At 43.5% G+C, this 144,179-nt stretch overlaps 1 protein-coding gene across 1 annotated transcript; it reads left to right on the plus strand.

Annotated features, from left to right (window-relative positions):
- Positions 1-19,749: 19,749 nt before the first annotated feature.
- LOC126161369 (cuticle protein 79-like) lies at positions 19,750-102,603 on the plus strand. The gene is made up of 3 exons (XM_049917137.1): positions 19,750-19,850; positions 23,060-23,558; positions 102,335-102,603. Exons 1-3 carry the CDS (start codon positions 19,839-19,841, stop codon positions 102,496-102,498), a joined length of 675 nt encoding a protein of 224 aa, XP_049773094.1. The 5' UTR covers positions 19,750-19,838; the 3' UTR covers positions 102,499-102,603.
- Positions 102,604-144,179: the final 41,576 nt, after the last annotated feature.

A 144,179-nucleotide genomic window follows, 5' to 3' on the forward strand; every position in this document is an offset into this window, starting at 1 on the left:
GTCTGCGTGCGGAGACGAATGCAGAATAACAATAGCAGCAAGCGCTACATGCGGACACTGCGACAGCTAGACCAAACCACAACAATGCACTACAGCCACACTTGCCGGCCGGACTGGCCGAGCGGTTCTACGCGCTACAGTCTGGAGTCGCGCGACCGCTACGGTCGCAGGTTCGAATCCTGCCTCGGGCATGGATGTGTGTGATGTCCTTAGGTTAGTTAGGTTTAAGTAGCTCTAAGTTCTAGGGAACTGATGACTTCAGAAGTTAAGTCCCATAGTGCTCAGAGCCATTTGAACCATTTTTTTGAACAGCCACACTCGTAAACACGGTCGTCATCGTAAACATGTCCCTGCAGATGCTGTTCGCCGACCGTGGCCCGTGTTTGTTACAACACGCAACTGAACCATGGAGGTTTCAAGCGTCAACTTTAGGTTACAATATCTCCGGATGTAATGAACATTTTACAATGCAACAAACAACACTGATTACGTATTTGTTTATATGTTCAGATGTTCTAACAAAACTAACGTGGTTCCATGTAAAGCAACGTAAGATTGTGTTAAAAAACATACTACCGTGCATTTTCGTATGGTTTGTAATAAACAATTAATCTAGCCCCTCTCCTCATGTTCGGCCTGTGGAATCGGTTCGTCAGTATTTGATGTGGTTTACGAAATATATTCAGCGGTAACGTTAGGTGTCTCACCCTATATATATATATATATATATATATATATATATATATATATATATATATATATATATAGGGTGTCCCAGCTACCTTGTCCACCCAAAATATCTCTGGAACAATAACAGCTATTGGAAAACGACTTACACCGGTATCAATGTAGGGCTGCGGCCCATGAATGTACATATTTGGAAACATTCTAAAACGAAAGCTTATGTGTTTTTTAACACAAACTTATGTTTTTTTTAAATGGACCTCCTATATTTTTTCTTCAGCAATCCATACCATGACAAAGCACATACACAATGGCGTTGATTGCATCGCAATATTCCCATTACATCCCGAGATATTAAGACGCGAAGTTGACGCTTGATTTACCCGACATGCGCTGCTAGCGCACGTCCTGAGGCTCAGGCGTGAACCCCATGCTGCCCGTAATAGCGATGTGATTGATATGCTTAGTCACACTTCCATACTTATCAAGAGGTCTGAAACGAATAATACGGTCTGCTGCCATCCTGCATTAACGTCGTACATTCCAGCAGGTATTTATCCCATAGGCTAGGGGTGATGCGGTTCTGTAACATGACAGGCACAATGGGTCATAAAACGCTTTAGATAAACCTTATTTTGGGTGTGCAGGATAAATAAGACAACCTGACGGTACTGGTTCTTATTGTGTACGTAGATACGTAAAACGTGCAAGAGGGAAACCATTATGTGCTTATATATATATAAGAGCAACACACGTAATGGGTCACTGGTTCGGAACTACGTAATTGTCTCCCACTGCGACGTGGAAGTCTCAAATTTAGCGGAAGGCGTCTACAGCCTTTCTCTGTAATGGTGCAAAAGCATGGCGCCTGTGAAGTCACATTCGGGCTCGACGGTGCTTCAAACAGGCCAGAGCTCGGAAGTTCACACTGGCACCAGGTTTCACCAGAATTCTGCCCAGCGCCACCGTGTACGTGCTACACAATGGGAAGTCGTCACACCCCTCTTACTCACATTTCACCTCTTCTTTCGACGCCTCTGTGGTGGATGTCGGGACCGCTGCGCCCAGCGTTGAAATAACGCGGTTTTGTTATGTGTGACGGAGGAAAACATTTCAGACACATCGCTGCTCAGAATCGACAAGAAAAGGCCTCAGGAAGTGGCATAATGGGGGTCAATGAAACCACCGCACGCTAGACGTTGTTTAATTTGTAGAAATTACAGCTGAAAATGCTGTCCAATTTATTTTTTACTCTGCGACCTGTTTCTGTCACACGCCATTATCCAGAGCAGACATTTGTTTATGGTAAGAGTGAAACCTTCCTGTCTCCTCTATACCTCTTTTTGTTAATGATAACCTTCCCTTTTACAATAACCTTTGTAACCTTCCCTTAGCATTTCTATCTCCTGCTTAATAATAACAAATGATATCTTCCCTTTGAAATTTATTCTCTTTCTCAATCTTCGCATACAAATTTAATTGCTGCTTATTAAAAGTGATTTCCTGATTATTTCGACGAAACATAGAATGTGTCGTCATCGTGGCCCTCAGTCGTTATCTGCAATAACCCAAAACTGTTAATTACCTTTTTTACTGTTACTGGATCGCCATCTGACTGCTACATCGAACTGCGACATGAATATACTTACTCTGGTTTACTATACTCTATTAACTGCTGGTGGGCTGTCATAATAACTGGCTGTATTTATTACCAAAGCTGACGTTATTCTTTAATTAATTTGACTGAAGTTACGTAATTCATAGTGATACTTTTTCTTGACAACAATAAAATTTTTGCAAAGTTTTACGTTGATGGTTTTTGGGATGGATTATAATCAGTAATGCAACATTGCTGGCAAAAATTAATTACATTCTGAAAACGTTTCTTCAAATATTTACTGCTGGTAATGAAATGATTTTACAAACGTTCAAATGGGACTTACTTTTTACAATAATCTTACAACTAGCAATGTGCAAACATACCTTCAGTAGTCTTAAATTTCTCAAAAAATTAATTCAATAATATTAGTTCCTCTTATTATAATAGTTAGTTAATGTCTCTGTACACATGTTTATAATCTCTTGTAAGTCATAGCTAGTGGCTGGTAGGCACACCGCTCCTCTCAACCTCTCGCTACAGACCTGCTACCGACTCGCTTCACTTCTCGCTTACTACTGACTTCCTGCGAACGCTAAAGTGCGGTCTCTCCTGCCAACAATGCTTTCTGGTGCAGACAATCTCTGCTACCATTACAAAATGTATCAATGCGCGGTCTTTCCCGCTCTTTTCTTAAAATGTATTCATACGCGGTCTCTCCCCCCCCCCCCCCTTTTTAAAATTATATCAATTTGCGGTCTCTCTTGCTAACAATACTTTCGTGCAGACATTCCCTGCTACCACAATTATTTCCAATATGACAAACATTAATTATTCCTACTTAATCCTATTAATAAAATATAAACATCTTTCATAAATTGTGATTTGACAATAGACAATAGAATTATACACCTCTTACAAGGGTTATGTACATACATAAAAAACACAATCTCAAAAGTACTCAGAAATAATCTTTAGTCATACGGAGTTAGGTGCATGTCAAGGAAATCTTTTATTCTCGAACACGGATTATGCTCAATAATTCTGCAGCAAGCCGACGTTAAGCATATTTGCTGGTCCATTATTTTATTGTGAGTCACCTGAACTTTCCTCCACTTTATTGGGTTCAAAAAAATGGTTCAAATGGCTCTGAGCACTATGGGACTCAACATCTTAGGTCATAAGTCCCCTAGAACTTAGAACTGCTTAAACCTAACTAACCTAAGGACAACACACACACCCACGCCCGAGGCAGGATTCGAACCTGCGACCGTAGCAGTCCCGCGGTTCCAGACTGCAGCGCCAGAACCGCACGGCCACCACGGCCGGCCCACTTTCTTGGGGCTTATCGCTGTGGGAGACATTCGCGAGGAGGTAAGGTGATCCGCCAAATCTCTCCTCTGTGCCGTATGAAAGTGAAGAACTCAGAACGTTCATTTGCAGTAGTCTGGTTCCAGCGCTGGATGTTAGTCACCCGCCTTTCTCCTGCCGCCGCTAACAAGAGGCTCATTACATGGAGAAAAGCCCAGGACAAAGAGTAATAGCCGGCTAGTGTGGGCCACAGCGAGAATACTAATTACGCATTTAATATGTTATGAGGTAGTTTGGACTCTGTTCTGGCGGAGCAAGTGGCTTCCTTGTGGGCTGGGAATTCTGCAAAGCCCTTCCGGTAGGGATTTGCAGGTGAAGCGAACTGACCAGCCATGTACCCAATTATCTTCTCGGCGCACTGCATTTTGACTCAGCTGTAGAAAAGTGCAGAAAAGTTTCGTTATACAGTACCGGAACACAATAATCATCTTTCTTGCCGTTTTCCAGACTCGGTGAAGCCAGAGATACATAACATGCACAATATTTCTTCCAGAGCATATTCTAAGATCGAACGTTAGGACGGTCCTCGAGCAAAATAAACTTTTGTCAAAGAATGAGCACGTGTATGTATTAACAGAGCAATTGCGCATTACTCACTCAGATCAGTTGTCTTTCTGGGAAAGCTGTTGGGTTTAAGCACTTGATCAATTCTTCAACGACCTAAGTTCACTGTTTTTGGTGCTAGGAAATGGAGCCTGCGTACAAGGGGTGAACAAGATTCGAGCGTGACAGTGAATTGATGCGTCAATATTTTTCCTAATGCTGAATGAAATGAGGGATAGCTTGGTTGCAGAATCTGCCTTTTGACTGTTCCGAAAAAGTTTCGGCCCGGAAGTACCCTCACCGTTCTTTCTGTGGGCTGCGACGTTTGTTGTATAGAAAATATCCTGCAACATGTTGAAACTGATTTCCAGTTTTCCTTCTACTATGAAACGCCGGTCTTCGACCTTTAGGGCCTCAGCTTATTTCCAAAGAGACAGTTCTTCACAAAGAGACAGTGTTCCAATTCGTTCTTCATCATTCAGTCTAGTTTGACAACGGGATAAGAATCCACGCTACCTAAACTTTGCTCATATGATGGTCAGCGGCTGCTACACATTTCGACGGTCTCGGCACTGATTGTTGCACACTTGTTCCCCGTAAAGTTCAGAGAACGAATTCCAAGTGACATTGCGCTTCACCAAGGTAAAATGTAAAATTAAACACATCCTTAACCAATGTCTTTGTCAGAGGGCCTGAAGATGGCGTGGTGAACACCAGAACTGGTGAATTACAGTCAAAATATAGACGGCTGAAGGTGTTTTTAAATTTGCATTTTGTACTGAACAGTCGAAGTACCTCACCCATCTTGTGCTAAGATGGACTCACATAGACTTTATGAGTGGGTTGTGCCATTTTGATTTGGCTCCTCTAACGGAATACTTCGGCATTATGCCGCGAGGACTTCAATGTGTAACAGGAATGCAGTAAACAAACAAGAAATTAATCGCTTAAGCTCATTTTTTCCACGAGACAATTCAGTTTTGTGGCTGTTCCTCGTATCGAAAAGTCGCGGGCCGTGCATCCATATATGGGGTCCAGGAATCATTTAGTGCAGCATGCCCGTCAGCATTGCGATGTCATGGCCCCCCGGCCCCCTTCCCACACATAAGATGGTCGTGCTTAGCTCTCACATTTCCAGCTGTTGTTTGAAAGGGCTGTCAACGTCAGTTCATTGTTTTGCGAATAAAAAGGTACGCTTAGATAAATCTTACATCCGTACTGGTTCACTTTCGATGACTCGTGCCATGTTTGCATTTTCGAACTCCTATACCCATGCAAACAGCAGAGTTCAGAAGTTAATAACAAAACGTCGGTCCAGGGACGCGTCTAATTTAATCGTAACCTTAAGCCTTCAGTCCGAACTCAGGAGGTGGTTGCCTACATTTTGCAGGTAACCCGAAAATAAATCCGTCAAGCTGCTTTCGCAAATGAAAGCTATTATAAGCGCATCTTATCATTCTGAACCTAAGTCCCTACACTTAGCACCATTAAAAAGGCCGTGGATGGCGAATTTGAGTTGACCCCGTATTGTGATGAAGCTTATTTTCACATTTCTGGCCTCGTCAATAGCCCGACTAATTGGTTCCGGTCTACCAAAATCCCTGACACGCAGCAAATTTCTCTTCACAGTTAAAAAGAAAATTGAAGTTTGTGCGCTATCTCTGGCTGCCAAATTACTGGTCCGGTGTTCCTCAAAAGCACTATTTATAAAGACATTTTCTTCAAATTTTCGGGCTCTGTTCTAGGTTGAAACAACATGAAAGGCAGTCCTGTTTTATCCAAAAGATGGACTGCATGCCATATTTATCGTCATTCTCTGTATTGTATACGTGAAGCTTTCAAAGAGGAACGCACAATAAGCAAATAACTTGTAGTTTTTATCTCTGTGGATACTGTAAAGGAAAAAAAGAGTTCAAAAATACCCCTCTGAAGGTAGACTGACTGAAGATAAACAGACGTCGGAGTAGTGAAACAATCCTGTTAGTTAGTTACTCAGTTATAAGTTCCACGTATCACTTGAACGGTTCTTTTATGGAAATTATGTAGAGCGTGTCAGTCTGCAGGATATGTAACATGATTGGTATTAACATAAATGAACATATTACTTTTTAGTCCTAATCATGCAGCTACACTTAATAGTTTTTTTTCAGGATACCAGTTTTTAAATAAAACTTTGTCCATGGACTAGAAGGCGTCGTGCAGAATAAATGGTTTTTGGTTAGCTCTGAAACTTTCTTTCCTCCCTGTCAGAAATGTTGTGTTACTGGATTAATGACCTTGGGTTACTGAATAAAAATTTTTGTAGCTGCATATGCAACTCCTTCCTAAGCCATTGACAGCTTAAATAGTGGCTAATAAAGGTCAGTTTTTCATCTAGTGTTGTAGGTGTGTACTTAACTGTTCTTTTAAAGTTGTGAGGGATTATTTCATTAGTGAACACATGTATTTTGATGATGTAGCTGAAATTCCAACTTCTCGAAGGTGTACGTGACGACCACGTGTGGACACCATATATCATTCTCTCCACTCGCTTTTGAGCACCAAATACTTTCTTTATAATTCGTGAATTCCGACAAAAATTTATTCCATAAGACAATTTAGCGTAGAGTGAGTTTGAATGTGATTTATTGAGCCACAAAAATTTGTAGCGTTGTTTATGCTGTAATTTTTAAATGATTGTAATTGTAATTTATCTTTCTTGACTTCAAATAAAATGATTTTTCTTTGAATGAATTTGCGTGTTGTTTTCTTGGACGTTCTGTGTTTTCCGTGATGGTTCTTTCACAATAAATATCCCATATTTCTTAAACTGGCAAATATCAACCGTCTCTTACCGGGCCTTACAAAAAATGACCGGTGAAGATGGCGATAGTGATGACAGCTACTGCACCTAGCAACTTTACTCATCATCATCATCATCATCATCATCATAACGGCATTATTACGTAAGTAGTAGTTTCCGATATGCAGCATAACGCCCTGTTCTTATCCAACCAATCAAAAATGTATTGTGAAGCCTCTCTATTACGTCAAAACAACATCGGAGGATAGCACTGAAAAATGAAACAGTGAGTCATTTGATATCTAGGATAAACAGTCCAAATAGTAAATATAACAAAAATAATACTCATGATACTTTATGGCACTTTTGAATCACTAGTGACAATACCGAACTTTTAAAATGTAATTCGTTAGTAGAGAATGAAAACTACACACTCATTCAAACCACTAACCGGATGTGATTAACCTCACAGTATTTATTCCGTCATAAAAAAACTGCAATGGACACTAACAAGGTTCGCGCTAAATACTTAAGATTATTTACAGTCTGCGGTTCCGTAGTTCAAGAAAAATCACATAGTTAGGTACTATCATTTAAGTATTACTGCAAGTTCTATTTTATCACAAGGAAGGAGAATTACGTAGCTTAGTAAAATTGCGAACATATTTCTTAGGGTTTGCAAAAGACATATGAGGGCGGAAAGAATTCACTCTGTTAATTCCCACTAAATGAGTAGAAGACAACCACATAAGCTTGTTAACATAGTTATTTACTAAGGAACTGTATTACATCGCTGAATGAGCAACGCAGTCAAAGACGCATGTCACTTCGACTTGTACAATGAACATGGTATCGCTGACTAACATCAGCAACAAAACTGCTATTATTCGCTGATTCCATATTCACAGCGCAACTAAGAAACCTGTTTCAGTGCACTGGTGATTCAGTAACATATCATTACCCCAGCCCCCCTTCATTGTACCATCCACTGGGTGCTCTGGAGGACGGTTCCCAGACGATACGCCTCGAACGCACCGAGCGAAGTGGAGTAATGGACTCGCATTTGAGAGGACGACGGTTCAAATCCGCTTCAGATCATCTTCTTTTAGGTTTCTCGTGATTTCCCGTAAAACGCTCCAGGCAAATACCGGGGTGGTTTCTTCAAAAGGACACGGCCAATTTACTTATCAGTTCTTGAAACAGTCCGAGTTGTCCTGACGTTAAATGCTAATCTTTGTACTTTTTTCCCTACATCTTTTGTGACGTAGCACTGGAGTGATGGTGCTGGGGCTTACCGGCACAGTTTATGACACTTTAATCAAATTCATGCTTTTGTTACACACAAATATTTAAACAAAAATCTCAAGATGTGAACCCCCCAGCTAGTCGTACAAGAAAATCGATAAAGGAATTTTACCACACATTTTTTTTAATAAAACTTTTAAGATCAATGAGCAGGGAACATTGGAATTTAAACTTTCATTGTCTTTTTACTTTCAAAAAAACAACTAATATTAAGACAGCCGCTGTTGAACCAGAATGACATAAACGTACTTGGAACCAACCAAAATAACTTTCGAATTAGTACTATGTTCACCTTCCTGCATTTATAATAAACGATTTTAAAGGGGCCAACAGATAATTTTTCCATAAAAAAACAAATCCAATCAACTGACATGGCAGACAGAAATCACACAAATTTCACTAACACTGAATCAGAAACCAGCATCACATAAGCGTACTTGAAATAAGCAAAACCACTCCCAAATTATGTACTGGTTTCACTTTCCTACATTTAGAATAAACAATTTTAAAGCGCCCATATATAATATTTACATAAGGAACAAACGCCACAAACAAACATAGCAGACAGAAATCGCACAGATCTCACTAGCAATTTAAAAGAAAGATTTAAATTTACGCACTTAGTTCATCGACCTGTAGAAGAAATAATATTAAAATGACTACAGGTAATCCTTACACATAGACAAGTCCCTTATTGCAATGAATTGGTAGCTCACACGGTAACATTTACCCCCACACATGCTCCTTCCAAGAAGCGACGACACTCTTTTCAACAGTAATCAAATAAATATCATGATACACAGCACTCAACATGACGTAATAAATGTGGTCCTTGTCAAGACAAGCACGCAAATCCAAAACTACGTGCACTCAAAGCAATACCCACGTTACGCTCCAGTAATGCCTTTGACTACAACTAAGTCATTGAGTCGTGTGAGCAGTAAATGAGCCTTTACAAGCTGTAACGGGCAAAGGAATCCACATAGGCTAACGGCTGCAAACGGCCATCTCGACCAACAGCACCTTTTCGGCGAATGGCGGCATGCAGGAGTTCCAGCTGGCCCCTTCATAAAATTATTCAAGCCCACTCGATCCAACAACGCTTCGAAACTGCGGTTGACCCATCATGTTCCCCTACCAGTCCAATGGATCACCAAGGCAAAGACTGCAGCAACTCCTCATCCACTGTCCTTGTCGCAGCGAGAAGTCTCGGTCGCAGCGAGAAGTTCTCATCGCCCCACTGCGTAAGGTTCCGCCCTCACGCTACCAGCATCACGAGCGCTACCTAAAGCTCTGTATAAGGAATGTACGGCCAACTTGCCAGTGGCCGCCATTTTGGGTCCACTGCGCCGATGGTGATACATTGACTTATGCAGCATATTTAGCCATGTACAGTGTGATCAAAAAGTCAGTATAAATTTGAAAACTTAATAAACCACGGAATAATGTAGACAGAGAGGTAAAAATTGGCACACATGCTTGGAATGACATAGGGTTTTATTAGAACAAAAAAAAGTATTGCTAGACGCGTGAAAGATCTCTTGCGCGCGTCGTTTGGTGATGATCGTGTGCTCAGCCGCCACTTTCGTCATGCTTGACCTCCCAGGTCCCCAGACCTCAGTCCGTGCGATTATTGGCTTTGGGCTTACCTGAAGTTGCAAGTGTATCTTGATCGACCGACATCTCTAGGGATGCTGGAAGACAACATCCGACGCCAATGCCTCATCATAACTCCGGACATGCTTTACAGTGCTGTTCACAACATTATTCCTCGACTACAGACATTGTTGAGGAATGATGGTGGACATATTTGCTTTGTCTTACTTTGTTATGCTAATTATTGCTATTCTGAACAGATTAAGCGCCATCTATCGGACATTTTTTGAACTTTTGTATTTTTGTGGTTCTAATAAAACCCCATGTCATTCCAAGCATGTGTGTCAATTTGTACCTCTCTATCTACATTATTCCGTGATTTATTCAGTTTTCAAATTTATACTGTCTTTTGATCATCCGGTATATTAAAGACGTGCACTCAACCGGCTAATGCACTGCTAAAACTGTTCAGTGGCTTGAAACGGAGCATGTCGGATATTTAGCAACAAAAAGTCTCAAAACTGTAAGCTAAATGAGTCTAAAAGCATTTGTTGTGGTGAGCACGGAACATAGTTTTTCCCTGCTGTCCTTTATTAATAGCGAAAGCGGATTTCGCATGTGTTGTTGCGGTATCGAGTTTTAACACCTGTAATTAGCGTTAAACTAGTCCTATCCAATAGTCAGTAGGACAAAAGGGTACCAATAATAGTTCGTAAGTGCAAGGAAAAATCCAACATTAATTTAAAACTGTATATCGACTTACTTCTTGTTCCTGCTACTCGTTACTACGAAAATTCGTCCAGAAATCTGCATGCCCCTATCGTCGGTTGTCGAGACGGCATGTAGACCAAAAACCCAACAGCGATGCAAAGGACAGCCAGGCAGACCCAGCACACAGCCTTTAAGGTGGTACTAGTAACGCCCAGGAGTGTCAGCACACGCACCCTGATCCCAAGCTGAACAGCTTGCACACGTGGCAGACCAGTTCTTCATTCACGGAATATAGGCGGCCCGACTCTCATCTGCAGTCAGCCTCCGTTGTGGTCGGCAGCATTGGAGCTCACAGACTTCACGTTCCCACCACTGCGAGACAGCTTCAAGCTCGTATAATTGGCATCCAAGGTGACGGCTGCTGTAGACACTTTGTTTTATTCATCAGGGCATCCCGCAAAAGTACAATTGTCCTTTCATCGGTATACATGATGCAGAGGAAATGGCCCAACTCTGCGAGAGAGTGGATGAAAGGCTAGAGTCTTTCGGCAGTCGATGACGTCATTTCAGACCCGCCCTCCACCTTCCCTGCCTGTACGAGTAACCAAATGTACTCCCATTTTCTCTTGGTTGTCGTAGTGTTTAACTTCAGGGCTTCAGGGCGTTCCGTTATGCAAAGTTTGCAGCCTGAAGGGCGTGTCATCTTGAGGTGGAGTCACTAATGTAACCTCATTGCAGAAGTGCGTTGTGTCTGCGCTGCACTATTGTGTATGTGATGAATGAGAGGTTCATGGCCACCTCACGGGTGTGCTATGAGGCAATCAGCTCCCTGTCTGTTCGTACTTCAGTTCTTCCGAGTGTTGCACACCGAGCGGGCGTGTTCCACTTAGCGCCGTAACAGTTCTAAAGAAGTTTTATTCCTACACTTACTTTCTATTCTGCTTCTAATAAACGGCCAAATAAGTGAGAAACAATTTTAAAAAACGAATAATTGTTGATGTAGTATCAATGTTGAAGTTCGTAGACGATATATGAGAGGTGATCATGCAGTTTTGATTATCAAATGGTTCAAATGGCTCTGAGCACTATAGGTCTTAACATCTGAGGTTCAAAAATGGTTCAAATGGCTCTGAGCACTATGGGACTTAACATCTGCGGTCATCAGTCGCAGTCGCGCGGTTCCGGACTGAGCTCCTAGAACCCCTAGACCACCGCGGCTGGCTAACATCTGAGGTCATCAGTCCCCTGGAACGTAGAACCACTTAAACTTAACTAACCTAAGGACATCACACACATCCATGCCTGAGGCAGAATTCGAACCTGCGACCGTAGAAGTCACGAAGTTCCGGACTGAAGCGCCTACATCCGCTCTGCCACAGCGGCCGGCTTTAATTGTCACTCCGATAAATAAAGTTGCGTATTACCTTTTTGCCAACGGTTTTAAACGTGGCAGTCTCTCAGCAGCCTTATATAAGATTCAAAATAGGAATCACACAGCCAGCCGGTTGCAGATAACTTTGGTATATTGACCTAGGTTTAGACATCTCGGAAGGATGTCTTCATCAGAATGAAATTTTTAGGAACCGTAAAGTTACTTTACGAGCATGCACTGGTCCAAGTTTAGAGCAGATATCCTCAAAGACAAAAATGAAACACGCTTCAGCCATTGGCACGTATGCCTTGCTGGGAACAACACCGGACTGATTCGTTCTCGTGATGTAACTTAACGGTTTCTCAAAATTTCATTCTGATGAAAACTGTGGTGTCACCGCCAGACACCACATTTGCTAGGTGGTAGCTTTAAATCGGCCGCGGTCCATTAGTACATGTTGGACCCGCGTGTCGCCACTGTCAGTAATTGCAGACCGAGCGCCACCACACGGCAGGTCTTGAGAGACGTACGAGCACTCGCCCCAGTTGTACGGACGACTTTGCTAGCGATTACACTGACGAAGCCTTTCTCTCATTTGCCGAGAGACAGTTAGAATATCCTTCAGCTAAGTCCATGGCTACGACCTAGCAAGGCGCCATTAACCATTTCTAGAGAGAGCCTCACTTGTATCATCAAGAATGCTGTATACAAATGATGGATTAAAGTTAAGTACTCCAGCAGCTACGTGCTTTTCTTTATAGCATTCATTACGTATCCTGTTTCAGACCTAAGCCAGCCGGCGTGTGTAAACGCGTGCCTTTCGGTTACCCGTCACTGTGGACTGGCTGTCTTGTCATTTCACAACAAAAACATCCATAGAAGGTGCCGAAACCTTGGTCAGTGTACCAAACCTTTATCTGCAACCGGTCGGCTGTGTAACTGTTATGTTGGAATTTCTTGTTTGCTTGCAGACATAGTAGACACTAGAATCCTCGCACCGCAGTACTCCAGTACCTCCCTACAGGAGCCAGAAATGAACACAGCAGCCAAAATCGTTAAAATGTCATCTGGTAATTTTAATTTTCTGCGTTTTATGTGCACCAACGTCGTAGAAACCTGTCCGAGTTAGTGGATGTACATGTTCTGGAAGCCATGTACCTTTCTAATTATCAGACAGTGGTTAGGCGGCGCAAACGATTCGTTGTCGTCAAACTAGTCCAAATGGCGAAGAAGGAATTCACAGGCCATTTGTCTGTGAACCGAGGATCGCAAGAGGAAGCCCTGCTAAAGAAGATCCATTTATCACGATCATGGTGGTAACAGAAAATGCGCAGTCATGGATCGGTTTTCAGCAGCTTGAAATACATTTTCAACATTGTAAATGTCGGCCCCCGCTGGCTTCTGCGACTGCTCGCACCCGCTCTGCCAAGCCGAAGGAAAAGTGCCACGTGTATCACTTCAGCCCCGAGATAAGTAACAATACCAAGCAGTGGAAACATGTGATGTCATAACAATCTGAAAAACTGACGATGATTAATTTTTGGGGACTTCCGTCGTGTGGTACTAAATGGTTGTACTTTTAAGGTTCAAACGGCTCTGAGCACTATGGGACTCAACTGCTGCAGTCATCAGTCCCCTAGAACTTAAAACTACTTAAACCTAACTAACCTAAGGACATCACACACATCCATGCCCGAGGCAGGATTCGAACCTGCGACCGTAGCGGTATACTCTTAAGGGGAAAACCATCATGGAAATAGAGGGTACCCGTAAAAGAATATCCCACTTTTAAATTTTAATAGTATCAACCGTAAGAGTTGCAGAGTGTTGGGTCGACGTTACACATCTAAAGAATAACTCAAACATCAAAACTGGACATGGTTGTCTCACTGGGAATTCCGCGATCGTTCATGAAATAAAACATGGCGTTTCAGTCTTCGATCGCTATTCTTTTATTTTCAGTTACCGGTTTCGGGCTAGCTGCCCATCTTCAGATCTGTTAGACAATGTTAAAAATGTAATTAATACATTTTAATTAATTACATTTTTAACATTGTCTAACAGATCTGAAGATGGGCAGCTAGCCCGAAACCGGTAATTGAAAATAAAAGAATAGCGTTCGAAGACTGAAACGCCATATTTTATAACTCAACAGTTTTAAATAAGCGCATTCCCGGTCGCTGTTTTGTCGTTTTCCTTCTTCCAGCGCCACGTAGGCCACGTACGCAAAATGGCAATTCCTAAGTGTGAAGCGTTTAGTGTTCTGCAGTTTACTAAGTTTAAGTTTTATTGCCATCCCCCTATGCCATCCGTCGATGGTATAGTCAATTCGAGGAGGGGAAGTGGGAGATTAATGTTTAGCGTACAGTCGGCAACGAGGTCGATAGAGATGGAGTATAAGCTCGGATTAGGAAAGGATGGGGAGCTAAATCGGCCGTGCCCTTTCAGAGCAAAGATTTAGGGAAATCATGGAAAACATCAATCAGGATGGCCGGACGCGGGTCTGAGCCGTCGTCCTCCCGAATGCGGGTCCAGCGTTCTAGCCATTGAGTCACGTGGCTGGGTGGTCAGTTCGAAACGATTGGATATCTGCGTAAAAGGGGAAAAGCAAGCGACGACCAGAGGCGTCTGAAGAGGATGCTTACTTTGTCAAAGCATCTTACCTTCGTAGTCCTAGAAGTCTGTTCGCAAAGCAAGCCTTGAACTTCAGTTGCCAAAGACAACAGTGAGGAAGATTTTAAGAAAACATTTACACGTTGGTCCATACCTGTTACAGTTGATATTGTTTCAGTTATTCCAGACTTGTGAACCCAACTATGGGAAGAATTGGATTTTTAGTTGAATGTGTGCAATATTGCTAAAGGTGCACATAATTATAATTCATAAGAAAAACTAGGTTAGTTTACCTTCAGTTTGATTTGTTATAAGTAGCCTACATTAAGTTGTTATAATATACCGTCGAAACTGGGACATTCTTTGACGATCACTCTGTATCCTATTAGCATGTCCTGCCAGGGCTAAGGAAGCCTTGTAAGACGAAGCATCGTGAGGAATTGTCCTACTGGGCGTTTTTGCTCCAGTACATGCTCATTCTGCACGCAACACAGTCCGGCATACTGCTTCTTTGGACTATCAGACTATGCCTCCTTCCGCTCCCGCATTCCCCTGACAGATCGACCAGTATGTCCTGTTTCCTTGGATGAAGAAACCATTGCTTGACAGACAGTTTCAGAAGGACGTCGAGGTGACTTCCGATTTGGGACACCAAGTTGATTTTTTCGATGTGACAATCAGTACGTTAATAGTCCATGTAGCTCTATGGTTCACGTCTAAGAAACATTCACACAACTTGTGGATGACAGTTATAATACTCAACACTCAATAACCTTTTCAATTATCCTAAAACAATATAAAAATTAAAAAAGTCAACAATGACGAGGTGTTTCTGAAAACCATATATCTGCATGCAGGTGCTTTATCCGCAACTACTGGTTACACGTCAGTGTAGACACATCTTCAGGTTTATAACTGTTATATTTTCATGATGTGAATGGAAAGTTGCGGAGTTCCAACATGGATAACTTCTCGAATACTGGGACTCCGTAACTGTCATCTGTATCATGAAAATATAACCCTAATAAACTTGAAGATGTGTCTCTACTGGGGTGAAACCGTTAGTTCCGAACAAAGCACGTTTATAAAGATTTGCGGTTTTTGGAAACATCCAAGCATTCCTGGCATAATCATTATAACGTTTATGATAATTTGAATGGTTATTAAGAGCTGCGCGTTTTTTGTAATTTTTCAGAATTCTGTATTTAATTTTTTAATTGTTTTTTTCTTTGTTTTTTTTTTTAATTTTTGTTTCTTTATAGGTTAATTAACGATATTTGTTTAAATGATCTTCGAAAATATCTCTGAATTGTGGTTTCCCTCCCCAGAAAGTTCTCTATACCTATTGAACTGAACAGATAACATACCCATCACGAAGCACTGGCTGAAGATCAACAAAGTGAAAGCGAAGCTGAAGATTTGTGCTAGAATATACAACAGCGCCGTGCTTAAAGCCAAAACTGGAGCGGTATATTGTTACGAAAGCCAAAGATGTCATAAGACTGTTGAAACGAGGATCATTTGTAGCAGATCTGCAAGGGTGAAGAAATCCATCTTCATTACAGTGCTAGTACTAAACACTGACTTGTAACTAAGGAAGAAATCCCAGAGACTGTTCGTCTGGAGAACTGCATAGAATGAAAGGGAAACGCCAGAAGAAACTAAAAGCATCTGTATCATAATTTAGTATAAAAATATTAGAAGATAAATGGAGAAGTAAGTTCGAAAGTAAAGATACACTAAAAATTAAGTGCGAATAATAAGTATATTTTTTGGAAAAGAGTTAAAAGAAGTGCAGTTTGGTGGGGCATCTGCTACTGCATACAAGACCAGCTTAAGTTCCTCTGGGTGAACGCAATGAGAGATAACGTTATTTTCTGAGGGGTACAAACTAAGCGATTACGTTTTTGTGAGTTATTTTCAAAAGATCATTACTATTATCACAGTTTTGTACGACCCTAGTACTGATTACAGAAATGTTCAATAATTACATTTTTTCAGTAACTGCCATTTATGCAGTGGAGGTTACAGGTTCCTCACATAGTCCAGCCACTACATACATATCTTGTGATTTGTTCCGTACATTGCTGGTGATAAAAGTGAGATATACACGCAACAAATGCTAAATATCTCAAGAAAACGTCTTCTAAAAGTTGTTGATAGTACCAAAGTTAGTCCAGAAATTGCTTCATTATTCGCTTCAAAACAGATAAATGAATTAACTGACAGCACAACACCTTAATAACTACATAAGGGCTACTATAGTCCTGTACAAAGAAATTTTTGATTATTATTATTATTACTATTACTATTATTAGAGTGGTTTAGACACAAAGAATTAACAGCCTGAAGTCGTTCAGTTTCTGTCAGTTCCAAAGTAAGGAATGCAGCACTTAAGTGATTTGCAAACAGTCAGTATAGTGCACACATCTGAAACTGTTTGATTTTAAAGCCGGTAGTAGTGAGAAGGTCAAGCAAGTACCGCAATGGAGAAGAGTAATTAAAGGATAAGAATGTTTTGTAACAAATGTCTACCACCACTGTGCTTTCTTATCTGAGAAGGAATTGTGGGTAGCACTTGCGATGCACCACCAATTGCTTCATCATTCATTCCAACACAAACACACACACACACACACACACACAAACACACACACACAAACTAAGCATCATTCATCATTCATTGTAGCGAAATGCAGGAAGATCTGCAGCGGATAGGCACTTGGTGCAGGGAGTGGCAACTGACCCTTAACATAGACAAATGTAATGTATTGCGAATACATAGAAAGAAGGATCCTTTATTGTATGATTATATGATAGCGGAACAAACACTGGTAGCAGTTACTTCTGTAAAATATCTGGGAGTATGCGTGCGGAACGATTTGAAGTGGAATGATCATATAAAATTAATTGTTGGTAAGGCGGGTACCAGGTTGAGATTCATTGGGAGAGTCCTTAGAAAATGTAGTCCATCAACAAAGGAGGTGGCTTACAAAACACTCGTTCGACCTATACTTGAGTATTGCTCATCAGTGTGGGATCCGTACCAGATCGGGTTGACGGAGGAGATAGAGAAGATTCAAAGAAGAGCGGCGCGTTTCGTCACAGGGTTATTTGGTAACCGTGATAGCGTTACGCAGATGTTTAACAAACTCAAGTGGCGGACTCTGCAAGAGAGGCGCTCTGCTTCGCGGTGTAGCTTGCTCGCCAGGTTTCGAGAGGGTGCGTTTCTGGATGAGGTATCGAATATATTGCTTCCCCCTACTTATACCTCCCGAGGAGATCACGAATGTAAAATTAGAGAGATTAGAGCGCGCACAGAGGCTTTCAGACAGTCGTTCTTCCCGCGAACCATACGCGACTGGAACAGGAAAGGGAGGTAATGACAGTGGCACGTAAAGTGCCCTCCGCCACACACCGTTGGGTGGCTTGCGGAGTATAGATGTAGATGTAGATGTAGATCTATCATCATTTTAAAAATAAAAGTGTTCCCGTAAATATCTTTCATTCCTCAGTTTAGTTAGGTGATAAAGTTGGTGATAATGTGGGGGAAAGAGGCGGTGGCAACAGGGGGCAGGAGGTGGGCGGGTGTATCAGCTAATGTCTGATTGCTCTCAGAGGTAATGGTCTAGACGGTGGCGTGTCCGTCGATGAGGTTTTAAAGTGCCGTACGCGCATTGGCAGAGCGTCTAGTCACCTCCACTAGCTACTGCACGAGCTAGTGATTCTTGTGGGACAGCGAGGCAGTTGTTCGCATTATCATAGTAGATGTTCGCAAGGTAAGTTGCATGTGGAAGGAGGTTTGAGACATCCTTAGAGTCTGAAGTGAGCATTGACAGGGAGGTATTATGCTTGTTGGCCCAGCTAGTTCGCGATATTACTTGTGGATTTTAACCGTAATAAAAGAAGGGAGGACCCCAACTTACAAATGGTGGGTTTCACAGTGTGATACCTAAACACTTGTCAGCTTTAGTATTAATGTGTCTCACCGATTAATCTTGTTCAGCAGTCTGACGGTATTTGAGAGCATTGTGTTCAAGTTTGTAGTTTGACGTGCGCTGCGTGTTCAGATAGTTCCCCGACCTTTCAGTATTTTGTTTTCCTGAGTGCCGTTAAGTTCTGTGTACTCATGTTTATGCCTACTGGTGCACTGTGTTTAAAAATTGTATGTGAACGGGTACCCTTATTCGTGCTAAATTTTTACTTTCAATTGTTTGTAAAGCAAATATATGTTTATAGGCCCGCTATGGTTAAGATTAGTGATGTCTTTTCAATAGAGCGAGAGATCTTGGCTAACCTGCGATTAATGTAACGCAAGATGCCTTTGAATTTGTGGTAAAGTTGATTTAATCCTTTACTGCCTGATATTTTATCCAAGTATTGGTACAATAGCGTTTACTCGCAGTTAAGAATATAATTTTATTCAAATGGGTCCCTGATTTAATACATCTTTTAGCTCCTTTATTTCGTTTTCAGCTCACATTACGCACAAGAAAGTATTTCTCCTGCCTTTAGAACATAAGGTATATAGTTGCTTATTTCAATTTTTGTATAAGTTTTATAATTCTTTCTTGTGTATGTGATAGATCACTCAAGAGTGTGATCCTTCGTGTGTCATGATAAGAATGTTTGAGAAGGGAAAGTTTTGGGAGGCTGGGCCTAGTGGTTGTTTTTGAAGCAAACGGATTGTACCTGATTTAATATTTAACTGTATATGTCGTACAGAAATATTCTTGTTTCCTTTGGTGGTATTTATTTTTATTTTCCAAATTTTTCAGCTGAGAATTTTTATTAGAGTTATTTTCTAAAATAAAATTACGTAATAAATTGTACGTGTTTACTTCTCGATATATGCGTTTGGTACCATCCACTATTGAATTGAATGTACTTCCTCGTGATAATTTTGAGATAGCACACTCCAAGTCTAGCAACCAAAAAAAAAAAATAAAAATGCCAAACTGCGCTTCTAGGGAAAACTTCCGGAATCCGGGAATTCCCCCCGGGAGAACGCGTGTGTTATGTGTTAACTTTCAGCCAAGGAAGTGCTGCCTCATACAATACGTTGGCGGAACAGAGCATGGCGTGCAATCTGCACCATCATGTTCTCCAAACCGGCTGCTGCGCCATGCTCGAAGCACTGCGCTGGGTTTCGCTAATTGGCCATTTGGTGGGGGAGCCGGAGACAGCCCTATATAAGCCGCAGAGAAACCACTCTGCAGCATCAGTCATTGCCTGCTCGCAGCCGACCATCTTCAGCAGCAGCAATGAGGATCCTGGTAAGTAGTAGCCACTGGTTTACAGTCATACATTTCCTCATAACTCTAGATTTTTAATTTGCTGTGTCGTTCTTGAGAATGAACTTACTTCGTACACACGATGGTAGTTTGATAAGTCTGGTAGAAAGCAGGAGAAAATGTCTATTTCGTAAAGAACTCGCCTTACTTCTCGACACAGTCCCCTTTTAGGGCTATACACTTGGTCTAACAATCCTCCAGTCTTTTCATCCCATCAGAAAAACAGGTACTGTCAAACTCTGAAAAATACTCGTTTACTGTAATTATCACTTCCTCATTTGACGAATATTTCTTCCCAAAAACCCAAGGATTCCAGTTAGTGAACAGGAAGAAGGCACTTGGTACTACATCTGGAGAATAATGTGGAACCAGTTCAAAGCCCAGTTCATGTACTTTCACCATTATTATCGCTCATATGTAGAATGGTGCATTATCCTGCTGAAAGAGTCCTTTTCTGCGTGCAAATATGCCTTTTCTTCAGCCACCGCAAGTTCCAAGAGATCCATCGAGGAAGCGTAATAGGTTCTAGCTATGGCTCTGCCATTTTCCAAGTGATCTATGAGGATTACTCTTTGAAAATCACAAAAAAACTGTGGCCATCACCTTACCAGTTGAAAACATGGTCGTTGAATCCTTGGCACACTTTCGCCAGCTTTTGTCAATTGTCTTGACTGCCATTTTGACTTTGTTTGGTAATGATGGACCCAGTATTCATCAACACCCTCATATCGGCGCAAAACATCCTGTGAATGGTGATTAAACGTCGCCAGACGTTGTGCTGAAATGTTCTGCCAGATTATTTTTTGATCGAATGTGAGCAATAGAGGCACCCACCTCGCTCACCCCTTGTTCAGAGCCAATTATGCACTCCCTGTACTGAAAAGCGTACAGTTTCGGAAATCTTAGTAATGTTTTTATTGTTATATCACGGATTTTGTAAGTGGTTTTCTTTGTGGGACCTCAATTGGATGGCTGGAGCGCTTGTCGTCTTTGGTGCTTGTACGACCACTTCTAAATTAATTAATCCAAAAGTAAACAGTTTTCATTGATATTGCAGAGTCCGGTTGAACTTCACCAGTTCACAGTCCAACCCTTCGAATTAAAACATTTAGTAACAGCACGAAACTCGGTTTTTTCCATTTTCAGTCTCAGACGACTCACTGACCAATTCAGACGGCTGTTAACAATGAATCGTAGGCTGTACAGTGTTGAAATTCTTTATACGATCCCTGGCATAATCAAGCTTAGCAACCAAAGAGGCGCAACAAAAATGTAACATGCTGTCATGAAAATTTATCAGACCTATCAGCCCAACATCATATATCAGAAAAAATGACCTGCATGCAAATTTTTCCAGTTTATTTTCAGACCATAAAATATAGCCTCAGAACGCCGCAGCTTTCTGTGATGTATCTTACTGTAATACATAATACTAGATGAAAATTTATGTTAAGTGCTAATACAGTCACTGACGGCTTCTTGTTTTGCTTTTCAATGGAGTCTGAATGCTGTCTTTTTCCTTCAATTTAACTGCCCATAAAATGACATCGTTTAAGCTCTCATGTTTGCATTAGTATCTTGTTCCACTGAACCACCAAAAGCAAGATGAAAGTAATGTCTCCATACATTAGTGTCCAGTTCACTACTGTATAATCACAATTAGAAACAGATACACTAATTTCATCAGAATCAGCTTTATTTACGCCAAGAGGTGTTCCCAGCATTCACCCATTTGTAGTGGGAAATTACACAGGGTGGTCAGAAAACTGTTTGATTGTATTTTCCGCTACCAGTTACGTTTATTTGTTTTATGTTTAGTTTAACAAAATAAAACAAATAAAAAACTAACAGCGGAAAATACAAGTATGTAACTATTGCGAACTTCATGGTTCCAAAACGTAGCATTTCTGGTCATAAGTAACAGCCTGAAAAACTTGTAAGCGTCTTGCAGGGTAGACACCTGGCGCAGTTTACCAGTTAATCTGAATTACAGTTAGCCAATCAGGCCAAAGCACTTTCAAATTGAAGGTGTCCCCCCCCCCCCCCCCCCCGAAAGCGTGTCGCCAAACGTTTTCTTGGGTATGATTTCATAAAATAAGACAGCGATACAAAAATGGGATATGGCACAGTAGCAAGGATCAAACCCGAGCCAATGGCTGGGCAGTCTCGTACTCTATCATCTACGTTATGAGAACAAGAGTTGCTAATTGTATCTGGCGGGGCCCCTTGGATTTGCGCGCAACGGCCTGACTGTCTAACTTCGATGCTAGTTAACTCGGAGTCGGCGCAACGTATCGAGTTTTTTTCCCAACAGTTACTTCTATGCACAACCTAACTTGTAACACATTTTCAATCTTTTCGAACTCTTTATATTGCGTGTGTCTCTCCTTAGAGTAGGCAGGCGCATTTTCTCGTAAGATACGCTCTATTTCGCTTTTGCAGTGTGCAGCTGGTGTCGTCCCAAACAAATGACGCTCATCATATCTTCCTAGCGACGACCAGTGTCGACAAAAAGCGTCGGTATGCTTCCCGTTACAAAGAAAATAATGTTTAAAGAGGAATTTTACGTGCCCATTCGATAGAACGGTATCAGATTAGTCTTGCGCAATATTTATTTTACTTATATGTATTAACAGGGATAATAAAACACGAAGAAAACCAGTACTCTCCACGTTGCAGCAGCGCCGCTCATTCGCTACTGGAATACTGGTTATTCTTCGTGGTTTACTCTCTCTCTTCCAACATATAGACAAAATAAATATCCCATTAGACTAATTCTGAGTGCGTTCTACCGAATGAGCGAGTACAATCCGCTTTAAAAAAAAAACATATTCTTTTTAATGGAAACAAACCGACGCTTTCCATCGACAATGGGTGTCGCACAATAGGCGAAGTGAGCTGTGTTTATTTCAAACACGAAGTTGCAGATATCTGCCGAAACACAGAGAATGCACCTGGCGACTCTTAGGAGATACATCCTATATATACTGCGCCAATCGAAGATTAATTGAGTTGTATAAAATATGATTGGTTGCTGTTCTTCTTCAAGTAAAGCGCCATTTAGTTGAAAGATTTAATAGTATGCTGACAGAGTATTACAGACAGCGAATGGGTAATGTGACCTTGTCAGTATGATTACATGGCGGTAAAGATAATTCGTCTGATATAGTTTCCATTAATGTGATTTTCAGGTGTGCGTGTTCCTGTTCGGACTGGCTCTTGCCGAGGAGAAACAAGTCGAAAAACGCGGCCTGGTTGGATCCCTAGGCAGCTACGACCACGGAATAATTGGCGGCTATGGTGGTGGGTACGGAGGTGGATATGGAGGCGGCTATGATGCCGGCTATGGTGGAGGTTTTGGAGGCGGCTACGGAGGCGGCTATGGAGGTGGCATCAGCTCGGCTGTTGGAGGCGCCAGAGTGACCAACATCGCCATCACCAAGCAGGTCCCTGTCCCGTACCCAGTAACTGTCCAGCGTACTGTCCCAGTACCAGTCAGGGTTCCTGTCACGGTACCAGTCAACAGGCCGGTACCGGTGCCCGTCCCACAGCCGTACCCTGTCCCTGTGCAGAGGCCAGTCCCAGTACCCGTGAGCGTCCCTAGCCCAGTCCCTGTACCAGTACCACAGCCCGTCGTCGTCAACCAGCCGGTACCTGTCGTCGTGGGAGGCGGAGCTGGTATTGGCGGAGGTATCGGAGGCGGCTACGGCGGCGGCTATGGCGGCGGGTTCGGTGGAGGCTACGGTGGAGGCTACGGTGGTGCCATCGGCGGTGGCTACGGTGGTGGTTACGCTGGAGGCATATCTGGAGGCTATGGAGGCTACGGGAAATACAGCCACTAACATCAGCAGCTGACCCCAACATCTCAAACAATACATGACACCAGAGATTCATCTTTCATTCTTCATCCCTGTTTGTAACTACAACAGAAAATAAAGCCAAATGATTAAAAAAAGTTAGTTGTTTCGTTTTTGCTACTTTTGGATTACGGATTTTAAAAGAAGCAACTGCAAATTCAGGATGATTCAGGCAGAAAGAACAGATTTCCGTTGTTTATTACAGTCTAATTATGGAAGTTAGAAACACATTGCACATGTCACGGGCTAGAGGAAGGTTCAATGTGTTATGTTCACATAGACACCGCACCATAAATTCAACATGAACACGATACGTTACTCGAGAAATATAGAAACGGTGGTCCGTTTCATTCCACAAACGGATCAACAGGTCTCTGTTTACTCAACATGAGCAACATGCACTGCTCGACAAAAGTCGAAATGGTAGTCGATTTCTTTCCACAAACGAATCAACTTGTCCCTGTTTAGTCAACAAGGGCACAATGCGTTGCTCGAAAAACATGGAAACAGTAGTCCATTTCATTCCACAAACCAACCAATAGGTCCCCATATGTTGAATGCACTTCTTCAGGCATTCGAATTCTCAGATCTTGAAGAATAACTGCCATTGGTGGGACGAAATCTTGCCCTTTATGCATCCTCAAAGATAAAAATCGTAAGGTGTGAGGTATGGTGGCCTGGAAGGCCAAAAAACAATGTACAAGGTCTTGTTGTCCATCTCTTCAAATGCAACGTTGTGGGATGATGTTGTTAAGATAACGCTAAACCTCAAGATGAAAGTCGGGACGCCGTCATGCATTAAAATAAAATCATTAGAATCTTCGTGAAGTTGAGGAAACAACTAATTCTGTAGCACGCCCTTGTATGGCATTTCTGTCACAGTTTACTCCACAAAAAAGAAAGAAAAACTAGGTACACAGATATGGCACGGAACACATTCTGTTTCGTTGAGTCTCTTTCATGTTCCACGACGACGACAAGATCTTTTGACTTCCAAATTTTTATATTATTGTGGTTAACGTTACCTGATAGATGAAACACCGATTCGTCCGAAAAGATGAGTCGTTTCAGGAGAACTGAAATCCAGAAATCGTACCTTCTGTTACAGTTACCGCTACGCAAATGTTGCAGTAACTGCAGGGTGTATGGCTTCGCATGCAGGCGTCATTTCAGAACACGCCACAACGTTGTTTCACAAAGCTGAAGTTCGAGGCCTGCCCGTCTTGTGGACTTCCGGGAACTCCGTGTGAACGCATGTCGGATACGCTCGACATTTTCATCAGGTGTCGGTGGATGACCAATGCTCTTCCCTTTGGATATGCATCCAACTTCGAAGAATTTTTTACATCAGTCATAAATCTGCTTGTGCAGAGGTAGTTTCTTGTCGAATCGGCGGCGGAATGCACATTGTACTTGGAGAATGAATTGAGTGCGTGCGAATTGCAACGCACAGAATGATTTCTCTTGTGGCGTAGCCGCCATATTGCTACCGAAAAACAACAGCGCAGCTGTGTAAGAACTTCAAGCTTTCCTCTATCCAGTGACATGCACAATGTATTTCTGTCTTTCACGGTGTGTCTGTATTAAACAACTGAACCCGTTCTTTCTTTTTTGAATCAGCCTGTAATGTACTGAGCATTTCCAGAAACATTACAAATAGTATCACATTCATCTATAGCAGTAACAACTGCTGGTTTATCTCACTTGATTGAACACAATGTTTCTTTGTACTTCCGGGCACTCTAACGAGACGGTCGCCTTATTTCAGTATAAATATACAAACACCTGAAATTTAGCGAATTTATTTCTGCTTTTCATCCGTGAAAATCGAAATCACTTTTAGAAAACAAACTGTGTGTTCATTCGTACTCTTTTAAGAAGGCAATCGTGAGAAACTGCAGTAATGTCGATGAATTTCTGATGAAAGTGTGGCTATAACGTCCTGAAACCAACCACTTTATTGTATCAAGTGCTGTCAGCAGATTTTAAACTCAAAAGAATTACCTTTGCATACTGAAATACCTTTTTACTGACAGCAGGAAGGTTTTATTGATGATTCCAATACACTGTACTATTCCACTTCTTGTTAAAAAAAACTATAATTCAACATAATCTCCGTCCAATGCGACGACTTTGCCCCACCTTACTAGGAGCGCTTGTGTGCTCGAATGGTGTTACTCTACCGGTCGACGTAAGAGACAGTCTCATTGCATCAATAAACTCCCCATCAACCACGTTCTGCTCTCCGCGGAGTGCATCGTTCATTGAGCCAAACCGATGGAAGACGGAAGGTGCAAGGTATGGGCTGTAGGGTGGATGAGGTTCTGTCAGCTCCTCTCGATTCACAGACTTGCGTGAGACCTTGCGATATCCTGGAGAAGGAGAACTTTGTTTACATTTTCGGGGCAGCGAACACGCTGAAGTCGTTTCTTCGGTTTGCTGAGTAGAGCGAGAGAAATCGGATAGTTTTGCGCGACCTTGTTCGATGATGACAGACGCTCACTGTTAGGTCTCCGCAGACATTCTGGAATGCTCTGGTTTTCCGCCAAAAGAAACTCAATGAAGCTCTCTGCTTGGCACGCATCTCCATCACAGGCTCCATTTTGAAGGCTAGTACAGCGCTGCCACCTACCGGAATTTCATGAAACTACAGAGGCTAGCTCGGGAATATTCCATGACGTCCCACAACAAATCCTGCATTTTGTCAACCGAAACTGGCTGAGAAAAAAAAATTGTTGCACTACTTATTGAACGCCTCTCGTACATAAGAACCATGAAAATCGCCACTAAAAATAACGACTTAGCTCTTCCCAGTCACTCTGGAAATAAACATCAATTAAAGTGGCTCGAACGTATTTACACAGATTTTGGCTAGTAAAATTTCCTCTGCTCTCCACCCCCAAACAGTTGCCACGCCTTTACCGTTGTGTCCCACCCTCACTCCATCTCCACCCCCTCCATCTCCTTTCCCAACGCAACTTCCACTGTGTACCCTTCCCGGATGATGAGCTTCGCCCTGACATTTGCCCTTCCTACCAACTCTAACCCCATCTTCCTGCCTCCTCCTCAGGGCTCCCTCTCCTCCCCCTCTCTCCCCCTGAGCGGCTTCCCCCTCCTACTCCCCCTCCCTGTCTTGTGCCCCCTTTCAGCGTCTCTGCACTCCCTTCTGCCCTGTTTTCCCTCTTCATCTCCCACCCCACGTGTCTCCTGCCTCTCCATGTACCCGCTGATGCCCCTACTCTCTTCATCCCGCCGCTTTCCCTGCAGCCCCTTGCTCTCTCCTCCTTTTCCATCCTCTCTGACCTTTCCCTCGGCAGGTCCCACCTGGCAGTTTTATTCTTCGTCGTGTGTGCTACAAGTGGGTTTTAAGTATGTTGTTCTGGAGTGTTTTTAATACTGTGGCCGACTTTTAACCCGTGCATGTCCATTCAGTGTCTTCTCTGTGTTTTAAGAATCGCCAACTGTGTTTTTTTTACTTTCTGGTGACTTTTTTTTAACTGTCCCCATGAACGTCTCCATGTCAGTCTATTTTTACCTCCATTTTCTCCCTTTACTCTGTTTTATGTTCCCCTTTTCTATCGCCTTATGTATGTAACATTTTATGCTTATTTTAGTTGCCATGTCACTCGCCTGAAGAGTGGCGGATTGCCCATATGGGGCAGGGGAATAAAATCACAACAAAGAAAAAAAACACACACACACAATTTCTTCTGTCGAAATTGACTTTTTGTGGTTTCCTTTTCACTAACACATGAAATCTGGTGCATTCACTTAGTGTACAACGCGAAATTTCAGATCTTGAATTGTAGCTTTCCCGAGATGTAAAATTTGTGTCGTAAACTGCAGATATTACCAAATTCACAAATTAAAAAATGTTTCGTGAGGGACGTCTTTTCGTGCGTAAACTGTTTTTTCGCAATAATCACTTTATTTCATGATTCAGCTATTAGCTAATGTCGCGATCCTTTTCTCATTTGAGCTACGAACTTCACATCTCGGTCTAAGATACTTGTGACCATAACTACCATACTTGTAGGGAACTGTTATTAATGACACCATTAGATATTACTTCCGCCATACGAATAAGTCGAATATAAGTTGCTGGAGTACTTTGCGGACTATAAGAAGCACCTTCCCCTTCGAATAATTGCCCCCAAATTTCAGGTCCGTCTTATACCTGAAATTAATATAAAAAGGTCAAGTGTTTGATTTAAAATTCCTACTAGTCTTTTAAAAATGGCCCTATATTCGATGCCGTGGGGAACTTAACTTTGTCTGGCAACATCGGATTGAGCTGGCATCAGCAATGCACCGATGCAACGAACGTGAATTGCAGATATTGGCAAGCTTGATAACACTGTCCACCTCCCGGCCCGCCATCACAAACCCAGAACATTATTTAGCCTACGATGTGTCACTGCAATCTACGGTGACAGTGAACTTGAATGGAAAGTTATTTGTTCTATCGGCAACAGTATCATATTCTTGTTAATAAATAGTTTCGTAATGGAAAACGGATGAGAGGTGAACCACAACATGAATTCACGCCGGAGGGAACTTTTAAACGACCTAAAATCACACAAATGTTTCAGTGGATGGAACAGTTGTGGTGTAGAGTCCTTAGCTGGCAACATTAGATTCAACTGGCAGCAGCATTGCGCCGATGTGACTAACATGAGTTGCTGGGATTCGCAAGCTTGCTACACTGTCTCCCACCTGTCCCGTCATCACAAACCCAAAACACTGACCAATGATGCGTCATTGATGTCTACTTGAACTGAAAGTTATTTGTGTTATCGGTAACAATACAATAGTTTTGTTAGTAGCCAGTCTCGTAATGGAAAAAACCGAACTGTATTCTTATGATGTGGGCTACAAATTGGAAGTAACTGCACATGTAGAAGAACATGAAAACAGTGAAGTTGAGCGTCGTTTCCGCCTTCCACCAACAGAAAAAAAACCATTCGCAGCTTTTCAGCTAGTAAAGAAGAAAAAAGTGAGGAAGACTGAATGTGCAAATAGAGGACAGGATTGAATGCAATATGGACAAAACTAGAAGAATACGGTTTTCAGGGACTGTAAAGGACACTTCGGTTTTACAAAAGAAGAAATGATAAAAATGTTATTAAAAAAAGTGCTTAAAATTAAGACCCGTTTTATACCCCATAGTGTCTTAGATTCTGTAAAATACGAAAAACGTTTATAATTTTCTTCTGCGATGTTAGTGAAACGGTAGCTTGAAAATGGACTAGGGGGTGAAATTAGTGTATAGCTAAATCATGAATAATAAAAGCAGCCTACGCAGATAAGTGACTCCCCTCAAGAAACTCACAGCGTTTGTGGATCCATCTGCACAAAGGTCTGTTAATAAAAAAATGTGTTGTCATATTCACGAAGAATAAAGGGAGACACATTTCCTTGGTCTGTAATAACTATCGTGTGAACTTGTATCCATGTAAATCATTTTCACTTTCTTAAAGATGGCGTACTTCTCTAAGGAGCAAGCATCGGTAGACATGTTCTTCAGTTTCAGAACAGACATTCTTCAACAGTTTAAACCGAGTCAGCGTTTTCCTTACTTCTGGATTACTTCCCTTGTTTAAAATATGTTTGCTTAAAAGATGTTTGAACCTCTTTGGCACCTCTTAGTTTATCTGCGACAATGGCAGTCATAATAAACACGTACAACTGAATGAAAAATAGGTTACAGTTCTGCAGCTTATACGATAAGCAGGGTGTTTCCCTAAAGAACTTTCTTTTCGGTTTGATGCAGGGTACCAACAAGAAAATTTACACAAAGAGGATCGGTTCGGCGAAGTTACTGTCAGAATAGCTGCTGAAAATCAGTGCCAGTTAATAATTTTCTCCAGTTAAATTTTAAGATAGTAGTAATCTCTGTTAACAGGGAAAGGCACTCGAAGAGTGGCTTGTTGAAATAAGAACGCCTATGCGCTTACCAGTTCTGCATATAGTCTGATTGCTGAAGGCAAAAAACTTGTGACATTAGAATTCGCGTTTTGATACATTTTGATACAGAATTACAACATTGTCTCTCCCATCCTCAGGCCACTCCACATACACCGTTACTAGGCTATACTTGGCCTCCACCTCCATCATGGCCCCTTAGGCGATCATCGCTTCAGTTTTCTATCAGTTACTTCATTGGCGAGAATTCATAAACTTTCAGTTCTCTTATATGCCGGTACACGATTGTGGACTGTTAACCTGGTGTACATCATACGACCTGACACAACGGACAGAAACAGCAAAATTATGAAAATTACTACTTCGGGCGGAAGAGCCAATTACGCTGTATTCTACGGGCTGTTAGACGTAATTGCACACCGCCGTAATTTCCTGGTCCTTTTCTGTGTAGGTCTCTAACATCTTGCTAAAGGCCCCTGAAAATTCAATAAATATGGAGAGTTAAAAAATTAACTGACACACTGGATCACCTATATTTCAATAAATGTTTACTGTGCCATATTAAATTACAGCCCCATTACGCTTTACGTTGAGACAAGTTGGCTTGAGCTGTATCAGAGCAGGAGCATCGTAAAGCAGACACGAATCACTCTATTGCTGATCGAAACCACTGAAACCACTTCACGTGTACGTCTATTACATTTTATTGAATGAACCACCAGAAATTCCCCCTGTATTCGATTGCCCAAATTCATTGATAGAACGAGCGACAAATCTTAGCGTGACTTCAGAACATGTCTCACAAGTAGAATCTAAATTATTCATAGTTCATTTGTTGGTGCATGAGTTCGTAACGTAACGTTTTTTCATAAGTTTAACCGATACACATGATTACCACCAATACATTCTCCATCAGTTTTTACAACAGTTAGTCAACGCTGGAGTAAATTGTCGATTCTGCGACTGTAGAAATCAATCGTCGACCCATTTTAAGAGCTCATTTTCATCCGGAAAGGAAGTTCCTTCAAGGTGCTCGAGAGAGAGCTGGAAAGATTAAAGTCTTAGCGCTCAAGATGAGGTGAATTAGGTGGGTGCGGAATGACGTCAAAAAACCAAACTGATCCGTGCACGGCTCGCGTTTCTCCCATTTATTGTTTGTCATCTTATATTACGATACTGCCACCTCGTTTTCTTATTCCGTTTGCTGGCGCCACTAACTTCCTGTCTTATTTGCCCGTGAGCGGCAGCAGCAGCGCGTATCGACAAGTTGCACTGTCGTACCATCGCTGGAGCGACCGATAGTATTTCCGCGTCGTCGTGTGTCTGGCAGTCAGTTGGAGACGGACCAGCAGTGAGTGCAGTCGGGACGCAGCAGCAGTGAAGTCGGGGACGGAGAGCCGGTGAGGCGCCGACAGCCAGTGCTCGACGACCGCTGGCGACACACATGAACCGTCAGACGGAGGGAGATTGGAGCGGGACGACCGTTGGTTGGTCCTTCGGTTGGTCGTCTCATCGGCCGACGTATATTTGGTCCTTTCACCGTTTCCGGGCCTGGTAGTCGGTCGGCAGGCGTGGAGCAGCGAGGAATTCTCCGCGGGACGTTGTTTGTCCGGGGCCGCTGGCGCACGGTGTTGGAGTGTGTGGGGTTGTTCCCATTGCTACGAGGTCCATGGCCCACCGACTCTGGACACGAAAGTTGAGTTTTGATTTAATCTACCAGCGGCTGATGACAATGTGTCGTTTGGAGATCGTTGTCGGCTGTTGGGATATGCCCGCGAGCAACAACGTGGTTTTCAATTTGCAGAACTCTAGCCACCTTTCGGTGGAGTTTCACTTTTTGGTTATTTGAATTGAAGTGCGCCGGCCGCGGTGGTCTAGCGGTTCTGGCGCTGCAGTCCGGAACCGCGGGACTGCTACGATCGCAGGTTCGAATCCTGCCTCGGGCATGGGTGTGTGTGATGTCCTTAGGTTAGTTATGTTTAAGTAGTTCTAAGTTCTAGGGGACTTATGACCTAAGATGTTGAGTCCCATAGTGCTCAGAGCCATTTGAACCAATTGAAGTGCACCAGTGGAATCTTCTGCCTTGTGGCCGTTAACGTTCCGGTTACCTGCCCTGGCCGTTGTTGTAAATTTCAGGCAGTGTAGTTTCCTCATCGTGTTGTTGCTGTCCAGCACGGTGTGTAGTTTGACAGCTCCATGTATGATTGGTTGTGGGCGCCAATATCTTCTACGTTGTTCCTTTGATCTCCCTGTTGTGCCCTGGTCGGGTGAAGTGGAAGTTATCTTGTCGGTGGGTCCGTTGACTGTCGGTCGATGTGGTTGTCGTCGGATCGTGAATGGTTGGCCCGACTGCCTGTCTCACCTAAGCGAGCGTTAGTGTTTGAATTCCACGCCGACCCTCGAACATCTGAGCACCATTGGGCGTACTGCCTTTTTTTATTTGTTCTTGTTGTTTGTCCTTGTGTGGCTTCTAGCCATTTTTGATTTAAATTTAGGTTGTTTTGCCCTTAAGGCGCTAGATTATTTAGGCCTTCAGCCTAATTTAAAGAACTGTTTCACGTAAGACTTTTGGTGTTTTATAGGTTTTAATGTTATTGAATTTTAAGTGTTGGGCGTTCAGTTGATTTTCAGTTTGAGTTGTTTTGCTGTTAAGGCCTTCAGAATAAATTAAAGAACTGTTTCACGTAAGGCCTTTGGTGTTTTAACAAAATTAATGTTATGGAGTTTTAAGTGTTAGGTCTTCAGCCGATTTGAATTTAACTTGTTTGCTCTTGAAGTGTCTGATTCTTTGAGCATTCAGCCTAAATAAAGAACTGTTGTAAGATAAAGCTTGCGTTTTAAATTTCTGATTATGCTTGCGTTTTAAGTTATTGGCGTTCAGCTGTTTTTAAATTGAAGTGGCTTTCAACTGGTAATTAAGGCCCAAAGATTAAAGCTGTGTTCAAAAAAAAATTTTTTTGGGCTCTTGTAATGTTTGATCAAATAATAAAGTTGTATGTTCGAGTTTAACTGACAGCCCTTTATTTTGGCCCCTTTCCACAATTTAAACTACCTGTCCTGTTCTGCGGGTTAAGCTGGGCGTCTCAGAAATCCTGTACAGTGCTTCAACACTTCACGCAGTTTCCTGGTCAGTGTTCTTGGACTGCGTCTACAAGACATCTCAGTTGTTGACAATAAATCTCGGCAGTGATGGTTACACCTCTGGGAAGTGATTCGCTGCTCCACCAGTTGCATAACATTATCTTTTGTGGATGCTCACGGTATTTGTACTGAGAACTGCTGCTTTGTCTGGGCGCAACCATTTCTTTGTTTTCCTTATATTATCATTCGGACACCATTTCTCGTCACCAGTGACGGTACTGCATAGGAATGGTCGCTGCTACTCATGAGCTACTTGAAGACGAGCATGCAGAAATGCAAATACGGTCACCCGCTGATTTTTGTGATGGCTTAGAGCATGCGCTGACCACACATATGATATTTGAACCTTCCTCACTGCATGCAAACGTCGCAGGATGGTGGAATGATCACAGTTCATCAAATATGCCTCTTCTCGAGTACACTGACGTGGATCATTATAGATTAATGCCCTTAAAAGATTTCATCAAACCGCGGAAGTCTTCCTGAAGCTGGAGCCTCTAATTTCAAAACCGTCCTCCTTAAAACTAGAAAACCATTTCATTCCCACGCTCTGTCCAAAGGTATTAAGTTCTACCTACTGATTTTCTAAGTTTTACTAAAAATATACTGGAGATCTAACACTGAATTATAAACAAATACTTTTTAACGGGGAAACCCAGTTTGACTATGTCAGCTGTTGAACAACAGTGTGAAAATAAAAATTAACATTTGCAAGTGTCATGAAGTCATAGCAACAGCAGACGAAGCCACCCCCCCCCCCCACAAAAAAAAAAATTAATGTTCATTTACGATCAGCACTTACTTTCATTTCAGAACAGAAATGGTACGGATATGCATCGTAAAAAGTATAAATTTATTTTGCGTAATAGTTGGGGTAACGTCACGCAGTGTTGAGTGATGTAATCGTACATTTATCACAAACAGTTTTAAAAAAAATGTTATTCGAAACGTCGAGGAATTTGGACTGGTTAAGCCAATAGACTTCCCCTCAGTGTATCCTGGACGTCTTTTGCTATCGTAAGGAAGTACTGCTAAACATTTCCAAAGACGCTCTTTTCATATTAACTCAGATTCATCTGCGATATTGATTTGTGTCATTTAAGTTAAGAGAATTAAACAGGTTGCGACGTACATATTTGGCGACACTTATTATTCCTAGAAATTTTCAGTGCATAATTTGGATAATCTTCGATACAATTTTCGTACTAAATTGGCATTAGCCATTACAATTCTATCTAATGATCAGCGTACCGGGTGGAATAAAAAATAAACATTTTGATACATTTATTTATAGTCTACATGGAAATACAATAGCCGGCCGGGGTGGCCGAGCGGTTGTAGGTGCTACAGTCCGGAACCGCGCGACCGCTACGGTCGCAGGTTCGAATCCTGCCTCGGGCAATGATGTGTGTGATGTCCTTAGGTTATTTAAGTTTAAGTAGTTCTAAGGGACTGATGACCTCAGCAGTTAAGTCCCATAGTGCTCAGAGCCATTTGAACCATTTGAAATACAATAATGTTGCCTCTCAGTTTCACTTAGATTCGCAGATAAACGACTTAACTTTCTTTAATGGTTTTATTTTCTGTCACAGTCGCATACGATTTCTATGGGAAATTAACGGTTTGCGCCGTCACCGGACATCTTTACATCAGCGGAGGGAGACAGCAGTTCACTCCCAAAGACTTTGAGGAAATGAAGGAAACCACCTTCTTATGACCTCAGGATAGCCGGTGACGCCTGAAACCGACAACGCTTTGTTGACATTATATGTGACCAGTGGCAGAAAACAAAATAATTCTTAAAAATAAATTTAAAAATTCAGTGTTATCTCTAATATGACCGTGATGTTAATTCTACTGATTGGTTGTTAAGACTGCTGCAAGAAGATAGCTGTAAAGTAAGTTCCATCAGATTTGGAGATAAACATATGATGTGTCGTAATACTTTTTTCAGGTGTGCTTGTTCCTGTTCGTGCCGGCGCTAGCTGAGGAGAAACAAGGGGAGAGGCGTGGATTGGATGGCCACGTGAGTAGCTATGGTGGCGGTGGAAAGCGATCGTCTACCGACCACACACTCGGCACCAGCAGCGCCATTAGTTACGGGAGCGGCTATGGAGGCGACTACAGACGCGGTTATGGAGATGGTATCAGCTCTGCTCGAGTGACCAGAATTGCACACACCAAGCAGATCCCCAGCCAGTACCCAGTAACAGAGCAGTCCACTGATCAAGAGACAACCACTACTCCGATCTACTCACCAATAATAGTGCTCGGCCCACGGCCGATCACTGTCCGTCTCCCAGCTGCCTTCCCTATCCATCGCACATATGTTGTACCAGTAGCTCGACCTGTCCCCATGGGAGGAGGTGGTGCTAGCGATCTCAGAGGCGGCTATGGTGGCGGATTTGGCAGAGGCAACGGTAGTGCCATCGCTGGTGGCTAGGGTGGCCGCTACTCCGGAGGCATCCCTCGAGGCTATGGACTCTACAGGCAACGCAACCGCTAACATTACAAGTTGAGCTCAACATATTGAAAAAAAAAAAAATGTGATGCTATATTCAAGTTTTTAATTTCCTTTTTAAATGTAACACAAAATAAAGCACACCAAAAAACAAAGTATCATCGATATTTAACTGATTTTATTTCGGCGAGGTATGGCACTTTATCCAACTTGTTCAGTGATCCACAACCAATCCCATTTTTGTTTGTAGCTTGACCACTAATTAATTCTGAGTGATAGAAAAGTATCGAAGCTTGAAAGTGAGAATTTCTTTCGGCTATTAACTTATTTGAGACATGGGCTATCATTATGATTCATCTACATGATACAGGGGTACCAAATTCACGTCCGCAGCTCGTGGTCGTGCGATAGCGTTCTCGTTTCCCACGCCCGGGTTCGATTCCCGGCGGGGTTAGGGATTTTCTCTGCCTCGTGATGACTGGGTGTTGTGTGATGTCCTTAGGTTAGTTAGGTTTAAGTAGTTCCAAGTTCTAGGGACTGATGACCATAGCTGTTAAGTCCCATAGTGCTCAGAGCCATTTGAACCATTTGAACCAACCAAATTCACTAACAATTAATCTAAGAATAGTTCCACACACGTAGTCTATGAACAGATCCAATGGACAGTTTGCGGTGGCTTGGAGGACTGGCAGATACATAGGCCTGTAAGCATCTCTTAAATCCAGCCTAGTCGTCAAATATGGCGTGACTAGGAAACATGCTTTCTTGAATCGCTAGACAACATACAAACAAATCGTAATAATGAGTATTATCATAAAATGAAAAAGATTACAATAATTAACTTTGTTATTACACAGACATGTCACAAGAAAAAGGCGACCTACGAAATAAACAAGCTAAATAAATGTAAATGTCGTGTGACTAGGGCCTCCCGTCTGGGAGACCGTCCGCCAGGTGCAAGTCTTTCGATTTGACGCCCCTTAGGCGATTTGCTCGTCGATGGGGATGAAATGACAATGATTAGGACAGCACAACAACCAGTCCCTGATCGGAGAAAATCTCCGACCCAGCCGGGAATCGAACCCGGTCACTTAGGATTGACCACTCAGCTACCGAGGATGGACATAAACAAGCTTCTTCAATATAAACGATTCCCAGGTCAATAACAATTTGTCCATATTTTTTGGACTTGTGAGCTCCGTGGCTGTGGATAATCATACTTTACTATAAAAATACAGAGACCAGCCACTTTTTTAATTCGTTTTTATTTATGACAATATGCATTTCCGGTTTGCACCCATCTTCAGCTGGCAAATTATATGTATCTTCAGTTTCTACAGTGGTACAATATCGACAGCTGTTTGGATGCTGCAGATGGCATTCTCCTCTCCTTGTTTTTTCTTGGCTTTTCTTCTTTTTTGTAACAGCACAAACACTTTTTGTCACGTATTTTACACAGGCGCACTGCGTTATCAGTCGACAACCCGAAATGCGTATTGGCATGAATAAAAACGCATTAAAATAAGTCGCTGGTCGCTGTATTTTTATAGTAAAGATTCCTATGTCGCTGCTATAAAAGTGCCAATCTTGAAGCTACTCTTCAACCGGGCCGCGACCACTCCGGCGTGGCGCTTATGTTCTCTCCTCCTATGAGCCGTTGCTGTCAAGTTGTCGTCCTAGAGAGGCGTCGGTCAGCGTACGATTGGCTGAAGTCTTCTTCACAGCCCTGCACTATCGCTCTCCACTGGAGTGCCGGCTCTTGACTTTACGCCGTAACTTTTCGCCCCATCCCCCCCCCACCCCACCCCACGCAAAACGATGGACAGTCGCCGTATAAGGTGCTTGACAAGGGGAGGGGAGGCTGGAGCGTGGACGTTGCGATGGATTGGGAGCTGTGGCTGCAGGGGACGGCAGAAGTCTACATCTACATCTATCTACATCCATACTCTGCAAGCCACCTGACGGTGTGTGGCGGAGGGTACCTTGAGTACCTCTATCGGTTCTCCCTTCTATTCCAGTCTCGTATTGTTCGTGGAAAGAAGGATTGTCGGTATGCCTCTGTGTGGGCTCTAATCTCTCTGATTTTATCCTCATGATCTCTTCGCGAGATATACGTAGGAGGGAGCAATATACTGCTTGACTCTTCGGTGAAGGTAAGTTCTCGAAACTTTGACAAAAGCCCGTACCGAGCTACTGAGCGTCTCTCCTGCAGAGTCTTCCACTGGAGTTTATCTATCATCTCCGTAACGCTTTCGCGATTACTAAATGATCCTGTAACGAAGCGCGCTGCTCTCCGTTGGATCTTCTCTACATCTTCTATCAACCCTATCTGGTACGGATCCCACACTGGTGAGCAGTATTCAAGCAGTGGGCGAACAAACGTACTTAACCTACTTCCTTTGTTTTCGGATTGCATTTCCTTAGGATTATTCCAATGAATCTCAGTCTGGCATCTGCTTTACCGACGATCAACATTATATGACCATTCCATTTTAAATCACTCCTAATGCGTACTCCCAGATAATTTATGGTATTAACTGCTTCCAGTTGCTGACCTGCTATTTTGTAGCTAAATGATAAAGGATCCATCTTTCTGTGTATTCGCAGCACATTACACTTGTCTACATTGAGATTCAATTGCCATTCCGTGCACCATGCGTCAATTCGCTACAGATCCTCCTGCATTTCAGTACAGTTTTCCATTGTTACAACCTCTCGATACACCACAGCATCATCTGCAAAATGCCTCAGTGAACTTCCGATGTCATCCACCAGGTCATTTTATGTATATTGTGAATAGCAACGGTCCTACGACACTCCCCTGCGGCACACCTGAAATCACTCTTACTTCGGAAGACTTCTCTCCATTGAGAATGACATGCGTCCTGTTATCTAGGAACTCCTCAATCCAATCACACAATTGGTCTGATTGTCCATATGGTCTTACTTTGTTCATTAAACGACTATGGGGAACTGTATCGAACGCCTTGCGGAAGTCAAGAAACACGGCATCTACCTGTGAACCCGTGTCTATGGCCCTCTGAGTCTCGTGGACGAATAGCGTGAGCTGGGTTTGACATGACCGTCTTTTTCGAAACCCATGCTGATTCCTACAGAGCAGATTTCTAGTCTCCAGAAAAGTCATTATACTCGAACACAATACGTGTTCCAAAATTCTACAACTGATCGTCGTACCCCTATATCCGTCCCCCAGAAAACGCTCAGAAGGATAAGCGTCGACCTCCTGAGGCCCATAAGATGTAGAAGGCATCAGCTGCTACGGCGTAGTCGGGTCCAGCTCCATCGGTAGGATGAGAGGAGGCGGAGGGGCCGAATGCTCGGTCGCCATGGGGTCGTGATGACTCCCTCTGGCTCCTGGTGAGGAGGTGCTGTCCCCGGGATCGGTGAATCTGGGGGAAGAGATACAGAAGGATCACCGTGCACATGAAACTGGCGAATTTCACTGTGATGTCGGCGCTGCAATCCGTCCGGGCCTCAAATGAGGCACACGCAAGCACCAATTCGACGAAGGAAGTCGCCTGGCTCCCGCCGTCTGCTACTACTAAAAACACAATATGATGCGGCGCGAAACGACACTTGCGGCCTTCCTTCGGCGCCGGATGCTGAGGAGGGTGGAGCAGGTGGAGCAGTGTCCGATGGCGGCGGCCGTGAAGCAGCTACGCCGGCGACGGTCCATCTCGTGGACGCACAGTATAGGAGGCGAGATACAGTTGCAATGCTTGATCCCTGGTGTGTGCGGGGCGAAGTATAGACATCTGCTGCTTTCAGGTTCTGACAAATGGTTCCGCTTCGCGTTTGACTTTGGATGGAACGGTTAAACGTCCCCGTAGAACAAATTATACATGACTGTGCTTAAACTGACACACAATATTTTTAGCGCAACGCAATCGGAATTTCAAAAATCCCTACAACAGCATGGCCCTGACTAACATTAACCTATACGTTTCACAAATCACTTACCTCACCAAAAATCTTCGTTCCTCGAACTACTGCAATACATCGAGCGCCACTACTGCCAGCTAAATAAAAGATTCAAACTACTGAAGGCACTAACTACTAGTAGGCATAGTTAGCAAATGAAAGGTTTTAATAGAGAACAAACAATATATTTACCTTAATAATCATAATATATATGCCATCCAGTCTTACAAATTTCAGATCTCCGCCATTTATCTCCCCACATCCACCACTGCTGGCGGCTCACCTCCAACTGCGCAACGCTACGCGCTGTTCACATCCAGCTGCCGTTGCCCAACACTACAATGGCAGACAACAATGCAAACTAGCCACAGACTGCACACAGCATAGCCAGTGATTTTCATACAGAGCGCTACGTAACGTTGCCAATAAGAAAACATAAACAGCCTACTAACATAGCCCCCATGCTCCCCACAAAAAATTTTACATATTATTTTGGGCAGTGGCCAATAATGATTTAATAAAATTTTTCATAATTACAATAACAAAGATGTCAAATGCACACACTTATTGATAAAATGTTGGTCAAAAGCTAAAATTTTCTCACAGCCCATAAAGACAGTCCTGATCATTCATCACTGTGAAACTGCCGTTTCTTTTCTCAAAGTCTGAGCAGTAAAAGAAAATGCACACGGAATTAGTGGATTTCCATGGAGTCCTGAAGAAGTAGTGTTGTCCTTCCAACGGAAAGACAGTGCTGACTCTTGGCATGCTGACAGGTAATGGGCCACAACAGAGCAAACCCACAGCAGAGTCATTCGAACTTTTGAAGAATATTGGTAGGTAGGTCATCACAGAGTAGACCCACTGTAGTCCTGGTCGAGATTACGGTATTGGTGGGCCACCAGAGGTGCAGACCCATTGCAGTCCTCGTAGAAATAATGGCATTGGTGGATCATCAAAGATGCAGACCCACTGTAGTAAAACGCCTGAATTATGCTACGTGACGTTATCGAGTTCATTGGCACAGCAAAAGAAATCTTGCTATAAGACTCTACCACAATCAACCAACAAGTGTTCCAAAAAGATCCCGCGAAGTCTATGCGCACACGTCGACACGGTGGTTGCGACGTAGGCCAAGCGGAGAATTTTTGTGGCGGAGCGGACTGAGTTTCCGCACATGCGTGACGCTGTGACGTGATCTGCTCTATTTGGGTGTACACACCCTGCCAAGCACCGTGTCGACGGGCTAACTGTTTCGTGCGAACAATCCCTCAGTGTCCTTGGTGAAGTAACTGCATCACTTCTTTTTGCAAACCTTTAAGGATCGACACACCTGACTGTCCAATGGCATTTTGAACCAAAATCACACCTTGCTGTATAGTGAGGCAATGCCGATGTGCAAAGTATCGGCACACAAGAGAATTCTTTATGCTATGCAATGAGCGACGCCAAGATGCGCGAATGTATTTTAGAAAAAACGTTCAAATCTGGATCAGCTTCCGTGACCTGTACAATTTTCTTGCAGTTCAACGGAAAAGATTGAAGCAGTTCAGAGTCCTGAACATCGATGTGACAACAAGATGCAGCAGGAGGGTCAAAGCCTGTTTCAGTACCAATCGGAAGGCGAGGAAGTGCGTCCACATTGTCATGTTGAGCTGTCGAACGATTCGCACTCTCTTACTGGAACTGAGACAACAACAAAGCCTATCTTTGCAATTTTTTGGCAGTTCGTGCAGAAACCGGCTTCGTCGGATGAAACAAGGACTGCAGAGGCTACCGAAGTAGAATTTTCAGCTATACAAATAGTGGTGGAATTCGGCAACACCATACACAATAGCCAATGCCTCTTTTTCTATTTGTGAATAGTAACATTGAGCTTTGGACAACATTTTTGATGCGAAAGCAGTAGGCCTGTCTTGGTGATAACCAAATCTGTGTGAAAGCATTGCGCCGATTCCGTAAGAGGAAGCTTCAATTTGCAGCACAACTGGTTTGTCTGGATGAAAGTGAACCAAGCATCTATCACTTAGCAATGCATCTTCAAGTTTTTTAAATGCTTGGCACTCATCTGTACAAACAAAGGAGACCTTCTTACGACGCAAGCGATGCAATGGAGCCGCGATTTGTGCAGCATTATGTATGAACCAAAGCTAATAGGTGAATTTTCCCTAAGACTGACTGCAATTTCATGACATTGCGAAGAACTGGAAGATCACGTATGGCTGACTGATATGACTGCAAAGGAGGTACACCTTGACTGTTTACGACATGAACAAGATATTGCAACTCAGGTTTTAAAAAACCACACTTGTCCAGTCTACACTTTAGTCCAGCATCAGATAACGCCCGAAACAAATCACACAAGTTCGCATTGTGTTCTTCTGGTATACAACCTATTACTACAATGTCGTCCAAATAGTTTGACCAGTTTCGTACATGAGCAGTCAGCTGTTCCAAATACCGTTGGAAAATGGTGGGTGCGGATGCACTGCCAAAAGGCAAACGCAAATATTTAAACTAGACCAAATGAGGGTTCACAACACACACTTTTTAAGATTCTTCATCTAGTGGTATTTGAAGATTTGCGTCGCGCAAATAAATTTTTGAAAAGTAGCGACCAGCGCCTAATCTGTCCATGAGATTCACTTGTCACTTCTTTTTCTGTGTGTTTTTGCTTTTAGGAAGCTTTAATTTTCGAATCCTAGTAATAGTGTTCCATAGATTCCGTGTTTGCTTTAAAATACAATCCAGAGACAGTTAGTGATTACTTTCATTCTTTCCAACAAGAAGTGTCTAGTAACCACAGTTCAGTCAGCTATCAGCCGCCTTTAGTGGATTAGCAGGCTAGCTAAAAGTTATTTACTTAACTCTCTACTGTAAATTGTTGATTTCTTAGGATGGATAGGATGTGTGACTGCTTACGGATGAAGGAGGAGCTGGCCACTGTTTGCCAACAGCTGAACATGCTGATGGCCACGGTCAGCCGACTCGGAGTGAAGCGGCAGTGGGGAGTCTGGTGCTTCGCAAGGTACACCCCAGGTGTTACATGCTTCACCTACGGTCCCTACCGTCGAGACATCTTTGCGGGCACCGGGCGCGGTTGGGCCACCCTCTCCTCAAGGGGAGTGGCGGGTACAACGGCGTTCACGTCGCACGAGGCGGAGGGTCAATGTGAAGGCTTACCGTGTGGCGTCGCCCGCTCTGCCTGTGAGTGGACATGTGGCCGCTCCTTCAGCAAGGTCCGAGCAGGCACACGGGGGGAGGGGTTTATTAGTGATTGGGAGCTACAAAGTTAGGCGGGTGATGGAGACCCTTAGGGAAATAGCGGAAAGGTCAAGGAAGAAGGCCAGTGTTCACTCTGTCTGCTTGCCAGGGGACCTCATCCGAGATGTGGAGGAAGTCCTGCCGGCGGCGATAGAGAGCATTGGGTGCACCCGACTGCAAATTGTTGCTCATGTCGGCATCAATGACTCCTGCCATCTGGGTTCAGAGGTCATCTTCAGTTCATACAGGTGGTTGTCGGAGTTGGTGAAGGCGGAAAGCCTCGTTCGTACAATAAGCATTAGTTGAGTATGCGCCAAGCAAGATCGTAAGAGATGGAAAAGAGCCACCGTGGTACAACAACCGAGTTAGAAAACTGCTACGGAAGCAAAGGGAACTTCACTGCAAACATATACATAGCCAAAGCCCTGCAGACTAACAAAAATTACATAAAAGCGAAATGTAGTGTGAGCAGGGCTATGCGAAAGGCGTTCAACGAATTCGAAAGTAAAGTTCTATGTACTGACTTGGCAGAAAATCGTAAGAAATGTTGGTCTGATGTCAAAGCGGTGGGTGGATCAAAACAATATGTCCAGAGACTCTGTGACCAAAATGGTACTGAAACAGAGGATGACAGAGTAAAGGCCGAAATACTAAATGTATTTTTCCAAAGCTGTTTCACGGAGGAAGACTGCACTGCAGTTCCTTCTCCACATCGTCGCACAGATGCCAAAACGGTAGATATCGAAATAGATGACAGAGGGACAGAAAAACAAAATCGCTCAAAAGAGGAAAGGCCGCTGAACCTAATGGGATACCAGTTCGATTTGACGCAGAGTACGCGAAGGAACTTGCCCCCGTTCTTGCAGCGGTGTACTGTAGGTCTCTAGAAGAGCATAGCGTCCAAAAATTGGAAAGGGCACAAGGTCGTCCCCGTTTTCAAGAAGGAACGACGACCAGATGTGCAGAACTATAGACCTATATCTCTAACATCGATCAGGTCTAGGATTTTGTAACACGTATTGTGTTCGAGTATAATGACTTTTCTGGAGACTAGAAATCTACTCTGTAAGAATCTGCATGGGTTTCGAAAAAGACGATTGTGTGAAACCCAGCTAGTGCTATTCGTCCACGAGACTCAGAGGGCCATAGACACGGGTTCGTGTGGACACGTAGATGCCGTGTTATTAACTTCCGCAAGATGTTTGATACAGTTCCCCACAGTCGTTTAATGAACAAAGTAAGAGCATATAGACTATCAGATCAATTGTGTGATTGGATTGAAGAGTTCCTAGATAACAGAACGCACCGTGTCATTCTCAATCCAGAGGAGTCTTCCGAAGTAAGAGTGATTTCAGCTGTGCCGCAGCGGATTGTCGTGTTGTTGTTGTGGTCTTCGGTCCTAGGACTGGTTTGATGCAGCTCTCCAGGCTACTCTATCCTGTCCAAGATTCTTCATCTCCCAGTACCTACTGCAACATACATCCTTCTGAATCTGCTTACTGTATTCATCTCTTTGTCTCCCTCTACGATTTTTACCCTCCACACTGCCCTCCAATGCTAAATTTGTGATCCCCTGATGCCTCAGAACATGTCCTACCAACCGATCCCTTCTTCTAGTCAAGTTGTGCCACAAACTCCTCTTCTCCCCAATCCTATTCAATACCTCCTCATTAGTTATGTGATCTACCCATCTAATCTTCAACATTCTTCTGTAGCACCACATTTCGAAAGCTTCTATTCTCTTCTTGTCCAAACTATTTATCGTCCATGTTTCACTTCCATACATCGCTACACTCCATACAAATACCTTCATAAATGACTTCCTGACACTTAAATCAATACTCGACGTTAACAAATTTCTCTTCTTCAGAAACGCTTTCCTTGTCATTGCCAGTCTATATTTTATATCGTCTCTACGTCGACCATCATCAGTTATTTTGCTCCCCAAATAGCAAAACTCCTTTACTACTTTAAGTATCACATTTCCTAATCTAATTCCCTCAGCATCACCTGATTTAATTCGACTACATTCCATTATACTCGTTTTGCTTTTGTTGATGTTCATCTTATATCCTCCTTTCAAGACACTGTCCATTCCGTTCAACTGCTCTTCCGTCCCTTGCTGTCTCTGACAGAATTACAATGTCATCGGCGAACCTCAAAGTTTTTATTTCTTCTCCATGGATTTTAATGCCTACTCCGAACTTTTCTTTTGTTTCCTTTACTGCTTGCTCAATATACAGATTGAATAACATCGGGGAGAGGCTACAACCCTGTCTCACTCCCTTCCCAACCGCTGCTTCCCTTTCGTGCCCCTCGACTCTTCTAACTGCCATCTGGTTTCTGTACAAATTTTAAATAGCCTTTCGCTCCCTGTACTTTACCCCTGCCACCTTTAGAATTTGAAAGAGTGTACTCCAGCCAACATTGTCAAAAGCTTTCTGCAAGTCTACAAATGTTAGAAACGTAGGTTTGCCTTTCCTTAATCTTTCTTCTAAGATAAGTCGTAAGGTCAGTATTGCCTCACGTGTTCCAACATTTCTACGGAATCCAAACTGATCTTCCCCGAGGTCGGCCTCTACCAGTCTTTCCATTCTTCTGTAGAGAATTCCCGTTAGTATTTTGCAGCTATGACTTATTAAACTGATAGTTCGGTAATTTTCGCATCTGTCAACACCTGCTTTCTTTGGGATTGGAATTATTATATTCTTCTTGAAGTCTGAGGGTATTTCGCCTGTCTCATACATCTTGCTCACTAGATGGTAGAATTTTGTCAGGACTGGCTCTCCCAAGGCCGTCAGTAGTTCTAATGGAATGTTGTCTACTCCCGGAGTCTTGTTTCGACTCAGGTCTTTCGGTGATCTGTCAAACTCTTCACGCAGTATCGTATCTCCCATTTCATCTTCATCTACATCCTCTTCAATTTCTATAATATTGTCCTCAAGTACATCGCCCTTGTATAGACCCTCTATATACCCCTTCCACCTTTCTGCTTACACGTCTTTGTTTAAAACTGGGTTTCCATCTGAGATCTTGATATTCATACAAGTGGTTCTGTTTTCTCCAAAGGCCTCTTTAATTTTCCTGTAGGCAGTATCTATCTTGCCCCTAGTGAGATAAGCCTCTACATCCTTACATTTGTCCTCTAGCCATCCCTGTTAGCCATTTTGCACTTCCTGTCGATCTCATTTTTGAGACGTTTGTATTCCTTTTTGCCTGTTTCATTTACTGCATTTTTATATTTTCTCCTTTCATCAATTAAATTCAATATTTCTTCTGTTACCCAAGGATTTCTACTAGACCTCATCGTTTTACCTACTTGATCCTCTGCTGCCTTGTCTTCTTTATCCCTCAGAGCTACCCATTCTTCTTCTACTGTATTTCTTTTCCCTATTCCTGTCAATTGTTCCCTTATGCTCTCCCTGAAACTCTGTACAACCTCTGTTTTAGTCAGTTTATCCAGGTCCCATCTCCTTAAATTCCCACCTTTTTGGAGTTTCTTCAGTTTTAATCTACAATTCATAACCAATAGATTGTGGTCAGAGTCCACATCTGACCCTGGAAATGTCTTACAGTTTAAAATCTGGTTCCTAAATCTCTCTCTTACCATTATACAATTTATCTGATACCTACTAGTATCTCCAGGATTCTTCCATGTATACAACCTTCTTTTATGATTCTTGAACCAAGTGTTGCCTATGATTAAGTTATGCTCTGTGCAAAATTCTACCAGACGGCTTCCTCTTTCATTTCTTAACCCCAATCCATATTCACCAACTATGTTTCCTTCTCTCCCTTTTCCTACTACCGAATTCCAGTCACCCATGACTATTAAATTTTCGTCTCCCTTCACTACCTGAATAATTTCTTTTATCTCATCACACATTTCATCAATTTCTTCATCCTCTGCAGAGCTAGTTGGCATATAAACTTGTACTATTGTAGTAGGCATTGGCTTCCTGTCTATCTTGGCCACAATAATACGTTCACTATGCTGTTTGTAGTAGCTTACCCGCACTCCTATTTTTTTATTCATTATTAAACCTACTCCTGCATTACCTCTATTTGATTTTGTATTTATAACCCTGTATTCACCTGACCAGAAGTCTTGTTCCTCCTGCCACCGAATTTCACTAATTCGCACCATATCTAACTTTAACCTATCCATTTCCCTTTTTAAATTTTCTAACCTACCTTCCTGATTAAGGGACCAGACATTCCACGCTCCGATCCGTAGAACGCCAGTTTTCTTTCTCCTGATAACGACGTCCTCTTGGGTAGTCCCTGCCCGGAGATCCAAAGGGGGGACTACTTTACCTCCGGAATATTTTACCCAAGAGGACGCCATCATCATTCAACCATACAGTAAAGCTGCATGTCCTCGGCAAAAATTACGGCTGTAGTTTCCCCTTGCTTCCAGCCGTTCGCAGTAGCAGCACAGCAAGGCTGTTTTGGTTAGTGTTACAAGGCCAGATCAGTCAATCATCCAGACTGTTGCCCCTGCAACTAAAGAAAAGGCTGCTGCCCCTCTTCAGGAACCACACGTTTGTCTGGCCTCTCAACAGATACCCCTCCGTTGTGGTTGCACCTACGGTACTGGACCGTTGCGGCACAGCTGATATATATATATATATATATATATATATATATATATATATATATATATATATCAGCTGTGCCGCAACGGTCCAGTACCGTAGGTATATATAGGTATATATATATATGATCTTGTGGATAACATCGGAAGTTCACTGAGCCTTTTTGCGGATGATGCTGTAGTATATCGAGAGGTTGTAACAATCGAGAGGTTGTAACAATGGAAAATTCTATCGAAATGCAGGAGGATCTGAAACGAATTGACGCATGGTGCAGGGAATGGCAATTGAATCTCAATGTAGACAAGTGTAATGTGCTGCGAATACATAGAAAGAAAAATCCTTTATCATTTAGCTATAATAAAGCAGGTCAGCAACTGGAAGCAGTTAAATCCATAAATTATCTCGGAGTAGGCATTAGGAGTGATTTAAAATGGAATGACCATATAAAATTAATCGTCGGTAAAGCAGATGCCAGACAGATTCATTGGAAGAATCCTAAGGAAATGCAGTCCGAAATCAAAGGAAGTTGGTTACAGTACACTTGTTCGCCCGCTGCTTGAATACTGCTCACCAGTGTGGAATCCGTACCAGATAGGGTTGACAGAAGAGATAGAGAATATCCAACGGAGAGCAGCGCGCTTCGTTACAGGATCATTTAGTAATCGCGAAAGTGTTACGGATATGATAAACTCCAGTGGAAGACTCTGCAAGAGAGACGTTCAGTAGTTCGGTACGTTTGAAGTTTCGTGAACATACCTTCACCGAGGAGTCTAGCAGTATATTGCTCCCTCCTACGTATATCTCGCGAAGAGACCATGAGGATAAAATCAGGGAGATTAGAGCCCACACAGAGGCATACCGACAATCTTTCTTTCCACGAACGAGACTGGAATAGAAGGGAGAAGCGATAGAGGTACTCAATGTACCCTCCACCACACACCGTCAGGTGGCTTGTGGAGTATGGATGTAGATGTAGATGTAGAGTTATGACCCAGTAAAATTTCGGCTGAGCATTGTCTTTCATAGCAGTATGTGTAACAGAATTGTTAGCCTTGCCTAAAGCTTCAGAAAGAAGTTCAGGGGATCCTTCAAGCTAATTTGCTACACTTCCTTTTGCATTAAATGCCGTCACTGATAACAGATTGTCCTGAATTTGAAATAGAAACAAACCAAACGAATCAAGGCCAAACATGGTTTTACAGTCGCTTGATTGTAGCACAGTGAAATTCACAGTTCACGTACGCGAGCGGTACATGGCAGGTAACGTACATTTTCCGAAAACGGGAAAGCCATTATAAGCCGTCAGTTGCGTGCTAGCTTCAGACAAGCGTGGGAAGCCTAACAGTTCTTATGTTTTACGATTCAGCAATGTAACAGAGGCACCTGTATCCAACTGAAATTTCACACCTTGTCCACAAAGAAGCAAGTGAACAAAAGTCTGTTGGACTGGAGAAGCACTGAAGAAACTGTTCGCTTGCTAATTTTGCTAATGCCTGCATCAGGCTTTGAATACACTGCATTGATTACATGGGCCTTGTGACTAGATTTTTGTGAGCAGGCAGAATTCTGTTCCGTGGCGAACATACGGATTGGACATGACCTTTCTTGCAACAGGCGTAACACAATGCTTCTTTGGAAGAGCAATCTTGGCGTTTATGCCGTGAATAGCACTAAGAGCATAACTTTGTGTTCCTGTTTAGAGGACTGTTTACGCAGTATGGAGAACTGTCTACGTGGCGTGGCGCTGTTGCTGTATACTGGGCTGGTCGTAAGCAAGGGACGACTCAACCTGGCAATTTGGTGGCTGCTCAGATTTATCAGCCGACATGACACCTGAATCCTGCTGATCTAGCATTTGCACTACATGTTGTAAATATGGTTCTGTCTGTTTCAAAATCTGTTCTATAAGTCTGACATCAGTTCCATTGCAGACAATTGCATCATGCAATATAACATCTGAATATAAAGCACCATAAGCACATTTGAATTTGCATTTCCTCGTCATACCCTGCAAATCTCTTACCCACTTGAAACAAGTTTGTTCTGACCATTTTTTGCAATTAAAGAATAGGTACCTAACTGCCACCACATTCACTTGTTGGTTATAATAGTTAGTTAGTGAATCTACAATCTGATCATAGGAAAGTTCACTCACATTTGGATATGGAACAATTTCTGAATGAGGCGAAACACTGCACTTCCTACCGTTGACAAAATGTAATGTAGTTTCACAGTACCTGGTGTGTTGTGAGGAATTATGTGGGCTTCAAACTGTTTTAACCATGTGAGCCACTCCTTGTCTATGTCGTTAAACTGGCGAAAAGGCGGTATGGCACTCGACGCTACAGTTGTCGCCTGTTGTACCGTATTGGTGGCTTGATTGGCGAGTAGCTGCTGTACCGTGTTTAACAGTGTTGAGATTTGTTGCGACTGAAACTGAAACATCTGTGTTAGCTGCGTCGCATCTATCACTTGCAGCTGCCTGAGCAGGGAGTGGGAGAGGTGGGTTGCTCATGTCGGAACAGGAAAGTGCAACAAACAGACAAGGCAAGCAATAAAAATAAGCACACTGGCAAAGAAAATTTCTGCACCGCCCACATGAAAATATTTATTTTCAAAAACACTACAAGAGGTACTGTTATAACAGGTAAACACACCCCTGCAAAGAAAAAATGGGGTAGAATCAGTGCTTCTTTTCTAAAAAAAAATTTTTGAGGGCACTCCGACATGGGATATAATGCAGCATGGGATACCACCCGTCTGCTTTTAGCCATGACGTCATCAACATGTCGAACTACAAAATAAATGGTATCGGACTCTTCAGTTGGCTTTACAGCTCAAATGGAGCAGGCGATACAGAGAAACACACAAGAGAAAGTGGTATCGAACACTTCAATTAACATCACCTCATATGAAGCATGCGATTTGAGCGTTTAGCACTAACATCGCCCACTGTTAGCGGGCGAAGGCACTACATGCTTGTCGAACTGGCTGCCAGCGATTCAGTTGTCGAGAACGGTTGCCGCAGCTTCGAAATGCTTGAAACAGTCAATGACATCGATTTTCCACCAAAAACTGCACTGTCATCGTTCGTATTGCAATTACCAACATGAAAACATAAAATAAAAAATTTACGTCCGTGAAATAAACCTTTGGCACTCTTCTAAGTTCTCAACATCGTAAAAAGTTACTTTGTTGACGAAAAACTTTAGGGGTAAGCATCCCCCAGCGCTCCCCCCCAGAGAAACAGCACTGAGTAGAATTAAGGCCCAGCAAGACACGAAAGCCCACGAAAAATAAAATTTTTGTAGCCAGGCTGTAGGCTGCCGAAATGGGATCCGTTGACCTCTCGCCCACAAATGTTTAATTTAGCCTAGTAGTCAAATATGGAGTGTCGAGGAAACCTGCTTTCTCGGATCGGTAGACACCATACAAATAAATCGTATTCATTAGTTTTATTACAAAACGAAAAATATTTCAATATTTAACTTTGTGATTACACAGATGTGTTGCAAACAAAGGGCGACCTACGAAATAAACAAGCTTCTACAGCACAAATAATTTCTAAGTCGCTGTTATACAGCTGCCTAATTTTGATGCTGCTCTTCAAGTGGGCCGCGACCAGTCGGGGGCGGCGCTTATGTCCTCTTCACCTAGGGGCCGCTGCTGACTCATTGTCGTCCTGGAGAGGGTCGATGAGCGTGCGGTTGGCAGACGTCTTCTTCACAGCTCTCTCTGTTCTAATGTTGCCGACAGGCGTGCCGGCGTTTGACCTTACGCCGTAACATTATCCGAATCTCCAGGTATGTGACAGTGATTGCAGAGTACTACACTCCTGGAAATTGAAATAAGAACACCGTGAATTCATTGTCCCAGGAAGGGGAAACTTTATCGACACATTCCTGGGGTCAGATACATCACATGATCACACTGACAGAACCACAGGCACATAGACACAGGCAACAGAGCATGCACAATGTCGGCACTAGTACAGTGTATATCCACCTTTCGCAGCAATGCAGGCTGCTATTCTCCCATGGAGACGATCGTAGAGATGCTGGATGTAGTCCTGTGGAACGGCTTGCCATGCCATTTCCACCTGGCGCCTCAGTTGGACCAGCGTTCGTGCTGGACGTGCAGACCGCGTGAGACGACACTTCATCCAGTCGCCGGCCGATGTGGCCGTGCGGTTCTAGGCGCTTCAGTCTGGAACCGCGTGACCGCTACGGTCGCAGGTTCGAATCCTGCCTCGGGCATGGATGTGTGTGATGTCCTTAGGTTAGTTTGGTTTAAGTAGTTCTAAGTTCTAGGGGACTGATGACCTTAGAAGTTAAGTCCCATAGTGCTCAGAGCCATTTGAACCATTTGAACCATGGGGACGTGCATTGTCCGGTTGGAACAGCAAGTTCCCTTGCCGGTATAGGAATGGTAGAACGATGGGTTCGATGACGGTTTGGATGTACCGTGCACTATTCAGTGTCCCCTCGACGATCACCAGTGGTGTACGGCCAGTGTAGGAGATCGCTCCCTACACCATGATGCCGGGTGTTGGCCCTGTGTGCCTCGGTCGTATGCAGTCCTGATTGTGGCGCTCACCTGCACGGCGCCAAACACGCATACGACCATCATTGGCACCAACGCAGAAGCGACTCTCATCGCTGAAGACGACACGTCTCCATTCGTCCCTCCATTCACGCCTGTCGCGACACCACTGGAGGCGGGCTGCACGATGTTGGGGCGTGAGCGGAAGACGGCCTAACGGTGTGCGGGACCGTAGCCCAGCTTCATGGAGACGGTTGCGAATGGTCCTCGCCGATACCCCAGGAGCAACAGTGTCCCTAATTTGCTGGGAAGTGGCGGTGCGGTCCCCTACGGCACTGCGTAGGATCCTACGGTCTTGGCGTGCATCCGTGCGTCGCTGCGGTCCGGTCCCAGGTCGACGGGCACGTGCACCTTCCGCCGACCACTGGCGACAACATCGATGTACTGTGGAGACCTCACGCCCCACGTGTTGAGCAATTCGGCGGTACGTCCACCCGGTATCCCGCATGCCCACTATACGCCCTCGTTCAAAGTCCGCCAACTGCACATGCGGTTCACGTCCACGCTGTCGCGGCATGCTACCAGTGTTAAAGACTGCGATGGAGCTCCGTATACCACGGCAAACTGGCTGACACTGACGGCGGCGGTGCACAAATGCTGCGCAGCTAGCGCCATTCGACGGTTCCTGGTGTGTCCGCTGTGCCGTGCGTGTGATCATTGCTTGTACAGCCCTCTCGCAGTGTCCGGAGCAAGTATGGTGGGTCTGACACACCGGTGTCAATGTGTTCTTTTTTCCATTTCCAGGAGTGTATAATAGTTAAGTGTTGTCGAACTGGCCACCAAGAAATTCACTGTTACTGACTAGCGAAAAGGAACTGGAAATTATAGAGCCCCTAATAAGTTGTGAATGTGTATGTGTAGACCGATGTATGGAGAAGAAATGTGCTGGCCGGCCGTGGTGGCCGAGTGGTTCTAGGCGCTCCAGTCTGCAACCGCACGACCGCTTTGGTCACAGGTTCGAATCCTGCCTCGGGCATGGATGTGTGTGATGTCCTTAGGTTAGTTAGGTTTAAGCAGTTCTAAGTTTTAAGGGACTGATGAACTCAGATGTTGATTGCTCAGAGCCATTTGAACCATTTGAAGAAATGTGCTCATCCCTGTAGATCTTTGACAGAGATCATCACGTGTGGCGTGATTCAGTGGGGTGATTCAGAAGAAACACATGTTTATCTTTCCTATCTGTATTGCCAAGCGGCTGGTACCGGTGGAGGTTCGAGTCCTCCCTCTGGCATGGGTGTGTGTGTTTGTCCTTAGGATAATTTAGCTTAAGTAGTGTGCAAGCTTAGGGACAGATGACCTTAGCAGTTAAGTCCCATAAGATTTCACACACATTTGAACATTTTTTTGTGTTGCCATGTGATCTTATGACGATGGGCAGGCCTGGGAGACCATCTGAGTAAATAGTGTAGTGCATCTGTTGTAATAGAAAAGACGCACTGTGTGTTCGACACAGTACAAGTATTTTTGAGAGTTTATGTTTGCACTTTCAATAGAACCAAGCTGTGATTTGGATGCTAAACAGTGCTTCTTGATCGGAAAAAAATATTGTAACTGTTTCATAGTTCTGCCAGGGGCAGACAGAGCGGAGACTGATTTAAAGTAGTGATTCTACAGTTGCTGTTGTTATTGGTACTTCATTGTCCATAAACTGACGTAAAACTGGGTCGCCAAGACAAGACACAGAGGGTGTCCATAATTAAAGTTCCAATTAGAAAACGCAGTAGATAGAGAAATTCTGCTCTGAATGATGACAAATTAGAAAGGCTTGCATGGAGGTCAGTTGGCGTTTATTGCTTTTGTATTCTAACGCCAATTCTGATGAACCTGTTAAGCAGTTTCAGAATTTTGGGATCGGCGGTGAGCTCCGCACGTGACTTCAGCGAGACTTCAGAACGCTAGCGCCAGACCAAACTAGGGGCCGGAACAGCAGAGAACGCTAATCCTGTTTCGACGCCCTACCGTCCTACAATGAGGTGGCAAAAGTCATGGGATAACGGATGGCGGTTGTACCGCGTACACAAGGTATAAACAGCAGTGCTCCGGCGAAGCTTTCATTTGTAATCATGTGAAAAGTGACGTGGTTGTGGCCGCACGAGGAGAATAAACAGACTTTGAACACCAAATTGTAGTTGGAGCACGTGACATTTCATTACGGAAATCATTAAGGAATCCAATATTCCGCCATCCACAGTGCCAAGGGCTAGCCAAGAATACCGCACTTCAACGCCTTACCTCTCACCACGGACAACGCAGTTATCGATAGCCTTCACATAACGACCGAGAGCAGCTGCGTTTGTGAAGAGGTGTCAGTGCTAGAAAACAAGCAACAACGCGTGTACGCGCTGCAGAAATCAATGTGGGGCATTCAACGAACGTATCCATTAGGACAGTGCGGCGAAATTTGGCGTTAGTGGGCAATGATTGCAGACAACCGACGAGAGTGCCTTTGCTAACAGCACGATATCCCCTACAGCGCCTCTTCCGTGCTGGTGTCCTTGTAGATTGGACCCCGGACGATTGGAAAACCGTGACCTCGTTGGATGAATCCCGATTTCAATTGGTAAGAGTTGCTGGTAGGATTGGAATGTGACGCAAACCTCACGATGCCCCGGATCCGAGCGGGGTGGCGCAGTGGTTAGCACACTTGACTCGCATCCGGGGGAACCACGGTTCGAACTCGCGTCCGGCCATCCAAATTTAATTTTTCCTTGATATCCCTAAATCACTCCAGGCGAATACCGGACAGGTTCCTTCGAAAGGGCACTGCCGATTTCCTTCCCGATCCATGACCAATTCAAGCTTGTGATTCGTCTCTAGTGACCTTGATGCCAATGCGACGATAAATCCAGTCTTCCTTCCTTCCTTCCTTCCTTACAGAGCCATGGTACAAAATCGTAGAGAAGGCACTGCGTAAGCTGGTAGTCACTCCGTCATGGTATGTGCTGCGTTTACGTGGAACAGATTGGATCCTCTGGGGCCGGCCGCGGTGGTCTAGTGGTTCTAGGCGAGCAGTCCGGAACCGCGGGACTGCTACGGTCGCAGGTTCGAATCCTGCCTCGGGCATGGATGTGTGTGATGTCCTTAGGTTAGTTAGGTTTAAGTAGTTCTAAGTTCTAGGGGACTGATGACCACAGAAGTTAAGTCCCATAGTGCTCAGAGCCATTTGAACCATTTGGATCCTCTGGAGCTTTGGTTACTTGGAGACCATTTGCACCAATTCATGGACGTCAGGTTCCCAATCAACGTTTGAATGTTTATAACTGACAGTGTGCCATGTCACTGGGCAACAATTCGTGATTGATTTGAAGAACATTAGGGACAGTTCGGGTGAATTATTTGGCAACCCAGATCGCCCGACATCAATCTAATCATATATTTATGGGACATAATCGAGAGGTCAATTCGTGCACAAAATCGTGCACCGGTAATGGTTTCGCAGTTATGGACGGCTATAGAGGCAGTATGGCTCAATAATTCTGTAGCAGACTTCCAACGACTTTCTTAGGCCATGCCACGTCGAGTTACTGCTCTACGCCAGGCTAAAGTAGATCTGACACGACATCCCATGACTTCTGTCACCTCAGTGAACTGTCTAGAGACCGTGAATTAAGTCTACTGTATGCAGACCGGGAATTATGCAACCGTCGCACCGTAGAAAGTTCGCCACTGATGGACAAAGGCACGCAATGATCTTCTCAAGCATTGTCATAACACAATTATCTACGAAAATTGGTTTGGGAAGTGACTGAGATAGCACAAATACACTGTAGCCCATTAAAACTGCAAACACAATTAATTATGTATGAAAAATGACGAAATTATACATATTTTGTCTATACAATTTAGTAGACAGAATTCATATTTAAATCTGTTGTTGATTCGTGGTTTTAGAAGGTTCAAAATAGAGTGACCTCATTAAGTCATTCAAATCACACAAAAAATGCTAAAATAGCACGGCTCGATATAGTTCAGACTTTTTGGTAAGTTATTTGGATGAGTCACAGCAGTGCGAGTGCAAGTTTGCAGCTTCGAAAGATCTGTGATGCTTTAGTAATACTTGAAAAGCTACGAAATATGTGGAATGTTAAGTTGTTATCTTATAAGCTATGCCTTTTCCGATTGAATCATTATTATCATTGTTAAATTACGTTAAATATGCAGCAATTCAAGTCCAACAGCAGCTCTATACGTCCAGTATTTTCGAAATAATGAATTCAAGTATTGACTTCTTTTCACCAAAAATGAAAATTTTAATTTGATCTTGTTTTGGGATGAATATCAGCAAACCCACTATACTGCAATGAAAGTCAAGAGAACTGAAGCACACAATGAAGACTCCTGACCCTTTAGTTCTCCTGGATTCGCAAAAATGTCAGAAATTGAATTATTGGAGAAATGAGTCTAAACATATCTAATAACAAATTATGGGCTTTCAACGAAAAGAAAATGCACAGCATAGTGCATAATGTTACAGTATCTGTTAGTATTATAAAAATTGAATCTTCTTGTGAATCCACTTCAGTATTAACAAATAAAGTTACGTCTTAACTTGTTTATATTATTGTAATTCTGCCATATTTATCGCAGCCATAGGTTACTCGCAGAATCGAAGGAGAAGGGAGTCTTACATTTTCTAGTCAGATAATTTATATTTAAATCTTTAAAAGAAATATTTATTGTTTCTAACGAATTTTTCTACCAGATTTCATAAATGTTTAAAATCTTTGCAGTTAAACTTAACCCAAAAATTTAAGGCTTAGAAATATGATTCTCTTTCCTTCTTGAATCTCATATTCGATAATTTCAGGTTTAAGACCTTATTTACATATTAATATCTCTTTAAAAAGAACATTGTGATTAAAAATTAGCAACAATGACCCAAATTTTTATTTCCTTATTATTTATTATTTTAGTTTTGACATATAGTAACTCCCGCCTCCCCTTGAAGTGTGTTGACGTTCCTAATAATATGCTAAAAGATATTTTCTTGTTTAAAATAACTACTAACACGTAAGTACCTCTTAGAAACGTATGTTATTAATATAATTAAATAGGAAGTAACGATTTTTTAAAAATTTGTCTTGGGTGAACATGAAGAACCCCCCCCCCCCCCCCTTTGTAATTCTGTAGCCTTTTCGATTGCCGTGATAACTTTTCAGTCGTATTGTGTCCTCCACTCTGAATTTCTCAGTGAGTCAGGTGTTAGTATTATATGTCAAAGAGTACAGTGATAAAAGAACGTGGTGTGCTTTTGCAAACTGGAGTGAGTGTGTGGCGTGGCTTTAAGGATGACCAACAGATTTTACAAGCGTTAGATGAAGTTGCTGTGCACGATGCCTATGGGAAGAGGTACACCGTTCAAAGTAATGTTGCGGTGACATTTCGTCGTGGAGGCGAGACAGTTCGTAAATTATCGCCTTCAGTGTTATGAAGAGGGTCCATGGACACTCGAAACATTTGTTTCCTCTGTAGAGATAATGTCACTTAGAAGCAACAAAACCACCAGAAGAAACTGACTCGATCACGAAAGAATAAGTGCACCAATGTGCAATCATTAGGTGCGAAAGAAACTATGTTTTAGGTGGTAAGTCGTCGATGTGATCAATGGCGACGACATATTATAGATCACCTTGAAGCTGTAGCTCTGAGATGTGGGACTTAGGCAAAGCAGGAAAGGTGTGGACGGGGCCTGATCAGTTACCGTTGGTTGCACAGAAAACACATACACTTTATTTAAGAAAAAACGAACCCTCAACAATCTTTTTTTAAAGATTTTACTACAATGGCGGCTGAAAGCCTAGTTGGAAAAATTGCAAGTTATTGTCGGCTGAAGGCCGCAAACATTGTTACACACAATTAACGGCTCAAGGCCTGATTAAGAAAGCTCAAAATTATTCGTCGGGTGAAGGCCAGAAGCAATTTTCAAAATACACAACGGCTGAAGGCCTGAATTACCAATAAGGTGAACAATTACATGTTACAAATACCAAAAACCCTTTTAACAGTCCTAATAACTATAACAAGTTATAGTGACGGCTGAAGGCCTTATTAAGAAAAAAATTGCAAATTATTGGTCGGCTGAAGCCACAAATAAAGTGACGCACAGCCAACGACTGAGAGCCTGATAAAGAACGTTGAAAATTATTCATAAGCTGAAGGCCACAAGCAGTTTCAGAATACACAACGGCTGCAGGCCTGAATTACAAATAAAGTGGACAATTACACTTTAAAATACTAACACCCTTGCTAATAATCTTAATAACATGTAACAAGCTATAGTGACAGCTGAAGGGCTCACTAAAACAGAACTGAAAACTATTTGTCGGCTATAGGCCACAAGCATTTTTACAAACAATTAACGGCTGAATGCCTGATTAAAATGGTTCAAATGCCTCTGAGCACTATGGAACTCAACTTCTTAGGTCAGAAGTCCCCTAGAACTTAGAACTACTTAAACCTAACTAACCTAAGGACATCACACACACCCACGCCCGAGGCAGGATTCGAACCTGTGACCGTAGCAGTCCCGCGGTTCCGGACTGCAGCGCCAGAACCGCTAGACCACCGCGGCCGGCGAAAGCCTGATTAAGAAAGCCATCAAAATTATTGGGGCCTGAAGGCCACAAGCAATTTTCAGAATACTCAAAGGCTGAAGGCCTGAATTGCAAGTAAGGAAGGCAGTTGCATGTTAAAATACTAAAACTTTTTAAAACAATCTTCTTGTTGTCGTTGTTGTTGTGGTATTCAGTCCTGAGACTGGTTTGATGCAGCTCTCTATGCTACCCTATCCTGTCCAAGCTTCTTCATCTCCCAGTACCTACTGCAACCTACATCCTTCTGAATCTGCTTAGTGTATTCATTTCTTGGTCTCCCTCTATGATTTGTACCCTCCCCCAATGCTAAATTTGTGATTCCTTGATGCCGCAGAACACGTCGTACCAACCGGTCCCTCCTTCTTGTCAAGTTGTGCCACAAACTTCTCTTCTCCCCAATTCTATTTAAAACCTCCTCATTAGTTAAGTGATCTACCCAACTAATCTTCAGCATTCTTCTGTAGCACCACATTTCGAAAGCATCTATTCTCTTCTTGTCCAAACTATTTATCGTCCATGTTTCACTTCCATACATCGCTACACTCCATACAAATACGTTCAGAACTGTGTTCCTGACACATATCTATACTCGATGTTAACAAATTTCTCTTTTTCAGAAACGCTTTCCTTGCCATTACCAGTCTACATTTTATATCCTCTGTACTTCGACCATCATCAGTTATTTTGCTCCCCAAATAGCAAAACTCCTTTACTACTTTAAGTGTCCCATTTCCTAATCTAATTCCCTGAGCGTCACCTGACTTAATTCGACTACATTGTATTATCCTCGTTTTGCTTTTGTTGATGTTCATCTTATATCCTCCTTTCAAGACACTGTCCATTCCGTTCAACTGCTCTTCCAAGTTCTTTGCTGTCTCTGTCAGAATTACAATGCCATCGGCGAACCTCAAAGTTTTTATATCTTCTCCATGGATTTTAATACCTACTCGGAATTTTTCTTTTGTTTCCTTTACTGCTTGCTCAATATACAGATTGAATAACATCGGGGAGAGGCTACAACCCTGTCTCACTCCCTTCCCAACCACTGCTTCCCTTTGATGCCCCTCGACTCTTATAACTGACATCTGGTTACTGTACAAATTGTAAATAGCCTTTCGCTCCCTGTATTTTACCCCTGTCACCTTCAGAACTTGAAAGAGAGTATTCCAGTCAACATTGACAAACTTTTTCTCCTAGTCTACAAATGCTAGAATCGTGGGTTTTCCTTTCCTTAATCTTTTTTCTAAGGTGAATCATAAGGTCAGTATTGCCTCACGTGTTCCAGTGTTTCTACGGAATCCAAAATGATCTTCCCCAAGGTCGGCTTCTACCAGTTTTTCCATTCGTCTGTAAAGAATTTGTGTTAGTATTATGCAGCTGTGACTTATTAAACTGATAGTTTGGTAATTTTCACATCTGTCAACATCTGCTTCCTTTGGGATAGGAATTATTATATTCCTCTTGAAGTCTGTCTCATACATCTTGCTCACCAGATGGTAGAGTTTTGTCGGGACTGGCTCTCCCAAGGCCGTCAGTAGTTCTAATGGGATGTTGTCTACTCCCGAGGCCTTGTTTCGACTCAGGTCTTTCAGTGCTCTGTCAAACTCTTCACGCAGTATCGTATCTCCCATTTCCTCTTCATCTACATCCTCTTCCATTTCCATAATACTGTCCTCACGTACATCGCCCTTGTATAGACCCTCTATATACTCCTTCCACCTTTCTGCTTTCTTAACGAACTATAACATGCTATATTGACGGCTGCAGGCCTTATTAAGATAAAATTGAAAAGAATTTATCGGCTGAAGGCCACAAGCAGTGTTACAAACAAATAACGGCTGACGGCCGGAAGTACAAGTGGAGAAGGCAATAACATGTTAAAACATTAGGGTAAATTTTAAACAATTATGACAAATTGTACAAATAAGACCGAGTGATCCACAGACACTGCTCCCGGGATCGACCTGAGGAAGGTGACTACAGCTGTGTAATCGGTGAGAAAGGCAGCCAAGAGGGGGTAGCTTAAGCGCCGACCGACCGACTAACCAATCCGGGTAACGTCCGATCACCGGTACAATGATTGAATAATTTTAGGCAAGGGCGAAGTGAGGGACAGCACCATGTCTTTAGAAACACTCCAAGGCCGAATGAAACACTAGAACCAAGGTAGACCTCCCAAAAACATATGCATAGTACAATTCAAGAGGCTGTCGAACTTCACGCCCTGTGGGACAGTATCAACACGACGAGGAAAGGTACACTGCCGGAAAATACGCTAACTTCCCCTGCAGGTAGTTGGGGCGTTAGCGTGCCACAAGGCAGATAATACCGCTGGTTGCACTTCACTAATAAGAATAATACTAAATGCAAACAAACATCAAGGAGTAGTAGGCGGCTAACAGCTTCCGCCAACCTGAAAGACTTCACTTGTTGCGGTCTCACCAACCCAGAGAGCAGCAACACGCAAACGACAGCGAGATCTCAAACAGTGGAGGTTTCAGTACTGGACATGGTTCGCTCAACTTCAGACGTCCTGGGTTCGGTCGTCAACTACAGCCCCTCGGTCCGACAGTGCCTGCACGCCGCCAGTGGTCCCGGCCTGGCAACGCACTGCGGATCTCCTCGCTGCTCCGTCCGATGCCGAACTACCGATACCAGAACGCAGGCAGCATTTAAATCAGGGCCGGCCAAACGCTGCACAGTATGCAGACGTGCGGAAGTGTTGCACATGTGCGCACGTGTGCGACAGCGGGCGTCAGCGACATCTGTTATTAGACATGTGTCCTAAATGAACGGCGGCGGTTCCACTTCCCTGCTTATGTGGTACAAGCAAGATCGCAACACATCCAGTCTCGTTTACCCCTGGTGACCGTAACCTTAACAGAGATGTACTGAGAAATGGCAAGTACTGTGAAAAGGCAAAGGACGGGGGATCTATGTTCTCAGTCGTTTAAAAATGACTAGGAACTGCAATTCTTTTTTGTAGCGGTTGGTTAAAACTCACCGTGTCTGCTGTGCCGCCGAATAATAGGCGGCCAGCGTACGTTTTCTATTGAAAGACATTACAATACATATCACAAAGACGAGTGTAGTGTACTCAACAGTGAAGAACGGCAAGCAAAATTAAATGTCCTTAAGAAAATGGATGAGACACATAAACTCGATTTTACTGTATGTCAAAGTAACTGATACTAATTGAACTCTTAGTTTCTTTTGTTACATTTATGTTTGTTTTACTGTATGCTGTATGCTGTACAATGTACTGTTTTCAATTTTCCAGAATGACAACCACACTAGCCGGCCGCGGTGGTCTAGCGGTTCTGGCGCTGCAGTCCGGAACCGCGGGACTGCTACGGTCGCAGGTTCGAATCCTGCCTCGGGCATGGGTGTGTGTGATGTCCTTAGGTTAGTTACCTTTAAGTAGTTCTAAGTTCTAGGGGACTTATGACCTAAGATGTTGAGTCCCATAGTGCTCAGAGCCAACCACACTAAATCTTCACTGCGAGCAAGTTTTAAAATCGCATTAAGAATTGCACGATCTGGGAATTTCCGAAGGGCAGTTTGTGAAAGGGTGTCTGATTGATGCGGCAGAACTTGTGTGTCCCACGAACGTTAGCAGGTTTCAAGAAATCAGTCTATCCAAACAAACAGTGACAAGACGTATCAGTGCTATGGCCGGCGATCTGCACAGGCAGCTAATAACTAAGGCTACATACTTTGTTGCTTTCTCTGTTGCGCTCGATGAAGTAACAGATGTTACAGATACAGCCCAGGTTGTGATATACATACGAGATGTCGAAAAGGTACTTTGTGTAACAGAGGAGCGACATCTGTGCGTAGAAATATGCACTACATGAACGCTGATGGCTGCGGCGTGCACGCTATGACCCGGAAGTTGCACATGTGCAAGAGCACCGCACGCGTGCAGAATTTCTGGCCGGCCGTGATTTAAATAATTGGACATTTTAAAATCACACTAGATACACACGGATCCGGGAAAACAATTCGACCAACAACTCACAATACTAAAACCAGTCACTGTGAAACAACACCCACGAATTATAAATCAGCACAAACGCAGAGAAGCCAGAAGCGGTCGGAAGACCAAATGCACGTCGTCCGCTGCGACGACCGACCGAACGACCAACCAACAGTGGTCCCCACACATGTCAGGCACGGGAATAAATCGTCGGCTGACAACTTATTGCCATGAGGCCACTTCGACGGGCGAACAACACACACACACACACACACACACACACACACACACACAGAGGTGAAAGTTGCACTACTCGAATATCATGATCCATTCAACTAAAAATCGCTGAATCCGGTCCTCGGCCCGCATCTCGTGGTCGTGCGGTAGCGTTCTCGCTTCTCACGCCCGGGTTCCCGGGTTCGATTCCCGGCGGGATCAGGGATTTTCTCTGCCTCGTGATGGCTGGGTGTTGTGTGCTGTCCTTAGGTTAGTTAGGTTTAAGTAGTTCTAAGTTCTAGGGGACTTATGACCATAGATGTTAAGTCCCATAGTGCTCAGAGCCATTTTGAACCGGTCCTTGACGTGGTCGTGAACTCTCGCGACCACATCCTTCCGTCGGACAGTGCATGTGTGTCGCCAGCACTCGGGCGAGTACTGGCTGTGCGGACCTCGCTGCTGCTCCGTCCTAACTGAACTCCTCTCGACACACGACGACCCAGAAACACTAGAGGTCCCTCCAAAGATGGTACCACAGTACGAGCTATAGATAAGCGCTGCTGCTGTCACTCACAGACAGACAAGGCGAGCAAATGTAGTGGCGAACACACTGAGAAAATGAGACACCACTATCGTTATTACAAGATACCAAGCTATGAACGGCATCATCGCGAGCCGCACACGGCTCAAGCTCATTGAGTCGCTGCTGATGCCAGGTACCATTCTTTATGTCACAAAATGTTGTACTGCAAGCCAACAATTATTAGACTAAAAAGAGAGCACTGTGAGCCAACAAATATCGCGGGGTGCATGGACTATGTTTGTACAGACATTGCTGAAAACAGCGAAGAATACCAGTTCTCGTTAAATGATGTTCATAGATTAAATAAAAAGCGAATACGAGACTAATCTCAGAACTGGCAACAATCACTTCAGGAAAAGGTACGGCGGTATGGTCACAAGTGCAGAGGTCGTTCGCGGTCGAAGTCATCACATAGCAAAATAAATGGTTCAAATTGCTCTGAGCCCTATGAGACTTAACTTCTGAGGTCATCAGTCCCCTAGAACTTAGAACTAAAAATGGCTCTGAGCACTATGGGACTCAACTGCTGAGGTCATTAATCCCCTAGAACTTAGAACTAGTTAAAGCTAACTAACCTAAGTACATCACAAACATCCATGCCCGAGGCAGGATTCGAACCTGCGACCGTAGCGGTCTTGCGGTTCCAAACTGCAGAGCCTTTAACCGCACGGCCACTTCGGCCGGCCATCCCATAGCCCTTTGTTTCACAGACGTTGGATAAAATGTTCTCTAGAAAAACTGGTGGAAGGAAAGAAACAGCAATCGTACAGAAGAGCAGATGAAAGTAGTGAAGTCCACTGTCAAGCTTAGAACACCGCAGAGTATCCCCATGTGATGATTTCTTGCGAGAAAATGATTCTATCGTTTCTGACTCTGCGGAAATATTGCTTGATATCTTCTCGATGGACAAGCGCCAAATGATTCTATCGTTTCTGACTCTGCGGAAATATTGCTTGATATCTTCTCGATGGACAAGAGCCGTTCCCTGAATGGACAGAAAAAGAAATGTGCTTCAATAACTTACGAAATCATTTGTGCTCTGAGACTAAGCTCTTTCCTCTCCACATTGAAGACTACTCTAGGTACCTAGCTGCCGTGGCGGCCACAGCCACGGAAATACAACGGGCGGCTACCGCTGCAGAATAAGCCGCACCTGCAACGTAGTTCCGGCGAGTTCCGCCATCCGGCACTAGAGGCGTTTCCTGCCAAACATGAAAGCAGCCGCGGAATACGCACGCGCGCGACCACTTTTTCCGACGCGGATGGTAATACGGTGACATCACCATCCACCAATCGGATATCGTCAACGGCAGCCAATCCTCACGACAGGATCCGCGGAGGAAGACTAGAGTCGCCGGTTTAAATAGCCGGCAGGAAAGGAAACAGGCGGCTTTCGACCCGCCGCGGACCGCCGCCGGGAGGAAACATCGTCGCAGCCGGATCGACCAGGTGCCCGTCTTCAGTACGCCAGTCTTCGACCCGGAAGCGGCGCCCGTCTAACTCCACAGCATACGTTGGAGAGCACCGAGAGAGCACTACCAAGGAACGTAAGCTCAGTTCAGTTATAAAAGTCAATTTTATTAAGGTTGCATATTCGTGTTTTGATGCTAAATTTTTGGGCTGGAGAAAAGCCTTCTTGTTTTCCAAAGAAGGTTATGTGTTATAAAATTTAGTAGTGTCCTGGCTACACTTAATAAAGCAAATTTTATTATCACGTGGGTATGATCAGTGTATATAACACTAGCTACTCAAGACATCTCCCTCAAAGATCTTGCTAACCTCTGTGCAGCAATTGTATTATCCTGCAGTTCCAGTGAAGCAATGCTTTCTGAAGGTTCAGCTATTTTGCAGAGAGAAGGATTACCGTCGATTAAAAAGAGAGGTGTTTGCATGGTGTGTCTTTGAAAACACTGATGTAAACACCATCGATTGCGAATCTTCCATGAAATGAGTGGCATCACGATCGTTAACCCTCCTTACGATGCACTGCCAGACAAACCAACACCCACTTGAAGATGAATGCTTCAGTTGATAGGATAAGTTCTTATGTTGACTTACAAACCCAACAATGCAACTTAAGAATTTTCTTCTATCCCAGTCGCCAATGCGAATTAAAGCCTCAAGCTGACGATGACACACCGTCTAAAGACACAGATTTCCTGTGATTGTTTGGAAAACCTTCACCATCCATGAACCTCTAGCATTCGAAGCAAGAATGGGTTCATGGAACAAGTGAGAAATAGTCTTGATTTCAAGAACTCAAAAGTTGTCTTTTTTCCATTCACTCACGCTACACTCATAAATTGTGACACCACACTGACGTCTCTTCGCGTTGAAAGTTCAAAAACCAAAACCCATGGTCAAAAGGCCACTTTGTATCATATGAGCAACTATTGTTCATGGAAGCTAGAGCTATTGTTGAGAACTACCAATATTCCGTTTTGAGTACCATGGTACTCAGGTTAGGTGGTTCTCACCTACTTATTTCGTCTGTAGGGGCTACTGGAGCCTTAAGTAAATGCTGGCCACAATACACGCCGAGGATAGTCTCGACAAAATTCTCAGTGGGAATTCATACTCGAGGGTTATGAGAACTGTGTGATGAAAAATCCTGCGCTGGATGATTTGTTTTTCACATTCATCGGACAGTTGGTTAAGCCAAGTGAGGAGTCACTGTTCTTTTTTGTCAAAGTGTCCAGATTGTAAGTGCCAAATCCAAAATTACATTGTAAACCCTTATGAAGAGATTTCATTCAAGCCGGCAGGATGGGAAAATGGGAGCTTTATCTGGATATAATAAGCAAAATGCTCGCCTTTTTCTTACTTAGCGATACGTTTTTTTGCACTAAACTTGCTCGTCTATACCTTCACGACATGTGTGGCTATGACACCCAATGTTCCCAAGCGAATTTACTATTTTCGCTAAAGGAAACTTCATGATTACCAGATATGGTAAATTTGGTCAGGTCTGTTGACATTCAATTATCGAGTGAGATCAATGAAGAGCCCGAGAGGATTAATACACGGTCGTGGCATATCCAACAGCGCTGTTTATCAGTGGACTGAAGGAATGATCTACATGTTACACCGCTGCTAAGAACTGGAACGGTTTCGGGACATTTCTTCCATAACATTAGAGCAACACTCGATATGAGGCCAATGTAGATCAAACGAGACACTGTCACATGGAGAAAATAACAGTTTGTTGGATCAAAGCTTTTAAATTAGTGTATCTAAAGAGTATTTACATTCCCAGGGATGAGACTGTTAATGTTAGAATTAGAAATAAAACATGACGGATTATTTCGGCGTAATTGCAATGTACGATTGTTTAACTAAGATAAAATATGTAACGCATTAACGAATGTGCCATGTAGAAATTACCAGTTATACGTAGAAGAAAATAATTCTACAATAAACGTTGGTGACATATTCCGAAGATGAAGGTAAGCAAAATAATCTTTTCTTTAATAGGTCTTAAATTACAAACAGGTAAGATATAATAGTGATATTCAGCAGGTGAGTGAAGCAGCTGTGATTATAGAATGTATTTTCTTTTTTTAACACTGCTCAGAAAACACCGGCTTTTCGAAGCGAAAAGTTAGGACAGCTAACCCAACTAGCCCTAACAACGTATAAAAAATCAGTACTACGACACAGACTGCTACTTTAATGTCTAATTTGACGGGCCTACCTCTGGCAAAAACAGTAGCTTTAACACACTTGGACATAGATTTGTAATGGATTTGTACCATGTACTTCCATGAAGCAACAGTTCGATGACAGAGTCATCAGTCATGTTAGCGGGAGAGTGTTGGGACATGTGTCACGTAACATGGTTTGGTGGAAAGAGAGCTTGATTATATTGACTGGTCGTTGGCTGCTCCCTAGTCGGTGGGCCCAGCGGCTGCTCAATTGCGGAATAGTTGCGAGTGGATGCAACCAGATACGACAAACAGTTTACACTGGAACAGAGAAATGTAGAAATAATAGGCCTTTTCTAAATGCCACACTTCTTACGGCAACGTTCCAGATTTGGTAAGTGGAAATATTTTAAACATCCAATAGCGCCGTGAAACTAGAAAGCGTCCATGAGCTGTAATGATCTCAACAATGAATTAAAACTTTTAAATATACTTTAAAACATTTCCTTAAACACCAAAAACGACTGTCTTCATGAATATCAATCAATCTATAGTGGATTACGTATATAACGAATTTTCTATCTCTCAGAGCCGGCCGGGGTGGCCGAGCGGTTCTAGGCGCTACAGTCGGGGACAGTGCGACCGCTACGGTCGCAGGTTCGAATCCTCCCTCGGGCATGGATATTTGTGATGTCCTTAGGTTGGTTAGGTTTAAGTAGTTCTAAGTTCTAGGGGACTGATGACCTCAGAAGTTAAGTCCCATAGTGCTCAGAAGCATTTGAACCATTTTTTATCTCTCAGAAACGTACCCAATACAAGGCAGCTGATATGGATTACCAATACAACTAACTAAAGATCAAAACTGGCAATAACAAGGTTGATTAGATCGTGTAAATATTATATAACGCCCATAAGATTCTTCCTTTAGCACTAACTATCAGTAAGTAGACGCCAGTGGCCATTATTATTAAGTTTTACATAAGGTATCGCATACTAACCCGTTCATTCTGATACCGTGGTACCAACGATACCAAATATGCCTCTGACAGTGCCAGTTGTATTGGAGGCGATCTCAGAATCTAAACATGGTTGTTTTTCTTATTACAGAAGTTTATCCACCCCGATCCTATAAAAATTCACAGTGATCACTAGTTTCAGCGAAATTAAGTCGCCATCTTCAGATAATTTGTGTAGGAAAAATGTTTTTTTGTATTTATTACAAGGCCTATCCATTTCGTCGATTGTTCACTTTAATTTAAAGTGAACAGCCGACGAGATGGATTATCCCTGTAATAAATAAGTTACAAACAAATTATCCGAACAAGGCGATTTAATTTCGCTGAAACTAGTGACAATTGTGTATTTTTATGTGATCTCGGCGAATAAACTTCTATAGTAAGAAGAACAACCGTGTTTAAATATGACTCAGTAGCGAGTAGCCCTTTCTACCCACACAAGTATTAGCGCAAGTCAATTACCTCTTAAAGGAGGACCTTTAGGTTGAAGTAGACAGCAATCAGCGTACGGACGTTGTTTGCCACTGACAAACATTTCGCCCTACGGCGCCTATTTCTTACGATCCAGTTAGAACAAAACATGGCGAATATACCGCAGTAACTAATATATGCCATGCATAGTCACCACCTCTCACAGGTTGACAAGTTTTTCATCAAGAAATTACCCATAGTTGTGCGTACTTTTACTATTATTCATACCCATAATTAAGTCTGTACGGAACGCTCGGAAAGCAAGTCCTATTCCCACTTCTCCTTTTTTTTCAGATACAGACCACCAACTTAGTTATGACGTTGCCCTGTATGAGGTTCCCAACACCTGTTCATCGATCCACAACCCGCACAGAACTCACAGCCGCCATAACAGAGAAATACTGTTAATCTCTAATACCAGTACCAATAATCAATTATGTCAAGCAACAGCAGAAGGTGCAGAATAACAAATGTAGTTATCGGTTGAGGTTCTAGGCGGTTTGCCTGTGATAGTAAAAGTACCTGTCTGACACGTCAAATGGACGTAATTGTGGACGTGTTACTGCCAAGCGAAACATGATTTCCCTAGACATGATATCACTGTGCTCTGGAAAAGCACTAGTGCACACATCGACCGACTTCACATAGAGGTGTGTCAGTTAATAAGGAGAAGCAAGCTCTGTACGATGTGGTCGACCTTGCCTGATGCATGCAACTCACAGCAGTGCACGAATACCAGCGGACAGTTGGGTACACGAGTACCTTTGCCCTTGATTCTGGGTTGTAGTCCACCAGTGCATTCTATTACTTACGGCACCAGGAAATGGTAAGCCTGACATGCATGTATGTAACTCCTCAAATTCCCGCAGATGACGAACACTTCAGTAGTTATGTAGTGGGTGTATGAGATACAGATGACCTCGAGTGCCAGGTGTAAAGCAGGTGTCAGAGCAAGAGTCAGATTATACTTGACCTTCACAGGGGCATTATGTTGCACCTTAGGCAATTGACAGTGTGCATTAAGTTCATCCCCCCCCCCCCCAACACCTCCCCGAGGGAACCCACATCTCCCTCCCCTCCCACTCCTGGACCAACAAGAATCAACACCCATCTTCTGCCCCTAAAGCTTTTATAACTAGAGGACGTTTATGTGAAGTGCCATTCTAGCATTGTAGATCATAGTGAAAGGATAAAAATCATGAAGCAGGCACAACCCCTAAATAAGAAAAATTAATCCCTTCCTCACATAATTAATTGCTATTTTCCAAACTGTAGGTAATCTTTCTGCAGATTTGCCAGTTTTCCACATACTTCCGTCTTTCCCTAAGGTATATACAGATATGATGTAAAACAATTACTGCAGTGCATTATTTAAAAAATCATGTAGATATTAGAAGTCAAACAATTTCCACAATGCAGTATTAGACAAAAAATCCAGTCTTGGCGAGATGTTAAATGCTTATCAGGTTGTGTCAGTATTCCACACTAAATAATTTATGAAATGAATTATTAAATTTATGGGAGAATTGAGCACAGAATTTGAAATAGACACAGAAGTACGACAAGGGGATGTACTGTCCCCAGTGATCTTCAATTGCGCTCTTGACAAAGTTGTTAGAGAATGGAACAAAGCAGGTGCACCAGCACACAGACTGGGACCAAGACATAAGGGCATAGGATTACACTGTTTAGCATTTGCTGATGACATGGCACTGATCGCACAAGACATTACCGATGCACAGAAACAGCTAGAATTATTACAAGAACATCATAAAAGAAACACTCACGGAGACCAAATCCAAAGTAATATTTATGGGAGAATTGAGCACAGAATTTGAAATAGACACAGGAGTACGACAAGGGGCTGCACTGTCCCCAGTGCTCTTCAATTGTGCTCTTGAAAAAGTTGTTAGAGAATGGAAAAAAGCAGGTGCACCAGCGCACAGACTGGGACCAAGACATAAGGGCATAGGATTACACTGTTTAGCATTTGCTGATGACATGGCACTGATCGCACAAGACATTACCGATGTACAGAAACAGCTAGAATTATTACAAGAACAGGCAGCTAAAATAGGATTACAAATTTCATTTGAAAAAACAAAATTTATGACTGACGTCAAAGATGCACCTTCTAATCTCAATATTGGTAATAACTACATCTCTCGAGTAAAAAAATTTATATATTTATGTGAATGTTGTAATGAAAAGAAATCTGTCAGATCAAGAGTCCAGAAAATGGAGACGGCGTTTCAGTTAACGAAAAACATTTACAACAAAAAGAGTCTCTCGTGGAACTGCAAAATACGACACTACACAACAGTAATTAGACCCGAAGCTCTCTACGCATCTGAGACACTAAACTTTCAACACAGAACACTAAAAGAGGAATTAGAAGTGAAAGAACGTAAGATAATGAGGAAAATCCTAGGACCAAGAACTAAAGATGGGGTACATTATCCAAAACCCAATGCAGAAATATATAAAAATATCTCCAAAATAACAGACACAGTGCGCATGAGAAGAATCAAATTCATGAGGCACTTAGAAAGAATGGACTCAAACAGGTTAACGCACAAAATCCATACATTTTTAAAGAACAAAACTACAAGACCGAACTGGTACAAACAGACGGAAAAAGACCTGAGAGAATTAGGGTCTCCAAATCTACATGATAGAAATGAAATCAGAAAAATCACAAACACAAGGGGTTCTGAGGAAGAAGAGAGAAAAACTAACCGACATACATGGTCTACGCAACGAAAGCTAGCCCATTCGTTGTTTATGAAGGAATACTGGGCGAAAAGGAAGGCCAGCAAATGTTGATTACGCGTGGTCCTAAGTGATCCATCCGCGAAGAAGAAGAAGAAAAAAAAAAGCTTTTGCAGAGTCTTGTAAGTGTTAAACAAGCACCACAGCGTGATATATAAACAAATAAAACTAGCCCTGTATACCAAATCTACATCGTCCCTGCCTTACTGGTGTGTGTGTGCGTGTCAGTGTGTATGTTAAAATGAGCGCATTGCCCAGTCGCACAAATTCTGTAATATAATGATGTCACAACATAGTCGGCAAAATCACGGTAAATCGTAAGAAAATTAATAACATCACAGCGTATTCTGTAAGCACACCGACCAATGTACATACACTACTAAATTTACACTTTCAACAATTACAACGACCACCACTGCCAAAACACTAATAAAAATACAGGGAATTATCCCAGTGCCTCGAGACTTGACCACTAAGGCTGTCTCCAGCTGCACAAGTAACTCGAGTCACCTCACCAATAATGTGGGTCCAGCATGACAAGTGAGACGCCTGGTACGTATGCAACACTTGGCACACTTGTCATCTGCTGTTCTCCCTACGAATGGTACAGGAATGCGATTTATGTAAGCAAACAGGCTCAAAGTGTGTGTGTAATCGCTTTCAGTGTGACTACTGTGACGGACATGGTGGCTAGCAGAGGAGAATATGCTACGATATAAACTACTCAACGAAGGCCTCCAACCCACGTGAATAATGCAGCATCTGCCAACGCATTGTTGCGCACCTGTATGTATATGTGTGTGTGCCTGTGTGTGTGAGTGTGTGTGTGTGTGTGTGTGTGTGTGTGTGTGTGTGTGTGTGTGTGTTTGCGTACGTGCTCGTCAGCAGAAACATATGGCTTGAAGATGAGGCAATCTTTGAGAAACATGTTGCTAACAGTTTGTGCGCTAAGCACCATACGGACAGAGAATTAAAAATTGGACAATACTGCCAGAAATGAAGTGGTATTAACGCCGCACATACTAGCAAAGGTATCCTGTAAAGTAATCACATTTATTATAACCTTGATTGTACTAAAGAACTTTATGGTACACTGATGCTGACAATGCTTAATGCCGTCACTGCGAACTCCGGCTAACCTGCTCAGGACCTACTACCGCCAGCATTAGCTTGTCCTGCACACCTCCCACATTCGTCCCCAGTGAGAGGCAAGTGAATGACCGATGGAGATGGCAGTATATGCAAGCTACAGATCACCATGTACTGTGGTAGCCAGCTACAGTCTAAATCATCCCAGGCAAACCCAGGAGATGGAGCTGATGAGAAGGAAAATGTACCTTGCACTAGGTACCAACCATAAAGAAGTCCCCAACATACGGTACATGGGCTGCAGGAAGTAGCTGGAAAAGCCGCGTCAGTGAAAAGAGATAATCCTCACTCAAGAATACTGACACAACTTGATAAACAGCGACTTCCTAGCATACATTCTACGTTAACATGTTAACTGCTCTCACCATATTTCGCACTGGCTCTCCAAATCCTCAGCGTCCATCAACTTGGCAAGATTAGCCTGGAGGAAACACCTAGCAGTTTTCTTCAAACGTTGAAAGGAATGGTACAATGGGAGCAATGCACTTAACACGGAAATACCTCTGCAAGTCCACCTGTATGCAAGGTATTTACCAAGGAAAATCGCCAGATAGCAATACGTTTTGAGATGTTATTTTATTTTAACAACTAGTGTCGACATTTCAGTGTTTAACATTTGCACTTGATGTGTAGACACTCAGATGCGTCGATATTAGCATACTGGAACCGTCAGTATCTGAATATCGTGCATTCGTTTTTCCATTGCTTTCTTAGACTTGTCAAGTCTTCGAAGGAAGCAGTCGGATAACGTATTCACGGTATTCAGGTACTGATGGCTTCAGTATGCTAGTATCGATACAGCTGAATGTATGGAGTACATATGAGGCCTGAAGATGTCATACTGAAATGCCGAAATTGGTTGTCAAAATAAAATAACTTCTCAAAACGTACGGCTGTTTGGCTATCTTCCTTGATAAGTATTTGGCCAGCCACTGTCCTGCGTTCACAATGGATCAACAGAGATACATCATGGTGGTTGCGGGACCTTGACTGTTCAGTATAAAATGTAAAATTAAAACAATTTCAGCTGTTCAAATTTACAGTTTTATTTTGTTTGTGGAATCAGTTTCAGTGCTACAGTACACCAAATGCAGGTCCTCTGATCGACGTGTAGAAAGAATCCCACTCCTGGTCCAGTTGGCAAGAGACGATCGAAGGTATCGCTGTGTTAAGAGGAAGTCTACGGTTACCAGAAACTGAATGCTGGCCCCTGTTTCGAATGGACCAGAGATCAGATTCTTCCTACTTGTCGGTCAGTGGGCGTGAATATGGTGTAATATAGCGCTGAAACTGGTTGCAGAAAAAAATTGAGTTTGTGAAAGTGTTTTGATTTGATATTTTATTTTGATACAGACATGTCTACGACCAACTACAGTTCGCTCAGTGCCTTCACCTGAGATACACAATATTTGTTCGCTACCACCAAGAGCAATGGTGCTACGTTGCAGAACTGTGGACAGCAGTCACTGTACACGAACAACACTTTCGCCTTGACTACCGTAATTACGATGCGGTCACGTCACAGGAAGGTAAAACGAGAGCATAAGCAAGTACTACAACCAGCAAATAAACCGTTACAACGAGTAACATTGAGACGTGATACTCGTCAAGGGAAGGCAGGATTCGGTTACGATTGTGGACGGGGCCGTAATCAGTTACTACTGGTTGCCTTTTACAGTTACACAGCTCTATTTTTAAAACAGTAATTCCAGACTCAACAATAAATAAAAGAATACCACACGTTATTAATGAAGAAATAAACAACTGTGTAAATAATAGTGTTTTCAGTGTGTTACAGTTTAGCGAATCACCATAAAATACAGATACAGATGATGTTTAAAAAAAAAGGAAACAAGCCACTGTGATCATGGCTGAAGGCCTTACACGCCAAGAAAGGCAATAAATTAAGCATGTTTAAGACCTCGCTGCAATTACAACTTACAGGTACTGAAATATTAGAAGGTAAGTGGCCATAAATACAGCAAAAGGATTCAGACGCCAGGAATGGCAGTAAATAAGGTTTTAAGGCTTACTTCTAAAATACAAATATCGAATAATTTTTTCAAAACAAATGACCACAATCACGGCTGAAGGCCTTACACACCAGGAACGGCAATTATATAAAAAATTTAGAAACCTGCTGTAAAACAGCAAATACAGGCAAAGGTTAATTAAAAGAAATAAGCAACTGACCACCAGACAGGTGAAATAAGTTGATGGTAACCTTGTAACACAATCCTTACACTGCTAGAGTTATTCCAAAAGGCGACCGGAACTATTAGCTAGACATACATAACCTTTAATGTAGGCATTACAAGGTATGGTAATAGATAATACAATAATAAAACACAAGGAACGGTCACTGACGATGCTCCAGGAATCGACCTCTGAGAAGGTGCGGCAACAAACACATCAGCGAGCGATGAGATAGGCAGCCAAGAGTTGAATTCACTTCACAAGATGGTAACTCATAATAGTGGCAATCTAACGAATGACTAATGATAATGTTGCTGAAGCTACCTGACGTCCGATAAACCAAATGCAACGATGGAACAATAAGCCAAAGCTGGAACTGTCGGTCTGCACTACGTCCACAGAATACTGTGTTTAGAGCGCCCAGAACGACAAACCCGAAAATCTGAACAAACAAGTCACAGTACAGAATACCAGACAAACTAACAGAAACTAAAACCCTACTCGATTTTCGTGCGAGGCAAAACCGATGTGTAACGAACCAGAATCAGTAACCACACGTCATTTCGGAAACAGTCGCAAAGCGAGCCAAAACCAAGAAAAAAATTAGTGACATCAAATTAATTAGGCACACAAACGCACACTGAACTCACTGTGACAACTCTGATGACGGTTGGCAGAATGAAACAAATCCCTTCACTGCTATATTCATTCACAGTTGAGTAACCACACCGTCCAATCACTGAGCCAAGTGCTTTTAACACAGTGGGATCTTCAAGTACTAAGCAGTATACAGATCCACCAAACTGCACAAGACGTCACGGTGATAACCTGTCACATCACATATGCATTACGAGGCCCACACGGATGTCTGAAGCCACTCCACTTGGATAGAAATGCACTCACCTTAAAGCTTGCTGGATCCAGTTCACGACGAGGTCGTCCACCCTGGTGACCACAGCCCTTCCATCCAGCAGTCCATGCGTGCCGCCAGTGGTCCCGCCATGTCCTCGCACTGTGTGGGCCTGGCTCCTCCTGAGTCCCCAACCGAACTAGCCACTCACACGACCCGGAAAAACAACGACGTCGCCCCAAAGATAGGGCAACACTTACTAAATATTGATAACAGCCGCTGCTTCCACTAGCGGACAGGCAACGCTTGCGAAGACGAGTGGCGCCAGTCACATGGGAAGAAGACAAGCAACCGCAACCATGTCAACTAAACGATACCGTCTTTCCTGCAACAGAGGGAGGAAACCTACAAACAGCCACAACGCGAGCGGCAGCACGGCTCAAACATACAGGGTGTTTCAAAAATGACCGGTATATTTGAAACGGCAATAAAAACTAAACGAGCAGCGATAGAAATACACCGTTTGTTGCAATATGCTTGGGACAACAGTACATTTTCAGGCGGACAAACTTTCGAAATTACAGTAGTTACAATTTTCAACAACAGATGGCGCTGCAAGTGATGTGAAAGATATAGAAGACAACGCAGTCTGTGGGTGCGCCATTCTGTACGTCGTCTTTCTGCTGTAGGCGTGTGCTGTTCACAACGTGCAAGTGTGCTGTAGACAACATAGTTTATTCCTTAGAACAGAGGATTTTTCTGGTGTTGGAATTCCACCGCCTAGAACACAGTGTTGTTGCAACAAGACGAAGTTTTCAACGGAGGTTTAATGTAACCAAAGGACCGAAAAGCGATACAATAAAGGATCTGTTTGAAAAATTTCAACGGACTGGGGACGTGACGGATGAACGTGCTGGAAAGGTAGGGCGACCGCGTACGGCAACCACAGAGGGCAACGCGCAGCTAGTGCAGCAGGTGATCCAACAGCGGCCTCGGGTTTCCGTTCGCCGTGTTGCAGCTGCGGTCCAAATGACGCCAACGTCCACATATCGTCTCATGCGCCAGAGTTTACACCTCTATCCATACAAAATTCAAACGCGGCAACCCCTCAGCGCCGCTACCATTGCTGCACGAGAGACATTCGCTAACGATATAGTGCGCAGGATTGATGACAGCGATATGCATGTGGGCAGCATTTGGTTTACTGACGAAGCTTATTTTTACCTGGACGGCTTCGTCAATAAACAGAACTGGCGCATATGGGGAACCGAAAAGCCCCATGTTGCAGTCCCATCGTCCCTGCATCCTCAAAAAGTACTGGTCTGGGCCGCCATTTCTTCCAAAGGAATCATTGGCCCATTTTTCAGATCCGAAACGATTACTGCATCACGCTATCTGGACATCCTTTGTGAATTTGTGGCGGTACACACTGCCTTAGACGACACTGCGAACACCTCGTGGTTTATGCAAGATGGTGCCCGGCCACATCGCACGGCCGACGTCTTTAATTTCCTGAATGAATATTTCGATGATCGTGTGATTGCTTTGGGCTATCCGAAACATACAGGAGGCGACGTGGATTGGCCTCCCTATTCGCCAGACATGAACCCCTGTGACTTCTTTCTGTGGGGACACTTGAAAGACCAGGTGTACCGCCAGAATCCAGAAACAATTGAACAGCTGAAGCAGTACATCTCATCTGCATGTGAAGCCATTCCGCCAGACACGTTGTCAAAGGTTTCGCGGAAATTTCATTCAGAGACTACGCCATATTATTGCTACGCATGGTGGATATGTGGAAAATATCGTACTACACAGTTTCCCATACCGCAGCGCCATCTGTTGTTGAAAATTGTAACTACTGTAATTTCGAAAGTTTGTCTGCCTGAAAATGTACTGTTGTCCCAAGCATATTGCAACAAACGGTGTATTTCTATCGCTGCTCGTTTAGTTTTTATTGCCGTTTCAAATATACCGGTCATTTTTGAAACACCCTGTATCAGTGAAAAGGGATTAGTACGAAAATTTAAGTTCGCTGTAGGAGCTAAAGTGTCTCTTACACCAAAAAGATCTTAAGGTAATTAAATACTTAAGCAGCCAGTTCTTTTTATTTTGTGGACTGTACCATAACAGATGTTAATGTTCGGGAACTGAAGACGTTGCAAAACCGCATGTCGAAGGAGAGACAGAATTTTCTCACATTCAGAAGTTTAAGGAAAAAAAGTATTCGTGAAAATATGGCGATATGGTACATCCAGTTTCGTGTTGGTTGGAGGAAAGTGTATTTGTGAACAAGAGGAGATATGTTCCACGGAAAGAGGATTCATAAAATGGTATTTGGGATTTTGTGTAGGAGATAATTCCAGTCTTGTTACTTGAAACCATGGAGACTGTAGGATAAGAAAAAGGAATAAACAGCAGACAAAGAAGTGGATGAAATTCCCAAAGCGATAATGAGTGTGATATGCGTATTTTATTGATAATGATTTTTATTCACCCATTCACGAGGCAGCACTGAGCAGGAAGTACTCGAGATTAAGGATTTTTCTTTTACGATTAATTGAGTCACTTGTGAGGTATCTTCATGATGCTCCAGTTACGAGGAAGCATTGACGCAAGGGTTTTAGGCTGACGTTTAATATATGCAAATTTTACATGAGTATACCGAAGTCCATTTGCGTGTTTTACTGTTCTGTTAAGAGATTAGACGTCTGAGCTACTGGAAGAAACCAATACGAAAATAAGAGAAAAAAGAGATGTGTTATAGAATATGAGTTCTTAGGAATGACAGAAATGGAAGACTACGGCAATAATGAATAGCAAAACAATTAGTACACGCACCATTAAAATGACGAGCTCCCAACACCCAACACACGTTGGTAGTTATAGGACCAACGTAAGATCAAGAGGTAATAATGATGCAATCTAATAAAATAATCTGTTGGATAAAGGAACTTTCCTATGTAGTACTTATAGTGTTAAAGGTGAACAATTTTATGCATAATCTTATGCTTGTTAGATCACAGAGAAAAGTTTGCTGTTGTAAGGTGACAGAGTCACGGTAAATGATAAATGAAATTATGGGAAGAGAAACAGAAACTGAGCAAAAAGCAAAAATTAATAACCAGAGACGAAGTGAGAGTGAATGAGAAAATCGACAGCGTAGTATTGGCAACGTGAGTAGAGTAGTCACAATAGATACATGGATACAGTAGCTGGTTGAGAACTAGCAGATAACAGCGAGGTGTTTGCACCAATATCAGTGAACAGTAGTGCAAGAATAAGTGAAAGCCAGTTAACTAAACCACCAACAGTCCAAACCTGACAAATCCAATCCTTATTTCCTAGCAATAAATATTAAGAATAAGAATTGATACATATTTAATGAAACAGGAACCAGCATTAAGCAAGAGACTTGTACCACTTCCTTCCTGATTGATTTCTATATAAATAAAGGTAAATGGAAACTCTGTCTCAGAGAAAGAAGTAAATATTTAGAACAGTTATAGAGAAGCTTAGACGAAATTTTGTACATAAATAATGTGATTTTTATAACACTGTTCAAGTTTTCACAAGTTACGGAATTAGAAGAGATGTGAGAGACAGTGGCAGCTTGGGGGGAGGGGGGGGGGACTGAGAGAGATAAATATCACGGGGAATGGATTGTGTGCAACATCAGAACTGTCCAGGAATGCTGAAGTTGGCCTTATCTGGAGTAGACAAGACAGGTTTGGCATAACACCAAAGCTCCAATACATGTGACACTGTACTGCACTCAGCTGACCAAACTGGAGATGCTGATGAGCTTCAAGCTGGGACTGCGGTGTACTTGGTCCACATGCCATCTAATCACTTACCGTAAGCCTGCATGGAGCTGTCACGGAATCATATCGTCACTACCCCATGAGTGCGCATTCAGCTGACTACCGAACAACAGCAACATGCAAGCCAAACCTGTTTCAGCAGACCAGATAAGAAATGACAAAAAAATGTTCAAATGTGTGTGAATTCCTAAGGAACCAGACTGCTTAGGTCATCGGTCCCTAGACTTACACACTACTTAAACGAACTTATGCTAAGAACAACACAAGCACCTATGCCCGAGGGAGGACTCGAACCTCCAGCAGGAGGGCCGCGCAGTCCGTGACATGACGCCTCAAAAGAAATGACAATTTTTGCGTATGTCTGCATGCTGGCCTCATGCAGACATCTACAAAGTGATGATCACGTGACTCAGTAAGCTCATCTTCAGCTGTATCACCCACTGAGTCATCACAACTGTGATCGATGAAATCAAAGCATTGCGCACTAGAGACAAATTACACATGACACAAGAAAATTTCAGACTGGAATGAACACTATTTTATCTTGAACTAATGTTTCTTGCTAAGTAAGAAGGGAAGATGTGATAAGAAGGGACGTTTTGATGTAACTCATGATCAGGCAATACTTACTTTTCGAACTCTTCGTCAAGTAGGAGGACACTATAACAGGTTTAAGTTTTAATGAACTTTGTGGTGTCATTAAACGAATGGACATTCATTATATAGTATAAAATTCGACATAGTTAAAACAATCAAGAACGTCAGATAACTGAACAATTGTAAAGATGAATAGGTTGTGGTCATAAACAATATGAACACGTTGCTGAGTGAATGTACGCTGACATAAGACAAAGTAAATAGGAGAAACTTTGTGCCGAGATGGGTCTCGCAAGTTCATTCAGCAATTAAGTGAAATCATTTCTGAATTGCCACTGAACGTAGTCTCATATCAGTGAACCTACACACTGATACCTTACTTATGGTTGCCCTCGTGCTGGACTGGCGGTAGAAAATACATCGTGTGATGAACAATCCAAAACACCTTGAACCAGAGATAACATTTGTGAGTTCTTTTTCTTGCAAGAACTGTCCAGTAAATCTTAAAGTGTTATATACTTTGTAAGTTTCTGCTAAAGAGACTACTCTGTGTGCCTTAATAATAGATAACAAATTTATGCTGTAATCCTAATATAATGGAACTGCGAGTCTGGTGACGGATTAATAATAGCGCCATCAGAGATGCAATTAATTAGTCAGTGAATATCAGTTCTAAAGCTTTATATTGACCGCTAATATTATGTAGTCTTGAGCTCAAGTGGAGGCTGCAAATCTTGTTTCATGTTTTAGTCTCATTGTCACACCATTTTTATGTGCCACAACTTTTTGTTATGTAATTGAATTTTGATATACACATGAACACAGACAATGAAAATGAGTTTTGATGATGTTTATGTTCAAGATGGTCAGAAACAGTCTGAAAAGCTTCTAAGGGTGTTGCACGGTACATTGTGCTAACAAAAAATTTACAAAAAAATTCGGTACATATCAAGGCCTGCAACGAACGCAGGATTTCCCATATATCCCCGTTCCTTCCCTCTCATCCAACTTTTTTTTTAGTCATCAGTCTTCTGACTGCTTTGTGGCCTGCCACAAATTCCCTTCCTGTGCCAACCTCCTCTCATCACAGAGCACCACTTCCAACCTACGTCCTAAACTATTTGAGTATTTGCTGGATGTATTCCGAGCTCTGTCTTTAAAAAATGTTCAAATGTATGTGAAATTTTATGGGACTAACTGCATCATTCCCTAAGCTTACACACTACTTATCCTAAATTATCCTAAGGACAAAGACACACACCCATGCCCGAGGGAGGACTCTAACCTCCGTCGGGTTCAGCCGCACAGTCCATGATTGCAGCGCCTGAGACCGCTCGGCCAATCCCGATCTCGGTCTTCCTCTACACTTTCTGCCCTTCACAGCTCCCTCTAGTACTATGGAAGTCATTCCCTGATGTATTAACAGACATCCTGTACCCTCTCCTTATCAATGTTTTTCACATAATCGTTTCGTCTACGATCCCACGCAGAACCTCCTCATTTCTTGCTTTATCAGTCCACCTAATTATTAACATTCGTCTGTAGCACCACATTACAAATGCTTAGAACCTCTTCTTTCCGGTTTTCCCGCAGTCCGTGTTTCACTACCATACAACGCTGTGCCCCAAACGTACATTCTCAGAAATTTCTTCCTCATATCAAGGCCTATGTTTGATACTAGTAGACTTCTCTTGGTCAGGAGTGCCCTTTTTTTCCAGTGCTAGTCTGCCTTTGATGTCCTCCTTGTTCCATCACTCATTGGTTATTTTGCTGCCTAGGTAGCAGAATTCCTTAACTTCACCTACTTCGTGGCCATCACTCCTGTTCTCGCTGTTCTCATTTCTGCTGCTCCTCATTACTTTCCTCTTTCTTCGATTTCCCCGCAGTTCATATTATGTACTCATTAGACTGTTAAATATTCATTTTATCAGATCCGAGTACTTCGTTCTTGGTCGTCCACTTACATTATTCTCCCCTTACACACACAGGGATGGTGAGAGGGAAAGAAATTGGATCGATTTCTTTTGTGACTTGACAGTGGTCTGTTCTTCAGGTAAATAAGATTGACAAGGAATCTGGGAAATTTAGAGAGATGTGAGAAAGTTTGAAAGTAAAAATTCATCTGTTTTTCTCACATGAAAGTAGGATGTTATTTTTAAATTCCTGTTTGTGTTCATTTCTTCACTAATGGTGGCTATAGGTCCCCCTCCCCCTTCCCCCTTCCCTTTTCTGCTTCTCCTGAATTTACAAATATTTAGTGATCATTTCTATTTTTCTCCATTCAGTTGAATTAATCGTGTAAACATATGTGAACTTTATCGTGTATTAAAACGATTTTAGATTTTTGAAAATGTGAATCCATTAAACTCAAGTCAGGTCGATATGTTATTTGTTGTACATATATATTTATCGTCAAAAAGTGTGGAACTTTTTAAGGTAAGTAATTCTGTTTAGTAAGAAGTCTGTCTGAATTAGTCCACAATCCCTCACTGACTGAGCGATAATATTGAGACAATGCCATTTTTGTAACATAACTGAGTATGAATGAAGAATTTATGTAAATTACAATAAATGTAAACTTAATTTAGGAGGCTGAATGGGATTTGTGAGCTGGTGCTCCGATTAAATATGATATTTCATGAAATAAAGTTTACTCTTTTACCAGCAATTAGCGTTAGTGTGCGGCGGCTTACAATAGATGTGGACATGGTAGGATGTATCCTTGGAGAAGATCCTTTCCGTTACCTAAAAATCCGTGCGATTTCGAGCATGCAAATACAATTCTAGATGAAAGAAAACTTCCCCTATTTACAAGGTCGATGAGCAGTCCCCGTAGCCCATAGTATCGAATGGTCATTGATTTGATTGGTCTTAGCATAAGTACTTGTAACACCTATTTTCGAGGTATGTTGTATCTGTATCGTTATTTCTATGTCAGTTCCTAGTGTTGTTTATGTAGAGTGTTGTATCTGTCTTGGAAATTTTTGACTATGTATACTTATTTCAGTTATCTGAACTTTTTGAAGGATGTTGTTTAAACTGTGCTTGTGGATTTAAATAACTACTGGCATGATTGTTATACGAGGCGTGTTTTTTAAGTAAGTCCCTTTTTGAAATTTAAAAAAGACGTGCTAAGATATCTCAATAATTTTATTTTTACGTGAAAGCCTGTACCTTAATCTACGTACTGACGCCAATACAGTCTGATTCTTCCTTGTTTACGTTGTGTACTGAGTGTTTAAGACGCCTCTGATAATCGTGAGTCCCGCCGACTGTGAAGTACGGAGTGTAATAAGATTTCTTAGTGCTAAAGGCCCAAAAGCGATCGATATTCACCGTGAAATCTGTGCAGTTTACGGAGAAAACATTATGAGTGAAGGAATGGTAAGAAAGTGAGTGAGAGCATTTAAAGATGGCAACACAAATGTGCATGATGAACAACGGAGTGGGAGTCCTTCGGTCGTTAATGAAAGTTTTCTGCGGGAAGTGGACAATCAGGTGAGAGAAAATAGAAGCTTTACGATTTCCTACTTGCGGGATGGTGTTTTGAATGGCATTGTGACCGAGCACTTGAATTACCGAAAATGTGCGCACGTTGGGTACCTAAAATGTTGACGGATATGCACAAAACCAAACGTTTAGACAGTGCATTGACTTTCCTTGATCCGTAGCACAACGACGGTGATGATTTCTTAAGTTAAATTGTTATGGGCGATGAAATATGGGTCGCCTACGTCACACCAGAATCAAAGCAACAGTCCATGGGAGTTCAGCAAGGGCATCGTTATGCTGCAGGACAATGCGCGTCCGCATGTGGCGAATCAGACCAAAGAGCTCATATTTTCGATGGGAAACTCTATATCATCCTTCGTACAGCCCCGATCTTGCACCCAGTGACTACCATCTGTTCCTGCACTTGAGGAAACACCTGGGCGGTCAGAGTCTTCAAGACGATGACGAACTCAAAACAGTAGTGATGCAGTGGTTAACAAGTCAGGCGGCAGACTTCTATGAGGAGGGTATTCAAAAACTGGTACGACGTTATGACAAGTGCCTCAATATTGACGGAAATTATGTAGAAAAGTAGATTAGACGGTACTTACTTAAAAAACACGCCTTGTATAATATACTGTAAATAACTAGAACCAGGATAATGGAATGTAGTCGAATTAAGTCGGGTGATGCTGAGGGAATTAGATTACGAAATGAGACACATAAAGTAGTAAAGGAGTTTTGCTATATGGGGAGCAAAATAACTGATGATGGTCGAAGTAGAGAGGATATAAAATGTAGACTGGCAATGGCAAGGAAAGCGTTTCTCAAGAAGAGAAATTTGTTAACATCGGGTATAGATTTAAGTGTCAGGAAGTCGTTTCTGAAAGTATTTGTATGGAGTGTAGCCATATATGGAAGTGAATCATGGACGATAAATAGTTTGGACAAGAAGAGAATAGAAGCTTTCGAAATGTGGTGCTACAGAAGAATGCTGAAGATTAGATGGGTAGATCACATAACTAATGATGAAGTATTGAGTAGAATTGGGGAGAAGAGGAGTATGTGGCACAACTTGACGAAAAGAAGGGACCGGTTAGTAGGACATGTTCTGAGGCATCAAGGGATCACAAATTTAGCATTGGAGGGCAGCGTGGAGGGTAAAAATCGTAGAGGGAGACCAAGAGATGAATACACTAAGCAGATTCAGAAGGATGTGGGTTGCAGTAACTGCAGGGAGATGAAGAAGCTCGTACAGGGTAGGGTAGCATGGAGAGCTGCATCAAACTAATCTCAGGACTGAAGACCACAACAATAACAACAACTTGGACCATAGTTAGGGAACGTAAAGTTGAACGTAAAAGATGTGGAGAAGCCCCGCAGCTACGAAAGCAGCCTGGCGGAGTGGAAAAGGTGTGTTTGGAGCGTAAGTGACAACTTGTCCTTTGTGACGGGTAAGGAGTCTCGGCTGAGTAATTTTATGGTTAACATCTCGCTAAAAGTAGCGGATCATTGTGATTCATATTCTTGGAGTTTTGAGGTCAGAGGTGCTTAAGAGCAGTATGTACGGGAGCGGATGCATTTGGTGATACTATTATAATGCCATGGTTTTTGGCACTGTAAAAATATAATACCAACGCCAAGAGGATCTGTAACAGGGCGAGGCCAATAGTATTGCAAAGACAGCATCGCCGCCATGTTAACAGCCGTTGCAAATTACGCCACCAGTGTCACCAGCCTTCCACTAAATTGTCTATATTTGGCACTGTGTAAATGGATCAGATATTTGTGAAATTTTCACCTGTGATTATCCCAAATCACAGGAATCCTATCGTAGCGAATTTAATTTCGAGTGTCCTAATTTATTATCGAAAGACTTATTCGGCAGCTGTAAAAATAGTGGTGATAGCTTTCTAATGTTTGGGACTATAGAGTTTGAAGGTCAGCTTTATAGTGTGAGAAAAAGTCCACTTCCAGTGCATTTTTAAATCAATTTGCAGTCATTTTCTTAAATAATTTGCCTGACTTGAAAAGCTGCCTGAAGATAGTAAAGTTGTTACTTAAAAGAACAATAATATTGATTTGAAGTGAAAATGATTATTAATTGTTGCATTTATGCACTTTGGTCAGAATAACAAAGTTTTATTAGTATACCTACCATGAGAAAGTATTTGAATTTGAATTTAATGTTGCGTTGGCATTTGCGCAGCCAACTATATTTTGATTAGGTTAAAAGACTGCTTATCAAAGCTCATTTGTTATTTAAAGAGTTATAGTTTGCTGTGCTTTACTTAGTTAATAATTAATGATGAGAATACTTACCGTTTCTCATACATACGTGTGTAGTTTTGTTAATGAGCATGGTTCTTCAAACCAAGAAAGTTTAAGCGCCCTCATGTGCTAGGATAGTTAATTAATGAAGCAAAGCAAAGGCTCCTTCAGATTTGCATTCTGTTTAATTGCTTCAAACTGAGCTTAAGAAAAAAATATTCACTGTGTGAGCTATTCTATTGCAAGGTGGTTAATGCACAGGCATAGAGACCAGGTATTAAGCAGTGGTCTTATAGAGTATGATCATTAATAGACCTACTGATTTAAGTCAGAATAATTTTATCCTCTTTCCTGTTTATTATTACTTTTAGTCTCGTGTGTTGGTGACAGCTTCTGTAAACTACCGCATATAGTTCTTTTAAGGTACGTGTTTTTGAGAGGCATATGTTCCTGTTTGCTATCTCATTGGACATTAGTTTGTCTGACTTCCAAGTTAGTAGTACATTTATCTGCGAGGTTAGGTTTCTTTGCTGTAGTGTGAACAGATATAAAGAAAGAGTTTTGTGTGTATGTAAAGGAATGTTAGGTTATCCTTTGCATTGCATTACGCTTTATTTTATTCCTTGCCACAAGAATGCTTACTTAGACTAGCGAACAATATTAATATGTAATACCACTACTCGCTTTAGTGCTGGGAGAACGTCTGTTCCTGACGCACCTGTTTACTGTTCGTTATACTCTACTGGAGTGTTTCGATACGAATTCCCAGTCTGATTGTTCTGCTCGCATTAGGTTATATCACGGTCACAACCATCATAAAAATTCCTCGCAGTGGTTTAACGTTAGTATCGATTGCTGTTTAAGGGGATCGGTGTTATAGTAGCATATTTATATATAGTAGCATATTTATACGAAAATACAATCTTGGCACAGTTTACTGCATTTGGAAATTGAATTAACAAAACATGGTATGCTAAAACGTGCACATTCCAGTCTGTAATGGATAAATCGTTTATGAATATCGATCGAAAACGTCTGACCATAAGGTCTCTTTTGATGTGAGCTCGCAGGTTCTACATCTACATTTATACTCCTGAAGCCACCCAACGGTGTGTGGAGGAGGGCACTTTACGTGCCACTGTCATTACCTCCATTTCCTGTTCCAGTCGCGTATGGTTCGCGGGAAGAACGACTGCCGGAAAGCCTCCGTGCGCGCTCGAATCTCTCTAATTTTACATTCGTGATCTCCTCGGGAGGTATAAGTAGGGGAAGCAATATATTTGATACTTCATCCAGAAACGCACCCTCTCGAAACCTGGACAGCAAGCTACACCGCGATGCAGAGCGCCTCTCTTGCAGAGTCAGCCACTTGAGTTTGCTAAACATCTCCGTAACGCTGTCACGTTTACCATATAACCCTGTGACGAGACGCGCCGCTCTTCTTTGGATCTCCTCTATTTCCTTCGTCAACCCGACCTGGTACGGATCCCACACTGATGAGCAATACTCTAGGTCGAACGAGTGTTTTGTAAGCCACCTCCTTTGTTGATGGACTACATTTTCTAAGGACTTGAACCAAGGACCTCTTGTTCTGCAGCTGCTCACGCTAACCACGGGACGACGGTGCTCTTGAGCTGACATTGTTATTGATGTTGCGTATCTTACGCATGGACTACTCAGTTTGTATATTTTGCTTATTTTTTTCATAGTTCCACACAACTTCTTCCTGGTTTATCGATTGATCTGTGTTCAGTTTTTCAAGGCCTATCCACTGTGCCAACTTATAACTAAATCTGAGGGGGATGCGATGGGGAGGTTCCCTTGTTAGCATAAGTTAGTTTAAGTTAGTTGAAGTAGTGTGTAAGTCTAGGGACCGATGACCTAAGCAGTTTGGTCCCTTACAAATTCACAAACATTTGGCCCCGGCGTGTTATCCGCCGATTCATCGGACGTAGCTAGCCCACGTCGGCTGTGTACGTGTGAGCGTCATTGTTTTCCGCCTCCTATTTTGAGGCAGCCACTGAGACGGCGCGGCCTCCTGATTTGCTACAGCATCTCTCTGTAATTTCTTAATCTTTATTATGGCATTTGGGCTTAAGTTTAAGTTTGAATCAAAGTGTCTGCTTCCCTAAGTCATCCTAATCATCTTGCCTCCGCCAGCCCGGCCTTGTCTCGTTATGCTGCCTTAAAGTTTGCTTCATCTGAAGATTTTTCAATCCTTAATTGTGAATTGCTGTAAATTTTAAAATCGTTGTTCTCTGTCTGTTCCAAAATTGTGAGTGCTCTAAGGGCGCTCCAAATCTCTTATCCTAATCCTAGACCTGTAAATTTTAAAATATTACGAAATGCTGAACTTGTAAAATTGTGAATATTGTTACCGTCCTGTTTGAAATGTCGCTAATTTCAAAGAGCTCTTCCAGTTTTGTGAAATGCCGAAGCTGTACATTTTAAAAAGAAAAGTGGTTATCCTTCGGCTATTAAATTGCTAACGCCAAAAGTGCCCTCAAGCTATTTTAATCGTAATCCTGAACTCGTAAAATTTTTCGAAATGGGGTTGTTTGAAGTTCACTAAATAATGAGCGGTTATCAAATTTTTATGGTAACGCTCTTTCTGTAATGTAGAGAAGTCACATTTGCTTGGATGAAATTTTACGAGTGCCTGGAGGGCTCTCGATAATGATGATGTTGATGATGACGTTTGGTTTGTAGTGCGCTCAACTGCGTGGTTATCAGCGCCCGCAGATATTCCCAACGTTTGCTCAGTCCCATCTCGCCACTTTTATGGATGATGATGATATGGTGAGGACAACACAAACATCCAGTCATCTCGGGGCAGGTTAAAATCCCTGACCCCGCTGGGAATCGAAACCGGGACCTCGTGCTCGGGAATCAAGAACGCGTTTGCGAGACCACGAGCTCCGGACAGGGCTCTCGAGTTGCATTTTTATTAATGTTGAACTTCTTACTTTTAATTAAGCATTAAATTTCATGAAAAGGAAAAAGAAATATTTATTGTGTGTTTGGTCATTTTTGGCTTGTCGCACTGAAATCAAACAGTTATTATTGATTTATATGTTATCTATGATTTATGTCTATCTTGTTAAATAAATGATTACATACTATTGTGACGCAATAAAAGACTTTCAATAAAGTCAGCCTTAACATTCTCCCCGCCTGTTAAATTATTGTATTCTGGAGCGTCCACTAAGATCTCAATGGTATGGAGCATGGTTGTCCTCCTCTTAGAAGTCATTTGTTGCTGTTTAGCTCGTATACTGGCTCTAATATATTATGTTTGTTTCAGATATGGGTCGGCATGATGGAGAACAAGACCTCTGGCGGGACCAATTTCAGTGTGAGCTCTGACTGTACTTGTGGCCCGATTACTTGCTGTCTGGTCTCGTCCGGTCGACTTTGCTGTGGCCGCCATTGACGAGGTATATGTCGTAATTTTTACCTGTTTTTCTGCCTTACAGGACCTAGACCGAAATTTTAGTTTATTTGGGGACCATAAACGCACCCAAAAACAATTATTAAGAATACGAACTCAACTTTGACACTGGAATAGTCGTTGGCTGATTTGTGGGGTCTCCAGCTTATAAGGCGGTTGATAAGTTACAGGTTGAGATTGAGAAATTGTTAATTTAAACTAGTACCTTAGAGTTGGAAGAGGAAGTCCTTGATGACCAGGTGGCAGTTTCGGCTCCGACCGATTGAGATCAGGGAACTCGACCTGGGCATCCTCTGGAAACCGAAATTAGTTCAGGCGTAAAGTGTACTCTGGCTAAGTTTCCCTTACGAACGTCATGTCGACGCTTTTCAGCTGTCTCATACCATTATCCTTGTTTATTGTCACCGATAGCCCCCGGATCCATAAGGTATCTTCTGACCGAGGTCCTCCAAAGTCGGCGTATTCGAACTGATTTGAGACGGCGTATAAACGAAGTGCGGCTGTCACCGCGTGTCGACAGTGAATTAGAATGGACACATTATTGCCACCTTCAGGCACCGTATGAGCCCTTATAGTGCGTGAAACTTCCTGGCATATTAAAACTGTGTGCCGGACCGAGACTCGAACTCGGGACCTTTGCATTTCGCGGGCAAGTGCTCAACCAACTGAGCTACCCAAGCACGACTCACGCCCCGTCCTCGCAGCTTTACTTCCGCCAGTACCTCGTCTCCTACCCTCTAAACTTAACAGAAGCTCTCCTGCGAACCATGAAGGACTAGCACTCCTGAAAGAAAGGATATTGCGGAAACATGGCTTAGCCACAGCCTGGGGGATGTTTCCAGAATGAGTGCGTGTTTGGACAGAAGTTGCCGCCTTGTACATGAGTGTCGGATGACAGGAGGTCGTTTGTACCATTTCAGAAGGGATGATGCCCGAGGACCGAACGCACATAATTTTTGGCAGTAACCTACCACCATTTCGGAACTAAACCAGTTATTCGGTTCTACTGAAGCCTTAAGGTTTGCTGATGAAAAGCGTGGACCGTATCGAGGAGCGCGAGCTTTAAGCCTTCCGTCGCTTAATGACATTCGTCCTTCTTTATCTCCGGAACGCCTGTGGAGACGATACTTTCATCGTTGATCCAATGATCATTTGGCGTGGGAACGTCCTGTCGAGCATCCATCAAGACCTAGTTGCTGACGCCATCAGGGAAAGGGGGGCGCCGTTCGCGGAGGCCTCCAGCCCGTTGTACCCTCATCATTGCTGCTAAGCGTTCTCCACTCCCCTACATTTGTGCTGGCCTATGCCTTTTTGTGTCTTGTTACATTTCAGTAGCGCCGTTTCACTTCCTAATTACAGTTGGTTTTCAGAGTTCAGGAACATTTGCAAGTTCCCTCCTGTACGCCGTTCTTCTCAGACATGTCGTGCTTCCAGTGGGCAAGAGTTACCTCTGGTTGGAGAAATAAAGGGGAAACTGACTACTTATTTTTTCGGACGATTGCATTCTTTCTCGCGAGGAGTTTGTCTGTCACGCTAAGCATTTGGAGAGACTTTATATGGTGGACTGATCTGATGCTCGACTTTGGTCCTGACAGCCTTTACTTTAAATTTTCTTCAGAAATGATAGCGCTGTGTTCGTACCGTTCTGCCGGTGATATCAATTCTCTCCAGCTGCACGACCAAGAATTTGACGTCAGTCATTTGGGAGTCAGGGAGGAGCGAGAATAGTTAAGCGTTTTGCGTGAGTTTTCCGATGTCTTGACTGATAGAATCATCCAGTGCAAGGTCCGTCTTACTGATGATGTCTCGGTACGACAAGCGCCTAACCGCCTCTCCCCACACTAGATGGCTGTCCTTTGGGAGAAGACAAATCATATGCTCGGCCAGAGAGCAATTGGACCATCCGCTTTCCCTTCGTCTCCCTGATCTTTTTTTGCTCCTAAGGGTCGACACAATGATTAGAGGCCATTTACTGATTATCTTGCCCTTAATAAGAAAGTAATTTTAGAGTCAGTGCCACTTCCAGACCTCCATAACGCCTTTATATGTTTTCCGGGTCCCTCTTATTTCACCATGCTCGATTTAAATCAGACATATTATCAAATACTTCTTAGTGAAGATTCCAAGACAGCTACCGCCTACTCTACTGATTGGAACCAATACAAATTCAACAGCTTTTCTTTTGTCCACTGGTGCTGCGTCCTGTCCCGGTTTATGGCTCACGTGTTATGAAATTTAGGGTTTCGTTAGTCTATAACTACTCAGACGATGTGGCCATTTATAATCGGTCGTTCAGCGGACATCTTGAACATCTTCGTCAGGTTTTAGTTAGACTGCGGAAGGCTGGTCTGACCGTTAAACCATCGAATGTCACTTTGGACAGGTGCCAAGTTTCGTTTGTGGGGCAGTTGGTGTCCGGTGACGGAGTTAGAGTCGACCGCTGCCTAAGGAACATTCCCCCTCCGGTAAACAAGAAGGGCATTCCTAGGTTTATTGGCATGGCAAATCACTTTCACAAGTTCGTGCCTAATTTTGCCCAAATCGCTGCCTCCGCCCCCCTTAACAATCCGCGTAGGAAGGGGCAAAATTTCGTGTGGGAAGAAAACTAGCAGGCCGCCTTTGATGCAGTTAAAACGGCCTTAACTAATCCACCGGTCTTAGCTATCACTCATTTTGATCAAAGATTCGTTGTCCAGACCGATGCCTCCAATGCTGGTGTTGCCACGGTATTGCTCCAGCAAGATAGAGAAGCGTCCTTCGTCACATCTCTAGAAGGTTGGCGGGCGCCGAACTTATATACTCTGTTTACGAGTGTGAGGCATTGGCTGTCTTGTTCGATGACGAGAAATTTAAATTTTACTTGGAACACCGGGAGTCCGATCTCTAGACTGACAACCAACCCCTTAGTTGGGTCCTCCTCGGCCTAGAAAGACAGGAAGGATCGCGAGGTGGCCCTCCGTATCTCCATCTTCCGTTTTCAAATGCGCCATATTAGAGGTTCTAATAACTTGGTTGCTGATGAATTCAGTCTTCAGTCGGATGTTCGGAGAGGAGCGTGAGCTAGTTCCTCCACGTTCTCCTGAGACAGGCCTTCTTCCGGGCAGTGTTCTTACCAACGTTCCCCAGCTCTTCAGCGATTTAAAGTGTAAACAAGACGCTGACCTAGCACCTATTGGTAAGCAGCTTTAGGCGGGGTGTTCCTATCCCAGGCTAGACCTTGTTGAAAGGCATCCTTTGCTGAGAGGAAGGTGGACCGCTAAAACTTTGAATTTGTTTGCCGATCGAGCTCGTTCCATCGATTTTCCATTATTTTCATAGTTCATTGGCGGGAGACGACTTAGACATCCACAAAACTGTTGCGAAGATTCGGCGCCATGCCTGTGTTCACAGCAACTGCAGTTACAAAACTACCCCAACGACATTACCGTAAGCCTGCCTTAGCAAACTTTCAACCAGTGCCTTGCCTACGGTAAGTATGTGTGCTTTATAGTTTGGTGGTTGTAAACATAAGCCAAATTCTCAGTCTCTTATACACAGGCTGCAGCCGTTCTCATATAGTCAGATTAAAACATTTAAACCATAAAGTGTGTTGTAAACAGTTCGCATCTTAAAATATTAAAACTTTTAAAACTCTAAGCCATTTACGCTCAGTATACGATTTCTACGGTTGCCACAACAAGGTGTATTTTGCCGTTGTTTTATAGCTCTCTGCCGGCCGAAGTGGCCGAGCGGTTAAAGGCGCTACAGTCTGGAACCGCACGACCGCGACGGTCGCAGGTTCGAATCCTGCCTCGGGCATGGATGTGTGTGATGTCCTTAGGTTAGTTATGTTTAAGTAGTTCTAAGTTCTAGGGGACTTATTACCACAGCAGTTGAGTCCCATAGTGCTCAGAGCCATTTTTTACAGCTCTCTCTTATTTTGTAGTGTCCCATACAGTGGTTCTAAATAATTTCTTTTCCACTTACAAATACTATGTTGTCCTTTATCATCAACTGAGTGGAATAATGACCCGTAGGGAATATTATTTCATGAGGTGATTTTCTGGTTCATAGTGAGTGATACGACAGTCAAAATTGGATTGGAAGTAGCTCATACGGCGCTGTTTCAGAGAGGCGTCACCCACGATTCTATGTGGTCTTTACCATGATACCATTCTTACAAGGTACACGTAGGCTATAGCATGTGAAGTAGCAAACAAAGTTTTGCTGTTTTCCTCTAAACTCTAACTCTCTCTAGATCAGTTTCTGGAAATGTTATTGTGTACAGAGTCACCAAATGTTAGTGGTGACTTATTTTCAGTGTTTTAATTTCATGTATCATATTGTAAACACTGTTATTCGATGATGTTTCGACAATGGAGCATATTGTCGTTCACTACCATGCACATTTCTGTTATTAAAATTTAGGAAGTATTCTGCAATTGGCGCACAGCGATCTACATTAAATGCTAAAAATAAAATAAAACACCCTCGATCACGTTTTCAGATTTTTTATTTGTTAGTAATCGGTTTCGGCGCTTGACTCAGACCATCTTCCGGCTTTTCCTCGCTGCAACACACTAGTAATACGTATTCAGTACAGATGGATGAAAATATAGCTAAACGACGCCTAAAATATGTTTTTGCTGTTGTGGTCTTCAGTCCAACGACTGGTTTGATGCAGTTCTCCGTCCTACCCTATCCTGTGCAAGCCTCTTCATCTCCGAGTAACTACTGCAACCTACATCCCTCTTTATCTTCATATTGTATTCACCCCTTGGTCTATCTCTACGATTTCTACCCCTCCCCCTCCCCCACCAACACGCTTCTCTGCTCTAGCACATTGGTGATCCCTTGGGCCTCAAAACGTGTCCTACCGACCGGTTTCTTCTTTTAGTCAAGTTGTACCAAAAATTTATCTTCTCCCCAATTCTGTTCAGTACCTCCTCCGAATCTTCAGTATTCTTCTATAACATACATTTCAAAAGCTTCTCTTCTCTTCTTGTCTAAACCGTTTATCATGCATGTTTCACTTCCATACATAGCTCACTTCCATACATAGCTTTCAGAAACGACTTTCTGTCACTTAAATCTACACTCCATGTTAAAAAATTTCTCTTCTTCAAAAACGCTTTCCTTGCCATTGCCAGCCTACATTTTATATCCTCACTACTTCGACCATTAACCGTTATTTTTCTTCCCAAAGAGCAAAACTCATCTACTACTTTCACTGTCCCATTTCCTGATGTAATTCCCTATCACCTGTTTTAATTCGACAACATTTCAACATCCTCGCTTTGCCTTTGTTGATGTTCATCTTATATACTCCTTGGAAGACATTGTCCATTCCGTTAAACTGCTCTTCCAAGTCCTTTGCCGTCTCTCACAGAACTACACTCCTGGAAATGGAAAAAAGAACACATTGACACCGGTGTGTCAGACACACCATACTTGCTCCGGACACTGCGAGAGGGCTGTACAAGCAATGATCACACGCATGGCACAGCGGACACACCAGGAACCGCGGTGTTGGCCGTCGAATGGCGCTAGCTGCGCAGCATTTGTGCACCGCCGCCGTCAGTGTCAGCCAGTTTGCCGTGGCATACGGAGCTCCATCGCAGTCTTTAACACTGGTAGCACGCCGCGACAGCGTGGACGTGAACCGTATGTGCAGTTGACGGACTTTGAGCGAGGGCGTATAGTGGGCATGCGGGAGGCCGGGTGGACGTACCGCCGAATTGCTCAACACGTGGGGCGTGAGGTCTCCACAGTACATCGATGTTGTCGCCAGTGGTCGGCGGAAGGTGCACGTGCCCGTCGACCTGGGACCGGACCGCAGCGACGCACGGATGCACGCCAAGACCGTAGGATCCTACGCAGTGCCGTAGGGGACCGCACCGCCACTTCCCAGCAAATTAGGGACACTGTTGCTCCTGGGGTATCGGCGAGGACCATTCGCAACCGTCTCCATGAAGCTGGGCTACGGTCCCGTACACCGTTAGGCCGTCTTCCGCTCACGCCCCAACATCGTGCAGCCCGCCTCCAGTGGTGTCGCGACAGGCGTGAATGGAGGGCCGAATGGAGACGTGTCGTCTTCAGCGATGAGAGTCGCTTCTGCCTTGGTGCCAATGATGGTCGTACGCGTGTTTGGCGCCGTGCAGGTGAGCGCCACAGTCAGGACTGCATACGACCGAGGCACACAGGGCCAACACCCGGCATCATGGTGTGGGGAGCGATCTCCTACACTGGCCGTACACCACTGGTGATCGTCGAGGGGACACTGAATAGTGCACGGTACATCCAAACCGTCATCGAACCCATCGTTCTACCATTCCTAGACCGGCAAGGGAACTTGCTGTTCCAACAGGACAATGCACGTCCGCATGTATCCCGTGCCACCCAACCTGCTCTAGAAGGTGTAAGTCAACTACCCTGGCCAGCAAGATCTCCGGATCTGTCCCCCATTGAGCATGTTTGGGACTGGATGAAGCGTCGTCTCACGCGGTCTGCACGTCCAGCACGAACGCTGGTCCAACTGAGGCGCCAGGTGGAAATGGCATGGCAAGCCGTTCCACAGGACTACATCCAGCATCTCTACGATCGTCTCCATGGGAAAATAGCAGCCTGCATTGCTGCGAAAGGTGGATATACACTGTACTAGTGCCGACATTGTGCATGCTCTGTTGCCTGTGTCTATGTGCCTGTGGTTCTGTCAGTGTGATTATGTGATGTATCTGACCCCAGGAATGTGTCAATAAAGTTTCCCCTTCCTGGGACAATGAATTCACGGTGTTCTTATTTCAATTTCCAGGAGTGTATAATGTCATCGGCAAACCTCAAAGTTCTTATTTCTTCTCCCCTTATTCCTACACCACAGTTTTAATTTTTTCCTTTACTGCCTGGTCAATATTCAAGCTGAATATCATGTGGGATAGACTAAAACCTGTCTCACTCCCTTCTCAACCACTGCTTCTCTTTCGTGCCCCTCGACTCTTATAACTGACATCTGGTTTCTGTACAAATTGTAAATAGCCTTTCGTTCCCTGTTTTTTACCTCTGCCACCTTTAGAATTTGAATGAGAGTATTCCATTCAACATCGTCAAAAGCCTTACTGTAAGTCTACAAATGCTATAACCGTAGGTTTGCCTTTCTTTAACCTATCTTCTATGAGAAGTCGTAGGATCAAGCATTGCCTCGCGTCTTCCTACATTTCTCCGGATTCCAAACTATCCTTCTCGAGGTCGGCTTCTACTAATTTTTCCATTCTTCTGTAGAGGATTCGTGTCAGTATTTTGCAGCCGTGACTTATTAAACTGATAGTTCGGTAATTTTCACACCTGACAGCTTAAAATATACGCTACAATAATTGGAAAGCAAGATGTAATACCCACTGCAGCTGCTGGTGGAGGCAGATGGCGTGAAATCATAGAAGTAAGGTTATCACTGCTGAATAAGACAGCTTTGGTCTAGATTATATACTCTAAGCTCCGGCAATCGCCTACAGCTTTACATCATTAAATGTAAATGTCGTGTGAGTAGGGCCTCCCGTCGGGTAGACCGTTCGCCTAGTGCAAGTCTTTCGATTTGACGCCACTTCGGCGACTTGCGCGTCGATGGGGATGAAATGATCATGATTATTACAACACAACACCCAGTCTCTGAGCGAAGAAAATCCCCGACCCAGCCGGAAATCGAACCCAGGCCCTTAGGATTGACATTCTGTCGCCCTGACCACTCAGTTACCGGGGGCGGACTTTACATCATTGATAACCAATCACGCGTGAGATATACTACATTGATTGGTTAAGTCGAATTTATAAGAAAAATTGATAGAGAAATAAATATATAAATTACATACACACGTAAAATTTTACGTCTCCAATCCTATCATTCTTGATTTAAGTAAAAGAACCAAAATGACAGGCGTGCTGTAATCGTTATTGTGTGCAGACTGCTCCCTTGTGGGCATTTGTATGTACTCGCTGCAGCGGAGGTAGCTGTACCTGGCTGCTGTAGCAATGGCTTGTCAGTATCGGTAGCCATGGCAGAGTACGGTACGCTGAGGAGGCAACGGATGTCTGGTAGCTTGGAAGTCGATCTCCGTGCTTCAGTTTTGGTCGACGGTGGTAGCGAAAGACTAACTGCCACAATATGGCCTCCAGCGATCAGAAGAAACCGCTTAAGCGATCATTTACGTGGACTGTACATTACCGTCAAGATTCTGGTTATGAACTTGGACAATACCATCTTCAAACTCTTTGTTGTTGTTGTTGTGGTCTTCAGTCCTGAGACTGGTTTGATGCAGCTCTCCATGCTACTCTATCCTGTGCAAGCTTCTTCATCTCCCAGTACCTACTGCAACCTACATCCTTCTGAATCTGCTTAGTGTATTGATCTCTTGGTCTCCCTCTACGATTTTTACCCTCCACGCTGCCCTCCAATGCTAAATTTGTGATCCCTCGATGCCTCAGAACATGTCCTACCAACCGATCCCTTCTTCTAGTCAAGTTGTGCCACAAACTTCTCTTCTCCCCAATCCTATTCAATACCTCCTCATTAGTTACGTGATCTACCCACCTTATCTTCAGCATTCTTCTGTAGCACCACATTTCGAAAGCTTCTATTCTCTTCTTGTCCAAACTAGTTATCGTCCATGTCTCCCTTCCATACATGGCTACACTCCATACAAATACTTTCAGAAACGACTTCCTGACACCTAAATCTATATTCGATGTTAACAAATTTCTCTTCTTCAGAAACGCTTTCCTTGCCATTGCCAGTCTACATTTTACATCCTCTCTACTTCGACCATCATCGGTTATTTTACTCCCTAAATAGCAAAACTCCTTTACTACTTTAAGTGTCTCATTTCCTAATCTAATTCCCTCAGCATCACCCGACTTAATTTGACTACATTCCATTATCCTCGTTTTGCTTTTGTTGATGTTCATCTTATATCTCTTATATCTGTATGCACATTAAAAAAAACACTATAGCTGTTGCACGAACAGCTTGATTTTAGAGAAATATTCTTTTTTGAACTTTTTTATGACTTACTTTAGGATGGCTGCAGCCTTTTCGTTATACTTTTATTAGCAGCTATGCTTAGTGATAATTAAGACTGTCTAAGAAAATTATGACTGTACATATTGTCATACCATAGTTACAGCCATGGATGGCCATTCCAATATTAACAGTTTTAATAATTTTGATATACACTAAAGATTTTGACCAACTGTTGTCTATAACAGTTATTTACTATTGTAGTGATGTAACTGACACGTATTTTACATACATTAAATGTGCTTCTTTTATTTACATGTTTGTTGTCGCCAGTTACTGCGATGACATAGCATTTCTGCTACTATTGTTCGTAAAAATTCAGAACATATATCTCATTTTCTGACAACCAGTCCTCAGACAAGTATCCTCTTCTACTTGTTCCTGGGATGAAACCTCTTTTATTTCTGTTACCATTCACAAGAATAATTTTCTCCTTTTGTACTTATTTAATTTTTGTAAGTTAGCTCGATCTTCGTCGCTACTTAAATTTTGGTCTTTTGGTGTGTGGAGTGTGTAATCGCTGCTCTTTGTATTGCAGAAATCGTGCACCACAGTGACAGTTGCGTAAACGCTAATGTGATGCCTCGTAAAATGCAGTTCCAGACTGGAACTGAGGCAAACATTACGCTAGTACGCACGTGCATGGATTGATTTCTACCTGGTTTTACTCCCTACATCGTAAGCGTCCGATCTACAAGTTTTTCTGTACCAGCACGTACTTCAGTAGATTTTTAACTTTCTTTTAAATCAATTTCAATTTTTCCCCGTTATGAACCGAAATTCTTTCAGAATTTCCACGGGTTTCAGCGTCATCTTTGACAGCTTTCGGTCGAAAATGCATAACCGTAATTCTGACAAGGAAAAGAGGTAAGAGACAATGTATTAGTCCTTACTGATGAAATTACATAATAGTCCACGGTATTTCACTAACGCTTTCGTGAAACTGCAATCTAGCTCTACGCTCCGGAGAACACGCCACTGGCGTGTAATTAGACCGGAGGTGGAAGGAAAGGGTAGTGTATATAAGCTCCAGAGAGAAGCTCAGGCAGCGTCAGTCATTGCCTGCAACGCATCCACCATCATCAGCAGCGCAATGAGGATCCTGGTAAGAATGTGCCTCTTGTTCTCGCTTCTTTCGTTCCTCAAAACGCCCTCATTAGTGTGAGTGTCTTCTCTTCTCATGTTATTTATAATGAACTTCATACCAACTGCATTCACACCGTGATTAGCACAAAATCACTGTTGCATTTCTTCATGGATTAACAAATGAATACATAAAGGAAATACGAACCAGTAACTGAACCTGACGTCCTCAGCAGTATTCTCTCTGACACCAAGATATACACTCTAGACGAAAGTCATTTTAACAGAGAGCAGAAACAGCAAATAATTTTTAGAATTCCAGCAGACTGAGAGATTATATGGAAATATCTCTTTTATCACATACCAGTTAAGTACATATATTAGAAAAATTACTTGTAAATAAGGGTCATCGTAAAATGACATGTGTTAACAACTGCTTTTATTTCTAATGCATTGCTCTTTGCACGGACGGTACTTGTTCTTGGAATTCAGTTACTGAAAGACAGTCTGATATTTTGTTAGTCTTTACGTTGTTTCTTAAACATATTTATTCCCCCGGTAAGGATTTCACTTCTAGAAAAGCGTCAACATCGAAACTTCATTACACAAACTCTGGCAAACCCAATGCTGCGCCTCTGAAAATACAAGTCTAGATATTAAATTGGAATTAAATAATATGCATAGGTTACTTTTTCATCTTAAAAGAGCCCAAATTGCGCTGATAGACTGGTTGCATTACATAACTGTAACAGACCAATGTAACATCCCAGACAGAGATCAAAGTCGGCAGTAACACCTTCTGGTGTGTATGTGCCAACTCTAAGAGGTTCAACACCGCGATTGATACCTACTATGAGGTATTCCTTGTTGATGATGTCCACCAATGCAAACAAACTGCAGAATCTTACTTTTTCTGAGATAAGTTTTAATAAACATTCATTACCATTCATTGATAACTCTCTTAGTTTCTTCTTTAATGTGGTCTTGTCAAGTCTGCAATATTAGACGGGTTGTGCAGTAATTGTGTTCCGTTAAGCGCAGGTTTCTGACCGAAGTAGTGAAACATGTAAGTTTTTATTTCCTCGCAAATAATTCTCTACTCATCACACAACTACTTGATAGATTGAATTGAAGAATGAGTTAATAATAAATTCACTCGTCGGTCTATCGGAAAGCAGGACTCTTCTAGCTATTGCAGTTAGTGAACAGTAACCCTCTAATAGTAAATTGTTCAAGTTAACAAAGGCATATGAGTATGTGCACTAATATTTTTTGGGAGAAGTAACACATTAAATGTCTCTTAGCGGAAATTGAACTGGACACTGGATTTATGTAATGAACTAATGGTTCCCATTTCAGACTCACATTTTTAATAGTCTTCTAACTGGTTTGAGGTAGCCCGCCACGTATTCCTGTCCTGTGCCAACCTCTTCATCACAGAATAGCAACTGCATCCTATGTCTTCATTTACTTGAATTTTTTTGGTCGTACTCAAATCTCTGTCTTCTTATGCAGGTTTAACCCTCTACTGCTCTCTCTAGTACCGTTAAAGTTCTTCCCTGATATCTTAACGCATGGCCCATCATCCTGTCCCTTCATCTTGTCAATGTTGCCGGCCGGGGTGGCCGAGAGGTTCTAGGCGCTACAGTCTGGAACCGCGCGTCCGCTAAGATCGCAGGTTCAAATCCTGCCTCGGGCATGGATGTGTGTGATGTCCTTAGGTTAGTTAGATTTAAGTAGTTCTATGTTCTAGGGGACTGATGACCTTAGAAGTTAAGTCCCATAGTGCTCAGAGCCATTTGAACCATTTGTCAATGTTTCTCAAATGCTTCTTTCTTCGCCGATTCAGAGGAGAAAATCATTATTCCTTGCCTTATCAGTGCACCTAAATTTCAACAACCTTCCATAGCACCACATATCATACCCTTCGATTCACTTTTTTTCCTATTTTTCTTCAGCCGATGATCCTCTGCCATAGAATGTTGTGCTCTAAATGTAGATTCTCAGAAATTTCTTTCTGAAATGTCTGCTACTAACAGACCTCTCTTGGGAAAAAAATGCCCTCTTTGCCTGTCCTAATCTACCTTTTATGTCCTCCTTCCTTTCCCAATTTTGTGTTATTTTTATCCAGTTTAGCTGAATTCCTTTACTTCACCTACATCGTAGTCACTAATTGTAATGTTAAGTTTATCGCTAATTTCATCTATGCTACTGTTCATTACTTTCGTCTTTCTTCGGTTTACTGTCAGTCCATATTCTGTGCTGATTAAGTTGTTCATTCCATTCAACAGGTCCTGTGATTTAGCACTTTCACTGAGTATAGCGAATGCCATGGTACATATATTTTCACCCAGAATTTTATTCCCACTCCTGAAACACTCTTTTATTTCCGTTATTATTGAATCCACATATAGACAGGCCATAAGGGACCATAAGATTATATATCTGTCTTACACCCTATTAATCTGGAAAGTTCGTTCTCTTTTTTCCAGCAATACTATTCTTTTCCCACCTTTACCTATAGTTTACCCCACATTTAAAAATTTCAAACAGCACGCACAATACTGCATTGTCGAACCCTTCCTCTAAGTTATCAAATTGGATGGATATATTTTTCGTAACTTTTGCATCTATTATCAAGCACAAAGTCAGAAATGCCTCTCTGGATACCCCTTTCTTACCAAAAGTTACACTGATCTAAAAAACCCTCGGTATTCTTTTTCTGCTTTCTTAAATCTTGTTCTCCATATTCATAGTGCATAAAATTTTCAGTGTTTCATATATACCGAAAGGCTGGCATAATATTTATAAACTGTTAATGTCCGCACCGTGAGCAGTCTTCTGTGAGACGTGCTGTTAATCGTAACCTTACAGCAAACATGGTACACATTCCATACCAAGAAAACATTTTCAGGTCTGTGTGTTGCTGTTTGGACTGGCTCTGGCCGAGGAGAAGCAAGTGGAAAAGCGTGGGCTGATTGGCTCCCTGGGTAGCTATGGCGGCGGTGGGTACGGGTCGACTATCGACCACGGCATCGGCGCCAGCAGCTACAGCAGCGGCGGGATCAGTGGTGGATACGGGGGTGGGTACGGTGGTGGTTATGGAGGTGGCTTTGGAGGCGGCTATGGAGGCGGCTATGGAGGCGGCATCGCCTCTGCTGTTGGAGGCGCTCGCGTCACCAACATCGCCATCACCAAGCAGGTGCCCATCCCGTACCCAGTACCAGTGCAGCGTACCGTCCCAGTACCAGTCAGGGTTCCTGTCACGGTGCCAGTCAACAGGCCGGTACCAGTGCCCGTCCCACAGCCGTACCCTGTCCCTGTGCAGAGGCCAGTCCCAGTACCCGTGAATGTCCCTAGCCCAGTCCCTGTACCAGTACCACAGCCCGTCGTCGTCAACCAGCCGGTACCTGTCGTCGTGGGAGGCGGAGCTGGTGTCGGCGGAGGTCTCGGAGGCGGCTACGGCGGCGGCATTGGTGGAGGCTACGGAGGAGGCTATGGTGGAGGCTATGGTGGTGCCATCGGCGGTGGCTACGGTGGTGGCTACAGTGGTGGCTACTCTGGAGGCATTGCTGGAGGGTATGGAGGCTACGGGAAATACGGCCACTAACATCAGCAGCTGACGCCAACATCTCAAACAACACACAGTGTCATTCATAAATCATTCCATACTTTTTGTAACTACAAAAATAATAAGATCTGCAGTTAAGAAATTCGTTAAAATTTACTCCACCTTTTGTTCACAACCAACCTTGTTTATAATCGAGTTTTCTGCTATATTCCGTTCTACCATTTAATGGTACTCATAACTAGTTCAGAACATATATGCGACAAAGCAACTCAAACCTCTGTGATTTTTGTCATGTACTTCACATGTTCTCAACTTATATAACTTTAGTGACAATTTTGTGCCTAAAGCCATGCAGATCGCCCTTATTCATTCATAATTTACTGAATGCAAAAACCACTGAAATGCAGAGAACATTAAAATTCTTTAGCGTAATAGAAACACAATATCGATTAGATTTTATGTCTTATTTTTCATTCTATCGCTTCCAAGCAGGTTGTGTGATATTAGGCAGAATGATGATTAAGTAACGCATCCACATGAAAATAAGCAGACTGTAAAGCATGGGTTGGAGAGTAATGTGCGCAGTAAGTGGATACAGGAAGGAAAAGACCCAGCAACGTTTAACAAAGAAATTCGGAAGGTGCTGAGGAAGCACAGGCTGTTGAGCTTTCGTTTCAAAAGTGAATGCACAAATGACGACAAGTGAAGGTTGGAAGAGGTTCGTGCATCTATCAAAATGTCAAAAGGTCTATGTGCAAAGCATGCAACCACCAGCGTCAAACCTTAGCAAAAGATCTGGCAGAGAACCTAAGAAATGTCTGGTCGTATATAAACTCGCAAATACTGTGAAGGAAGGCAGAGAACGGAATACATCCAGCAAACAATATAGGACGTCGTTTGTAAGTGCTACTCTGAAATGAAGAGGTTGGCGCAGGAGAGGATTTCGTGGCCGGCTGCATTAAACCAGTCAGAAGACTGGCGACTCAAAAATAATATATATATATATATATATATATATACAATTGATAGAGGGTCTATAGCTTCCATTCAGTACCTTATTGATCAGTCTGGTATGGCAGCTGAAGACAGCAAAACGAAAGCCGACTTCAAGTTCAAAAGTCGTTCATACAGGGGAATCGTGCAACGGACAGAGTCCCGTATGGATGACAACCGAAAGTTTTGAAAGCAAATAAATCACCATGTCTGGATGTAATTCCAATTCGGTGTTACAAAGAGTACTCTACGTCGTTGGCCATTACCTAGCCTGCATTTATCGTGAATCTCTCGCCCAGCACGAAGTCCTGGTAAATAGCGCAGGCGGCTCAAGTATATAAAAATGTTTAAAAGAACCAACCCGCAAAATTACAGACCAATATCCCTAACTCGGGTTTTCTGCAGAATCGTTGAACATATTCTCAGTTAGAATATATTAAACTTTCTTGAGAATGAGAAGATTATGCCCACGAATCCGCATGGTTCTAGAAAGCATCGCTCATGTGAAACTCAATTTGTCCTTTTCTCACATAGTGTGCTACGAACTGTGGATGAAGGGCAACAGGCGGACCCATATTTCTAGATATCCGGACAGCATTTGACACGGTATCCCTTTACAGGCTGTTAACGACGCTACGAATATACAGAATAAGTTCTCAGATATGTGAATGGATCGAAGACTTCTTAAGTAATAGAACCCAGTATGTCATCATCGACGGCGACTGTTCATCAGAGACAAGGTTATCGTCAGATGTGCCCCAGGGAAGTTGTTCTCTACAGACACGAATGCTTTTGCGGACAGCGTGAGCAGTAATCTGTGATTGTTTGATGATGTTACTGTGGTGTACGGTAAAGTGCCGAAGTTTGTAGGAAGACACAAAACGACCTAGACTGAATTTCCAGTTAGTGTGATGAATGGCAGCTAGCTCTAAATGTGGAAAAATGTAAGTTAATGCGAATCAGTAGGAAGAAAAAACCTGTAATGCTTGGATACGGTACTACTAGTGTCCTGTTTGTCACAGTCAAGTCTTTTAAATATCTGGGCGTAACGTTGATTACGAAATGGAACGGTCGACTTTGGTTTATTGGTCTATTGGTAGATTTTTAGGAAAGATTGGTTCACCTGTAAGGGAGACCGCTATGGCACGCTGGTACTGCTCTAGTGTTTAAGATCCGTTCCTGGTCGGACTGAAGGAAGACATCGAAGCAATTCAGAGGTGGGCTGCTAGATTTGTTACCGGTAGGTCTTAACATTGTTACTGAGATGCTTCTGGAATTCAAATGAGGAACCCTCTTGGAGAGGCTACGTTCTTTTCAAGAAACATTGAAAAAAACATTTAAAGAACCGCCATCTGAAACTGACCTCCTCAAGATTCTACTGCCGCCAACATTAGGGCTCAGACGAAGGCATACAGACAGCCGTTTTCCTTCGCTCTATTTGCAAGTGGAACACGAGAGGAAATGACGAGTTGTGGTACAAGGTACCCTCTGCCATGCACCATATTGTGGCTTACTGAGTACCTATGTAGATATGGAAACTTTAGAAATAAACGAATGTTTACATCATCTTTATATTTACTGAAAAGTCCCGTCTGAGTATATCGAATACTGATTCTAAATATTGGATAGCACGATATCTACGAGGCGAAAATTACTTTTTTGTCGATTTATTTGTCACTGTGGATCTGGATCACTGTTTCATTGATAGTCACCCTAAAGTGTAACATCTTCCTTCAGATTTTAGACAAGTGGGTTCTTCCTTATTCGTTCACAGAATGCACTTGACAGGATTTCGAATCTATCTTTCAATTCGATTTGGGAGCACAGTACACACTACTGAAATGATTTAGCCATTCGGACAAGACAGGAGTTACCGCATGTCGTGAAAAAATATACTGTCGTCCATTATTTCTGGACCTGTAATTTCTTCTGTCAAGGAAATTCATTCATGAGATCAAACCATTATAATAACAAATAAATTCTTCCTCTATTGTTCTCACCGGAACTGTCATTACGTACCTGGACTGGCTTCGGTGTTGACATTTCGCATAAATAAAGCTTTTATGTAATTGGGAAATAATAAAATATGTAAAGAAATAGGACATACAGTTATAATCCATATGTCACCATGTTGCTTGTGGTGGATGTTATTTTCTGAATGGTACCAATTTCCCCGTTTCCTGTTACATTAGCGTATGGGGCGAGGGGAGTGTTATTGTTGGTAAGCCTTCATGTTAGCTCGAATCTCTCTGAGCTAGCTTTCACGGTCCTTCCGCGAAAACTGCGTAGGGGTAAGAAATATGTTGGTTGGCTCTTCTACGAAAGTATATTTTCGAGATTTTAATAGTAATCCACACTGTGACGCACAACGCCTCTCTTCTCGACAATTTCCCGTGTGTTTAAAGAAAACCACAGAATAACAATATTCCTTAAATTTAGTGGTGCGCAAAAGACATGAAAACTAAATATAAATATTTAGTGGAAAAAAATGTCAGTAATTTTGTGAAGATGGATGAAGTTGGTATTAAAGCCAAATTAATGTAATGATAGCATAATTCTGCAAAATATGGTATAAAGTAACTATTGCCACCTAGAATAACTCCGAAAGTGTTATAGTAGCTGAAAAGTTTCTGGGACAAATGTTGCATGGGACAATGGGGGCCATAAAATGACGTTGGTTTTTTTTTTTTTAGTAGGATGCCATAGTTTGGTACTTATTTTATGACAGCGGCTATCGAGAGGAATCCAGTGTTGTGTAAGAGTAATGTCTTTGAAAGTCAACGAATGTCAAAAAGGTGGCATAAACGTCCATTTACAGAAGGTGTTCGAAATGATGACCATTGGTATCAATGCAGTGCAGCAATCTTCTTATCGTGGTTTGAGTGGTATTCTTTCCGCTGCTGCACGCTGGGTGGAGGCCTCAAAGCCGATACACGATAACAGAACATTGTCACAGTGGATATTAGTAGTGGTCCCTCATCTTGTCCACATTAGATTCTCGTGATCATGGATTTGGTAATGCTGAGGTGACAACCCGATGGTTGTCCATAATGTTGGATCGATATTGTGGCAACGTTTATCTTTGTGGTAGAGCGTCCACATAGGCCAGGCATTGAAAGTGTGGCTGTGCAACTTCTGTCCTGTACGGCAGTGTAGGAAGCTTTCGATAACAGGCTCGAGGGCGATTGCATACAAAGTAGTAGACAGAGGACATCACTGACTGAACGAATGCTGGAAAGGGATCGGCCCAGCCAAAGGTTCATTCGCCTGGACCATGGATGTGGCAATGCAAACAAAGCGGCAAATGGAATATATGAACGGCGGTGGGAGCCCCATTCGTTCCGCCACCGAGAGCAGGAACTGGTGGCGGATGTTTGTTCTGGAAAAAGTACTGCACGCATGCCCGTAGCCAAGAGACGCGCGTAGATTTTATAATCCGTTTGAGGCGGCGAGAGTTGCTGATGTGCATTCACTCTGCCGGCTTTGGCATTGGTGTGAGAATGCTTTTGACAAATTATGTTGGCGCAGGGAAGGAAGGATTGTACAGCTCTTGGAACATCTCGGTACAACGTGGAAACATCAAAAGTCAACTGAGAGACCACCAAGGTTAAGGGATATGAAGTTAAAATCTTCTGGGTTATTAGGCCGCATCATGTTTCTTCTAAAAATGTTAGGGGATTTGTTCGGTGCACCTTTGGTGATCACGCTGATATCGCCATCACCTGCTGTTATCGCTATCACCAAGGATGAAGCCTCCGAATTTTTAGTGTGTGGGTGAGGAGGGGGAGACCATCGTCTGAAATCGGCGCCGCCGCCGGTTCTTCATAGTAGAAAGGGCGGTAGTTATCAGCAAAGCCTGCGACGACCACCGCTTGAGCGTTGACACGTTTTTCAGTCTGAGTAGCAGGGCTGGAGGCTAAGTAATGTCGTCGATGACGGACGTGAAGCATGGATGGCGGCTCCTCAGTGGTTCTCGACGCCGAGGCTGCATCACCGCGCCTCGTAGGTTGTTGCGTTGAAGGGACTGAAGTTTGACTTTGATACGTTGGTATTCGTGACATAGGACAAAGATGGGAGGATGGTATAATAATAGTGCTTAGTATCCCAGTGTCATACCTCACCGTCTTTGCCACTTTTGACAAACTCCCTCTTGGTTGCCGGCTTCACACACGTCGTACACCACAGCAGCGTCGATGCGTACCGAGGAAGACGTTGCTCGCAGGACGTCTGTGTGGCAGCAATGCGTTGTTGACAAACTGGGTCATACAAACCGGGTCATGAAGAAGAAAGGTATTGAGATTCTGGATACATGTACTGCCTCAAACTGGATGTGGCGGCAGGAGAAAAGCGCAGGTGAATGCACGATTGTCGGGAAAGGCCAAAAGCCACAACTCCGCGCGGAACACCCACCTGAAGGATGGCAGGAACATAAATCCGATCGAGTCGGCATGTTGATTAGCCAGGAGTCTGGTCCTTGAGATGGAGGACACAGTTGAAATCGCTTCCTACAACGTAACGGGCGTATCACCCAGCAAATAATGGCGCTATTTCTCTGCACCCGTGGTCTAGGAGTAGAGTCTTTGATTCGTAATCAAACCGTCCTCGGTCACGCGTCCAGTAAACACCTGTGCTAAAATTTTAACAAAAATCATCAGCAGTGGCGTAAGAAGTCACCCCTCACTCAGCCAACGGCCTTGACAAAGAGGGTGGAGGAGCAGACAGAGGTTCAGAGCACCTTAGTGCTCTTGGGGTGGGAAACTGCCCCTAACGGCGGATGAATTAGCAACGATCAATGGCATGAGGATGGACAATGTAATGGAAACCTCTGCATTAAAGCTATGTAATGCGTATCCACATGACATGTGGCCTGCAATTCACAAGTGTCTTGATGATATCTCCATTGGCAAAAAATTTCGGGCTAGTCCCACATTCGGAATTCCTGGAGGCGTCAGCTACGAGAGAGGTGGCCATGAGAAGAAGATTTAATAACCAACAAAACGATTACATTCTACGAGTCGGATTATGGAACGTCATAAGTTTGAGCTAGATAATCTGAAAATGAAAATGCTAAGGTTCAATGTAGATATAGTGGGCGTTAGTGAAGTGAAAGAAGACATAGGATTTATCGTCAAATGAGCACAGGGTAATATCAAAAGCAGTAGAAAATGGATAACGGATTTGTTATGAATAGGAAGATAGGGCAGAGAGTGTGTGGCTTAGAACAGTTCAGCAACAGAGTTGTTCTTATTAGAAGCGACAGCAAAGCAACACCGACAACGATAGTTCAGCTATACCTGCTGACGTCGCAAACCGAAGTTATAGAGATAGAAAAAGTACATGAGGATATGGAAAGGGTAATTCGGTACGTAAAGGGAGATGAAAATCTAATAGTTATTGGGGACTGGAATGCGGTTGTGAGGAAAGGAGTAGAAGAAAGTGTTACGTCAGAATATGGGCTTGAGACAAGGAACGAGAGAGAGGAAAGACGAACTGAGTTCTGCAATAAATTTCAGCTAATAATAGCGAATACCCTGTTCGAGAATCAAAAGAAGAGACAAAATACTTGGGAAAGAGAGGGAGACAAGGAAAGATTTCAGTTAGATTAGATCATGGTCCGACAGAGATTCCGAAATCAGATATTGGGTTGTACGGCTTATCCAGGGGCAGACAAAGGCTCAGATCACAATTTGGTAGTGACGATGAGTAGGCTGAAGTTTAAGAGACAACCCAGGAAGAATCAGTGCAAAAGAAGTGGCTAAAGGAAGTACTAAGAATTGAAGAGGTACGCTTGAAGATCTCTGAGTCTATAGATACTGAGAAAAGGAATATATCAGTAGGCAATTCAGTTGGAAAGAAATGGGTGTCTCAGAAAATGGCAATCAAAGAATTTTGAAAGAAGACCGTCGGTACAAAGAAAGTAGCTTCGATGGAATCATGGATAACAGAAGAAATGATTCAGCTTCCTTAAGTACAAAAAGATTGAAGGGAATTCAGGTTACAGAAATACGAGTCGCTTAGGAAGGAAATAAATAGGAAGTGTAGGGAATCTGAGGAGAAATGGCTGCATGAAAAGTGTGTAGAAATCGAAAAAGAAATGATAGCCGGAAAGACTGACCCAACATATAGAAAAACCAAAAGAACCTACATTGAAACTAAAAGCAAGGGCGGTAACATCAAAAGAGCACTGGGAATAGCACTGTTAAGAAGAGGAGAGAGCGAATGGATGGAAAGGGTACCCTGAAGGCCTCCATGAGGGGGAGGATCTGTCTGATGTGACAGAAGGAGAAACAGGAGTCGATTTATAAGAGATTGGAGATCCAGTATTGCAATTAGAATTTAAATGAGCTATGGAGGACTTAAGATCAAATAAGGCAGAAGGGATGGATACGTACCATCAGAATTTCTAAAATCGTTGGGGGAAGTGGGAACAAAACAACTACTCACGTTGTGTGTAGAATATATGAGTCTCGCGACATACCATCTGACTTTCGGAAAAATACACTCCTGGAAATGGAAAAAAGAACACATTGACACCGGTGTGTCAGACCCACCATACTTGCTCCGGACACTAAGAGAGGGCTGTACAAGCAATGATCACACGCACGGCACAGCGGACACACCAGGAACCGCGGTGTTGGCCGTCGAATGGCGCTAGCTGCGCAGCATTTGTGCACCGCCGCCGTCAGTGTCAGCCAGTTTGCCGTGGCATACGGAGCTCCATCGCAGTCTTTAACACTGGTAGCATGCCGCGACAGCGTGGACGTGAACCGTATGTGCAGTTGACGGACTTTGAGCGAGGGTGTATAGTGGGCATGCGGGAGGCCGGGTGGACGTACCGCCGAATTGCTCAACACGTGGGGCGTGAGGTCTCCACAGTACATCGATGTTGTCGCCAGTGGTCGGCGGAAGGTGCACGTGCCCGTCGACCTGGGACCGGACCGCAGCGACGCACGGATGCACGCCAAGACCGTAGGATCCTACGCAGTGCCGTAGGGGACCGCACCGCCACTTCCCAGCAAATTAGGGATACTGTTGCTCCTGGGGTATCGGCGAGGACCATTCGCAACCGTCTCCATGAAGCTGGACTACGGTCCCGCACACCGTTAGGCCGTCTTCCGCTCACGCCCCAACATCGTGCAGCCCGCCTCCAGTGGTGTCGCGACAGGCGTGAATGGAGGGACGAATGGAGACGTGTCGTCTTCAGCGATGAGAGTCGCTTCTGCCTTGGTGCCAATGATGGTCGTATGCGTGTTTGGCGCCGTGCAGGTGAGCGCCACAATCAGGACTGCATACGACCGAGGCACACAGGGCCAACACCCGGCATCATGGTGTGGGGAGCGATCTCCTACATGGGCCGTACACCACTGGTGATCGTCGAGGGGACACTGAATAGTGCACGGTACATCCAAACCGTCATCGAACCCATCGTTCTACCATTCCTAGACCGGCAAGGGAACTTGCTGTTCCAACAGGACAATGCACGTCCGCATGTATCCCGTGCCACCCAACGTGCTCTAGAAGGTGTAAGTCAACTACCCTGGCCAGCAAGATCTCCGGATCTGTCCCCCATTGAGCATGTTTGGGACTGGATGAAGCGTCGTCTCACGCGGTCTGCACGTCCAGCACGAACGCTGGTCCAACTGAGGTGCCAGGTGGAAATGGCATGGCAAGCCGTTCCACAGGACTACATCCAGCATCTCTACGATCGTCTCCATGGGAGAATAGCAGCCTGCATTGCTGCGAAAGGTGGATATACACTGTACTAGTGCCGACATTGTGCATGCTCTGTTGCCTGTGTCTATGTGCCTGTGGTTCTGTCAGTGTGATCATGTGATGTATCTGACCCCAGGAATGTGTCAATAAAGTTTCTCCTTCCTGGGACAATGAATTCACGGTGTTCTTATTTCAATTTCCAGGAGTGTATCATCCAGGCAATTCCAAAGAATGCAAGAGCTGACAAGTGCGACTATTATCGCACAATCAGCTTAACAGCTCACGCATCCAAGTTGCTGAAAATGGAAAAAACTGAGGATGTGTTAGAAGGCGATCAGTTTGGCTTTAGAAAAGGTAACGCCACCAGAGAGGCATTTCTGACGTTTCGATTGTTAACGGAAGCGAGACTAATGAAAAATGAATACACGTTAATAGGACTAGTCGGAAAAAAATGTACGAAAATGTCAAAGGGTCAAAGATGTTCGAAATTCTGAGAACAAATTGGGTAAGCTATAGGGAAAGACCCCCCATGAACCATGGACCTTGCCGTTGGTGGGGAGGCTTGCGTGCCTCAGCGATACAGATAGCCGTACCGTAGGTACAACCACAACGGAGGGTATCTGTTGAGAGGCCAGACAAACGTGTGGTTCCTGAAGAGGGGCAGCAGCCTTTTCAGTAGTTGCAAGGGCAGCGGTCTGGATGATTGACTGATCTGGCCTTGTAACACTAACCAAAACAGCCTTGCTGTGCTGGTACTGCGAACGGCTGAAAGCAAGGGGAAACTACGGCCGTAATTTTTCCCGAGGGCATGCAGCTTTACTGTATGATTAAATGATGATGGCGTCCTCTTGGGTAAAATATTCCGTAGGTAAAATAGTCCCCCATTCGGATCTCCGGGCGGGGACTACTCAAGAGGATGTCGTTATCAGGAGAAAGAAAACTGGCGTTCTACGGATCGGAGCGTGGAATGTCAGATCCCTTAATCGGGCAGGTAGGTTAGAAAATTTAAAAAGGGAAATGGATAGGTTAAAGTTAGATATAGTGGGAATTAGTGAAGTTCGGTGGCAGGAGGAACAAGACTTCTGGTCAGGTGACTACAGGGTTATAAACACAAAGTCAAATAGGGGTAATGCAGGAGTAGGTTTAATAATGAATAGGAAAATAGGAATGCGGGTAAGCTACTACAAACAGCATAGTGAACGCATTATTGTGGCCAAGATAGATACGAAGCCCACACCTACTACAGTAGTACAAATTTATATGCCAACTAGCTCTGCAGATGACGAAGAAATTGAAGAAATGTATGATGAAATAAAAGAAATTATTCAGATAGTGAAGGGAGACGAAAATTTAATAGTCTTGGGTGACTGGAATTCGTCAGTAGGAAAAGGGAGAGAAGGAAACGTAGTAGGTGAATATGGATTGGGGCTAAGAAATGAAAGAGGAAGCCGCCTGATAGAATTTTGCACAGAGCACAACTTAATCATAGCTAACACTTGGTTTAAGAATCATGATAGAAGGTTGTATACATGGAAGAACCCTGGAGATACTAAAAGGTATCAGATAGATTATATAATGGTAAGACAGAGATTTAGGAACCAGGTTTTAAATTGTAAGACATTTCCAGGGGCAGATGTGGACTCTGACCACAATCTATTGGTTATGACCTGTAGATTAAAACTGAAGAAACTGCAAAAAGGTGGGAATTTAAGGAGATGGGACCTGGATAAACTGAAAGAACCAGAGGTTGTACAGAGTTTCAGGGAGAGCATAAGGGAACAATTGAAAGGAATGTGGGAAAGAAATACAGTAGAAGAAGAATGGGTAGCTCTGAGGGATGAAGTAGTGAAGGCAGCAGAGGATCAAGTAGGTAAAAAGACGAGGGTTAGTAGAAATCCTTGGGTAACAGAAGAAATATTGAATTTAATTGATGAAAGGAGAAAATATAAAAATGCACTAAATGAAGCAGGCAAAAAGGAATACAAACGTCTCAAAAATTAGATCGACAGGAAGTGCAAAATGGCAAAGCAGGGATGGCTAGAGGACAAATGTAAGGATGTAGAGGCTTATCTCACTAGGGGTAAGATAGATACTGCCTACAGGAAAATTAAAGAGACCTTTGGAGATAAGAGAACCACATGTATGAACATCAAGAGCTCAGATGGAAACCCAGTCCTAAGCAAAGAAGGGAAAGCAGAAAGGTGGAAGGAGTATATAGAGGGTCTATACAAGAGCGATGCACTTGAGGACAATATTATGGAAATGGAAGAGGATGTAGATGAAGATGAAATGGGAGATACGATACTGCGTGAAGAGTTTGACAGAGCACTGAAAGACCTGAGTCGAAACAAGGCCCCAGGAGTAGACAACATTCCATTGGAACTACTGACGGCCTTGGGAGAGCCAGTCCTGACAAAACTCTACCATCTGGCGAGCAAGATGTATGAAACAGGCGAAATACCCTCAGACTTCAAGAAGAATATAATAATTCCAATCCCAAAGAAAGCCGGTGTTGACAGATGTGAAAATTATCGAACAATCAGTTTAATAAGCCACAGCTGCAAAGTACTAACACGAATTCTTTACAGACGAATGGAAAAACTAGTAGAAGCCGACCTCGGGGAAGATCAGTTTGGATTCCGTAGAAATACTGGAACACGTGAGGCAATACTGACCTTACGACTTATCTTAGAAGAAAGATTAAGGAAAGGCAAACCTACGTTTCTAGCATTTGTAGACTTAGAGAAAGCTTTTGATAATGTTGACTGGAATACTCTCTTTCAAATTCTAAAGGTGGCAGGGGTAAAATATAGGGAGCGAAAGGCTATTTACAACTTGTACAGAAACCAGATGGCAGTTATAAGAGTTGAGGGACATGAAAGGGAAGCAGTGGTTGGGAAGGGAGTAAGACAGGGTTGTAGCCTCTCCCCGATGTTATTCAATCTGTATATTGAGCAAGCAGTAAAGGAAACAAAAGAAAAATTCGGAGTAGGTATTAAAATCCATGGACAAGAAATAAAAACTTTGAGGTTCGCCGATGACATTGTAATTCTGTCAGAGACAGCAAAGGACTTGGAAGAGCAGTTGAACGGAACGGATGGTGTCTTGAAGGGAGGATATAAGATGAACATCAACAAAAGCAAAACGAGGATAATGGAATGTAGTCGAATTAAGTCGGGTGATGCTGAGGGTATTAGATTAGGAAATGAGACACTTAAAGTAGTAAAGGAGTTTTGCTATTTGGGGAACGAAATAACTGATGATGGTCGAAGTAGAGAGGATATAAAATGTAGATTGGAAATGGCAAGGAAAGCGTTTCTGAAGAAGAGAAATTTGTTAACATCGAGTATAGATTTAAGTGTCAGGAAGTCATTTCTGAAAGTATTTGTATGGAGTGTAGCCATGTATGGAAGTGAAACATGGACGGTAAATAGTTTGGACAAGAAGAGAATAGAAGCTTTTGAAATGTGGTGCTACAGAAGAATGCTGAAGATTAGATGGGTAGATCACATAACTAATGAGGAAGTATTGAATAGGATTGGGGAGAAGAGAAGTTTGTGGCACAACTTGACCAGAAGAAGGGATCGGTTGGTAGGACATGTTCTGAGGCATCAAGGGATCACCAATTTAGTATTGGAGGGCAGCGTGGAGGGTAAAAATCATAGGGGGAGACCAAGAGATGAATACACTAAGCAGATTCAGAAGGATGTAGGTTGCAGTAGGTACTGGGAGATGAAGAAGCTTGCACAGGATAGAGTAGCATGGAGAGCTGCATCAAACCAGTCTCAGGACTGAAGACCATAACAACATAGGGAAAGACGGGTAATATACAATATGTACTAGAACCAAGAGGGAATAATCAGAGTGGAAGACCACCAACGATGTGCTAGGATTAAAAAGGGTGTAAGACAGGGTTGTAGTCTTTCGTTCCTCCTGTTCTATCTGTACATTGACGAAGAAATGATGAAAATAAAAGTTCAGGTGTGGTACTAAAATTCAAGGTGAAAGGATATCAATGATATTATTGCTAATGACATTGCTGTCCTGATTGAAAGTGAAGAAGAATTACGATATCTACAGATTGGAATTCATAGTCTAATGAGTACAGAATATATATTGAGAGTAAATCGGAGAAAGACAAAAGTAATGAGAAGTAGGAGAAATGAGAATGGTAAGAAACTAAATACCAAGACTGGTGATCACGAATTCGATGAAGTTAAGCGTTTCTGCCACCTAGACAGCAAAATAGTCCACGATTGACGGAGAAAGGAGGACGTAAAAAGCAGACTATTACTGGCAAAAAGGATATTCCTGGCCGAGAGAAGTCTATTAGTATCAAACGTAGACCGAAATTTGAGCAAGACATTTCTGGAATGTACGTTTCGAACACAGAATTGTATGGCAGTGAAACATGGACTGTAGGAAAACTGGAACAGAAGAGACTAGAAGCATTTGAGATGTGGTACTACAGCCGGCCGGGATGGCCGAGCGGTTCTAAGCGCTACAGTCAGGAACCTCGCGACCGCTACGGTCGCAGGTTCGAATCCTGCCTCGGGCATGGATTTGTGTGATGTCCTTAGGCTAGTTTAAATAGTTCTAAGTTCTAGGGGACTGTTGACCTCAGATGTTAAGACTCATAGTGTTCAGAGCCATTTGAACCATTTGAGGTAGTACAGAAGAGTGTTGAAAATTATGTGGACTGATAACGATAGGAAGGAGGAGGTTTTTTGGAGAATGGGAGAGGAAGTTACGTACAGAAGAAGAAGGCTTGGAAAAGCAGAACATCAGTTATGACATCAGTGAATAACTTCCATGGTACTAGAGGGAGCTGTAGCGGGTGAAAATTGTAGAGGAGGACAGAGGTTGGAATACATGCAGAAAATAACTGAGGACCTAGTTTGAAAGTGCTACTCCGAGATGTAGGGGGTGGCACAGGAGAGGAATACATGGAGGGCCGTATCAAATCTGTCAGAAAACAGATGACTCACAAAAAAAGGAAAACGTAGTTCGTTGACGTCGTTTTGACGAGGTTGATGACCCGCATATCAAACAGTGTGAGGACTATACCACATGTGGAAAGGAGGAAAAGCACATCTGTGAGCGCGAAACCTTTCCGGACGTAAGAGAATCACACCGTACCCTGTGGGAATGGCGACTGAGGAAAACAGTACGAATGCGTAGTCGGAACGGAGACTGCCGACTAAGGAAAACAGTTCGAATCTGTAAAGAGTAGGAACGGTAGCAGGACGCAGCTCTAGTAGAATGGTGAAGTCTTCTTCTGACACCCTTAGCATGTCGCGAGGGAGCTGCAACCTCTCTGTGTTACTGACCATATTGCTATAGAGGGTTACAAACTTGTTTGTGTGGAATGTTGGTGCTGGAAGCGGCTCTCAAACCATGAGAGGGGATGGAGAATGGCGTCCACGGAAGTCACTACCCCTTGTTCCTCCGTGTGGATGAAACTTTTATTGGGTATCGGTGCAAGCCGGTGTCGGCATCTCTCGTTTAGGTGCCGGTTCGTCCTCGACGTCGTCTCCACACGATCCTATGTGGGGTTTGCCCTGTGTACTAATGCTCTTCTGTGACGGGCGGTGTCTTGTGACGACTGCTAGGAGACTGTGGTCTCAATCCGCGCGTTTTACGGGGAAACGTCCATAGTATTCAATGGTGCAAAAGTAACTGTAGCGCAAAGGTTTATGTAGCAGAATTCGTTGGCTGTCATCGTGGTGTGAGTATCTTCCAGGTGGACAGGATCAGCGCCATTATGAGGTGGGGAAGGTCCCCTGGCGACACGACTGACTGACGGCGAAGTTTTCGTCATTGTGGTGATCGTTGTTTACGAATGTGTTCTTCCGTATCAGATGACGGTAACGTGTGTGACGTCCCAACTTGAACACCACTGCAGGCATGATAAATCCATCGAGCGGCCGTGGTGTGGAGTCACTGCATCCGCTGTGGGTCGGCCTCCTCGTTGGTAGTGATGGTGGCGAGGCACGTGGTCCAGGTCGACGTGGACATGCGACGGACATGGAGTTGTTGTAACTACGTAGGCTTTCCCGGCGTAATAAGTCTTGAAAGTCTCTTCGGGTTTGCTGCCGGATCCTAAAATCAACTTGACTCGATATTTCGGCGATCCAACTGTTCGCCATCTTCAGGAAATGCTGCTTCTGCTGATGAGTCCCGCTGAGAACTGACGCAAGATTGCAATTCGACGTCCTATATACGCCACCGTTCAGTACACGGCGCATGCGCCGCCCATCACGGTTTCTGGCTTCCAAAAAAGGGAGGTGGCGCCGCCCTTAGTGAAACACTGCTGGCAACGATATATCGCAATCAAAGCCGCATCGAAGAACGTTCAGTTTTGATGCGAGATAATACAGAATTCCACGTTTTGCTAGGAGGAAACCCATTGTCCCTGTTGATTAAATTATCAGCCAACCTAATTGCAATCGCCTCTTTATACACACTATTCCAAAAACCGGAAATGTTGGCAATTACAACAGTTTCCTCAAATTTGATTTTGTGTCCCTCATTTAGGCAGTGTTCTGCTACGGCCGATTTTTCCGGCTGTTGTAGCCTCGTGTGACGGCGATGTTCCACACACCTGTCATTCACTGTGCGAATAGAACGGCCAACGTAAACTTTCCCACATTGACACGGGATTTTGTACACCCCGGGTTTCCTAAGTCCCAAATCATCCTTCACAGAGCCGAGCAGAACCCTAATCTTAGAGGGTGGACGGAACACACTCTTGATGTTGAAACTCCTTAAAATTCGTCCAATCTTAAACGATAAGCCTCCAGCATAAAGAAGAAAGGCCACAGATATATGTTCCTCTTCGAACACCTCCGGAGACGGTCCAAATTCCATAGCCCGACGAATCTGTTTCTCGGTGTATCCATTTTCCTTAAAAACAGTCATCAAATGCTCAAGTTCTTGGGTTAAGCTGTCTGCGTCGGAAATGGCATATGCTCTCCGTACCAAAGTCCTAAGGACGCCACTACGTTGGTGTGGTGGATGACAACTCTGAGGGTGCAGGTACAAATCTGTGTGTGTGTCGGCTTTCGGTGAACACTGTGTCCCAAAGTTCCATCTGGTTTCTTATAAACCATTACGTCTAAAAATGGAAGCATCCCATCATTTTCAACCTCCATAGTAAGTTTGATACGGCGATGAAGACAGTTGAAGTGGTCCAAAAACTTGTTAAGAGCATCACGTCCATGCGGCCATACGAAGAAGGTATCGTCCACGTATCTCCAGAAGCGCGTTGGTTGCAAAGCTGAAGTCCTCAGTGCCATAGCCTCGAAGTCCTCCATAAATAAATTGGCGACTATGGGTGACAAAGGACTACCCATAGCCACTCCGTCATTCTGTTCAAAAACGTTACCGTTAAATAAAAAATACGTGGAGGTCAGCACATGACGACAAAGCTTCACCAGCTCTTCATCCAGTTTTTCACTGATCAAACTAAGGGACTCTTCCAGAGGAACTCGTGTAAATAGGGATACCACATCGAAACTCACTAACAGATCTGAAGGACTCAACTTCAAAGATCCCAACCGTCGAATAAAATCCACCGAACTGGATATATGGTGTTCACATTTGCCAACAAATGGACTGAGAGCAGATGATAAATACTTTGCCAGGTTATAGGTCGGTGCACCCAAATTACTAACAATCGGGCGTAGAGGAACCCCTTCCTTATGCAACTTAGGCAGACCATACAACCTAGGCGGAACGGCAGCACCAGGATGAAGTTTCTTACGTAAATCATCTGACAACGAACTCTTTTTCAGCAGTGAAAGTGTATTACGTTTGATCCTTTCTGTGGGGTCATTAGATAGTCTTCTGTACGCCGGGTCGTTGAGAAGTAAATCCATTTTTAGGACATAATCATCCCGCGTCATTACAACCGTGGCATTCCCCTTATCAGCTGGTAAAACTACTACTTCGTCATCATTCTTAAGGGAACGAATGGCTGCTCTCTCTGCGGAAGAGATGTTATCCCGCGTTGGTCGAGCCCGACGTAATGTGTGCGACACTTCTTGCCTTTTTTCCTCTGCTTGATCCTCGGGTAGGCAGCGGGACTCATCAGGAGAAGCAGCATTTCCTGATGATGGCGAACAGTTTGATCGCCGAAATATCGAGTCAAGTTGATTTTAGGATCCGGCAGCAAACCCGAAGAGACTTTCAAGACTTATTACGCCGGGAAAGCCTACGTAGTCACATCAAGTACCTCTACGGGGAGGAGATGGTGAAACTTGTACAGAAGTTAGATAAACTTCGTAGGAAGAAAGGAAAGCTGTTGGGTACACTCGCCTTCTTGCTGAGATGCCATGACGAAGGTATTATTCCTAATTTCGCCAGATTTATTCATTTTATTAACAGTAAGAGAGCTAATAGGATTAAGGAACGTGCAAGCCAAGCACTTTTAAGAGAACGCACTCGTTTTACCCGTAGACAGCTGGATATTGTTTCCAAAGTTTACTTTATTTAAATTTGAACTTGTCATCGCAGTTTTCAAGGGATGTTTGGCAGTGGGTTGATGATTCCACGTGGGCGCTATCAGATTGGACACATAGGAGCGCCGTTACCAGACAATCCTCGAAATTTGAACGGCTTCTTTCTCGTTCTACAGCATCAGAAGTGGATAAACGTCGGCGTACTGTGATTAATCTCTTTAACAAGGCGTTGGATGGGCCCACAGTGTCGATATTGGAGAAAGGTTTAAATTTTTCGCCCACTCCCAAGAGACTTCCTATCACAGAGTTCATTTGCTCTGTAGAACAAGCAGTACACAGCCTACCCGAGGATCAAGCAGAGGAAATAAGACAAGAAGTGTCGCACACATTACGTCGGGCTCGACCAACGCGGGATAACATCTCTTCCGCAGAGAGAGCAGCCATTCGTTCCCTTAAGAATGATGACGAAGTAGTAGTTTTACCAGCTGATAAGGGGAATGCCACGGTTGTAATGACGCGGGAAGATTATGTCCTAAAAATGGATTTACTTCTCAACGACCCGGCGTACAGAAGACTATCTAATGACCCCACAGAACGGATCAAACGTAAGACACTTTCACTGCTGAAAAAGAGTTCGTTGTCAGATGATTTACGTAAGAAACTTCATCCTGGTGCTGCCGTTCCGCCTAGGTTGTATGGTCTGCCTAAGTTGCATAAGGAAGGGGTTAGTAATTTGGGTGCACCGACCTATAACCTGGCAAAGTATTTATCATCTGCTCTCAGTCCATTTGTTGGCAAATGTGAACACCATATATCCAGTTCGGTGGACTTTATTCGACGATTGGGATCTTTGAAGTTGAGTCCTTCAGATCTGTTAGTGAGTTTCGATGTGGTATCCCTATTTACACGAGTTCCTCTGGAAGAGTCCCTTAGTTTGATCAGTGAAAAACTGGATGAAGAGCTGGTGAAGCTTTGTCGTCATGTGCTGACCTCCACGTATTTTTTATTTAACGGTAACATTTTTGAACAGAATGACGGAGTGGCTATGGGTAGTCCTTTGTCACCCATAGTCGCCAATTTATTTATGGAGGACTTCGAGGCTATGGCACTGAGGACTTCAGCTTTGCAACCAACGTGCTTCTGGAGATACGTGGACGATACCTTCTTCGTATGGCCGCATGGACGTGATGCTCTTAACAAGTTTTTGGACCACTTCAACTGTCTTCATCGCCGTATCAAACTTACTATGGAGGTTGAAAATGATGGGATGCTTCCATTTTTAGACGTAATGGTTTATAAAAAACCAGATGGAACTTTGGGACACAGTGTTCACCGAAAGCCGACACACACACAGATTTGTACCTGCACCCTCAGAGTTGTCATCCACCACACCAACGTAGTGGCGTCCTTAGGACTTTGGTACGGAGAGCATATGCCATTTCCGACGCAGACAGCTTAACCCAAGAACTTGAGCATTTGATGACTGTTTTTAAGGAAAATGGATACACCGAGAAACAGATTCGTCGGGCTATGGAATTTGGACCGTCTCCGGAGGTGTTCGAAGAGGAACATATATCTGTGGCCTTTCTTCCTTATGCTGGAGGCTTATCATTTAAGATTGGACGAATTTTAAGGAGTTTCAACATCAAGAGTGTGTTCCGTCCACCCTCTAAGATTAGGGTTCTGCTCGGCTCTGTGAAGGATGATTTGGGACTTAGGAAACCCGGGGTGTACAAAATCCCGTGTCAATGTGGGAAAGTTTACGTTGGCCGTTCTATTCGCACAGTGAATGACAGGTGTGTGGAACATCGCCGTCACACGAGGCTACAACAGCCGGAAAAATCGGCCGTAGCAGAACACTGCCTAAATGAGGGACACAAAATCAAATTTGAGGAAACTGTTGTAATTGCCAACATTTCCGGTTTTTGGAATAGTGTGTATAAAGAGGCGATTGCAATTAGGTTGGTTGATAATTTAATCAACAGGGACAATGGGTTTCCTCTTAGCAAAACGTGGAATCCTGTATTATCTCGCATTAAAACTGAACGTTCTTCGATGCGGCCTTGATTGCGATATATCGTTGCCAGCAGTGTTTCACTAAGGGCGGCGCCACCTCCCTGTTTTGGAAGCCAGAAACCGTGATGGGCGGCGCGCCGTGTACTGAACGGTGGCGTATATAGGACGTCGAATTGCAATCTTGCGTCAGTTCTCAGCGGGACTCATCAGCAGAAGCAGAAGATGGCGAACAGTTGGATCGCCGAAATATCGAGTCAAGTTGATTTTAGGATCCGGCAGCAAACCCGAAGAGACTTTCATGGAGTTGTTGTCGTCGTCAGTAGTGGCGTCGCATACGTTACCGGAACCGTCCTGATGGTCCGGGTTAGCACGTCCTTAAGAGAAAGCTGCGCAACATACCGTTACATGCATTCGGACCGTAGATGATCCTCTTTCCCTCAATCAGAGTACGTGCGAGTTAGAAAATAGCTCATAATTGTGGCCCTGCAACCTCCGATCCTGAGGTAGGAGGCACATGGCTCAAAACTCCGATGCGAACTTGCCGAACACCGTTCAGAACACGATATGTCATGAACTGTTCCCAATTTTCAGCAACGTGTTCAATGACCGTACCGTACAGTCGGGCGGCCTCGATCCCAACACCTGCAGGGAGTTCGAATGGTAGTTCACTCTGATCGTTCTGACACTCACACCAGCATGGTCAACGGTGACGGGTCCTGTGCCGCTGACAGACTGACAGAAGCTTAGTCGACGGTGGGCATCTCGTATAATTTTGTCACATGCCTCGTCGTCAATCATTTTCAGATAGACAGAAGTACAGAATACGGAAAGATGGATCCTTACGATGACTTTGGGAGTATCTTCGGTTCTTGGCCCAGGAATCATTCGACATCGAGCGGAATCGGGGCAAAAAAGTGAATAAAAAAAAATGGTTCAAATGGCTCTGAGCACTATGGGACTTAACTTCTAAGGTCATCAGTCCCCTAGAACTTAGAACTACTTAAATCTAACTAACCTAAGGACATCACACACATCCATGCCCGAGGCAGGATTCGAACCTGTGACCGTAGCGGCCGCGCGCTTCCAAACTGTAGCGCCTATAACCGCTTGGCCACCACGGCCGGCAAAAGTGAATCGCAATGTCGCTTTGCATTACTTGTATTCCATGGTGTATCGTTAGGTAAACGATGGCACGCGGCTACGGCCGCGCTAACGACAAACACAGAGTAGCTGCGCCTAGGTGCGGAACATGTATCTGCATCGTTCAAATGGTTCAAATGGCTCTGAGCACTATGGGACTTAACTTCTAAGGTCATCAGTCCCCTAGAACTTAGAACTACTTAAATCTAACTAACCTAAGGACATCACACACATCCATGCCCGAGGCAGGATGCGAACCTGTGACCGTAGCGGCCGCGCGCTTCCAAACTGTAGCGCCTATAACCGCTTGGCCACCACGGCCGGCAAAAGTGAATCGCAATGTCGCTTTGCATTACTTGTATTCCATGGTGTATCGTTAGGTAAACGATGGCACGCGGCTACGGCCGCGCTAACGACAAACACAGAGTAGCTGCGCCTAGGTGCGGAACATGTATCTGCATCGTTCAAATGGTTCAAATGGCTCTGAGCACTATGGGACTTAACTTCTAAGGTCATCAGTCGCCTAGAACTTAGAACTACTTAAATCTAACCAACCTAAGGACATCACACACATCCATGCCCGAGGCAGGATTCGAACCTGTGACCGTAGCGGCCGCGCGCTTCCAAACTGTAGCGCCTATAACCGCTTGGCCACCACGGCCGGCAAAAGTGAATCGCAATGTCGCTTTGCATTACTTGTATTCCATGGTGTATCGTTAGGTAAACGATGGCACGCGGCTACGGCCGCGCTAACGACAAACACAGAGTAGCTGCGCCTAGGTGCGGAACATGTATCTGCATCGTTCAAATGGTTCAAATGGCTCTGAGCACTATGGGACTTAACTTCTAAGGTCATCAGTCGCCTAGAACTTAGAACTACTTAAATCTAACCAACCTAAGGACATCACACACATCCATGCCCGAGGCAGGATTCGAACCTGTGACCGTAGCGGCCGCGCGCTTCCAAACTGTAGCGCCTATAACCGCTTGGCCACCACGGCCGGCAAAAGTGAATCGCAATGTCGCTTTGCATTACTTGTATTCCATGGTGTATCGTTAGGTAAACGATGGCACGCGGCTACGGCCGCGCTAACGACAAACACAGAGTAGCTGCGCCTAGGTGCGGAACATGTATCTGCATCGTTCAAATGGTTCAAATGGCTCTGAGCACTATGGGACTTAACTTCTAAGGTCATCAGTCCCCTAGAACTTAGAACTACTTAAATCTAACTAACCTAAGGACATCACACACATCCATGCCCGAGGCAGGATGCGAACCTGTGACCGTAGCGGCCGCGCGCTTCCAAACTGTAGCGCCTATAACCGCTTGGCCACCACGGCCGGCAAAAGTGAATCGCAATGTCGCTTTGCATTACTTGTATTCCATGGTGTATCGTTAGGTAAACGATGGCACGCGGCTACGGCCGCGCTAACGACAAACACAGAGTAGCTGCGCCTAGGTGCGGAACATGTATCTGCATCGTTCAAATGGTTCAAATGGCTCTGAGCACTATGGGACTTAACTTCTAAGGTCATCAGTCGCCTAGAACTTAGAACTACTTAAATCTAACCAACCTAAGGACATCACACACATCCATGCCCGAGGCAGGATTCGAACCTGTGACCGTAGCGGCCGCGCGCTTCCAAACTGTAGCGCCTATAACCGCTTGGCCACCACGGCCGGCAAAAGTGAATCGCAATGTCGCTTTGCATTACTTGTATTCCATGGTGTATCGTTAGGTAAACGATGGCACGCGGCTACGGCCGCGCTAACGACAAACACAGAGTAGCTGCGCCTAGGTGCGGAACATGTATCTGCATCGTTCAAATGGTTCAAATGGCTCTGAGCACTATGGGACTTAACTTCTAAGGTCATCAGTCCCCTAGAACTTAGAACTACTTAAATCTAACCAACCTAAGGACATCACACACATCCATGCCCGAGGCAGGATGCGAACCTGTGACCGTAGCGGCCGCGCGCTTCCAAACTGTAGCGCCTATAACCGCTTGGCCACCACGGCCGGCAAAAGTGAATCGCAATGTCGCTTTGCATTACTTGTATTCCATGGTGTATCGTTAGGTAAACGATGGCACGCGGCTACGGCCGCGCTAACGACAAACACAGAGTAGCTGCGCCTAGGTGCGGAACATGTATCTGCATCGTTCAAATGGTTCAAATGGCTCTGAGCACTATGGGACTTAACTTCTAAGGTCATCAGTCGCCTAGAACTTAGAACTACTTAAATCTAACCAACCTAAGGACATCACACACATCCATGCCCGAGGCAGGATTCGAACCTGTGACCGTAGCGGCCGCGCGCTTCCAAACTGTAGCGCCTATAACCGCTTGGCCACCACGGCCGGCAAAAGTGAATCGCAATGTCGCTTTGCATTACTTGTATTCCATGGTGTATCGTTAGGTAAACGATGGCACGCGGCTACGGCCGCGCTAACGACAAACACAGAGTAGCTGCGCCTAGGTGCGGAACATGTATCTGCATCGTTCAAATGGTTCAAATGGCTCTGAGCACTATGGGACTTAACTTCTAAGGTCATCAGTCCCCTAGAACTTAGAACTACTTAAATCTAACTAACCTAAGGACATCACACACATCCATGCCCGAGGCAGGATGCGAACCTGTGACCGTAGCGGCCGCGCGCTTCCAAACTGTAGCGCCTATAACCGCTTGGCCACCACGGCCGGCAAAAGTGAATCGCAATGTCGCTTTGCATTACTTGTATTCCATGGTGTATCGTTAGGTAAACGATGGCACGCGGCTACGGCCGCGCTAACGACAAACACAGAGTAGCTGCGCCTAGGTGCGGAACATGTATCTGCATCGTTCAAATGGTTCAAATGGCTCTGAGCACTATGGGACTTAACTTCTAAGGTCATCAGTCGCCTAGAACTTAGAACTACTTAAATCTAACCAACCTAAGGACATCACACACATCCATGCCCGAGGCAGGATTCGAACCTGTGACCGTAGCGGCCGCGCGCTTCCAAACTGTAGCGCCTATAACCGCTTGGCCACCACGGCCGGCAAAAGTGAATCGCAATGTCGCTTTGCATTACTTGTATTCCATGGTGTATCGTTAGGTAAACGATGGCACGCGGCTACGGCCGCGCTAACGACAAACACAGAGTAGCTGCGCCTAGGTGCGGAACATGTATCTGCATCGTTCAAATGGTTCAAATGGCTCTGAGCACTATGGGACTTAACTTCTAAGGTCATCAGTCGCCTAGAACTTAGAACTACTTAAATCTAACCAACCTAAGGACATCACACACATCCATGCCCGAGGCAGGATGCGAACCTGTGACCGTAGCGGCCGCGCGCTTCCAAACTGTAGCGCCTATAACCGCTTGGCCACCACGGCCGGCAAAAGTGAATCGCAATGTCGCTTTGCATTACTTGTATTCCATGGTGTATCGTTAGGTAAACGATGGCACGCGGCTACGGCCGCGCTAACGACAAACACAGAGTAGCTGCGCCTAGGTGCGGAACATGTATCTGCATCGTTCAAATGGTTCAAATGGCTCTGAGCACTATGGGACTTAACTTCTAAGGTCATCAGTCCCCTAGAACTTAGAACTACTTAAATCTAACTAACCTAAGGACATCACACACATCCATGCCCGAGGCAGGATGCGAACCTGTGACCGTAGCGGCCGCGCGCTTCCAAACTGTAGCGCCTATAACCGCTTGGCCACCACGGCCGGCAAAAGTGAATCGCAATGTCGCTTTGCATTACTTGTATTCCATGGTGTATCGTTAGGTAAACGATGGCACGCGGCTACGGCCGCGCTAACGACAAACACAGAGTAGCTGCGCCTAGGTGCGGAACATGTATCTGCATCGTTCAAATGGTTCAAATGGCTCTGAGCACTATGGGACTTAACTTCTAAGGTCATCAGTCCCCTAGAACTTAGAACTACTTAAATCTAACTAACCTAAGGACATCACACACATCCATGCCCGAGGCAGGATGCGAACCTGTGACCGTAGCGGCCGCGCGCTTCCAAACTGTAGCGCCTATAACCGCTTGGCCACCACGGCCGGCAAAAGTGAATCGCAATGTCGCTTTGCATTACTTGTATTCCATGGTGTATCGTTAGGTAAACGATGGCACGCGGCTACGGCCGCGCTAACGACAAACACAGAGTAGCTGCGCCTAGGTGCGGAACATGTATCTGCATCGTTCAAATGGTTCAAATGGCTCTGAGCACTATGGGACTTAACATCTATGGTCATCAGTCCCCTAGAACTTAGAACTACTTAAATCTAACTAACCTAAGGACATCACACAACACCCAGCCATCACGAGGCAGAGAAAATCCCTGACCCCGCCTGGAATTGAACCCGGGAACCCGGGCGCGGGAAGCGAGAACGCTACCGCACGACCACGAGCTGCGGGCTATCTGCATCGTAGCACCACCGAAGGCTGACTGCTAACCAAACGCGCATCACGGCCTGTCTCCATAGTTTTACTTCCGTCAATATCTCGTACCCTAGCTTCCAAACTGCACAGAAGCTCTCCAGCGAAACTTGCAAGACTGGCACTCCTGGAAGAAAGGATATTGCGGAGACATGACTTAACCACAACCTAGGGGATGATTCCAGAATGAAATTTTCTCTCTGCATTGGAGTGTGTGCTGATATGAAACTTCGTGGAAAGTTACAATTGTTTGCTGGACTGAGACTCGAACTCGAGACGTTTGTAAATTTCACTGGCGAGCATCTGTGAAGTTCGGAAGATAGGAGATGGGCTATAGGTTGAACTAAAGCTATGAGAATAGGTTGTCAGTCTTTCTTGGATAACTCAGTCGGTAGAGCAGTTGCTCGCGGAAGAGAAAGGTGCAGAGTTCGAGTATCGGCCGGCACACATTTTAATCTGCCAGTAAGTTTCAGGTTCAGCACACATAGCACTGGAGACTCAAAATTTCATTTAGAAAACTGAAGTTGTCAATGTTTAATTCAAGTTTTATTCGGAAATTGTTGATATGTAACTCGAAACAGAAGATGCTGTAAAAAAAAAATAAAAAAAAACAAACAAACAAAAACAGCAATATATATGAGCGCTAGAAAATGCAATTTCCTCAACTGAAAAGTAAAATAAAAAAACTACAAAACAAAACTACCCTCCTGGAAATGGAAAAAAGAACAAATTGACACCGGTGTGTCAGACCCACCATACTTGCTCCGGACACTGCGAGAGGGCTGTACAAGCAATGATCACACGCACGGCATAGCGGACACACCAGGAACCGCGGTGTTGGCCGTCGAATGGCGCTAGCTGCGCAGCATTTGTGCACCGCTGCCGTCAGTGTCAGCCAGTTTGCCGTGGCATACGGAGCTCCGTCGCAGTCTTTAACACTGGTAGCATGCCGCGACAGCGTGGACGTGAACCGTATGTGCAGTTGACGGACTTTGAGCGAGGGCGTATAGTGGGCATGCGGGAGGCCGGGTGGACGTACCGCCGAATTGCTCAACACGTGGGGCGTGAGGTCTCGACAGTACATCGATGTTGTCGCCAGTGGTCGGCGGAAGGTGCACGTGCCCGTCGACCTGGGACCGGACCGCAGCGACGCACGGATGCACGCCAAGACCGTAGGATCCTACGCAGTGCCGTAGGGGACCGCACCGCCACTTCCCAGCAAATTAGGGACACTGTTGCTCCTGGGGTATCGGCGAGGACCATTCGCAACCGTCTCCATGAAGCTGGGCTACGGTCCCGCACACCGTTAGGCCGTCTTCCGCATCGTGCAGCCCGCCTCCAGTGGTGTCGCGACAGGCGTGAATGGAGGGACGAATGGAGACGTGTCGTCTTCAGCGATGAGAGTCGCTTCTGCCTTGGTGCCAATGATGGTCGTATGCGTGTTTGGCGCCGTGCAGGTGAGCGCCACAATCAGGACTGCATACGACCGAGGCACACAGGGCCAACACCCGGCATCATGGTGTGGGGGAGCGATCTCCTACACTGGCCGTACACCACTGGTGATCGTCGAGGGGACACTGAATAGTGCCCGGTACATCCAAACTGTCATCGAACCCATCGTTCTACCATTCCTAGACCGGCAAGGGAACTTGCTGTTCCAACAGGACAATGCACGTCCGCATGTATCCCGTGCCACCCAACGTGCTCTAGAAGGTGTAAGTCAACTACCCTGGCCAGCAAGATCTCCGGATCTGTCCCCCATTGAGCATGTTTGGGACTGGATGAAGCGTCGTCTCACGCGGTCTGCACGTCCAGCACGTACGCTGGTCCAACTGAGGCGCCAGGTGGAAATGGCATGGCAAGCCGTTCCACAGGACTACATCCAGCATCTCTACGATCGTCTCCATGGGAGAATAGCAGCCTGCATTGCTGCGAAAGGTGGATATACACTGTACTAGTGCCGACATTGTGCATGCTCTATTGCCTGTGTCTATGTGCCTGTGGTTCTGTCAGTGTGATCATGTGATGTATCTGACCCCAGGAATGTGTCAATAAAGTTTCCCCTTCCTGGGACAATGAATTCACGGTGTTCTTATTTCAATTTCCAGGAGTGTATATCGAACATCGCCTCAGTACTTGTCTTATTCGTAAACATCTCCCGTATTTATCAACATTAATACTATGTCCAGCCTTATCATCAAATACGGGGTGTCTAGGATGCATGCAAAAAACATTCAAAGGAATCGTATTAATGAGATTTATTAAAAAATGAAAAGAGACGATTACTTAACTTTGACAATTACACAGATGTGTCGCAAGCAAAGAGCGACATACGAAATAATAGATCTTCTTTAGTATATACGATCACAATCCAATAGAAAGTACAAGCGAAGTAACTAGTGTTGACGCTTGTATCCAAGACGCTTGTCAGGAAGATGCTATTAAACTGGGTCGTCTCCAGTAGATCGTGTCGCCTATGTCCTCTTCATATACGGGCCACTGGTGCCGCGTTGTCGTCCTGGAGAGGGGTCAATCGGCGTGCGATTGACGGACATCTTCCACAGCCATCTCTTCTCTGTCGTTTCAGACTGGCATGCCGGCGCTTTACTTCGCGCCGTAACAATTAACAAGTACAAAATAGCAACAGTAATTATATATTTTTTTTATATTTTTGCATGTACGCTGCACTTGCATCGAATGTTTTGGTTACTCAAAAGCGCACAAGTTACGAGATCAACCAATTTTTATTACTTATGAAATACAATTATTGTATTCCATAAGCATATAAAATACACAATGCACTAACACTGAAAGATATGTGGTTCTAACTATGGGCAAATCGAACAATCAGACGAACAAAAAACACAGAGAATTCGTCGGCTACCATTTCCTCTCTTACGCATACATTTATGTTTCTTACCCTACCAGCTCTACCAGTGCTACCGGTATCCTACCACTGACTACGTCATTTTATGCAGCGCAGCTGTACTCCTTGGATAGCGCCATTTTATCAGCACGGTATACATCAACCACGGCGATACTCTACCACTATACAATCTTAGCCGTTTCGGAAATACACTCCAGGAAATTGAAATAAGAACACCGTGAATTCATTGTCCCAGGAAGGGGAAACTAAATTGACACATTCCTGGGGTCAGATACATCACATGATCACACTGACAGAACCACAGGCACATAGACACAGGCAACAGAGCATGCACAATGTCGGCACTAGTACAGTGTATATCCACCTTTCGCAGCAATGCAGGCTGCTATTCTCCCATGGAGACGATCGTAGAGATGCTGGATGTAGTCCTGTGGAACGGCTTGCCATGCCATTTCCACCTGGCGCCTCAGTTGGACCAGCGTTCGTGCTGGACGTGCAGACCGCGTGAGACGACGCTTCATCCAGTCCCAAACATGCTCAATGGGGGACAGATCCGGAGATCTTGCTGGCCAGGGTAGTTGACTTACACCTTCTAGAGCACGTTGGGTGGCACGGGATACATGCGGACGTGCGTTGTCCTGTTGGAACAGTAAGTTCCCTTGCCGGTCTAGGAATGGTAGAACGATGGGTTCGATGACGGTTTGGATGTACCGTGCACTATTCAGTGTCCCCTCGACGATCACCAGTGGTGTACGGCCAGTGTAGGAGATCGCTCCCCCACACCATGATGCCGGGTGTTGGCCCTGTGTGCCTCGGTCGTATGCAGTCCTGATTGTGGCGCTCACCTGCACGGCGCCAAACACGCATACGACCATCATTGGCACCAAGGCAGAAGCGACTCTCATCGCTGAAGACGACACGTCTCCATTCGTCCCTCCATTCACGCCTGTCGCGACACCACTGGAGGCGGGCTGCACGATGTTGGGGCGTGAGCGGAAGACGGCCTAACGGTGTGCGGGACCGTAGCCCAGCTTCATGGAGACGGTTGCGAATGGTCCTCGCCGATACCCCAGGAGCAACAGTGTCCGTAATTTGCTGGGAAGTGGCGGTGCGGTCCCCTACGGCACTGCGTAGGATCCTACGGTCTTGGCGTGCATCCGTGCGTCGCTGCGGTCCGGTCCCAGGTCGACGGGCACGTGCACCTTCCGCCGACCACTGGCGACAACATCGATGTACTGTGGAGACCTCACGCCCCACGTGTTGAGCAATTCGGCGGTACGTCCACCCGGCCTCCCGCATGCCCACTATACGCCCTCGCTCAAAGTCCGTCAACTGCACATACGGTTCACGTCCACGCTGTCGCGGCATGCTACCAGTGTTAAAGACTGCGATGGAGCTCCGTATGCCACGGCAAACTGGCTGACACTGACGGCGGCGGTGCACAAATGCTGCGCAGCTAGCGCCATTCGACGGCCAACACCGCGGTTCCTGGTGTGTCCGCTGTGCCGTGCGTGTGATCATTGCTTGTACAGCCCTCTCGCAGTGTCCGGAGCAAGTATGGTGGGTCTGACACACCGGTGTCAATGTGTCCTTTTTTCCATTTCCAGGAGTGTAGTTCCACTCTTGGCCCGAAAGCCAATTGCCATGCAACTTTTCCGCATTACAACTACTACGCTGTTTTACCCGTCCTCTCTGACACGCTTTACGTATACTGTGAGATAAAACGTATCTGGACACCCTCAAAAACATGTTTTTAATATTAGGTGGTTTGTGCTGCCACCTACTGCCAGATATTCCATATCAGCGACCTCAGTAGCCATTAGACATCGTGAGGGAGCAGAATACGGCGCTCCGAGGAACTCACGGACTTCGAACGCTGTCAGGTGATTGGGTGTCCGTACCGTACCGTAAATTACCACACCTCTAAACATCCATAGGTCCACTGTTTCCGATGTGATGGTGAAGTGGAAACGTGAACGAACATAAGCAGCACAAAAACGTACAGGTCGACCTCGTCTGTTGACTGGCAGAGGTCGCCGACAGTTGAAGAGTTTCGTAATGTGTAATAGGCAGACATCTATCCAGACCACCACCCAGGAATTCCAAACTGCACCAAGATCCACTACAAGTACTATGACAGTTAGACGGGAGGTGAGAAAACACGGTCGAGCGGCTGCTCATAAGCCACACATCTCACCGGTAAATGCCGAAAGATGCCTCGCTTGGTGTAAGGAGCGTAAACATTGGACGATTGAACAGTGAAAAAACGTTGTGTGGAGACCAATCACGAAACACAGTGTGGCGATCCGAGGGCAGGGTGTGAGTATGGCAAATGGCCGCGTGTGTCGTGACAACAGTAAAAATCTGTGGCGGTGGAGTTATGGTGTGGTCGTGTTTTTCATGGAGGGGCTTGCACTCTTTGTTGTTTTGCGTGGCAATATCACAGCACAGGCCTACTCTGAAATTTTAAGCATCTTCTTGCTTCCCTCTGATGAAAAGCAATTCGGGGATGGCGACTGCATCTGTCGACACGATCGAGCACCTATTTATAATACACGGCCTGTGATGGAGTGGTTACATGACAATAACATCCCTGTAACGGACTGGCCTGCACAGAGTCCTGACCTGAATCCTATATGTTTTGGGACGTCGACTTCGTACCAGGCTTCACAGACCGATATCGACACCTCTCCTAAGTGCAGCACTCCATGAAGAATGGGCTGCTATTCCCCAAGAAGCCATCCAGCACCTGACTGAACGAATGTCTGCGCGAATGGAAGCTGTCGTGAAGGCTAAGCATGGGCCAACACAGTATTGAATACCAGCATTAACAATGGAGGGCGCCACGAACTTGTAAGTTATTTTCAGCCAGGTGTCAGGATAATTTGATCACATAGTGTACCTTCCACTGCTAGAGCCACAACTTACCGTCTGCAGATAGTTACATCATGTTGACTTCGAAAATATACTGAGGTCGCATTAATGTTACTAGATTGTGTACATGACCACTCAAGGTGTTCACCTCTATCTTTGTATACTATCCGATTCTTTCTCTTTGTTATCCATATTACAGCACATTTAACCACATTTAAAGAGATGTGTCATTCATTACATCAAGTGGAAATTTTGTCTAAGTCTTTCCGCAATACCCTAAGACCGTCCTATGAAAATCAGTTGGTGTAGACGGTAGCATTCTCAGTGTACAAGCTTTAGTGCTGTTGATCCTATTTGAGAACTCTTTTGTGTACCGAAAACGTTAGAACTCATTTATGCCTTCTTGAAGTACAGAAGGTATAACATTTATTCCTGTGGAACTATCTCCCTCCAGTAAAACGAAACGATTTTGTTAGCCAAATATTCATCGAGGCCATCGCATATTTGCCTTCGCAAGTCTAGTAAGATGGAAACATCCATTTCACCTTTGTTTGTCGTGTACGATTAAAGCAAGCTGTATTTAATCTCAGGAGTGGATTGTATTTGAATACTTTCTGATTTCCTGAAATTTCCGCCAGGCACGTCATAAAGTCTGATTATAGAATATGCTCAAAGATCCAGTAACATCAGTGATATTGGCCTGTAATTCCTTGTATCCGCATTTTGTACGCTTCTTGTAAACAATACTGACCTCACTCGTTTCCTGCCACTCTGGATTTAGCTGGAGAGGAGGTTCTCGTTAAATATGAACCATGAAAGGAACCAATTTAACAGTGTATTCTACGTGTAATCTAATTGGAACTCCTTTGTGGCCTCGTTCACTTGATTTTCATACCGGAGTGCTAATATCAATAGCTCTATTTGGCGATCATACGGCAGCCAGACGTTGGTGTGGTTTAACGCTCTGAGTAAATAGTTTTTAGAGACGATATTTATTATTTCTCTTTTCTGTCTGCTCTCTTCCACTTCTGCACCAGGCGGATACACAAGAGACTGACTGGAAGGCTTGAACCCGTTTGTTGACCTTAAGTATGACCAGGAGTTCTCAGGGTTTTATGGTAGATATTTATCCAGTATGTGAGTGTGAGCATTATTGTCCGCTTGACACATGGCCGTTATTACGGATGGTGAAGGTGCTAATACCGTTTTTCTGTACCTTCTTGTCGCTTTTGCGGTGAGAGTGTAGAGGTCACTGTTCGTTGCAAAATTCTTTTAAAACTACGATAAATCAATGTGAGTCTTCACCGTATTTTATTGTTAACTTCGTACGCATTTATCTAGACTGCAGTTTATAACGTCTTTCAGTTTTAACCACAACGGTTTTGCGTGTGCTATATCTGAACTAAAGCTCTCAGTTCATCCTATAAACAAGTTGGTTAGATATAACATGTTGGTTAGATAAAACATGAATACTGTCGTAGCTTTCTTCAAGCCTTTTTTGTGCCTTTGGTGGTCATCGTTCCTGTCAATGAATCATGATCGATTATAACTCCTTCATTGGTGATATACTCGATAAAGTCTGGTTTGTTTCTAGCTAGGAGTTCTAAAATACTTATATATGCGATGTCTGTCCGAAAGAACAGACACCATATCGATCCTGCATCCATTATGAATCAAGACACAAAGAAATTAGAGAACATTTAGCTGCGAGAAAGCATTGATCTACATCAGTTGGGAAAGTTGAAAATTTGTGCCAGACCGGGCACTATATTGCATGGGGGGGGGGCTGGAGGGGGGCACTGCATTAGTAGTGTGTGGATAAGTTGAGGATTTGATTCTGAAGGGATGCATCCTAGGGTAGTCCATGGACTTGCGATGGCCACTGTGTCCGGTTAGCTTATTGGTCAGAGAATCTGACTAGTTGGGGGGGGACGCGGGTTGGAAGTTGGAATCCCAGTGTGGCCCAAATTTTCAACTTTTCCCACTGACGTAATCAATGACCAGTAGCAGCTAAATGTCATTTGTGTCTGAAATATTTCTTTCGCTTACGCTTAGCTGGAATATTTATTTGAGGTAGTTGTCAGACAATGTTCTGAGTATTACGAGGGCATGTTGAAAAATAATGCCTCCGAATTCTTTATGCGAAAACTCTTAAGGCCTTTCAAGTAAAAATCCTTCATGTCTACCTATTTATATCACAACATAGTCAGCTTGGCGACCAACAAATTTCTAACAACGATAGATCTGTTTGTTGTAGAATGTCTAACTTTGCTGACAGAGCCACGACCACCCCTCTGCTTACACCGCTTCATCGTCATCAAAGTTAAGTCCTTGTGGGTATTCTTCAAGTTTTGGAAACAGATGAAAAAAAAGGCTCTGAGCACTATGGTACTGAATATCTATAGTCATCAGTCCCATAGAACTTAGAACTACTTAAACCTAACTAACCTAAGGACGGCACACAACACTCAGTCATCACGAGGCAGAGAAAATCCCTGACCCCGCCGGGAATCGAACCCGGGAACCTGGGCGTGGGAAGCGAGAACGCTACCGCACGACCACGAGCTGCTGACACAGATGAAAACCGGGTGGGGTCAAGTCGAGACTGTATGGTGGATGATCTGACGAATTGAGTCTGCCAAGCCTCGCAGTTAGAATAAAGTGTGACCTACACGGAAAAATTTTATGCATGACTTAACAGGTCTCCACTATGGCTTCACAAGTCTCCACTGTGTAGTGTATGTAGGGGAACCTGCATTCGACATTACTGCAGCAGTGTACATTCTGGCCCAAATCGCTGATGCCACCTCTTTTTTTTCCGATGGCAGAATACAGATGATCCAATTGTGTTTGTTTTATTGCAGGTCATCCCTCAGCCCTCTCCTACTCCTGCACTTCCTCTCCAATCCCACCCCTCGCCATTTTTCTCCCTCTCACTTTGCTCTCGGCCAAATGCATCATCGTACTTTACGCCAATAGGGATTACTTAAAGTTTATGCTATGTAGCAAAAGGACAGTAATTAATTATGCAAACTGGCAAATGGAAACGACAGGCCGAACTGCTGCTGTACCTGTCTTATGTAACTGCATCCATTCTTGTAGGAAATATGCATGCAGTGCTGATACAACTTCACATTGTAAACAAATAGCTGCCTGAAGTTAAGTGCAGGGCTTCTTGTTTCAACATTACAAATCGTTATAACAAATTAATTACAATTCCTTTTTTAGCAGTTAAATGACCCCTCCTCTGTAGTGATGGGGTAAGGTTCTTTTGTAAATAATAACAATGATACAACAAATTAGTGTCTCGTTTACTATTAAGAATAATTCATTTCTTTCTGCAACCCATTTTGTTAAGAATATTTGTTTATACACAAATAATTTCTTTTTCAATCTTTAATGTTATCGGATGACCTATATACTTGTACATACATAAACAACATCTTTCAAAATAATTCTACCAAGAAAATATGTACTACTCCCAGCCACATGTTGCTGTGCCTCAGTCTGGTTAAATGGAAAAGTAATACAGAAGAATGTACATGTTTCAAGTATTTATTGGAAGTGGATACACATCATTATCTCCTTCTCCTACCAGTCTCTGTCTGTCTCCTCCTCCCACTCTGTTTGTTAATTTCGGTCTTATTCCCTCTCTCACTTTCCATCACATCCTCTTCCATCTGTCTGTGTCCTCCTCTCGCCCTTTAAATCCGAACTCAATTGGTCAATAATTTTTCGCGGTTTTTGCTTATATATGCTCTGTACCTGGGCATGCAATGCTCTGAGTTTGGTTGTATGGAGAAATGCTAAATACATATGGGAAGTGGATATATATATATATATATATATATATATATATATATATATATATATATATAATCTGTGCCAGTCGAAATGTCCATTAGAGTACTGTAATTGTATAAAAACTTCAAATACATCCGTACAAAATTTTCTGAGATTTTTGTTTGCAACTTGTGAAAAACTGTGCGACTGTGAAACTGTTGCATTCATTTGTTGCAGTTTATGTCATAAACTTTTATGTTTTCATCACTTTTTTTGGGAGTGATTATCTCATCCACAAGAAAACCTAAATCGGGCAAGGTAGAAGAATCTTTTTACCCATTCGACAAGTGTACAAGTTAGGTGGGTCGACAACATATTCCTGTCATGTGACGCACATGCCGTCACTAGTGTCGTATAGAATATATCAGACATGTTTTCCTGTGGAGGAATCGGTTGACCTATGACCTTGCGATCAAATGTTTTCGGTTCCCATTGGAGAGGCACGTCCTTTCGTCTGCTAATCGCACGGTTTCACGGTGCGGTCGCAAAACACAGACATTAAAGTTAACAGACACGTCAATGAACGAACGGACAGATCATAACTTGGCGAAAATAAAGGAAGTAATCTTTTCACTCGAGGGAAGACTTGAACCAAGGATCTCTGGTTCCGCAGCTGCTCACGCTAACCACGGGACCACGGGGTTTCTGAGTTCACAGTATCCTTGATGTTGCTTATCTTGCGCATGGACTACTCAGTTTGAATATTTTGCTTATTTTTTATCATAGTTCCATACAACTTCTTCCTGTTTTATCGATTGATCTGTGTTCAGTTTTTCAAGGCCTATCCACTGCGCCAACTTATAACTAAATCTGAGGGGGGTGCGATGGGGTGGTTCCCTTGTTAGTTTAGTTCACACATTAAAATAGTTACATAAAAACAAGCACCTATTCAAATGCAACGCTGTGTCAATATTCCAAGTCAATCCACCAACTGCTTTTGAGTTATGCAAGCACAAATATATGCAGATTGAATTTTTGTATATAGAATTGCTGTACCTGGGCATGGAATGCTCTGAGTTTGGTTGTATGGAAAAATGCTAAATACATATGGGAAGTGGATATAGGTCCTCATCTCCATCTTCCCCTGTCTTTCTAAATCTCGTCCTCCTTACCTCTTTAACCTTCTACTCCTTACCTCTCACTCTGTCCATCACCTCTCCCCCCACCTCCCGCCATCTCCTTCTGCTCTATCTCTCCCCCCCTTTCTCTGTCCATCACCTCCCGCCTTTTCCTGTCCATCTCGTCCTCCGCCTCACTCTGTCTATCTCCTCCTTTCTGCTCTCTAGGTCCATTTCCACCCACCCCCTGTCCATCTCATCTTTCCCTAACTCTCTGACCTTGAGAAATGTTCGTTATTGCAAATTCAGATTTTGTTAGTAGTATTGTAACCATAGGAGGTAAGCTACAAATCAATTTTTTCTGTTTGGTAACCAAGTTTCATTATTATATATTTTATACATATATATTATAAATATTAAAAATATGTGACCTATAAGTGTTCAAACGTTTATTCCCGTAACGTGTAAAAATTTTCAATAAATCTGTTGAGTACTTTTTGAGATTTTTAGTAATAATGGTTGCCCTTTACATGTTACATATATTCTGTACACATTAAAAGATATATAGCCTATGTCTATCTGAATGTTCTTTCAGTTCTAGGAATCACATGAAAGACTTAGTGATGAGTAGTGTTGGTTTCGGCTGACTCCATCAACAAACTGCATAAACGAAGTTGCAAATATCTGCCAAAACACCTGAGAAAATGCACCTGTTGGTACTTAGGATAGAAATCCTATTTATATATGTGCACACGGATTTCCTTCAGCTGCTACTAGCCGCCGTTTCCCATCTGTTGTATATCTTGGTATATAAAAATTTAGCCTGCTTATGTTTGTGCTCACAAAATTCACAAAGTAGTTGGTCGATTGAGTTGCAATTTTGGCACAGCGTTACATTAGGATACGCGCGTGTTTTTATAAATCTATTTTTTACGTATATGTAATATATAAGTAATTATGTAATGTGGAAAGGTGAAATGTTCTTAACAAAAATCTCCAAATGTTTTTGACTGGTTTACTTCGATTGTTACACGATACTCTACTGAATAAATGGATGCACACGGTTTATATATTTTCAGTACATGTAATATATATAGGGGAAACATCACTACAAAAGAAACACGATACCTTTTAGATGGATTTACTTAAAATTTTATACAGGATGAGTCACTAACTATTGCCACCTAGAATAACTCCGAATGTATTATAGTAGCTGAAATGTCTGTGGGACAAATGTTGCATGAGACAACAGGTGCCATAATACGACGTTGGTTTTTTGTTGCTAGAGATATGAAGGCCAACTTTGTTTTTTTTAAATGGGATGCTAAAGCTTAGTACTTATTTTTTGATAGTGGCTATCGAGACGAATCTACATCTACATCTACATCTACATCCATACTCCGCAAGCCACCTGACGGTGTGTGGCGGAGGGTACCTTGAGTACCTCTATCGGTTCTCCCTTCTATTCCAGTCTCGTATTGTTCGTGGAAAGAAGGATTGTCGGTATGCCTCTGTGTGGGCTCTAATCTCTCTGGTTTTACCCTCATGGTCTCTTCGCGAGATATACGTAGGAGGGAGCAATATACTGCTTGACTCTTCGGTGAAGGTATGTTCTCGAAACTTCGACAAAGGCCCGTACCGAGCTACTGAGCGTCTCTCCTGCAGAGTCTTCCACTGGAGTTTATCTGTCATCTCCGTAACGCTTTCGCGATTACTAAATGATCCTGTAACGAAGCGCGCTGCTCTCCGTTGGATCTTCTCTATATCTTCTATCAACCCTATCTGGTACGGATCCCACACTGCTGAGCAGTATTCAAGCAGTGGGCGAACAAGCGTACTGTAACCTGCTTCCTTTGTTTTCGGATTGCATTTCCTTAGGATTCTTCCAATGAATCTCAGTCTGGCATCTGCTTTACCGACGATCAACATTATATGATCATTCCATTTTAAATCACTCCTAATGCGTACTCCCAGATAATTTATGGTCTTAACTGCTTCCAGTTGCTGACCTGCTATTTTGTAGCTAAATGATAAAGGATCTATGTTTGCGTGTATTCGCAGCACATTACACTTGTCTACAGTGAGATTCAATTGCCATTCCCTTCACCATGCGTCAATTCGCTGCAGATCCTCCTGCATTTCAGTACAATTTTCCATTGTTACAACCTCTCGATACACCACAGCATCATCTGCAAAAAGCCTCAGTGAACTTCCGATGTCATCCACCAGGTCATTTATGTATATTGTGAATAGCAACGGTCCTATGACACTCCCCTGCGGCACACCTGAAATCACTCTAATGTGTAACAGTAAGGTCTTTGACGAACATGGTCAAAAAGGTCAAAAAGGTGACATGAACGTCCATTTACAGAGTGTGTTCGAGGTAATAACCATTGGTAGCAGCGCAGTGGTGTAATTTCTTATCATGGATTGAGTGCTAGTCCTTATCACATCGGCACTTATCGAAGCACCACAGTAAGACCAGTATAATCGAATCAAGCGAATGTGAATAATGTATTCCTTCGAAGAACAAGTCGATATGCTACTCGTTCATGGAGAATGCCAACGAAATTCAATGAGAACTAGAGACTTATCCTCGACGTACTCAACCTACACGTCGTACATTTCAATATGTATGTGATACGTTGAGAACAACTGGACCTTTGAAGCATCAGAAACATATCCGGCAAAGGAAATTTACTAACGAGGAAAAAGAAATTGGTACTGTTGCGACTGTGCTTCGAAATCCTTGTGTCAGTTCGCGTCAAATCGCAAGGGCATCTGCATGAGCCAGAGTAGTGTTGTTCGTGTTCTGCATCGCCATAAATATCATCCTTATCATATCAGTCTCCACCAAGAACTAACTGGTACGGTTTGCATGCGTCGCATTGAATTCTGCCGATGGGCTCAGCTTCAGTTTCAGAGAAATGACGCATTTATTAATTTTATTTTCTTTACTCACGAGGCTACATTCACAAACCATGGAAATGTTAATTTGCATAACATGCATTATTGGGTAACTGAAAATCCATGTTGGCTGCGGCAAGTTGCACACCAAAAACCACGGTGGGTGAATGTATGGTGTGGGATTCTGGTGGACAGAATTATAGGCTCCTATTTCGTTGAAAGAAATCTTAATGGTAGGAAGTACACCACATTCCTGCAAGAAACATTAGATCTGTTATTGGAAGAAATACCTTTAGGAACAAGGAACAGAATGTGGTATCAACACGATGAGAGTCGGCACATTTTCGCTGACGGCTAGAAATGAGTTATAGAGACCATTCTCAAATAGTTGGGTTGAACGCGGAGGAGATGTGTCGTGGCAGGACTGTTCACCAGACTTGACGCCAGATTTTTTCTTGTGGGGATTCGTAAAGGACATTGTTTATAAAGACGTTCCAACCACACCTGAAGATATGCGAGAGAGAATAGTCAGAGCATGTGCTTCGATAAGTGTCGATGTGATAAGGAATACCACTAAATCCATGATAAGAAGACTGCTGCACTGAATTGATACCAATGGCCATCACTTCGAACCTTCTGTAAATGGGAGTTCATACCACCTCTGTGACCCTCGTTGACCTTCAAAGACCTTAGTGTTACACATCATCGGATTCGTCTAAATAGCCGCTATCAGAAAATAAGTACCAAAAATATAGGATTCCATTAAAAAAAAAGTTTACCTTCATATGTCCGAAGCGACCCCCCTAGGAACACAAAACCAAAGTCGTATTATCGGCCCCACTGTCTCAGCAAGCCACTTTTGTCCCACAAACTTTTCAGCTCCTATCATTCTTTCGGAGTTATTCTCGGTGGCTATAATTAGTGACTGCTCCTGTATAATACTTTGTGAATTTTGTGAGCACAAACAGAAGCAGGCTAAATTTTTATATACCAAGATATACAACAGATGGGAAACGGCGGCTAGTGGCAGCTGAAGGAAATACGTGTACACATATATAAATAGGATTTCTATCCTAAGTACCAACAGGTGCATTTTCTCAGGTGTTTTGGCAGATATTTGCAACTTCGTTTATGCAGTTTGTTGATGGAGTCAGCCGAAACCAACACTACTCATCACTAGGTCTTTCATGTGATTCCTAGAACTGAAAGAACTTTCAGATAGACATAGGCTATATATCTTTTAATGTGTACCGAATATATGTAACATGTAATGGGCAACCATTATTATTAAAAATCTCAAAAAGTACTCAACAGATTTATTGAAAATTTTTACACGTTACGGGAATAAACGTTTGAACACTTATAGGTCACATATTTTTAATATTTCTAATATATGTGTATAAAATATGTAATAATTAAAAATTGGTTACCAAACAGAAAAAATTTATTTGTAGCTTACCTCCTATGGTTACAATGCTACTAACAAAAGGAAAGGAAGTTCCGATTTATTTCCCGTTAGGAGAAAAATGATATTTAGAGTCGAATTTCGCGTGTGCATTCGATTGAGCTGTCTCCATATTAGTCTAGTGCTATTTTGATGCGTCGGTATACAGGGTGTTACAAAAATGTACGGCCAAACTTTCAGGAAACATTCCTCACACACAAATAAAGAAAAGATGTTATGTGGACATGTGTCCGGAAACGCTTAATTTCCATGTTGGAGCTCATTTTAGTTTCTTCCACCTACGCTCAATGGAGCACTTTATCATGATTTCATACGGGATACTCTACCTGTGTTGCTAGAACATGTGCCTTTACAAGTACGACACAACACGTGGTTCATGCACGATGGAGCTCCTGCACATTTCGGTCGAAGTGTTCGTACGCTTCTCAACAACAGATTCGGTGACCGATGGATTGGTAGAGGCGGACCAATTCCATGGCCTCCACGCTCTCCTGACCTCAACCCTCTTGACTTTCATTTATGGGGGCATTTGAAAGCTCTTGTCTACGCAACCCCGGTACCAAATGTAGAGACTCTTCGTGCTCGTATTGTGGACGGCTGTGATACAATACGCCATTCTCCAGGGCTGCATCAGCGCATCAGGGATTCCATGCGACGGAGGGTGGATGCATGTATCCTCGCTAACGGAGGACATTTTGAACATTTCCTGTAATAAACAGTTTGAAGTCACACTGGTCCGTTCTGTTGCTTTGTGTTTCCATTCCATGATTAATGTGATTTGAAGAGAAGTAATAAAATGAGCTCTAACATGGAAAGTAAGCGTTTCCGGACACATGTCCACATAACATATTTTCTTTCTTTGTGTGTGAGGAATGTTTCCTGAAAGTTTGGCCGTACCTTTTTGTAACACCCTGTATACTAACACGGACAGTAAAACACGGTGTTTATCGGCAGAACGTCTTTTCTGGGTCGTCGTTCACTCTTCTTCGACAGGACAAGGCAGAAAGAAAAGGTCTGGTTCGCTTACGTTGTGCGCAACTACAAGTTGAGCTTTGTGCACCGATTTCCCGTTCCACAAGCTGTTTGGACAAATGTGCATGTTTATGTTCATTGAGTCGTCATATAAGCCTTATTATTTGGTTCTGTGATTTCAGGAATAGTGGATTGCCCTGTCGGCTCTGTGTGATTTTGAAGTAGTTTCTCTATATCTGCTGACCAGCGTTCTCTCTCTAAAAAAAAAAAAAATGCCATCGTTGATGTTACTATGGTTATGTAATGTGCCCAGTCGTCACGCATAGTTATATTAGAAGCCTACGCTTACGTAGTTAATAAAAGTGCTGGTTTTAAATTTATTATACAAGAAAACCAGCTGTTTCATGGTTTAATATTTGTTTTCACTATATTTTAGAAGCTGCTGGTATCACTATTTTCCATCCCCTTTAAGAATGTTGTGATCTCCAGTTGATGGTAAGACCCGAGCGAGTTGTTTATTACGAGTATAGTCCCTCCTGGAAGAAATTACAGCTTCCTTTCTCTATTAGAGTATCTTTCCTCATAGGGCGTATAAACTTATTGGAAATGTTCCATAGGTGCAATTATGCCTAAACCATAACTTCGCTTTTAGTATAATCTAGTCACTTATCTATCATGTTCTGAACACCACATAATAAGTTGCTGGGAGAATGTTTCGTGTCGGCGACTTCTTGCCTGGCTTACTCGGGACCGTGTGCGCGGCTCTCGAACATTTCCTAGCGCGGCTTTGTTTGTTTGCAGTCGCATGTCCTGCCAGTCATTGCACAGGTTGAATATCTTACGTTATATGACTTGCAATGTAAATGAAACTTTACTGTCGACAAATAGGACTTTGATTTACTGGATTTGCACAAGAAGTTTTCTCTTTAATGTTTAATACATATTGTAAT

This window comes from Schistocerca cancellata, chromosome 2 (assembly GCF_023864275.1).
Source record: "Schistocerca cancellata isolate TAMUIC-IGC-003103 chromosome 2, iqSchCanc2.1, whole genome shotgun sequence".
NCBI classification, from domain to species: Eukaryota; Metazoa; Arthropoda; class Insecta; order Orthoptera; family Acrididae; genus Schistocerca; species Schistocerca cancellata.

Bases quoted from the DNA above. Each gene is read 5' to 3' on its own strand.
- LOC126161369 (XM_049917137.1), top strand. The intron at 23,559-102,334 runs GTATCGGAGGCG...GTGTCGGCGGAG, and splicing joins CGGAGCTGGTATTGGCGGAG to GTCTCGGAGGCGGCTACGGC.